Source organism: Filicampus tigris, chromosome 22, assembly GCF_054856515.1.
Source record: "Filicampus tigris isolate MCC_2025a chromosome 22, RoL_Ftig_1.0, whole genome shotgun sequence".
NCBI classification, from domain to species: domain Eukaryota; kingdom Metazoa; phylum Chordata; class Actinopteri; order Syngnathiformes; family Syngnathidae; genus Filicampus; species Filicampus tigris.
The window spans coordinates 10,140,369-10,284,547 of NC_141238.1; the positions used below are offsets into that span (position 1 = coordinate 10,140,369).

General features: G+C 42.3%; 3 protein-coding genes, 1 long non-coding RNA gene, 2 other non-coding genes and 2 pseudogenes across 14 annotated transcripts; 4 read left to right on the forward strand and 4 right to left on the reverse strand.

The window, feature by feature from the left end:
* Positions 1-11,819: 11,819 nt before the first annotated feature.
* On the reverse strand, positions 11,820-16,833 carry LOC147126964 (uncharacterized; annotated as a pseudogene).
* An 11,081-nt stretch (positions 16,834-27,914) lies between these two features.
* LOC147126965 (immunoglobulin lambda-1 light chain-like) lies at positions 27,915-30,344 on the forward strand. The gene is made up of 4 exons (XM_086022184.1): positions 27,915-27,991; positions 28,063-28,387; positions 28,885-28,919; positions 29,897-30,344. Exons 1-4 carry the CDS (start codon positions 27,952-27,954, stop codon positions 30,214-30,216), a joined length of 720 nt encoding a protein of 239 aa, XP_085878310.1. The 5' UTR covers positions 27,915-27,951; the 3' UTR covers positions 30,217-30,344.
* On the forward strand, positions 28,394-28,869 carry LOC147126966 (uncharacterized). The gene is made up of 3 exons (XR_015084707.1): positions 28,394-28,570; positions 28,649-28,754; positions 28,849-28,869. It is a non-coding gene; the product is annotated as an uncharacterized LOC147126966 (long non-coding RNA).
* A 9,742-nt stretch (positions 30,345-40,086) lies between the features above and the next one.
* LOC147126967 (E3 ubiquitin-protein ligase TRIM35-like) lies at positions 40,087-50,983 on the forward strand (annotated as a pseudogene).
* Positions 50,984-51,014: 31 nt separating this feature from the next.
* On the reverse strand, positions 51,015-64,910 carry LOC147126968 (uncharacterized). Its single transcript, XM_086022126.1, has 2 exons — positions 64,484-64,910; positions 51,015-53,813 (listed from the first exon to the last, which is right to left on the reverse strand). Exons 1-2 carry the CDS (start codon positions 64,605-64,607, stop codon positions 52,363-52,365), a joined length of 1,575 nt encoding a protein of 524 aa, XP_085878252.1. The 5' UTR covers positions 64,608-64,910; the 3' UTR covers positions 51,015-52,362.
* On the reverse strand, positions 59,827-64,436 carry LOC147126969 (uncharacterized). Of its 9 annotated transcripts, XM_086022182.1 has the most exons (10): positions 63,673-64,436; positions 62,494-62,729; positions 62,214-62,242; positions 61,995-62,071; positions 61,642-61,734; positions 61,364-61,562; positions 60,815-61,096; positions 60,532-60,567; positions 60,307-60,406; positions 59,827-60,162 (listed from the first exon to the last, which is right to left on the reverse strand). In XM_086022182.1, the coding sequence occupies exons 4-10, from the start codon at positions 61,995-61,997 to the stop codon at positions 59,928-59,930; spliced, it is 948 nt and encodes a 315-aa protein (XP_085878308.1). In that variant the 5' UTR covers positions 61,998-62,071; positions 62,214-62,242; positions 62,494-62,729; positions 63,673-64,436; the 3' UTR covers positions 59,827-59,927. The 9 variants fall into 9 exon arrangements, with proteins under 9 accessions (XP_085878308.1, XP_085878309.1, XP_085878301.1 ...); XM_086022183.1 differs by lacking the exon at positions 60,532-60,567 and having other exon boundaries at positions 63,673-64,435; XM_086022175.1 differs by having other exon boundaries at positions 60,307-60,567; positions 63,673-64,435.
* Positions 64,911-76,658: 11,748 nt separating the features above from the next.
* Positions 76,659-76,845, forward strand: LOC147126970 (U2 spliceosomal RNA). Its single transcript, XR_015084897.1, has one exon. It is a non-coding gene; the product is annotated as a U2 spliceosomal RNA (small nuclear RNA).
* A 15,304-nt stretch (positions 76,846-92,149) lies between these two features.
* Positions 92,150-92,312, reverse strand: LOC147126971 (U1 spliceosomal RNA). Its single transcript, XR_015084896.1, has one exon. It is a non-coding gene; the product is annotated as a U1 spliceosomal RNA (small nuclear RNA).
* Positions 92,313-144,179: the final 51,867 nt, after the last annotated feature.

The window sequence follows — 144,179 nt, forward strand, 5'->3', positions numbered from 1 at the left end:
TTCCCCACTACTTTAATACTGTGCAATACTCAACATTCCCCACTACTGTTAGTCTAGTTTTATTTTTATCCAATGCTGTTCCTTACATTTCACTACAGCACTGCAGCACTGTCACTTACTTAGAGTATTTTTTCCTCTGTACTATGTACAGGCCGAAATGAGTGTTCCTCATATTTTTTATGGCGAGCGCCTGGTGGCCGGGCCTGCACCCATGGGGCCCAGCCGGGCTCAGCCCAAAAAGGACACGTGGGTCCCCCTTCCCATGGGCTCACCACTGGTGGGAGGGGCCAACGGGGTCAGGTGCCGTGTGAGCTGGGCGGTGGCAGAAGACAGGGACCTTGATGGTTCGATCCCCGGCAACAAAAACTATCTCTTGGGACATGGAATGTCACCTCTCTGGCAGGGAAGGAGCACGAGCTGGTGTGTGAGCCTGAGAGGTTCCGACTAGATATAGTCGGGCTCACCACACTCAGCTTGGCTCTGGTACCAGTCCTCTTGAGAGGGGTTGACACTCTTCCACTCTGGAGTTGCCCAGGGTGAGAGGCGCCGAGCAGGTGTGGGCATACTTTTTGCCCCCCGGCTTGGCGCCTGTACATTGGGGTTTACCCCGGTGGACGAGAGGGTAGCCTCCCTCCGCCTGAGGGTGGGAGTATGGCTCATGGCTGTTGTTTGTGCCTATGCACCAAACAGCAGTGCAGAGTACCCACCCTTTTTGGAGTCCTTGGAGGGTGTGCTGGAGGGCGCTCCACCTGGGGACGCCATCGTTCTGCTGGGGGACTTCAATGCTCATGTGGGCAATGACAGTGAGACCTGGAGAGGTGTGATTGGGAGGAACGGCCCATCCGATCTGAACCCGAGCAGTGTTCGGTTACTGGACTTCTGTGCTCATCGTGGATTGCCCATAACGAACACCATGTTCAAACATAAGGGTGTCCATATGTGCACTTGGCACCAGGATACCCAAGGCCGCAGTTTGATGATTGACTTTGTAGTATTATCATCAGATTTGAGGCTGCATGTTTTGGACACTCGGGTGAAGAGAGGGGCGGAGCTGTCAACTGATCACCATCTGGTGGGTGAGTTGGCTCCGATGGTGGGGGAAGATGCCGGTCCGACCTGGCAGACCCAAACGTATTGTGAGGGTTTGCTGGGAAGGTCTGGCAGAATCCCCTGTCAGAAGAAGTTTCAACTCCCACCTCCGGCAGAACTTTTCCCACGTCCCGGGGGAGGCAGGGGACATCGAGTCCAAGGGGACCATGTTTCGTGCCTCCATTGTTGAGGCGACCGATCGGAGCTGTTGCCGCAAGGTGGTCGGTGCCTGTCGTGGCGGCAATCCCCGAACCCGCTGGTGGACACCAGCGGTAAGGGATGCTGTCCAGCTGAAGAAGGAGTCCTATCGGGCCTTTTTGGCCTGCGGGACCTCGGAGGCAGCTGACAGGTATCGGCTGGCCAAGCGGAATGCAGCTCTGGCGGTTGCTGAGGCAAAAACTCAGTTGTGGGAGGAGTTCGGGGAGGCCATGGAAAATGACTTCCGGACGGTTTCAAGGAAATTCTGGTCCACCATCCGACGTCTTAGGAGAGGAAAGCAGTGCACCATTAACACTGTTTATAGTGGAGATGGGGTGCTGCTGACCTCAACTCGGGACGTTGTGGGTCGGGGGAGTGAATACTTCGAAGATCTCCTCAATTCTACCGACACGCCTTCCACTGAGGAAGCAGAGCCTGGAGACTCTGAGGTGGGCTCTCCTATCTCTGGGGTTGAAGTAACCGAGGTAGTCAAAAAGCTCCTCGGGGGCAAAGTCTCAGGGGTGGATGAGATCTGCCCGGAGTTTATAAAGGCTCTGGACGTTGTTGAGGGGCTATCATGGTTGACACATCCCTACAACATCGCATGGACATCGGGGACAGTGCCTCTGGATTGGCAGACCGGGGTGGTGATCCCCCTTTTAAAGAAGGGTAGTTGTGCTCGAATTACAGAGGGATCACACTCCTCAGCCTCCCCGGTAAGGTCTATTCAGGGGTGCTGGAGAGGAGGGTCCGTCGGAAGGTCGAATCTTGGATTCAGGAGGAGCAATGTGGTTTTCGTCCCGGCCATGGAACAGTGGACCAGCTCTACACCCTCAGCAGGGTCCTCGAGGGTGCATGGGAGTTCGCCCAACCAGTCTACATGTATTTTGTGGACTTGGAGAAGGCGTTTGACCGTGTCCCTTGGGGAGTTCTGTGGGTGGTGCTTCGGGAGTACGGGGTACCGAGCCCCCTGATAAGGGCTGTCCGGTCCCTTTACCACCCATGTCAGAATTTGGTCCACATTGCCGGCAGTAAGTCGGATTCGTTTCCAATGAGGGTTGGACTCCGCCAAGGCTGCCCTTTGTCACCGATTCTGTTCATAACTTTTATGGACAGAATTTCTAGGCGCAGCCGAGGTGTCGAGGGGTTCCGGTTTGGTGGCCTCAGTATTGCATCCCTGCTTTTTGCAGATGATGTGGTACTGCTGGCTTTTTCAAGCCGCGATCTCCAACTCTCGCTGGAGCGGTTCGCAGCCGAGTGTGAAGCGGTCGGAATGAAAATCAGCACCTCCAAATCTGAGACCATGGTCCTCAGTCGAAAAAGGGTGGCGTGCCCTCCCCAGGTCGGGGATGGGATTCTGCCCTAAGTGGAGGAGTTCAAGTATCTTTGGGTCTTGTTCACGAGTGGGGGTAAGATGGAACGGGAGATCGACAGGCGGATCGGTGCAGCGTCTGCTGTGATGCGGACCTTGTATCAGTCTGTCGTGGTGAAGAGGGAGCTCAGTCGAAAGGCGAAGCTCTCAATTTACGTCGATCTACGTTCCTACTCTCACCTATGGTCATGAGCTGTGGTTCATGACCGAAAGAACAAGATCTCGGATACAAGTGGCCGAAATGGGTTTCCTTCGCAGGGTGTCCGAGCTCTCCCTTAGAGATGAGAAGTGCGGCCATCCGGGAGGGACTCAGAGTCAAGCCGCTGCTCCTCCGCGTTGAGAGGAACCAGTGGCTTGGGCATCTGATTAGGATGCCTCCTGGACGCCTCCCTGGTGAGGTGTTCCGGGCATGTCCCACCGGCAGGAGACCCCAAGGACGACCCAGAACACGCTGGAGAGACTACGTCTCCCGGCTTGCCTGGGAACGCCTTGGGATCCCTCCGGAAGAGCTGGAAGATGTTGCTGGGGAGAGGGAAGTCTGGGCTTCCCTGCTGAAGCTGCTGCCTCCGCGACCCGACTTCGGATAAGCGTGAGATAATGGATGGATGGATGCTTCAGAAAAACCCGCAATGCACTGAGGGCGCGAAAGTTGAAGCGCGAAGTAGCGAGGGATCACTACATACATTGACATGTATACATGATGCTTATATAAACATATAAATGCAGACATTGATCTCATGATTTAAAAAAAATCTTCTTAAAATCAGAATTGGCTAATTCTGTGTGCAAAAAGTATCGAGGTTATCCAGCTGCATATCTGGCCATGAAAATGATCATAACCTGCTCAATACTGCATTACAGGAGATGTCACACGAATGGCTCTATACATCTCTGTGCACATTTTCTACTAGTGATGTAAAATGAATACATATTTGATGGTTAGTAGGTGAGGGAAGTCCTGCCTGGAAGCGCTTCAAAATAAAAGCCTACAAAGGATTTGATGTTCATGTATTATTTAGAAGGCGTTTGCGCATTGATGGTTCGGAAAATGGATGATTGGTTGGCGTATTCTTTGAAGTTTTCATATTAACTTTTGCTTTTGCAGTGCTTAAATGTTAGTGAGGTACGTAAACCGTCATGGATGCAGTCATCATCTTAAAGGGGCTCATGTATATACGAGGCCAGTGCCGCTTTTGACGGGGTCACCACTCAAAAAGATGGAATATCAGACCGTGTCAAGTCTTTCCACAAATAACCAAGGATGGGCTTCCCACAGAAATGCTTCAGGAAGTGAAAATGACGAACAGTACTTAGTAATCTTAACCTATCTGGCTCTCCTAATAACCTTCATTATAAATATGAACTATAATGCCATGTGCGTTGTCTTGTGTCTTGCAGACATCAGTGAGTATGTTCATTCTCATACTAAAGAGGAAGAGGAGGACGAAGAGATATCCCAATTTAAAGAGGAAGAGCAGCAGCAGAGTCCTTATGTTAAACAGGAGAGCGCGCCCCTGCATAAAAGAGGAGGGAGAAGAGCCCCCCTACATCAAAGATGAGGAGGACCACGATATCTGCAAGTTGCAATTGACTCATGTATCTTTGAAGAGTAAAGATGAAGGTCAAATTGAGGTGAGCAGAGGGGCGGGGCCTCCAAGCAGCAGCTCATGTCAACACGTGACAACAGACGGTTACGGGGACCACTGGGGAGGATCACAAGGAGACGGCCTCCGACATCCACTATCAGAAAGTGATGAGTCGTCATCAACTGGTGATGATGATGAAGAATGCGAAGGTGATATGACATGTAACAATGACAACAAATGCTGGAAATGTTCTAAGTGTGGGAAAACGTATGCTTTCAAGAGACGTTTAAAACACATGAGAATGCACTCGCATTTTTCCTGCTCAGTTTGTGGCAAAATATTCTCTCGGAAGGGACACTTAATAGGTCACACCAGAACATACACTGGTGAGAAACCTTTTGCATGTTCACATTGTGGACAAATGTTCTCTTAGAAGGGACACTTAATACGTCACACAAGAACCCACACTGGTGAGAAACCTTTTGCCTGTTCAGTTTGTGGATAAATGTTCTCTCATAAGTTAAGCTTAAAAATACACAGAAGAACACACACTGGTGATAAACCTTTTGGCTGTTCAGTTTGTGGACAAACATTCTCTCAGAAAGGACACTTAATAAGTCACACCAGAACACACACCGATGAGAAACCTTTTGCCTGTTCAGTTTGTGGACAAATGTTCTCTCATAAGTTCCATCCATCCATCCATTATCGATACCGCTTATCCTCACAAGGGTTGCTGGGTGTGCTGGAGCCTATCCCAGCTGTCTTCGGGCAGTAGGCAGGAGACACCATGAATTGGTTGCCAGCCAATCCCAGGGCACACAAAGACAAACATCCGCACTCACAATCACACCTAGGGGCAATTTAGAGAGTCCTATCAACTTACCATGCATGTTTTTGGAATGTGGGAGGAAACCGGAGTACCCGGAGAAAACCCACGCAGGCACGGGGAGAACATGCAAACCCCACACAGGGAGGCCGGAGCCGGGATCGAACCCCCGACCTCTGAACTGTGAGGCAGACGTGCTAACCAGTCGCCCCTCTCATAAATTAAGCTTAAAAATACACAGAAGAACCCACACTGGTGAGAAACCTTTTGCATGTTCAGATTGTGGCCAAACATTCTCTCAGAAGGGACACTTAAGTCACATCAGAACCCACACTGGTGAGAACGCTATTTGCCTATTCAGATTGTGGCAGAGGTTCTCTCGTAAGGAAACTTTATGAAAGCACACAAGAACCCACACTGGTGAGAACGCTTTTGCCTACTCAGTTTGTGGCCAAAGATTCTCAGGGATGGAAAGTGTAAAAGAACACACAAGAACCCACACTGGTGAGAAACCCTTTGCCTGCTCAGTTTGTGGCCAACGCTTCTCACGGAAGGTTTCTGTCAAGAGACACAAGTGTGCTGGTGACAACCGCAATAATCGAGAAGTCCTAAATGAAAATGTTAATGTTTAACAGCTAAAGTATTTAACGTGATAGTTATTTTCAAAATCTGCATTGTTTTATTCAATGTAACATCTTTTATTTTATCCTCGTCTCTGTACCTACCAAAATCCTGTTTTTTTTACCACTGTTTTTACCAATTACCACTGTTGGTCTGTTTTTAAGCAATGTATGCGCTATGTACAATGTTTTTGTGATCCATAGGAAGTAACTTCTTGATTAATACAAGGACTGTGAACAAACTTCGACTTTTGATAGGAAGGTGGGAAAGTGTACATACAATTCTGCATTCAATACAAATAATCAAAGTGTGAGTCTTTTTTAAGCAATGAAATAGGCAGTTTATGCTGACTTTGGAGGTTTGTTGAAGCGATTCAGTGTAACCCGAGTTCATTTTATATTGTTTCTATTTTCATATATTTTTGTTCTTCTAAATTGTTTGCTCGTTAATTTCATTTTTTTTAATTGTATGTGTATGTTTGATAAATGTTGTTTTAGGGATGTGTGTGTTCTGTATAATCATTGTTTAGTTTACATGCATTAATTCTTTTTGTTAATCAAAGGCCTTTTATCTTCTGTTTTTTACGTGATCATTTCTCACTGGACAGTGATTGTGAAATCAGTGTTTGTCCAGTCATCCTGGAAAACTTTAGGAAATTGAATACATGTTTCTAGTTTGCATTATATTAAATGAAATAGTCAATGATTCAACCAAACAAGCTGTTAAGGGAATACTGTTGATGTCCTCAGTTGTAATCAGTGTTGGGCAAGTTACTTCCAAAATGTAATACATTACATATTACTAGTTACTTGCATGTGAAAGTAATACGTTTCTTTACAATATTACTCTATTTGTAGAGTAATGCGTTTACTTTTAAGTTACTTTTTCAAAAATCGGGGATTAATTTATTTAATAATGATTTCAAGACCTTAAAAGGAAAATGCAAAATTTGCTACCATACTCCAGCTGGCAAAATTAACTTATGAGCATATTTAACTTTATAGTGTGGTCTATAATATTAAACGTTTCGACTCTATGGTGTGGTGGGACATAACTACCTTTGATCAATATTTGTATCAATAAGATTTATTTTTTAAATATAAATATTGGAACTGATATTTTGTCCAGTAAATAAATAATCACAGACTGTAAACCACAAATGAAATGATCATTATTCTCAAATTAATTTACACAGTGGGGGCGGCATGGCTCAGTGGCATGGCTCAGAGTGGTCCATTCCCAACCGGCAGGTTGTGGGTTCAATCCCCGGCCATTGTGACCATGTTGAAGTATCCTTGAGCAAGATACTGAACCCCCAGTTGCTCCCGATGCTGCGTCATCAGGAGGTAGATGAGGTACAGTGTGAAGCGCTTTTGAGTACCAAAGGCAGAAAAGTGCGATACAAGTGACAGTCCATTTGCCATTTACACACAAATAATAGTGATGCATAACCTATAATTGATAATTGGTCTATCGCGATACAAGTGACAGTCCATTTGCCATTTACACACAAATAATAGTGATGCATAACCTATAATTGATAATTGGTCTATCAAGATAGATAGATAGATAGATAGATAGATACACACAAACAGGGCATGTGTAATAAAAGCAAAAATATGTATTGAAGTCAAAACTGACCTGACTAAATGTTTTTTCCTTTTTAATAATTATTTTTTATACTTATAATAATTGAAAGTTCATTCATTCATTCATTATCCATACCGCTTATCCTCACAAGGGTCGCGGGCGTGCTGGAGCCTAACCCAGCTGTCTTTGGGCAGTAGGCAGGGGACACCCTGAATTGGTTGCCAGCCAATCGCAGGGCACACAGAGACAAACATCCGCACTCACAATCACACCTAGGGGCAATTTAGACAGTCCAATCAACTTACCATGCATGTTTTTGGAATGTGGGAGGAAACCGGAGTACCCGGAGGAAACCCACGCAGGCACGGGGAGAACATGCAAACTCCACACAGGGAGGCCGGAGCCGGGATCGAACCCACGACCTCTGAACTGTGAGGCGGACGTGCTAACCAGCCGACCACCATGCCGCCCAATTGAAAGTTCAGTTAGTTCTAATTTTCTTTTACTACATGGGGACAAAGTTTCGAGGTGATTTGAAAAAAAAAAGGTAAATAAGAAAGAGCGCATCAGACTCTAATAATGGCGTCTATTGTAGTTTGTCTGATTGATGGTGCCGTAGCGTGACATCATTTGTCACCGGGGGATGATTTGCATTTTGATTGTGAACAGCCAATCAGAATCACTACGTTTTACATATGACAATTGATGGCACTACGTTCATTAAATCATATCTAAAAAGCACAGTGACTTATTTTTTTGCAGTTTATTCGCTTCATATACTTAGGTTTGTTCCTGCTTGTATTTTGTGTCTATTATTTGCATTTTATTTTATGAAACCGTGACAGTGATTATTGTCACAAACAATAACTTCTCAGCCCTCTTGGATGTTGTCAATAGTGTATAGACAATCAAATTGCATGGCAGAGAATTTGCTCGCGCACTCAAGTTGTCACGTGAAGCTCCAATTGTGACATAACTTTTTATTGAAGTATTGCTGGAAGTAATAACTTATGATCAAGCGATGTACTTGTTAAACGTAAAATACAGACGTCAACATGTGTACTATGGTCCTGAATTTCGTAATGCGTTACCGGACTCAGTAACTGTAATTATATTACAAAAAAAGTTGGAGTAGCAAGTTACATTACGTCGTTACTGCCTAAATGTAATGTATTACTGTACCGCGTTACCCCCAACTGACTATGGGGCTTGCGTCATCACACACTCTTCTTTTTGTTCCTTAAGAGAAAGCGAGTCTGTTGGAGCGGGTGCATTTTGTGCTCTCTGTGTTGTTCGCAATAAATACACCAAGTTTGGCTGAAGAAACTCATTACATCAGTCATCAATTCTTCCAAATGCAACGTTAAGCTGCAACAAACTAAACAAATATTAATTTCTCAGAGATGTACCTTTTTACTAGCAGTTTGTGTTGTATTTTTGTAACTGCAGATAATTTCAACTGCAATTCTGTGTTCTGTGTTTTTATTTGTAAATCTATAATTGTTATTTTGTTACAGTTTATAATATGTTACTGAACAGTTGACAAGCTGTGCCATATGCATTTTTGGTGTCCGTCGCGAGCGTCAGCTGCATCCCACATTGTCCCCCACAAGTATACTCCCTGTCCCACATCTGCTGAGTTTAGATCTACAGTTGCTTCCCACTAGCCATTTGACATGGGCGTATACATTTCACACCAGATGAATTTGTGCACTTTTGAGTACTTATTTCGATCTACAACTTCTAATTGTGTGCCTCGGAGAGCACCAGCTCGTGGTACAGTGGTTAGGCAGCAGCACTGGAGGCATGTGTTGCCTTATTCTTCACCGCAGAATGGGTTCAAGTATCACCCTCCTCTTTTTTTATTTGTTTTCATTTTTACTCCGTTTATAATTACTTGTAGCCACGAATCGGGAGTTGTAAACGAGACGTTTGGTATCATGTGTTTATTGAGGATTTGAACAGGCATGCACTTGAACAATTTCCATGTAGCTTGTGACAAATCTGCAGAGAGGAAACACAAAATGACTTTTTGACATTGCCCTAACGGCCACATCTGGAATCGGGAGCCGGTTAATCTGGAAGCCAGTTGAACCGTAACAGCGTAACAAAAAAAGCTGCGCTCAATCATTCTTTCTGATATAGTGCTGGACGAACCCCAGCCTTCACTCGTCCATCACTATTTCAAAGGACTACGACCTATCATTTATCAAGTCTTCCATTTGTGCCAAAAATATGTTATGTGTCATGAAACGTGTCTGTTATATGTTATGTGTCGATGTATGTGTCTATGTAGACGTCTATGATATGTGTCTATGTTTGTGTCGATGATAAGTGTTAGTTAGACGTCCATCTTAAGTGTTTGTTAGACGTCCATGTTTAGTGTTTGTTAGACGTCCATGTTTAATGTTTGTTAGACGTCCATGTTAAGTGTTTTTTAAACGTCCATGTTAAGTGTTTGATAGACATCCATGATGTGTCTGTTCCTGTCAGGGTGCAGACAGATTGCGCTGTCTACCGTGAAATTAAAAAAAAAATTGACATCTAACACACTTATCATCGACACATTACAAAGCCACATCATGGATGTCTCACAAACACAACACGGACGTTTAACAAACACTTAACATGGACGTTTAACAAACACTTAACATGGACGTCTAACAAACAATTAACATGGACGTTTAACAAACACTTAACATGGATGTCTAACAAACAATTAAAATGTACGTCTAACAAACACTTAACATGGACGTCAAACAAACACTTATCAACACAAACGTAGACACTATCATAGACGTCTACATAGACATATACATCGGCACATAACATAGACACCTATCATAGACGTCTACATAGACACATACATCGACACATAACATATAACATAGACATGTTTCTTGACACAACATATTTTTGGCACAAATGGAACGATGGGGTTCCATTAAATCTAAGGGTGACAAGTGATAATGTTCGAAGACAACATATCCCATTGCCTTCGGGGTTATTTTCAAACTCAATTTTGCCTTCTGGTGGACAACAATGTCTTGCAATCGTGTGCATGTTCAGATTTCGTCATATTGTTTTCACTTTTCTTTTTGCAGGCTCTGAGTAGTCTTAGTGATAGCCACTGCTGTTCCCTGCCCTTGTTGTGATCACATGTCAGGTTTTACTCCATCAAGTTCTTTTAAATTCATGATGTTCATGTTAAACATATTACACGTAAGATCGCTATGTTTATGGGTTAGGGTTAGGACTGACTTTGGGCGAAAGGCAGACAACACCTTGAACCAGACAGTCGCAAGGCACACACAGACACCGTCACTGAGCAGGAACTGATCCCATGCTGCCCTCACACAATTCAGGCGAGTGTACTACTACGCCAACTGTGACCATGATAACAATTTTTGTGATTACAAATCCAATGAGATTTGAAATGCATTTCAGATTATCATTGAATTGTCTATTTGAATAGAATGCCATGATTACAGTTTGGGACTATTTAAGATGTCTTAACTACAATATAAATCAATGAAATGTTAGTTTAATGTTGTATAGTTCTTGTTATGACAAATCCATCCATCCATTATCCAATCCACTTATCCTCACAAGGGTCGGGGGCGTGCTAGCCTATTCCTGCTGCTTTTGGACAGCAGATGGGGTACACCCAGAACTAGTTGCTAGCAAATCGCAGGGCACACAGAGACAAACAAACATCCGCACTCACAATCACACCTAGGGGCAATTTAGAGTGTCCAATTAACCTACAATGCATGTTTTTGGAATGTTGGAGGAAACCGCAGTATCCGGAGAAAATCCACGCAGGCACGAGGAGAACATGCAAATTCCACACAGGAAGGCCCATGACCTCTGCACTTTGAGGTGGAGGTGCTAGCCAGTCGCCCGCTGTTATGTCAAACATAGAATTAAAATTTCGTTTCATCGTTTTTTTTTTATTTTAACTGTTAACTGATGGTGTTTCTGAAATTGAGTAAAGTAATCAAACAAGTGAAATGAAACAAACTTTTTTTAAACAGTTGTCCATTGTTTATTTATAGTTAATTGAAAATACCAGCACTTTTTATTGATGTACATGAATTTGTATGGTGGAAACTACTCATCTACTTTGTCTGGTTCACCACGAAGACATGTTATGAGAGACTTATGTATTTGCTTGAATATTTTGAAATGTGTACCGTAATTAATTTTTTTCAGAAACACAGCTGTAAACATTTTGTTTGATCGCCACAGAGTGTAAGTGTGACGTCCTGACTTTGGTGTGAAGCGCCATCACTTGGGCCAGGCTACTTCAGTTGACCTTTCGGAGGAGGAACTCAAGAGACTGATGGAGAAATATTGCATCTGACTGTTGGTGAAAATAAAATCATGCAGTATTTTAGAAGATTTCTCGCTGTGTATGAGATTGTTGCTTGTTCCTGAAACAAAATGGCATCTTTAAATTTAGGTGCCAAGTAAATTTAGCTCAGTGGACTGGAGACTCCCCAATGTAACAAGCCACAACCTGTTTGCCTGTCTAGGACGCACAGGCGCAGTCGCGGTCATCCAGGTCATCAGTGATCTACACAGAAGCGTTGTGGGTAGTGAGGCGGGTGTCATGGCTACCCGGTGTTAGCAACAGACGCCTAAAGTTACGGCACATTTCACCCACAAAAACTTAGGACGCAAACCTCACTTTGATGGCAGCACGATGGGGATTCTCGATATTTGAGAAAGGAAGCACGTTGTGGCTGATGCTTTTTTTTCATTTCTTAGATGTTCAGTCGTGTCTGAAAGCTAGCTGTAGTTAGCATACACACACCGGTAACGGTGTGTGTTTGATGTACACGGACACAATGTCCTTTTCGCTACGCTAACATATTGTAGCGTCTAATGTGGATTAACAGTTAAATTCCCAAAGAGGAGACTTTAGTCTCCACTCTGTTTCCCCCCGCAGAATCCAACTATGTGTCACACCCATAATTACTTTCCATTGTATTAAGTACCCATCAACGAATGGGTACTTACTTACCCACTGACACAAACACAGCTGTTCCGCACTATCTGCACAAAGTCAGATTTCACACAGAAGTCACCATGGCACAAGATTTTGAGATTTGCAGAGTAAAATTTCATTGTTGGTGTGTATTATGGGAAATTTTAAATGTTTCTTGGATCAAAACACAAAAGGGGATGATTTTCAAAATAAAGACACTGAATACAAGTTTGCCCTCCGTAAAATGACTGGCCATTATAAAAATAATTTTCATGGTAAATACATAAAAAATAATATTAGTCAGCAAACTCATGTTTTCAACAACCAAAACGGTGTGCGTCCAACATGTATGCTGTGTTTAACATCGAAGGAAAAAGATCTCCTGCGAATGGAGTGATGTGTTCACGAACTGGGAAATTCCATTACTCAAAGTAACAAAACATTATATATTTGCCACAGGCCCTCATTGGCATCACATAACAATAAAACACATAATTAAGTATGTTGCAATATACTATATTATAGTACTAACAAAAAATAATAAAAAATATACTCCTCCTAACAGTTAAAGATTTTTTCCCTGTTTTTTCTCTGTTGCATTGATTGTGCAGACCAATTTACTACTACTAAATTACCCATATTAGTGAAGAAAAACAAAACGTTCGAGATAAAGGTGAAATGAAAACAAAATTAAAAAACAATATAAGTGTTTATTTTAGTTTTCTTCAGCACAGTGCTTTTTCCTAAATTACTCCCCTGATTTCACTACCTTCTATATTTAAAAAAATACTTGGTGCCAAATTTGTTTACGAGCATTTCTTTTTGTATTTCTAGATGGTTTCATAGGATTAGTGCAACTCTGCATAGTGTATAGTTTTGGTTTCATTTTAAAGTGCCGCAAACGATTGCAGCCAAAACCTTTAAGGCCACAAGTTGAGTGTCGAATGTTGTATCATCTCATTAACTTGTACATATAATAATCCTCACCGCTCGTTTCTGTAAAGTAACTAATGGATTGATTGTACATTGGTAACTGTTTCCCCACACTTCAATACAATACGTAAAATTTGGTAGTACCAAGGAGTAGTATAAAGTACGGAGTGTGTTTTCATCAAGATATGGTTGAACTCTATTTATAATTGACAGACTTTTGGAGATTTTTGTTTTTATGTGTCTGATGTGGGCTTTCCATGATAATTTACTGTCTATTATCCATCCATCCATTATCTGTACCGCTTATCCTCACAAGGGCCGCGGGGAGTGCTGGAGCCTTTCCCAGCAGTGTTCGGACAGTAGGCGGGGGACACCCTGAATTGGTTGCCAGCCAATCGCAGGGCACACAGAGACAAACAAACATCCGCACTCACTATCACACCTAGGGGCAATTTAGAGTGTGAAATTAACCTACCAAGCATGTTTTTGGAATGTGGGACGAAACCAGAGTACCCGGAAAACCCACACAGGCACGGGGAGAACATGCAAACTCCACACAGGGAGGCTGGGGCCGGGATCGAACCCACAACCTCTTAACTGTGAGGCGGACGTGCTAACCAGTCGACCACCGTCAATTATAACCCCTAAAAATTTGTTCTCATCTACATACTCAATATGAACACCTTCAATCAATCTGTAGTCTTGAACTGGTTGTAGAATTACCAAACATCATTGCCTTTGTGTAGTCCCTGATAGTGTAGTGGTACACACGCCTGGGTTGTGTGCGGGCAGCGTGGGATCGATTCCCGCTCAGTGACAGTGTCTATGTGTGCCCTGCGACTGGCTGGCGACCAGTTTGGGGTGTAGTCTGCATTCGCCCATTGACGGCTGGGATAGGCTCCAGCAACTCCCCGCGACCCTATATAGGATAAGCGGTTTGGAAGATGACATGACATGACATTGCCTTTGTCTTACTCAGATTTAATGTTAATTTATTATTATCAAACCACTCCTTCAATTTATTTAATTCCTCATTTACCATGTTTACAAGTTCATTATAATCATTACTGCTAAAAAATATATTGGTATCATCTGCAAAGAGTATACATTTTGGTGATTGAGCATTGAAAAGTTTTGGACCCAAAACGGACCCCTGTGGGACACCTTCAAGAAATGCTGAGATTTTTTGATGAGTAAGGTCCCATTTTAACATATTGTACCCTACCTGTTAAATAGCTTCTTAACCACTCTCCAGCAACCCCCTAATACAATATATAAATTAAGTTTCTTGAGAATTGTGTGATTGATTGTATCAAAAGCTTTTTTCAAGTCGATAAAAATTCCAATAGTATGCTTTTTTTGGTCCAGTGCATTAGTGATCACTTCTATTGTTTCAATTATTGCCATTGAGGTGGTTGTTTTTGTTCTAAATCCATATTGACCATGATTAATTATCTGATGTTTGCAAAGAAACTTTTCCAGTCGGGAATTAAAAAGTTTTTCCAAGATTTTGGAATATTGTGGTAGTAGAGATATATAGGTCTATAGTTTGTGTAGCTGTGTTTGCTCTCATTTTTGTACAATGGAATTACTTTAGCAACTTTCATTTTACTTGGAAAATGGCCAGATTGGAATGATAAATTACAGATATAGGTCAGAGGTGTTGCAATGTTATATATGACTTTTTTGACAATTATCATATCGATATCATGGCAGTCAGTGGATATCTTATTTTTGCATTTGAGAACAATGTTTGTCACCTCCTGCTCATTTACGTCTGAAAGAAAAATAGAGTAAGGGTTCCTACTAATTGTTTGATTACATTGGTTAATGTCCTGGTCTGGAATCTCACCAGCCAACTCTGGGCCAACATTTACAAAAAATGTATTAAAACAGTTTACCATGTTATCCATATTGTGATTTACACAATTCTTATCAATGAAATAATCAGGATATGTTACTTTTGCAGATCCCCGTTTAATTAAGTTGTTCAGTATATCCCAAGTTTTTTTTGTATTATTTTTATTCTCAGATAATGTTTTTTTATAATACAGCTTTTTGCTAGTTTTATTTTCATAAATCTTATATCTTTGTTCTGCTTCTTTAGTTTTGAACTTAATGAACAATTTATAGAGATTGTTCTTCTTTTTACAAGTATTTATGATTCCTTTGGTAAGCCACGGACTTTTATATATTTTCTTCTTTGTACTGCGTTCTTCAGCAGGGCAGTGTGTATTATTAGACAGGGGAATGAAAATGTCTAAGAATTGACCATACGCACTATCCACATCTGATTCCCTATAGACTGTGCTCCAATCCTGGAACATTAGACTATTGTTAAAGGCATTTATATTTTCTTCAGTTCGTATTCGTTTGTGAGTCATTTTTATGGCATCTTTAATTTTCTTTACATCACATCCATCCATCCATCCATTATCTGTACCGCTTCTCCTCACAAGGGTTGCGGGGCGTGCTGGAGCCTATCCCAGCTGTCTTTGGGCAGTAGGCGGGGGACACCCTGAACTGGTTGCCAGCCAATCGCAGGGCACACAGAGACAAACATCCGCACTCACAATCACACCTAGGGCCAATTTAGAGTATCCAATCAACTTACCATGCATGTTTTTGGAATGTGGGAGGAAACTGGAGTGCCCGGAGAAAACCCACGCAGGCACGGGGAGAACATGCAAACTCCACACAGGGAGGCCGGAGCCGGGATCGAACCCACGACCTCTGAACTGTGAGGCGGACGTGCTAACCAGTCGACCACCGTGCCGCCCTTTACATCACAGTCAAACAAAATAAATACAGGTAAGTGGTCAGTGATGTCACATAAACAGGCCGCTCGTGGTTAGATTTCCCATGATGTTAGTATAGATGTTATCAATAATTGTGGCACTGTGTGATGTTATTCTGCTTGGCTTTGCTATTTTTGGATAAAGGGACATACTGTACATCGTATCCAAAAAGTCATCTATGATTTTCAGTTTGGTTGGATTTAATAGGTCATTATTGAAATCACCACATATAATTCATGTTTTTTGATTTACAGTGGAAAATACTTTCTTCATCCATTCACTGAAGCTTTCTATTTGAACCAGGTGATATATACACAATTTATAATGATATTTTTCTTCTTTTCATTATGAATTTCCACAGTCAAGCATTCCATTGGTCCATCTATTGCATATGTAATATCTGTTAAAACCATACATTTTATTGATTTGTGAGTGTATAAAGCAACCCCATCCCCCATTTTTTTCCCTCTATTCATATAGTATAATTCATAATCGAGACAAAAATCAATACCTTTATCAACATTGAACCAAGTTTCTGTAGCTGCAATGATACTAAATGGCTGAGTGAATTGCTTTAAATATTCTTTGATAGAAATGACATTTTTATACATGCTTCTACTATTAAAATGTACTATTGAAAGTTTACCCACTGATTCCATACTATTTTCATACTGTTCTTGTGTAAAATAATCACAGTTGGTAATGGTGGAAGAGAGAAAGTTGTTATCAGGATCTATTTCTGTATTAAGATCCGTTGTGTTGTGCTCCAAGTATTCAAGAGTTTCTAGCTCCATCTGTTTATGGTAGAGAGTTCTCTGTTGCATGTTCATATTTCTGTTGTTCCTTGATGTAGTCTGTGTGTTAGTGGTGTTGAACATGTTGGATATATAGAGTCACGTTACCTTGATTCTGTTCGTATCAGTACTTATCCAACTCGTCGATGTTCTTCACCACCAGCACTTTTGCTTCTTCTTGAGTCCCGTTCAGTTTGATGAATATCTTACAGCTCGTTACCCAGGTGTGTTGAATCTTACGTTGCTTTTTGAGTTGTCTTGCCTTTTTTGCGATGTCAGCATTTTTCCTGGTTAAGTGATCATTCATGAAAACGCCCATTCCTTTCAGTTTGCGTCCTTGTTTCAAAAGTGCCATCTTATTTTTCCGGTTGACAAATCTCATTTTCACAGTTGGTGTTCTCTCGTTCCTCATGGCCAGTGAGTGACACGCCTCGATGTGCTCCAGGTCCATCTCTATCCCCTTGCTTTGGAGGTGGGATGCTACTTGTTGCTCCACTGAGCGTGTCTCCTGTTCGCTAGGCTTCACGCTGTCCGCGGTTACCGCAGGCGCATACGTGCGCGGCTTGATTTTGGTGCCCCTAATGACCACATCATTCATGCGGGAGTATTGCTCCAGTTCGTCCACTCGCCGCTCCAGTACCTCAATTTGCCGGTCCTTTTCCGCATTGTGGAGGCGCAGTTGTTCGATCTCCTCCAGTAGCCCCAGAAGCTGCTTCTGCTGCACTCTGACAGCAGTCACGTCCTCAGTTAAGGAGTTGAAAGAAGTTTTTATTTCCTCGAACTCCTCCAGTGTCGGCTTTTTCTCTATGGCATTTTGGTGTTCACCCACTTCATCTTAAGCTTTATATTTGAATGTACAGTGTTCCCTCGCTACTTCGCGCTTCAACTTTCGCGCCCTCAGTGCATTGCGGATTTTTCAGAAGCATTCATAAATTAAAAATGAAACAATACAGCCATATCGAGAGCTATATTGCAGAAAGACGCATTGTTTCAAAGATATAAGTTGACTCTGAGGCTTTGTACATACCCGCAGGAACTCATAAAAGGCGGTGACTGGTTTCCAGCGCGAGATCGACCAACAAGAGTACAAGTGGATTTACTTTTTTCACACACTGTACATTATGTGAGCTGACTCATCGCAGCCTCTTGCTTAGTCTCGTCCACTATTCAAATATGCCATTGATTTAGTCAGAGTCAAGCCGGATACTTTCTCCTCCATATTTGTAATGATGTGTTTGCTCTAATAAAGCTTTGTAAAAATCGGATAGTACAGTAGAACAACTGTGTTTATAATTCGTGAGCGCAGCGCAGCACGCTCCCGGCCGGCCAGTGGCACGGACGACTTAAGGCATCGCCAAATAATTTGTGAAAGTGTTTGTTACTTTTGTCTTAGTTTCTCTTAAAACAGCTTACCTTAACTACAATCCCGTGTTGCATTTTATCCAAAGTATTTAATTGATGTTGTTGTGCAAAGATAAAGTTAATGCATGACCCAACCCCAAAATTAAAACTTTATCGCAGGTTTTAGCGAACGTTCCGTCGTGCTCGTCAGCTGCCGCGGTTGGTCGAAGCTAAATTCTGATCACAGTCTGCAAGCTTGGTATTTATAGTCTTCATTTTGCATTTTTATAGTTAAATTGATTTTTTAACAAGTATTTAGAAGTGTGGGAACCATGTTGGGGTTCGCAACAGCGTAACAGAGGCGCAAATCGCCCAAAACAAAACTGTACAATAAATAATAATCATAATCCGTCAAAAGTCCGACTCTACTTTGCTGGTTTCACTTATCGCGGCGAGTTCTGTCCCCCTATCAACCGCGATGAATGAGGGATCACTGTATTTTCATTTTTTTTATATCAAGTATTATGATGGAAATGTCTATTTTCACAGTCAAATCCGACATAACATGGAAATTCGTGTTACGTCGCCAGTGTAGGAACGGAACTCGTTCGTAAATTGAGGACTTCCTGTTTTGGCTTTGCTTTACAACCTATAAAATGTCTTCAAACACTGTTGTGCATCATCATTTCCATCGGTGTATTTAAACAAAAATGACATTTTATCCTTGGGAGGTTTGTTTAAAAACATTCAAATTATTCTTGTTGACTCAGTAAATTATGCTGAGTGCCATTCGCATAGACCGGGGCTGGCTAACTGAGTGAGTGCGGTTGTTTGTTTGTCTCTGTGTGCCCTGCGATTGGCTGGCAACCAATTTGGGGTGTCCCCTGCCTACTGCCCGAAGACAGCTGGGATAGGCTCCAGCACTCTCTGCAACCCTTGTGAGGAGAAGCGGCATCGCTAATGGATGGAGGGCCATAAATATTTATTCATCAAAATATTTATCTCAAAATGTTTCGATCTGGCGGCACGGTGGTCGACTGGTTAGCATGTCCGCCTCACAGTTCAGAGGTCGTGGGTTTGATCCCGGCTCCGGCCTCCCTGTGTGGAGTTTGCATGTTCTCCCCGTGCCAGCGTGGGTTTTCCCCGGGTACTCCGGTTTCCTCCCACATTCCAAAAAATATGCATGGAAAGTTGATTGGTCTTTCTAAATTGCCCCTAGGTGTAATTGTGGGCGCGGATGTTTGTCTCTGTGTGCCCTGCGATTGGCTGGCAACCAATTCAGGGTGTCCCCCGCCTACTGCCCGTTGACAGCTGGGATAGGCTCCAGCATGCCCGCGACCCTTGTGAGGATAAGCGGTATCGATAATAGATGGATGGATGTTTCAATCTATTTAGGTTGGGCTCTTTTGGTCTCTGCTTCGACGCTGCTACAGATGACACTATACAGAGACACGGAGAACTGCAGTCATTCTACTCTATCGACGAGGCGGACGTTGGTTTCCTTGGTGAGTATTTCCCTTGCATCCCCTTGTGCGGATTGGGGACCCCCATGGATGATCAAACCCGCGCCCCTCTCCCATGCACACACACGCATGTACGCACACAATATTTTACAGGGTTCTCCATTAACAGCGGCCTGGGACCACAACGTGACTGTCAGGCTACCTGAAGGTCGCTGACACCGGCCATACTAGACCAGTACAAATTTCACAAGTAAATACAATGAGATCATTTTGTTGTTTTTTTAAAATATTATTCATGTTTTGAGTTCCATCCCCTTAAATTGATCAATCGTCAGAGATCTTCATGCCGCACTGCATTTTTCGGGAGGCAGGTTTTTAAAGCCTTACATGAGGAATAGCTTGAACAAGACATAAAGTCCATCAAATGGTTAATATTCAGTTAACCAAGAAAAATCAAGCAAACAAGAAAAAGGAATCGCAAACACCATCAAGAACACAAACACAAACTTGCGACTTTCTGTGGAGCAGGGAAAAGATCCTCAAGTTATTCTTGATGCATTGGCGGAATATTTCAAGCCAGTCATATTCGAGTGATATGTATTTGGCACCTGCAGGCAAGATGAAGGGGAGCCCTTTGATGCATTTGTGACAAAACTGAGGTTGGTGCTGGGTGTGAGTGATGAGAGTGTGCGCCGTCGTCTACTCAGAGAGAAGGATCTCACACTGACATCAGCCATAGACATATGCCGAGCTGCAGAGATGACAGACATGAGGATGAAAGTGATCACACAGGACAGATCACTGGAGACATTGCATGCAACAGATGGACGCCGTCCCAGAGTTCCACCCATGCAGGAACACCTGCACAAAAGTCAGTCTCAGACCCCGGGGCCAAGTGAAAACACACCATGCAGATTCTGCAGTAACAAGCACAAGCGCAGGCGCGGGTGCGACCTTTGCCCCGCATTTGGAAAAACCTGCCACCACCGTGGGACAGCAAATCATTTTGCCAAGGTGTGTATGAAAAGGGCCCATGACAGCTACATGCAACAGACATCGAGGGACCTGAGGAATTGGGTAGGTCTGAATTTGAAACAGAGGTGCATATATACACTTTCGAGAGCATTGGGGCAGTTCAGGGATGGGGAAAAAAGTGGTTTGCCAATATTAAAATGAACGGAGGGTCCCAGAGGTGCCAGCTAGATTCAGGGGCAACATGTAATGTCATGAGCATAAAAGATATGAGAAGACTCACTCCTGAGGCCAAGTTACAGCCAAGCCAGACCAGACTGGTGTTGTATTCAGGCCAATCAATGCACTCAATAGGCATATTTCAGACTGAGTGTGAGGTGAGGGGGAGAACGCACAAGCTACAATTTGAGATAGTAAGGAGCGGTCAGAGACCTCTGTTGTCAGGCGAGACCAATGAGCGCTTAGAGTTAATGTGCTTCACTATCCCAGAGGAACTTCTTATGGTAGGGCATGAAAGCTCAGAGCCACTAACCAGACAACACTTTGTGCAGACCTACCATGACGTCTTCAATGATCCAGTTGAGTCACTCCCAGGGGATGTTCATTTTGAGTTAAACTTAGATGTAGCCCCAGTGCAGGCTTCCCCACGCAACGTCCCTGTGGCCCTCAGGGAGGCAGTCAAGGCTCAGCTAGAAAAATATGAGAAAGACGGTCATTTAACCTCAGTGTCGGAGCCTATTGAGTGGATTAGCAACATGGTGATCATCAGGCAGCCTGAGAAACTGAGAATCTGCATAGACCCCAAGTCACTGAATCAGGCTTTAAAGAGGTCTCACTACATCATGCCAACACTTGAAGATGTGCTATACAAGCTGCCCAGGACTGGCATTTTCACCCTTGTAGATGCACGAGATTTCTTACAGTGCAAGCTAGACAAGGAGAGTAGATACACATTCTAGACGCCATGGGGCAGGAAGCGCTGATTAAAATTGCCATTTGGGGTGTCTGTGGCCCCAGAAATATATCAGCGGAAGCAGCACGAGCTACTGGCAGGCCTAAAGGGGGTAGAACCTATAGCAGATGATATCCTCATAGTGGGATGTGGGGAAACAGATGCACAGGCCATAGAGGATCACGACGCAAAACTGCTTGCGCTAATGCAGAGGTGCAGAGAGGTCAAACTGAGGTTGAGTTTAAAGAAGCTACAATTCAGGGTCAGAGAGGTCAAGTTTCACGGCCACATTCTCTCGGCAGAGGGCCTCAGAGCGGACCCTGAGAAGATTAGGGTGGACCAGGACATGCCACGCCCTGAAGACGCCCTGTGACGTACCTCGCAAGATTCATGCCACACCTCTCTGAGAAATGCGAGCCACTAAGGAGGCTGTTGGACAAAGATGTCCCATGGAACTGGCTACCTAAACACGATGCTGCAGGTGAGGAGATCAAGCAACTGGTCACAGCTGCCCCCATCCTGCGGTACTACGATGTGACCAAGCCTGTTGTCATACAGAGTGATGCCAGTCAGAAAGGACTTGGCTGCTGCCTGCTGCAGGAGGGTCAGCCGGTGAGTTACGCATCGCGGGCGCTGACCCCAACTGAACAGAACTGTGCAAAAACAAAAAGGAATGCTTGAGAATCGTGTTTACATGCCAACAGTTCCATTATTATTTGTATGGGCGTGTGGAGATAACGGCAGAAACTGACCACAAACCGCTCATTTCCATATTCACAAAGCCCCTCCTTGCAGCACCCAAGCGACTCCAGATCATGTTGCTCAGTCTTCAGGCATACAATCTCAAGGTGATGTACAGGCCGGGTCCCGATATGAATATTAGTGACACTCTGAGCAGGGCCACGGCTCCAGCACGGGGGACTGACGAAATATACGAAGCAGACAATTTGCAGCCTGCAGAGGGAAATGAGGCCACTGAGCATATTAACCAAGCTGACTACCTCAATGTCACAAGCCAGCGACTGAACCAGATAAGATTACACACTAAGGGTGATGAGAGCCTTCAGCTTTTGAAAAGAGGTGGTTCTCCAGGGATGGCCAGATTGCCGCAAGGACACTCCTTTGGCAATCAGGGAGTACTGGACTATCAGGGACGAGAGATCAGCGCGCAGGATAGAGTGCTATTCAAGAGCCAAAGAGTGATAGTGCCAAAATCGCTGAAATGTTGAGACGTATCCATGTCAGTCATGTTGGAGGCGAGGCCTGCTATAGGCAAGTCAGGGACTCGCTGTACTGGCCCAACATGCATGGTGAAATCAAGGACTATGTGAGCCAGTGAGCCAATGAATACTCGCATGAGCAGTAGCGGGAGACAATGATGTCGCATGTACTTCCAACATGACCGTGGCAGATCCTCAGTATGGATCTGTTCAAGCAGGCAGGCAAGGACTTTCTGATCATTGTTGACCATTATTCAGACTTCTGGTAAATAGAACTGCTCCCAGATCTTTCAGTGGAGACTAGAGTGTTGCGGTGCAAGGCCCAGTTTGCACGTCACGGACAACCAGACCGGGTCATAAGTGACTGTGGTGGTCAGTTTGACTGCGAGGCGTTCAGGAGGTTTGCAAAGGAGTGGGACTTTGTCCATGTCAAGTCTTCCCCCAGGCACCTGAAATCAAATGGAAAAGCTGAAATGGCCATGAAGATAGTGAAGAACATCTGCAAGAAGGCAGCCAGTTCAGGCAACGACCTTTGGCTGGCCATTCTACAATGGAGGAACACCCCACAGAGGGCATGCTTAGCAGCCCTGCACAGAGCTCTCGCAGATTAAGAACTTGTCTCCCAGTCGCTGACACACTCTTGGAGCCGAGTGTGGTGACTCGTGTTTCAGATAAGCTGCGGGGGAAACACCAGGCAGCCAAACTCTGGTATGATAAATCGGCCAGAGATCTGCCTGACCTGCGCGTCGGACAGGACATCAAGATGAAGCCCCTGCCGGGGGACAGGACGGGCAGGTGGCAAAAAGGAGTGTGCCTACAGCAGGTGGGCCCCAGATCGTGCGTGGGGGATGTGGCATTCTACCACCGCAACCGTGTGGACCTGTGTCCAGCAGAGAAGGGCGCTACCGAGTGCCCCCCAGAACAACACAAGGTGCAGCTCAGTAGCCTCCCAGAGCACAACAGTCCACCGGATGGGCGATCCAATGGTCCACCGGGCAACATGAGGGCCATTGATAATGACGAATGCACAGACGCCTAGACACCAGGCCACACCGGGCAAGTGACCTGAACCAGTACAGGGCTGGCCCACCTCCGCCACTGGTGGCGGCACGCTGGACTTCCAGTGGCAGGTTGGTTAGAGCCCCACATAGACTGGATCTGTAGGTGGGTCCGACCTCTGCTATTGTGTTTACTATGGTTACTGTATGGGAAGTGCCTTGGACTGATTTGTTATTGTAGTTGGCACTTAAATATAAAAAAAAAATAAAACAAGAAATACATATATATATATATATATATATATATATATATATATATATATATATATATATATATATATATATATACATATATATATATATATACACATATAGCCAGAACGTGGCTAATGTGTGGTCCTGGAAAAATCAGGGTGGGCCTGAATATTTCTCTCACTGAGCACAATCCTCCGGCCCCGACACATCGTATATTCAAATAAAATGACAAACTGAATCATATGAAGTTCAGATCTTCCTATAGACAACCACAATTATGCCATTCTTAATATGTGTGGACACGTACACTGCCATCTTGTGGTCTCATAAGAGTATTACATACTACAGTCAAACTACAGTATACAAAATACAGTACAATACAATACAAAAAAAACTAAAAGATGATGCTTAGTTTTTATTCTCATTGGGTTCCAATGAGCCCAATTAACAAAAAGAAATAGAAAAATGCATGTAAAAAAACAGCGTGGGCCTTAGGAGGTTAATAATAATTTACTAAAAATGTAAAAGTATATATTTCACTGGGTGGGCAGTGTGTCAATCAGGTTGGGCCTGTGCACAACCAGGCCCACCCATGGCTCCGCCCCTGGGATGATGGTGTAGAGGTCCACTCGCCTGAGTTGCGTGCGGTCAGCGTGGGATCGGTTCCCACTCAGTGGCTGTGTCTGTGTAAAATGAAGATTGAACAAAAAAGTGAAATACTCAAATAAAGTGTGACATCATTTGATAAGTATCGAAATAAATAAGTACATGTTGAAACAAATACTGGAAACATAAAAAAAAAAAAGCAAAATAATTTTAAAAATTGCATTGAAAAAAAATTAAACCCTGAACAACTAAATACAAAACTAAATTAATACCTAAATAGTTGAATAAATGTTTAAATGAACTGTGAAATTATTTTATACATAAGATAAGATAAGATAAGATAAGAATGCCTTTATTGATCCCACAGTGGGGAAATTTTCATTGTTACAGTAGCAAAGATATAGGTCACACAGGGCGGCGGCATAATGTGGCCATTAATGTATAACATTGACGGCAAACATACATATTGAAAAGAATAATGAAACGTTTGAACCTTGAAGTAAACATTGAAAGAAGTTGAAAATTTGACAAAAAAATGTTGAAAATGTTTGAATGAATATTAAAATAGATAAATATTAAAATGTAAATGACTCTCACAATAAATTTTGAAATCAATTATTCATTCAAAGCTGAAATATTTAGATATTGAAATGATTAGAGAAATAATAAATATTGAAATAAATAAACACTGAAATAACTGAAGACATATAAAAAGAAATAGTCAAATAAATATTCAAATAGGGGATTTTTTTAAATAATCAATTGAATACTGAGATATTTAAATTCATATGTTTAGTGTTGAAACATTTAAATAAATGTTTAGATCATAAATGAAACCTTGAAATGAACAGTGAAATATCCCCCTCAAAACCTTTTCAAAACTGTATTCAAATTATTGGATATTTTTTAATAAATGATGACATTTGAATAAATACGAAAATGATTGAATAAATATTGTAATGAAAAAACAAACCAGACATTTAAAATAGTGACGTATTTAAATGAACATTGATAATTATTTAAATACTGAAATAAATGAACAGTGAGATATTTAAAAACATGCTGAAACAATATTGAAATAAATACGGGCATAATTTAATGAATATTTAAATGAGCCAATTGAAATAATTACATACATGTTAAAAGGAATACATTTTTGAAGGAGGTAAATACATATTGAAGTAAAAATATTTTAAAAAAACGGTAAAAAAAAAATACTTCCAGGCAGAATTCAGGATTTATTTATTCACATTTGACAAACCACAACATAACATTTTCACTCAGATTGAGTTCTTTGGTACACATTCTTTAGAGCTGGAAGATGTGGCTGGGGAGAAGGAAGTCTAGGCTTCCTTGCTGAAGCTGCTGCCTCCGCGACCCGACCTCGGATAATAATGAATAATGGATGGGTGGACATTCTTAAAGTGGAAAACAGCCTAAACAGATTTTTTATTTAAGGGGTTTCACATCCACTTGTGGGGCAGTTGAGCTTAGTGACGTTGGGGCAGAGCGTAAGAAAAACAAGTTAACGTTGAATTTGTCAAACCTTTGAAATTCTTTTCTTTGGAATTTAATTGTAAATATTTTTTTCTTTGTTTTGGCTTGCTTTATTTTTGTTGTTTTGTCACTTTGGTCATCACTGTAAATATCTTTTTCACGTGTTGGGGTAATTAAAAACCACTCAATTTCATTTTTTCGACTGTGCCATCATTTCCATTACGTTTTACAAACGAACCCGTGACAAACAAAGAAGGAACTGCAAAATCAATGTGATTTTTTTTTAAACTGTTACGAAGGCTACATGGACTAGCTTCAACATTGAGCTAAGCTATACATGTGACATACATAAAACTTGCCTGGATATTTAGAAAATAAAATTGATCATGAAATGTGCGTATGTGTGTGGTGGGTGTGGGTGGGTTGTCTAACTTCTGCCCCCCAACCTCCGACCACCCCTTTTGCACCCCAGATAAAATGTTCTAGAACCGCCACAATATGCATTAAATAAGTGTGTCAAGTTTGCCTTATACAGTGGTCACATTATGTGATCATTATTATGGTCATTATGTTACATTATGAGCATTATGTTGAGATGTGGAAAAAAAGACAAGGTTTCACTGATTTTCAGTAACACGCAACAGGTGAGATGAGGCGGAGAGACGCAAGTGAAACAGAGTCTTCGCGCTCGGCTAATGAAGCGTGGACTCGCTGCCGTCCTCGGATGCACCTGCAGGCCTTTTTCTCCTGCTCGCTGGCTCCATGCAAATGAAGAGGTCAAGTTTCACTTCTCTTAAATCACACTAAGCTCAATCTGCCTGCCAATCAGTCTGGAAGCCCCGGGCCATTTTTTGCAGTGGCAGTAAATTCTTGCAACTTAATAATAATAATAATACACAAGTAACTCACAGGAGAACATTTGGGTGTGCATAAAGACATTTAACAGAAATATGTATAATAAATAAATATATAGTACACATAAAACCTTAAAAAATGGGACTGTTCCCAGGATTCTTGCTTAAAAATGGGCAAAGGAAGCTACGTGACACATTTTTGCATTAGACGTCCCTGAAATTCAGTGAGAATCTTGCTTTGACAATTTGACATTGGAATGCTAAAAATTTGTGTGGCAAATAATAAGATTTGTCAAAACAAACTGTTGACCTGACAAGGAACATGTTCCTCAGTTTAAGGGGCTCGGTTCTGCAGAGTCTAAAGAATCAGTCGGATCCTTGCTTTGAGCTGGGCAATTTGCGACGGACATCATTAAAAACCAGTGAGATGCTTTGAGGTGGAAAATTTAGCAAGGATGCACTTGACAGTCAATGGGATTCTTGCTTTGACATGGACAATTTCCAAAAGATATAACTAAAAATCAGTCCGATTTTTGCTTTGAGATGGCACATTTTTACTCTATCTTGAAATCAATGAGGTTCTTTTAAGATTTTGCAATGAATATCACAGAAATCCAATGAGATTCTTGCTTGAGCTGGAAGCGCATTGAAAAGAGTGAGATGAGGTGGCTCGGATATCTGGTAAGGATGCCTCCTGGACGCCTCTCTTTTGAGGAGGAAGACCCATGGACGACCAAGTACAGGCCACCTCAGGATCCTGCCGGGAGATGGACGAAATGGCTGGGGAGAGAGACGCTTGAGCTTCCATGCTTATGCCAATAAGTGAAAGACAATGGGTGGATGTGATGAAACGACGACGCGTGCTAAAGGATCAGTGGCATGTGACGCTCCCCCGCCCTTTCCTAGCCCCCCTTGTACTTCCTCTCTGGCTCATTTAAAAGCTGCATGCCCCTTCCAGCGCCGCTCCACCGACGTTCCCTCACCGAAACCATGCTGGGGATCCTCTTCCTTCTCATCGCCGCGCTGGCTTGTGAGACCCTCTCTGGCATTTCTCCTCTACATGTTGAAGTCGACTAACAGTTGTTTTTTGTCCGTTGACAGATTCCAATGCCGCCAAGGTTCTGACCCAGACGCCGGCGGTCCTGACAGTTCCTATAGGACAAGAGGTTGTTCTCAACTGCGACATTCAGAGGGATGATAGCTATCGCGTTGGTTTTTACAAACAGATCCCCGGAGCCTCTCCTCAGTTTATTCTATATTATTACCGTTCGCACAGCTCACCAAGCTTTGGAGCAGGATTCTCCTCAACTCGTTTCGGCGCTAAAGCATCCTCCCCTGTAGATTATCAGTTAATCATTAAACAGGCAGAGGCAGGAGACTCTGCTGAGTATTATTGTTCCACATGGGACAGCTCTGCTAGTGAAGCGGTATCACAGTGATTTGTGCAGTGACACAAACTTCTTACTTCTGCTTTGTGTCAAATCGATGTGCTCTGCATCTGCTCCACATGTTGAATTAATACCTTTGCAGAGGAAAGGAACGTTCATTATGGGCTGGTTGGTCCTGAGCTAGTAACAAGCAAGTGTTTCTTCAGTTGTCCAGATCTAATGTAGGGGGTGATTTAAATTGAAATTCTTATGCTTCAATGTGTTGTTGTTTCTAATTAGCCATAATGTTGCTTTTCCAGGGTTGGTCTTCACGATGCTCGTCCGAGGGAAGTTTTCATCACAGTGACCATTTGACTGGCCTGGACTTTCACCACCACCACCAATGAAGAGATAAGAGACACAGAGGTGAAATTTAACATCAGTCAATTTTGGGGATTAAAAGAAAATGTCATGAAGTGGCCCAGCATGAACGTTGAGGAGTGTTCTTCGGTTTCGCCAGTTTTTGTACGACCGTGAGCGCAAACGAAAACACTGTGGTATTCGGAGGAGGCAGCAAGCTGCTTGTGACAAGTAAGTACTTTGAATTCAACACAAGTGGGCTACATTCCCTAATCTACTGAGCTACAAATGTTAAATTGAATACATTTTAACAGGTGTTTTTCTTTTTTTCTCCTTTAATGTCAGTCTTTCATTCACTCGAGAGTCAATAAATTTTGTTAAAAAGCAAAAAAAGAGCTATATATATATATATATATATATATAAATATATATATATACATATATATATATATATATATATATATATATATATATATATATATATATATATGTATATGTATATATACATATATAAATCATATTCATTGTTTATATGCCATATGTAGTTATTTCATTTTTTAAATACTGGATTTAGTTATGTTTTCTTTTTTATCACTACATTTATGTTAATAATGTGGTTGAATTTTCTATGCACAATAACATTTATTTTTTATGTTCCATATGTCGTAATTGTTTTGTGGTTTCATTTTATTTTTCATTTATTTGATTTTTTTTTATCTTTATTATATTCATGATAATACTTTGGTTACTTTTGCCATGCACAATAACAATGTATTAATTGTGTTTCATATTTAGCTATTTTCATTGTTTGCGATTTTACTAGATTTTTTTATGATGACCATATTTGTTTTAACTGTGCTATCCATAATAGCCATATATTAATTATACGCCATTTTACAGAAAAAATAATAATAATCACGACAATAAATATTAGAATTGCTCTTCAGTATGGTGCAGGCTGCAAACTTCAGATTAAGTTATTATCAATAACAGCAATAACTGATACCAGCCTTTTTAGTTCATTTGAGCTTGGGTTCCCAAACTGTGGGTCAGGGGGCCTGAAAGAGGTGGTGAGTCCAGTTTTGTTGGGTGGCATGTTTGTTCTAGTAATTGAATGTATGTTGTAGTCTTCATCATTATGTCAAAGTTGTGGTAATGTTATACTTAATGGGTCACTAACACAAACCAAATGGATGTTCTCCCTCCAGACTCTGACCTCGCTCCCCCTGTGGTGACCGTCTTCCCCCCGGCCAGTGCCGAGCTTCTGTCCAAAGAGGCCACCCTGGTCTGCGTGGCCTCTCAGCCATTGCCGTTTGCAGACGTCACCTGGCTGGCCCGTGGCCTTCCAGTGAGAGGCGGCGTTGCCACCGGTCCCGCCGTGGAACAAGTGGACGGAACCTACAAAATCAGCAGCTATCTGACCGTGGAGACGTCAGACTGGAACGCGAACGCCCCTTACACATGTAAAGTGTCCTTGGGCTCCAGGTCTGCTGAAAACACCATCAACAAGTCCGAGTGTGTGACTTAGATTGGCGGCATTGAGGTTGTGTGCGGAACAGGCCATAGAAATGATGTGATGGCATAATTTACTTTTCTTTCTACTTTGTTCTTACGAGAATGAATCAGAACGCTTCAATAAAAATTGTCAGCAAAGGGTTTTAGTCTGATAACGACATTTTTTTTCTTCACTGGTGCAATGTGTTCTGACAAGAATTCAGAAATGTGCTAAATGAAGCCCTGCTAGGTTGTTCAAACTAATATTATGTGTAGGTTCAGTGCCTTAAAATGATGAGCTTTCTGCAACCCTACGCAACTCAACACAATGGACATACTAACAATTATATAATTATTTCAGTATTTTTTTGGAGAGGGGGTGGATTATTCATGAATAAAAACAATGCTTTCAAGGCAAACATTTTTATAAATTATCAAAATGTTCCATAAAACGTGTTAGCATTTTATTCATAATGTTTCGTTTTTTTTTTAAATATTCAAGTTGATATTCCTTTCTTTTAGAAATGAGTAGATGGTTTTACTCATAGCATTCCTTAGAAAATCAAAACCTCCATTGATAACGCCTCAAAGTAATGAATTAAGACTTCAGGAGACTTACAGTATTGTGCATATTTTTTCACATTTCAAAACAATTCCCAGGTGTATTCATTACATGTCTGTGTGATGCATTTTCAAAATTCAAGTTGTCCAGTATTTGTCCAGGATATGAACAAAAAAGAAAAATGATTAAACATATGGTGGGTGTGGTCTGGAATGTAACCCCCACCATGCGGGATTACAGTTCAGTAGGAAATGGTTTCAGCTAGTGCTGTCAAGCGATTAAAATTTTTAATCATAGTTAATCGCATTTTTCCATAGTTAACTCATAGTTAATCATATATTTTATTTATTGTAAAAAAATCCCTTGATTTTTCTGTTCCAATATTTTCTTGAATTTTAATACCCTTAACATGAATAAAAGGATTGATTTTCTTATGCAAATACTTTATTCAAGTCAACCCAAACACTATTTTTTTCTATCTAATCTAAGCAGTCTATGTAACCATAGGATGTATCTGCGTGTACAGTATTTATGTATATGCTGCAGCTACATATGATCTAAGCTAAATATTAGCTGGATATGTGCATTTGTGTGTTGAACTTGTTGGTTCAATGTTGCAATTAGACGTACTTAGCCAATTCTGACTTTGGATCAGGAGCCACATCGCGTCATTCTATGGCTAGGTGTCGGACGAATGAGCCAGGATGACCGACCCCGTGAAGGGCGACTGCTGCCACCACGGTGTCCGCGCAGCTGTGAAGATCTGTGGGAATTGGCCCGCCCAGAGACGCCGCCGCTGCCCACGCCTGCCGGCCGGGACGAAGCAAGCCGATCGAGGAGCTGAGTGCAAGTGGGGGCGAGCTAACTTGCTATTGCTACGCATCTTCAGCGTTAGGAGCCTGAGGCTGGGCGCCATGCGCGCACACATTTTTTTTTTTTTTAATCAGTCGTACTTTCTTCGTAGCTCTTCCGCGCGGCTAACTAAGAATTGAGACTTAGCACCGACATTCAAAAATCTGAACGGTTCCGGGTGAACCGGAATGATGGAACTGATTCCACTCAAATCCGCAATTTCGGTGCCCAACCCAAAGGGGGACACAGCCGTGCATGTGTCTGCCGAGCAATTAATCCTCATCGTCAATATTTTGAAGCAGATGTAACGCCTCCTCTACGCTAAAGCTTTTTTTTTCAAGATACATGTATAGATCATGGTGACCAGCAGCCTTTATCAATGCAGCCGCTGGTTGCGATGGAAACCTTAATCACGCGATCAAAAAAATTGACGCCGTCAAAAGAGGGTTGGATTAACTTCGAAAATAACGCGCTAAATTGACAGCCCTAGTTTCAGCACATTAATTTTTCATGATTTTCTAGATTATTTCATATACTTGGTGATAATCATTCAATTATGGCTTAGTGTCGACTACATTCTTATCTGACATTTTTCAAAATTCACAAGATATTTATTTTGACTTTACACGTCAATGACACACAAATGTTTATAATGCTTAGGAATAAAATAATTTTATTAAGGTTCACTTAATTTAGTGTTTGATTTGTAGAATGTAAGTTTTGTATTTTTTTAAAGTGTTTTTGTCACCTTAATTCAAACTATTTTGTGTGATTGCTGTACAGTATTGTAATTTGTTTATAATTTAATACAGTGGTCCCCAACTATGGGTCCATGCCCATAACCGGTCTGCTCATGGCAGCGGGGCGTGGCCTGCCTGACTTCCGCCGCAAGTCTACCACTCCTGTGCACGGTTTTACATTTCATAACAAAACACGCTCCGCGAAAACATTCTTTCCAGTTTAGTGCTAAACCCACTGCAGCCTCAACACAGGACGTCTATCACTACTTTAAAGACCTATATTTGTGTCCGGATGAACTCGTCTTAGTGCGCGTTGATGCTTCTCCGCCTTATCTTATTTTAGCCGATCTTATCTTAGCTCGCTAACAAAAGAGAAGCACACGACTCGTCGTCAAACAGCGATCAAGAAGTGCGCCATTTGTTGCGATTGTCGTGTGGAGATGTGTGCAATGACGAAAACAAAGTACGACGAGGAACTTTGTGGAATAAAAGAAGAGAACGAGCAACATTTTCAGCTGCTGGGCGAATTTTGCAAGCAAGCCTCGTGTTGTGCTTGGCGGAGGAGGTTTGTATTTCAATGTCTTTACTAGTGTGTGGTAATGATGGTCCGGTGAAGTTGTTTGGGAAATTGCGTTCAAGTTTTTTGCCTCTTTGTTTTTATTCATTCCCTTTTACATGCAGGTCTGCTTAACATTTGTCAATGCCAAATGAAATCAGTCCCGAAAATGTGTGCCAAAGAATAACCGTTAGTGGGGGGAATGGTAAATGGGCTGACACTTGTATCTTGCTTCTCTACTCAAAGCACATCACACTGTCTCCTCATTGACATACTGATGACGCGCAGAAGCAACTGGGACTTCATGATGGAATTCGAAACCAATGCTCCAGCACGCCCACGACCCTTGTGAGGACAAGCGGTATAGATGATGGATGGATGTATGGTATGTAAATGTAATGCTGCCGCAGTTGACCCTTGCAACGGCATTGTGTTGGGGGGATATGCCCCCCCCCCTCCAATTTGAACTTATCCATGTGCATATCCATCTATTGAATGTGATTGGCTCAGACGGCAACCGTTATTTTTCTGAAAAAAAAGCAAGGTAGAGGACATTTGCAATTGCAAAGATGCTTCAAAGACAGAAAACACCAGAAAAGGAGATGTGTGGTGCAGATAAACGGAGGGCAAAGAAGAAAATGAAGTTAATTGAGGATGCAACCAAATGCACAAAACTGACAGATCTCTTGCAGCCAGGCCAGGGACGAGCAGCACTGATCCGAGCAGCACCGTGGCCATAGCAGGTCAACAAGCACTGTCTGCCTCATCAAATCCACTTTTAGTCAGAGGATTGCCGAAAGTCTTGTTGATGAATATTGTGCTTTCAGGGACTTTTTCCAAGGCATGTTCCCCGATGGAGCAGGGCCTTCCACTGCCGAGATTCTGCCCTTTCTCATTGCAAATGACCTGCTCCGGGCCTATCCGAACCTTGAAAAATGATATAGGATCTATCTGACTGTCCCAATAAGCAATGCACAGGCAGAGCACACTTTCAGTCGCCTGAAACTCATTCAATCAAACCTGAGAGTCTCGTCTTTCAACCCTGGCATTACCGTATTTTCCGGACTATAAGTCGTGCCGGAGTACAAGTCGCACCAGCCATAAAATGCACAATTAAGTAAAAAACAAACGTATAAAAGTCGCATTTTTGGAGGAAATTTATTTGATAAAATCCAACACCAAGAACAGACATGTAATTTAAAATTTAAATGACGGACAATTTGAAATAAAAATAGAATAGAGGCTGAATGCTTACGTTACATTACACATATTTTTATATTTTATGAGTTAAGAAACCATTAAACGTAATAGTTATGGAAGGTATCGATATTCCATTAACGTATCGATATTTGGTATCGGCACAAAAAGTATCACAATATATTGCAAAGCGATATTTTTTCCCAGCCCAAATTCTTTGTTGACTGTGTCTATTGATATTTGTGTTCTTTTGTAAAGACAAGTTGTACTATATTTACAGGGCTGTTGTTTCTTGTCGTATGTGAAGTTGTTGCTACTTTTGGTCTTGAATTATTGTGACGACTGCTGACTAGAGTTGGGGACTCATAACCGGGAATCGAGTGGAGCCAGGACCATCATTCCGGTTCTCCAGGGATCATTCAGATTTTAGAATTAGAATCGGTGTTAAGTTTCATTCCTAGTTAGCCGCGCGGAAGAAGCACGAACGAAGGAAGACAGACAAAAAAAATGTGTGCGCACACCGGGCAGGCCGTCCTGCCGCATGAAGCTGCGGCGAAAGCGTACGGCTGCTCGCCCACACTCTCTGCTCCTCTCGGTCGGCCCATCCGCTCACTTCGTGCCGACGGGTGCGGTGGTGGCGACTCTGGACATGCGCCGGGCCCTTCCCGCGGATCTCCACAGCTGTGGCGGCCGCCGGGATCCCGCTGTGGCAGCAGTTGCCCTTGGCGGGGTCGGTGATCCCTACCCTAACCCTTAACCCTCAGCCGGCGGGTCACTTAGATGAGATCCATTTTCCTTGTTTTCCCTTAAAATGCAGTGTTTGGCATATATTTATATTTTTTCTTGAAAAAGAAAAAACCATTAGATTAGCCCATCAATTGGTGTTCAGTTGCATGCTCTCAGTAACAGCTGCATTATTGTATAGTCTTGAGTTAGGGTTAGGTATTCTTTGGGTATATTAGTGTTACAATAATTGTACATAAGTTACTCTTAATAGTGTTGCAAAGCATTTATTCATCAGGATAAACTTGTTTGTTAAGGTTGTCTGTGAGGAAAGCAGGGCAGGCCTCGAGAATCAGCTGCAGATAGGAAATTGTGCCTTTATCTTAAGAAGACATTCCTGTCTCGAAATGACTTTATTGCAGCGGTTTAAATGACTTTATTGTAGTAGTCTGTTTTAACATTTTTGTGTTTGTTATTTTCAAAGCATTCCAATATCTGCTTCCCAATTCCCAATTGTTGGCGCAAACGTCAATGTAACAAGAAAAAAAACACCTTTTGTAAATAAAAGAGGCAACGGACAGAGTGTGCAGAGCGGTCGGAGATTTGCCACTGTGCATATCTGTTCATTCTCCTCATGAGAAAAAAAATCAACTCTCTTGTCGTCTTTCCTCGTGTCGTGTTTTATGAAATGTTTTAAGTCATCTAGAACCTGACAATTAGGTATATTCTTCCTTGGTTCCAGCTCAAAACATGACATTGCAACCTTGTTGGAACATGGTGGCCATCCACCGAGCGTACACGATTGCATCCATCGCGGCCATCTGGGCTTGCACGGTCTCATCAGTGAACAATCTCATGCCACAAGGACTACCTCAGCATCTTTTAGTGCTATGGGCAGAAAGCGGAGAAAGTCATGGTGTGGCCCCCGTCCTCCCCTGTCCTCAAGCCTGTTCACAACCGTTGGAGCATTCTCAAACAGAGATCAATGAGGTTGAGAAGGCTGTCCACACCCAAACAGCAGCTTCAGGATATCCTGCAGATAAAGTCAAGCAGGGAATGCTGGAATGCTGCAAAAACTGCCAAGTTCAATGGATGCAAGACTTGCCAAGCTGCTACCAAAGAACATGTCATATGTTCAAATGTAACATGACCTGATCAGATGTTTTGGATTGAAACAGCTTTTGATTTCCGCAAATACAAACCTCCTAATGCTGCAAAGTCAACAAATGACTATTGGCTGTCCTTTACAACCTATAAAATCTCTTGAAATGTTGCAGTGCATTATCATTTATAGCAGTGTATTTGAACAAAAAAAGCATTTTCATTTTGGAAAAAAATACTTGTTTAATACTTGTTTAAAAACGTTCAAATTATTCACTAACTGTTGTTGACTTGGTAAATTATGAGTGCCATTCGTATAGACCAGGGCTCGCCAACTACGGTCCTCGAGGGCCCCTATCCAGCATGTTTTAGATGTTTCACACCTCCTGAGTTAAATGATGAGCTCATCAGCAAGCTCAGCAGAATTCTGATCATGATCCTGATCATTTGAATCAGGTGTGTTGAAGGAGGGAAACATCTAAAACATGCAGAATACTGGCCCTTGAGGACCGGAGTTGGTAGAGTATTTGTAAAAATCTGAGGGGAAAAAAAGGTCATTTGCATCATCATTTGGAAGGCAGTGTGTTTTACAAGAGAGCAACAAAAATGTTCATTTCATATCACGTCGCAGGGCGTCCATAGATCAAATTGCTCCAATGTACGGTTTTGCGTTGCCTGACGAAGCTGAAAGTCAAAGTAGATTCACGATCTCATTTAGTTCAAAGAAGACTAATACAATTTTGACGTTGATTGATTATCTAGCGTGACACTAATCATGATGAACTTATCGAACACAAATGCATTTTTAATGCAACTACAACGTAGTAATACTGTGGTCATGACTGAAGCAAGCAATACAATATTTTGCTTACCTTGGGCAGGTGTTCTAGAGGGAGTGGTAGGTATCTGCTATGACTGAGGCGCTACTGGAGGCCAATGAGTTCTGCTTTGAGCTTCTTCGATTAAACTTCTCTCAACAAGGTTTGGGAGCTTTTTGCCATTTTGCTCAGCAACTTGCATGTAAACACAGAAAAATCGAGATTGGTTCTTCATCTTCTTCTTTTTCAATTTTTTTTCTTCTTTCTCTTCTTCCTCTTCCTCTTTATTCTTTTTTTTTTTTTCCCAGATGGTCCCAAGTTGGGATCGGACGGGCACAAGTCAAGGTGGTACCACCGATAATACAGAACATCAAAGTCACTGCCTGAGATTTGACGTGACCAAACCAAATGTGTGTCTTTCTTTTTGTCCTGCAGACATCTGTGAAAAATATCTACATCCTGAGCAAAAGGAGCCAGACTTCACTCACATCAAAAAGGAGGAGGAGGAGGATGAGGCGGATATCAACATGTCACCACTGGCCTTTGTCCCTTTAAAGAGTGAAGATGAAGACAAGGGTGAGAGTGAGGACGACAGAGGGGCGCAGCCTCCAAGCAGCAGCTCAAGTCAACACGTTACAAGGGAAAGTGACTACTGGGGACTATCACAAGCACAAACTGATGACACATCATCACACTCTCCTGACACTGATGATGATGATGATGATGAACAAGCTAAAGGTGATAGGGCATGTCACACTGACAACAAATCCTGTGAATGTTCTCAGTGTGGGAAAACATTAAGTTCAAAGTGGTCTTTAACAGCACACACAAGAACACACAGTGGAGAAAAACCTTTTTCCTGCTTAGTTTGTGGCAAAAACATCTCTAATAAATCTGATTTAATAAAGCACACACGAACACACAGTGGAGAAAAACCTTTTTCCTGCTTAGATTGTGGTAGAGGTTTCTCTGATAAATCAGCTTCAATAAAGAACACAAGAACACACACTGGGAAGAAACCGTTCAGTTGCAGTGTGTGTGCTAAAACGATTCTGTGTGTTGAGAAACACAAGTGTGTTGGTGAGAATAGCAGTGTTGGAAGGTTTTGTATGTCTGGAGTCCATACAATTAGCAATTTACAAAACAACTACTTATTCAATGCATGTTCGTTTTATCTTTCAAGAAAGTATCCAATGTAAATAAAGACTCACATAACTCAATTGAATTTACTCGTCAGTTTTCTTTTCCATCTCTGAAGTTCAGGAATCATACAATGATCAGATCTGAGCAGCTTTCCCATCCTCTTGAATGCTCTCACCCGAGACGGGCGAGGGCAGAAAAGGGCTGCGGTCTAACATGCAGCCCTCACATTTATACTGTCTTCAAAATCTAAACATAATGTGGGCTGGTCTCCCCCTGGCTGGCCCGGCCTAAGGGGCTGGCCAGCTGGCCCCGTGCTCAGATCAGGGCACGCTGACTCTGAGACTTTTAACTGATTATGAGATGCGTAATTCCCATTTTGGTTATTGGTTAACCTGTTGGCTAATATAAAGCCATTCATATAGATTTAGATCTGACCTCGTTGAAGTCCTTCGGCCTTGGGACCTCCGGGAGAGGCATGACGATATGCCCCTCCCACTGGGTGGTCTGGTAGGGCAGGTGCCCTTCCCCACGACTGCCCACCGCACGATTGGTACTCCTGACGACCAAAGCCCTAATGCAAGGGACACACCAGCCTCCACAAAATACAAACATGCCTCGCACTACTCCTATGGACATATGTAAGATAAGGTGATTATTTATGGTAATGATGCAGATTAACAAGTAGTCCTTTCTTATTATTAAACCTCACCATTGTAATGAGCAGACTAATAAACTTAATTCTGAACCGTCCAAATAATCTACAAAGTTAGAAATAATTCATTACCTGGAACTAAACAGGAAATGTTTACTGAAAGGGAGTTAATGAGACATCTTAAATTTCAAGGTTCGCTATACACGCACAACAAAAGAGCTTTATCTTTAGTTTCATGGAGGTAGCCCTTTGCAATTCCACCTGGCAGTTTTACCTGAACGAAAGGTGCACCAAAGTAACAAAGTAAATTTGATGCTGTACTTGAACCATTTGGAGTATCGTCATAGTTTTGGTCTCTTTTTGAAGATAACACTTTGAATTTTTCTCATCAACTGTCAGAATCTTTTGAAGTGCTCCTGGCACTGAATTATGGAAGTTTGAATACATAGAAGGCCGTGGGTTGGCCTTTTTTTTATGTATTCAAACTTCCATAATTGTTTTTTTATTCAACAAGCCACTACTGTTGTCTATTAATGTCTATTTTTCTATTAGGCTGCTGTTGTCAATTTGATCGCTGTGTACATTCTTGTTGATTAGAATACGGCTGTCATTGAGGACTAAAATACAATATGAGCGATATAAGAAGACCAGAGAGCAACTTGACATTTGATTACCAATTTACATATCTCCGTTTTTATTATATTAACGCAGTGCATTTTTTGTGTGTGTTCCGTTGGGAATAAAGCCCACATGAAAATGATTTTGTGCTTGGTCCAGTCCTTCCACACCACCCACATTCGTTGAATCATTGCAGTATCTATTTCAATATTGATGAAATTATTAAGGATTTCTAGAAGTTGTTCAACTTTCATTGATTATTTTTTTCCCATCCTGTCCATTTAATTCTCAATGTCTTTATTTGGACATGCATGTCGTGATTTCAAGCTTGACTTTTATCCCAATTTCTTGGTGTGGATCTTCTGGAAGAGTTTCACTCCTGCTGTGTTGTCATCCGGGATTGCTGGAAGTTGGGGGAAATCGTTTGCAGGCTCTCTACGCAAAATATTGAGTGGAGAAGGTCTGCAAACTTGGACCGCCACTTGACATCGGCCACAAAGAAATGTTGAACTATTTGAACGAATATGGAAATGATTTAATATTTAAATTCAAATCAGTATCAAAATAAACAGAATCAAGAGAAGGGAAAATAAATATTGAAATATTCTAATAAATATTGAAAAGATTAGATAATATATAGTGAAGTAAATAGCACGTTTAAATTAGCACGTTGCCGAAGCTTGGATGTCTTTTTGACTCTTGGTTTTACTACTTGTTGGATTGACATGTTCTTTTGAAGTGAACAAGTGGTAACAAAGCGGCGCTTTTGTGTGATCCCAGATAACTGTGTGCTTTTTGCTGCGGGCAAGTCTGGAAACAAAAGCAGGAAGTACATTTGGGGATTGACAATTCCTTCACTCGTGACTGAGGCAGACGCACTGCGGCTCTCCTGAGAGGGAACATTAAAATCTTGTAAAGTGTGACGGTTACTTCGCAAACACCATGGCAAGCCGCGTTGAGGATGATCTCCATTGTCCGACCTGTTTGGACATCTTTAAAGATTCTGTCGTGCTGCCATGTCCATCCATCCATTATCTCCCGCTTATCTGAAGTCGGGTCGCGGAGGCAGCAGCTTCAGCAGGGAAGCCCAGACTTCCCTCTCCCCAGCAACATCCTCCAGCTCTTCCGGAAGGATCCCAAGGCGTTCCCAGGCAAGCCGGGAGACATAGTCTCTCCAGCGTGTTCTGGGTCGTCCTCAGGGTCTCCTGCCGGTGGGACATGCCCGGAACACCTCACCAGGGAGGCGTCCAGGAGGCATCCTAATCAGATGCCCGAGCCACCTCAACTGGCTCCTCTCGACGCGGAGGAGCAGCGGCTCGACTCTGAGTCCCTCCCGGATGGCCGAACTTCTCACCCTATCTCTAAGGGAGAGCCCGGACACCCTGCGAAGGAAACCCATTTCGGCCGCTTGTATCCGAGATCTTGTTCTTTCGGTCATGACCTACAGCTCATGACCATAGGTGAGAGTAGGAACGTAGATCGACCGGTAAATTGAGAGCTTCGCCTTTCGGCTAAGTTCCTTCTTCACCACGACAGACCGATACACGGTCCGCATCACAGCAGACGCTACACCGATCCGCCTGTCGATCTCCCGTTCCATCTTACCCTCACTCGTGAACAAGACCCCAAGATACTTGAACTCCTCCACTTGGGGCAGAATCCCATCCCCGACCCGGAGAGGGCACGCCACCCTTTTCCGACTGAGGACCATGGTCTCAGATTTGGAGGTGCTGATCTTCATTCCGACCGTTTCACACTCGGCTGCGAACCGCTCCAGCGAGAGTTGGAGATCGCGGCTTGAAGAAGCCAACAGTACCACATCATCTGCAAAAAGCAGAGATGCAATACTGAGGCCACCAAACCGGACCCCCTCGACACCTCGGCTGCGCCTAGAAATTCTGTCCATAAAAGTTATGAACAGAATCGGTGACAAAGGGCAGCCTTGGCGGAGTCCAACCCCCACAGGAAACGAATCCGACTTACTGCCGGCAATTCGGACCAAACTCTGGCATCGGTGGTACAGGGACCGAACAGCCCTTATCAGGGGGCTCGGTACCCCGTACTCCCGAAGCACCCCCCACAGAACTCCCTGAGGGACACGGTCGAACGCCTTCTCCAAGTCCACAAAACACATGTAGACCGGTTGGGCAAACTCCCATGCACCCTCGAGGACCCTGCTGAGGGTGTGGAGCTGGTCCACTGTTCCACGGCCAGGACGAAAACCACATTGCTCCTCCTGAATCCGGGATTCGACCTTCCGACGGACCCTCCTCTCCAGCACCCCTGAATAGACCTTGCCGGGGAGGCTGAGGAGTGTGATCCCTCTGTAATTGGAGCAGACCCTCCGGTCCCCCTTCTTAAAAAGGGGGACCACCACCCCGGTCTGCCAATCCAGAGGCACTGTCCACGCGATGTTGAAGAGACGTGTCAACCATGACAGCCCCTCAACATCCAGAGCCTTTATGAACTCCGGGTGGATCTCATCCACCCCCGGGGCTTTGCCACCGAGGAGCTTTTTGACTACCTCGGTTACTTCAACCCCAGAGATAGGAGAGCCCAACTCAGAGTGTCCAGGCTCTGCTTCCTCAGTGGAAGGCGTGTCGGTGGAATTGAGGAGGTCTTCGAAGTACTCTCCCCACCGACTCACAACGTCCCGAGTTGAGGTCAGCAGCACCCCATCTCCACTATAAACAGTGTTAATGGTGCACTGCTTCCCCCTCCTGAGACGCCGGATGGTGGACCAGAATTTACTCGAAGCCGTCCGGAAGTCATTTTCCATGGCCTCCCCGAACTCCTCCCACACCCGGGTTTTTGCCTCAGCAACCGCCAGAGCTGCATTCCGCTTGGCCAGCCGGTACCCGTCAGCTGCCTCCGGGGTCCCGCAGGCCAAAAAGGCCCGATAGGACTCCTTCTCCAGCTGGACAGCATCCCTTACCGCTGGTGTCCACCAGCGGGTTCGGGGATTGCCGCCACGACAGGCACCGACCACCTTGCGGCCACAGTTCCGATCGGCCGCCTCAACAATGGAGGCACGAAACATGGTCCACTCGGACTCGATGTCCCCCGCCTCCCCCGGGACGTGGGAAAAGTTCTGCCGGAGGTGGGAGTTGAAACTCCTTCTGACAGGGGATTCTGCCAGACGTTCCCAGCAAACCCTCACAATACGTTTGGGTCTGCCAGGTCGGACCGGCATCTTCCCCCACCATCGGAGCCAACTCACCACCAGATGGTGATCAGTTGACAGCTCCGCCCCTCTCTTCACCCGAGTGTCCAAAGCATGCGGCCGCAAGTCCGATGATACGACTACAAAGTCGATCATCGAACTGCGGCCTCGGGTATCCTGGTGCCAAGTGCACATATGGACACCCTTATGCTTGAACATGGTGTTCGTTATGGACAATCCGTGATGAGCACAGAAGTCCAGTAACCGAACACCGCTCGGGTTCAGATCGGGGGGGCCGTTCCTCCCAATCACACCTCTCCAGGTCTCACTGTCATTGCCCACGTGAGCATTGAAGTCCCCCAGCAGAACGATGGAGTCCCCAGGTGGAGCGCCCTCCAGCACACCCTCCAAGGACTCCAAAAAGGGTGGGTACTCTGCACTGCCGTTTGGTGCATAAGCACAAACAACAGTCAGGACCCGTCCCCCCACCCTCAGGCGGAGGGAGGCTACCCTCTCGTCCATCGGGGTAAACCCCAATGTACAGGCGCCAAGCCGGGGGGCAATAAGTATGCCCACACCTGCTCGGCGCCTCTCACCCTGGGCAACTCCAGAGTGGAAGAGTGTCCAACCCCTCTCGAGAGGACTGGGACCAGAACCCAAGCTGTGCGTGGAGGTGAGCCCGACTATATCTAATCGGAACCTCTCAGCCTCACACACCAGCTCAGACATTCCATGTCCCAAGAGCTAGTTTTTGCTGCCGGGGATCGGACCGCCAAGGTCCCTGTCTTCCGCCGCCGCCCAGCTCACACGGCACCCGACCCCTTTGGCCCCTCCCACCAGTGGTGAGCCCATGGGAAGGGGGACCCACGTGTCCTTTTCGGGCGGGTGCTGCCATATAGTCACAACTTCTGTCGTGCGTGTGTGCAGCAGTGGTGGGAGCAGAAAGGAGATCAAACGTGTCCGGTCTGTAGGACTGCGTTTAGCTTGATGGATCTACCTTCAAACTTGGCCCTGAGAAATGTGTGTGAGGCCTTCTCATAAGCCTCAGTGGAGGCAAAGGACGTCTGCAGCTTGCACAAGGAGAAACTGAAACTCTTCTGTGTGGACCACCAGGGGCTTGTGTGCCTCATCTGCAGAGATGCAAAAATCCACGCTGGCCACAAGTTCCGTCCCCTCGATGAAGTTATGCAAGGTCACAAAGAGAAAATCCAAGTAGGCCTGCGGGCGCAAAGGAAAGACTGAAAGATATTAATGGCATAAGAGACAACTGCAATGAAAAAGCGACGTACATCAAGGTCCAGAGCAGGCAAGTTGAAAGAAAGATTAAGAAGCATTTCGAGGAGCTTCATTGCTTCCTGCAGGTTGAGGAGGAGGCCAGGTTGTCTGCTGTGAGGGAGGAAGAGCAGAAGAAGAGTCGGAGGATGAAGGAGAAGATTGAGACTCTGAGCAGAGACATGGCGGCTCTCTCAGACGCCATCAGAAGCACTGAGGAGCAGCTGACCACTGACCCCATTTTCTTCATGAAAAACTTCAAGACCGCAATGACCAGACTGCAGAAGCTGCCCGGCAGGCCTGAGCGGCTCCGAGGAGCTCTGCTGGACGTAGCCAAACATGTGAGCAACCTTGCGTTCAACGTGTGGGAACGAATGAAGGAGATGGTCTCCTACAGTCCCGTCATTCTGGACCCAAACACGGCCGGTCCACGACTCAGTCTGTCTGAAGTACTAACCAGCGTGACTTATAAAGAAGAAGGACAGCAGCGTCCAAAGAATCCAGACAGGTCCGAGTGGACCTATGTGCTCGGTTCTGCTTTGGCCTTGGGAACACACACGTGGGATGTGGAGGTGGGAGACAACACACGCTGGGAATTGGGGGTGATGTGGGGGGACCTTTGTCTGCCACGTGACATGAGCGTATGCCGCTTTGCATTTGTTAATGGTACATACAGAAGGTTTGATGACCAATTTGGATGCTGGAATCTGCCAGTGAAGCCGCAGAGGATCCGAGTTCAAGTGGACACGAACGAAAGATCAATTTCCTACTCTGACTCTCTTTCAACCTCTTTCATTTGTGCAAAACAAATCCTTCCGCTTTGCCACGTTTGTCTGACAACATGAATTCGTTTCATTTCTTTTGCACGATTGAGAACATTCCTCTGCAAATAATTCCACTTCCCCTTCGTGTTACAACTTAAATCAGTGATGATGTTGGAGATGTTTTGCTCCCACATGTGAAAATTGTATTGCATGAGACATTTTTTTTCTCCGAAAGGGATATTTGACATGGATTGATTTGTTCAATAATCTAAAAACAAAAATTTTAAAGAAAGAGGAATGCTTAAGAATGTGTAAGAACGAACTCAGTCAGTCAGAAAATGTCATGTTGTGGTTTGCCAAATGGGAATAAATAAATCAAGAAATGTGTCACTAAGTATCTGCTTTGCTCTTTATTCAACTATTTCAATAATTATTTATTCCAGCAATTAAGTATTTTTATATCAATATTTATTTACCTCTTTCAATATTTATGTATTTAGTAGTGTTGTTCAGATGCCATTTTTTGGCCTCGATACTGATTCCAATACCCAGCTGTGCAGTATTGGCGGATGCTGATACTGTACCGATACTAGACTTTTGACAAAAAAAAAGAAGATATATATGAGCATTTTTTTCTTGTAATTCTTAAGAACTGCATACTCACTTGGATGTAAAACCATTGCTATCATGGCTTGGTCAGACTTAAAAACCTTTGTGAAACAGGAAAAAATAAGAAATAATATACACGAGGTATTGTTGAGAGGGATTGTGTCGGATTAATTACAAAAGCTAGAGGACATTATTCTAAAAGTTTGTTTTGAGTACTAGTGACCCATCGCAACAACTTCAGGCTCCCAAATCCACTTTCAAAACCAAAAACAAGCAGTAGAAAAATCCAACAAGTTCAACTCCAAAATCCAAAATTGAGTAGGGTTTGTTGTTGCGGTCCATTCCCCTTTTTCAATCAATCAATCAATCAATCACATTTTATTTATATAGCACTTTTCATACATAAAAATGCAACTCAAAGTGCTTTAAAACATTCAAAGCAAAACATAGAACTATCTTCAATCAAAAGAAAAGATAAATTATTTAAAAGTTGTTGAAAGCCAAACTAAAAAGGTGTGTCTTGAACTTCCTCTTAAAAATATCAACAGTCTCTGCAGACCTGACATCCTCTGGCGGGCTATTCCAAAGGTGAGGACCAAAACGGCTGAATGCAGCCTCGCCATGCATTTTGGTCCTCACCCTTGGAATAAATAAAAGGCCGGCGCCAGAGGACCTCAGGATCCGCGAGGGCTGGTATGATAAAAGCAAATCAGATAAATAAGATGGCCCAAGACCATTAACACATTTATAAACTAATAAAAGTACTTTAAAATCGATCCTGAAACACACAGGGAGCCAATGCAGCAATTTCAAAACTGGCGTAATGTGCTCCCGCCCTCTGGTTCTCGTCAGCACCCGAGCGGCTGAATTCTGCAGTAGTTGCAGTGGTGAAATGCTCTTTTTCGGGAGGCCAGAGAGCAGGGCATTACAGTAATCTAAACGACAGGAAATAAAGGCATGCATCAGCACTTCCGTGTTAGCCTGAGAGAGAAACGGGCGGACTCTGGCGATATTCTTAAGGTGATAAAAACCAATCTTGGTTACATTTTTAATATGAGGAATAAAACTGAGCTCAGAGTCAAAAATGACGCCAAGGTTCTTCACACAGTGTGAGGGATTAAAAATGTGCCGCCGCTGCCGCAAGCTTGTTCACATGTTTCGTCCTCAAATGTTGCATCAGGTTTAACGTATTGAACCTGGCCACTTTGGTTCTGCCCCTTGCAACATTCGCTCTTGCTGGAGTTTCTATGTTGAATATCTTAATATATTTCCTGTACCCCACTGCACCCCCACGCACCCCCTCACACACACATACACACATTAAAAAGCAGCAGGGAGCAAGATACAAAGCACTGCATTCAACGTTCTTTACTAGTACAGCATCGAGAAATGGCACCAGCATGTTATTTGTAAGTACTCGCAGATACCGATACCAGTGTTTTAATGTGGTATCAGGATACTTTCCGATACCAGTATTGGTATCGGAACAACACTAGTATTTAGCATTTATGTCATTATTTCAATATCCTTAATTAAATATTCAAACATGTCAATATTTATTTCAATATTGTTCCATTATGTTTTTTTTAAATGTCTCACTGTTTATTTCATTCATTCATTCATTCATTATCCATACCGCTTATCCTCACAAGGGTCGCGGGCGTGCTGGAGCCTATCCCAGCTGTCTTTGGGCAGTAGGCGGGGGACACCCTGAATTGGTTGCCAGCCAATCCCAGGGCACACAAAGACAAACATCCGCACTCACAATCACACCTAGGGGCAATTTAGAGTGTCCAATCAACTTACCATGCATGTTTTTGGAATGTGGGAGGAAACCGGAGTACCCGGAGGAAACCCACGCAGGCACGGGGAGAACATGCAAACTCCACACAGGGAGGCCGGAGCCGGGATCGAACCCACGACCTCTGAACTGTGAGGCGGACGTGCTAACCAGTCGCCCACCGTGGTCGACTGGTTAGCACGTCCGCCTCACAGTTCAGAGGTCGTGGGTTCGATCCCGGCTCCGGCCTCCCTGTGTGGAGTTTGCATGTTCTCCCCGTGCCTTTGTGGGTTTTCTCCGGGTACTCCGGTTTCCTCCCACATTCTAAAAACATGCATGGTAAGTTGATTGGACTTTCTAAATTGCCCCTAGGTGTGATTGTGAGTGTGAATGTTTGTCTCTGTGTGCCCTGCGACTGGCTGGCAACCAATTCAGGGTGTCCCCCACCCACTACCCGAAGACAGCTGGGATAGGCTCCAGCACGCCCCGCGACCCTTGTGAGGATAAGCGGTATCGATAATGGATGGATTTCAATATTTAAGTATTTGTTGGGTATTTAACTGTTTATTTTAATATTTATTCTATCATTTAAATATTTGTTTACATTTTTTCAATATTCATCATAAAGATCTCAATATGTGTCTGCTTATTTAAAAAAATCATTTATTTAAATATTTATTTATATCATATAATTCATATAATAATTGTCATTTATATTTAATATAATTTTTACAGTTCAGTATTTGTTTTTACACGTGTTCAGAGTTATTTGAGTGTTCATTATTTCAAAATGTATTGTTTGTCTAATCATTTCAATTTCTAAATATTTCAGTATTGATTGAAATATTTCCCCCCAAATATTTATGTCAGTATTTTTTGAAAGCTTCATTTATATTTAATTATTTAACTGTTTTAATATTTATTCGAATTCTTGAACAGCACAGCTATTTATTCATCTAGTTAGGGTTTTTTATATTTATTTGGGCGGCACAGCGGGCGACTGGCTAGCTCGCCCGCCTCCCATCTCAGAGGTCGTGGGTTCGAATCCGGCCCCGGCCTTCCTGTGTGGAGTTTGCATGTTCTTCCCGTGCCTGTGTGGCTTTTATCCGGGTACTCCGGTTTCCTCCCACATTCCAAAGACATGCATGGTAGATTAATTGGACACTCCAAATTACCCCTAGGTGTGATTGTGAGTGCGGATGTTTGTCTCTGTGTGCCCTGCGATTGGCTGGCAAACAATGCAGGATGTCCCCCGCCTACTGCCCAAAGACTGCTGGGATAGGCTCCAGCACCTCCCCGCGACCCCGTACAGGATAAGCGGTGCACGTATTCGTTCGCATATTTCAACATTTATTTGTGACCGATGTCAAGTTTGCAGACCTTCTCCACTCAATAGCTTGCATAGAGAGTGTGCAAACGACTTCCCCCAACCTGCAGTAATCTCTCTGCTTTGCAAGCCACACACAAGACGGACAATAACACAGCAGGCGTGAAAGTCTTCCAGAAGCTTCAGACCAAGAAATGAGGAGAAAAAGTCAAGCTTGAAATCATTAGTGCATAATTTGATCTACACGTTCAAAATGAGGTATGCATCTGGAACGGGGAAAAAAATTAAAGATTTTAAATTAAAAAGAAATTAAAGAAAATTAAAAATTGAAGTAATTACATACATATTAAAATGAATACATTTTTGAAGGAAGTAAATACATGAAGTGAAGTAAAAATACTTTAAGGGGAAGTCCACCCAAACATATTTTTTTCAAGAATATGTTCCCAGCAGGCCCACTAGTTGAAACATGGCATTCTGATTAATATTGTGTTTGTGGAATCAGAGTTAAGCAGCAAAATCCAGCCATTTTTAGACATCTCGGGGGCGGCCATTTTGTCACTTCTGTCGACTGAAAATGACTTCACAGATAATCAGGTCTCAGATAACGACCAATCATGGCTCAACTTCAGAAAACAGGTCACCCGTAATTGGTCGTTACCTGAGCCCTGAGCAGTTGTGATGTCATTTACAGTCAACAGAAGTGACAAAATGGCCGCCCCCAGAGACGGCTAAAAATGGGTGGATTAGCTCTTATTCTACAAATGTAATATGCATCACAATGCCTTCTTTCAACCAGTGGGCCATATTCTTGAAAAAATATGTTTGGGTTGACTTCTGTAAGAAGTTTAAAGTCGGATATTGGAGATTGTCCTCAACTTTGCTAGGCATGGTCCTTGCAAAGCTTCCAACGTTCCCTCTCAGGAGAGCCGCAGAGCGTCTGCCTCAGTCACGAGTGGACAGATCGGTTTCTATCCAAAAAGTCCAAAGTGCACTTCCTGGAGCTGTGCTTTTGTTGCCAGACTTCAATCGATGACACTTGGACATGTTATGACCAAACCTTTATGTCTTTATTATTGTAGAATTGCGCTTTACTGGGTGCCAAAGTGCAACATTCAAGACGGCCGGTGGAGTGAGTGTCAGGTCGACAAGACGTTCAAGTGTGAGTTCACACTTTCTGTGCGAGTATGTACTGTATTCATCTCAGAAGGTTCAAGCTGACAAACGTCTTGTTTTGTTTGCTCCAAATCGTTTGATGCATTCCTCTGTCTAAGATGTTTAACCTGTCTTTCGGAATTAACTTTCATGTCCCTCAAGTGCACTTCTGCTTGCTCGGCCAGTGCTTATCTGACTTCAGATGATGACCTTTGAATAAACCTTGATGGAATTGTTGTCGTCCAATAGTATAACTGCGATTAGCCAGGTGCCAAAGTGCAACATTCAAGGAGATAACGACTGTTGGAGGGCGTGAACGCCACGTTGATTTTGTTGCAGGTGGAGCCCATCAAAATCACTGATTTCATCCAAAGCAAACCAGAAATATTTCAACAAATTCTTATCGTGATATAGTTGCAATACTAGAATACAAAAAAAACAACATCATTTTACTAAGGAAAAAGTCCTAATATTACAATTCTAAAGTTCATAACATATTAACCCTTGTGTTGTCTTGTGGGTCAAAATTGAGCCATTACCATGTTTAGCTGTGGAAAAAAAAACCTTAAACAATCTTTTTCCAACTTTAAATTTTATGACTTTTCCTAAATGGATCTCATAATTAGAAAAAGTGATACATTGTTTTTGTTAAAGTTTCCATGTGGGCTGTACACTACTCGGTACAAAGATTGTCTTATGGGTCGTTTTTGACCCGTGAATTATAAAAGCATATAAACACCAGAAAACAGTTCAAAGGGCACACAAACTCTCTCTAATACACAGATACACACATTTACAAATCCACGCACATGCAGACACACGCACACGCACATTTGTGTAACAAAAATACATGATAAAAATGAATTAATTTGTGTTGAATTGTTAAATAACAGGTTGTTCCATCATGCAAAATAGATTTTGGATTTAAAATTCAATTAGGTTGCTTTATTTTGGGGCTTTGGTAGGACGGGTCTTTTTTGACCCATAGGACGAGGGGGGTAAACAGAAGGTTAAGATCGCACAATCGAGCTGTTTTACAATCCACTGCGTGTTGCAGACAAACTTAACAGAGAAGTGGTTCAATTTGCAGTCATACGTAGGCTGTGGGGGTCACTGATAGTGTAGTGGTACACACGCCTGAGTTGTGTGCGGGCAGCGTGGGATCGATTCCCGCTCAGTGACAGTGTCTATGTGTGCCCTGCGACTGGTTGGCGACCAGTTCGGGGTGTAGTCTGCCTTCGCCCATTGATGGCTGGGATAGGCTCCAGCAACTACCCGCGACCCTGTATAGGATAAGCGGTTTGGAAGATGACATGACATGACGTGGCTGTGGGAGTTCTACTGTAGTTAAACAGCGCCCTCGTGTGGTTGACGGCTGCATTCATCAGCAGGCGCTGCTCAACAAGGGGCAGTAACACCGTGTACAACCTACTTATTATCTGTGTAGGCACGCAGCAGGGATAGCTCGATGTGCTGTCCTCTCACCTCTTCTTCACCAATACACGCAACCATTCACATAAAAATAATCCCCCAAACTACCTCAAAACGTTGACAATTGATAGAAATTCTCTGAAGTAAAACGGCTTCAAAACAATGGCGCTGGGTATGACCGTAAAGGGCGATGCCTTCGGAGATTTTACCAGAAATACGTCACACCACTCCGTGTATATAGTCCATTGCCCTCTCCCTCTGGTAATGGTTTGCCCCAGCAGCAGGAGAGTGGGGCGGTGGACGTCAAGTCTCGGAAAAGTGGAGCTCTCAAATCGTGAGCCGTCAAAAATCAGTGAATGATGTGATGTAGGATGGAGTCATCGTTGAAAATGTATTTGAAAGTCCATGCTCATATTGCCTTTGAAGTGGAATAATCAATGGACGATATTTGCTTGTTTGGTTGAATCATTTAAAATTTAATATAATGCAAACTAGAATCATATGTTCAATTTCCTTAATTTTTCCAGCATGACTGGACAAACCCTGATTTCCCAATCACTGTCCAGTGAGAAATGATCATGTAAAAACTGAAGATAAAAGGCCTTTTCCTAACAAAAATAACTAATGCATTGTAAACTAAAAAAATGATCATATAGAACACACATCCCTAAAACAACATTGATCAAGAAAACAATTTAGAAGAACAAAACTATATGAAAATAGAAACAATATAAAATGAACTCGGGTTACAATGATTAGCTTCAACAAAAATCCAAAGTCAACATAAACAGCCTATTTCATTGATAAAAAAAAGACTCACAGTTTGATTATTTGTATTGATGCAGAATTGTATGTACACTTTCCCACCTTCCTATCAAAAGTCAAAGTTTCTTCATAGTCCAAGTAATCAAGATGTTACTGCATATGGAAATCACAAAAACATTGTACATAGCGCATACATTGCTTAAAAACGGACCAACAGTGGTAATTGGTAAAAACAGTGGTAAAAAAAACAGGATTTTGATAGGTACAGAGGCGAGGATAAAATAAAAGATGTTACATTGAATAAAACAATGCAGATTTTGTAAATAATGATCACGTTAAATACTTTAGCTCAGGGGTGCTCACACTTTTTCAGCATGCAAGCTACGAATAAAATGACCAAGTCAAAATTATCTACCTTCCGGGTAGAGTAAGTTTTGCATATTTGAAAATGCAAAAATGCAAAACACATTTATTTTCAAATATGTTGAGGATTCTTTATTTACAATGTATGTTGATGTACCTTGCATAACCGCATGAGCCAATGTTGCACAACACACCATAATTAACTAGGAACATGTTTTTTTTTTTATATGTTACAGTACGCCGCCCATTGATTGGATACGAGATTCCAGTTCCTTTTAGAGACAATGCAAAATAGTACTGACCACTTTGGCCTGCTTTCAACCAACAACAGCATTCTCCCAGAGATCATTACTGTCAAAAATGTGACGCTTCAACAAACTTGTTATATCAATTTAGTATATTCACTCGGCTTTGGCAAAACAACAAGGAAAAAGTAAGCAACACGCATAGTGAATGCCGCTAAGTCTGTACGTAAAGCTGACGGAGATTCTGAAAGACGCAACTTTCGGTATGACATTTTTCAAAATAAAGGCCTCGTATTTCAAAATACAGACTGCTGCCATTACAAATGTCATGCGATTTACCAATACTACCTTTGTGATTGACGGGTAGATCGCGATCGGCGTATTGCGCACCCCTGCTTTAGCTGTTCAACATTAACATTTTCATGTAAGACTTTTTGATTATTGCAGTTGTCACCAGCACACTTGTGTCTCTTGACAGAAACTTTGCATGAGAACCGTTGGCCACAAACTGAACAGGCAAAAGGTTTCTCACCAGTGTGTGTTCTTGTGTGTTGTTTTAAGGTTGACTTATGAGAGAACATTTGTCCACAATGTGAACATGCAAAAGGTTTCTCACCAGTGTGGGTTCTGGTGTGACCTATTAAGTGTCCCTTCTGAGAGAATGTTTGGCCACAATCTGAACAGGCAAAGGGTTTCTCACCAGTGTGTTTTATTGTGTGTATTTTTAAGCTTAATTTATGAGAGAACATTTGTCCACAATCTGAACAGGCAAAAGGTTTCTCACCAGTGTGGGTTCTGGTGTGACTTATTAAGCTTCCCTTCTGAGAGAATGTTTGGCCACAAACTGAGCATGCAAAAGGTTTCTCACCAGTGTGTGTTCTTGTGTGTTGTTTTAAGCTTGATTTATGAGAGAACATTTGTCCACAAACTGAGCAGGCAAAAGGTTTCTCACCAGTGTGTGTTCTGGTGTGACTTACTAAGCTTCCCTTCTGAGAGAATCTTTGGCCACAGATTGAACAGGCAAAAGGTTTCTCACCTGTGTGTTTTCTTATGTGTAGTTTTAAGAATGACTTACGAGAGAATCTTTGTCCACAATGTGAACATGCAAAAGGTTTCTCACCAGTGTGGGTTCTGGTGTGACCTATTAAGTGTCCCTTCTGAGAGAATGTTTGGCCACAATCTGAACAGGCAAAGGGTTTCTCACCAGTGTGTTTTATTGTGTGTATTTTTAAGCTTAATTTATGAGAGAATCGTTGGCCACAAACTGAGCAGGAAAAAGGTTTCTCTTCAGAGTGCATTCTCATGTGTTCTAAACGTCTCTTGAAAGCACAAGATTTCCCACACTCAGAACATTTCCAGCATTTGTTGTCAGTCTTACATGTCATATCACCTTCACATTCTTCACCATCATCACCATTTGATGACGTCTCATCACTATCACATAGTGGAGGTCGGAGGTCGTCTCCTTGTGATTCTCCCCAGTGGTGCCTATCACCTTCTGTTGTCACGTGTTGACATGAGCTGCTGCTTGGAGGCTCCGCCCCTCTGCTCACCTCACTTTGACCTTCATCTTTACTCTTCAAAGATACAGGAGTCGATGGCAACTTGCAGATATCCTGGTCCTCCTCGTCTTTGATGTAGGGGGGTCCTTCTCCCTCCTCCTTTATGCAGGGGCGCTCTCGCTCATCCTCCTGTTTAACATAAGGGGACTGCTGCTCCTCTTCTTCTTTAAAGTGGGGGATCTCTTCATCCTCCTCTTCCTCTTTAATGTGAGTATGAACATATTCACTGATGTCTGCAAGACACCAAAAGACAACCGCACATGGCATTATAGTTCATATTTATAATGAAGGTTATTATGAGTGTAGGAGCCATATTGATTGAGTTTTATATTTTGGATAGCCACTTTAATTGCTAACACTTTGTTGTATTTCAGACATTTATGTTGGTTAAATGTTTTGTTCATATGCACAACTGGGTCTACGCCCCTTCCCAGCATTCCCGTTTCCCGATACTATATCCGTCCCAGTAATCATGCGGCAGGTGTGTCTTTGCCAGGTACTAGCGCAACAAGCAGTTTTCGACCGCACCCAAATATTTGAGTTTGCCATATGCTGCCGTTCTTCTTTATTATTTATTTATCACTCAAACGCATGCCATTGGGGCTGCAAGCAAGTTTTGTTTAAACAATACTGTGCACGTGAAGATCGCCGCACGCAACAACATCGATCAATTTAAGTTGGAGGAGCGAGTTGGACTGCTTAAAGGGCCTGGGAGCACCAAGGCGAGGTTGGTCAATTTATTTAAATTTAACCATCTGCCTTCATATTGAGAGACAGAGAAGTCAAGATTACTACGTACTGTTTGGCATTTGCAAATTCACTTACAGATGCATTTCTGTGGAAAGCCCATCCTTGGTTATTTGTGGAAAGACTTTCACACGGTCTGACATTGCACCTTTTTGAGCGGTGTCAACCATCAAAAGCGGCACTGGCCTTGTATATACTTGAGCCCCTTGAAGAAATGATTAGCACGACTCCATCTATGACGGTGTATGTACCTCACTAATATCTAAGCACTGCAAAAGCAAAATTTACTGTAGAGTACTGTATTTATTTCTACCTGCTACCTAATTCCGCTTGAATGCCCCGACACGCTGGACCACATTTACTTCAGCAAACACAACGTCGGGTGTGACGTCGTCTCTTCTTCTGCGCAGGTGGGCCACTTTGACGACGCATGTGTTCATACAGCAGACAAGACAGAGGTCGCATTTTTAATGTAATATGAACGCTTACACAAAAAAATAGGATTTTTGTTTAGGGGGGGGGGGGGGTGAAGCAATTCTCTCTCTTGGTGATCAGCATGTTTACAGAGGCCGAGGCAGAGGCGTGTGGAACAAGATGCATGATACTTAATGGCGTGTTTAACTGACTAGTAAAATACAAAACGTTTAATTAAATCGTAGACGGTTAAACGACTAGTCGCGCACATCCCTAGTAGTTTTAGACTATCTTGCCAGACCCTAAACTGGAGTACAATTAAATGGCAATGCTTGCAATGGTATGAAACACATTGATTGTTCAATGCCCACCCACCTTGTGTGCACATCATTCTGCATCCATGTAATCAGTGCTCTTAATTGTGCCACCCAATAATGAAATTTAAAATTAGGTAAATTGAGTCCTCCTTCCTCCTTCGCTCTCTGAAGTGTTTCCCCTGCCATATGAATTTAGACATAATTCTATCAATTTCTGCAAACTTTGAACTCGGAATTCCGATTTGTAACAATTGAAATAAATACAAAAACCTAGGCAGGACATTCATACGGATAGCTTCAACACTTCCAAGGAGGGAAAGAGGCAATGCGGCCCAACTATCGAGATCGCTTTTAACAATGTTAATTAGTCTGGCGTGATTCGCTTCATACAAATTGTCCACCGAAAGTGGAATATAAATCCCCAGGTATTTTATGCCGTCTTTTGGCCAGCGAAAGCCACTTTGCCGTTTTAGCTTCGGTGGGATATCCCCCAGTACATCCATTGCCTCCGTCTTATCAACATTAATCTTATAACCAGAATAATACCCATACAGTGATATCCGATTTATAAGATGTGAAATTGTAATGGATGGCTCTGTCAAATACAAGAGGACATCATCCGCACACAAGGACATCTTATGTACTTCCTCACCTATTGTTATACCTCTTATATCCTCATCATCTCTGATAAGTTGAGCGAGTGGTTCGACACTAATAGCGAAGAGCAGGGGTGACAATGGAGAGCCCTGCCGTCTCAAGCAGACGCCTTACTGTGTTCTTACAGGAAAGGTCCCTGACCTATGACATATGAAGATTTTTGGCTCTGAATGCTATGTGTACAAGCAAGATGAAAGAAAGCTGGGTTCGAGATGCGAAAAGGGCATTTTCATTGGTTATGATAAATATAGCCCAGGATATAACATGTATTACCCTGAGACAGGAAAAGTCCTAAAACATAGACTGATAAAGTCTATCACCAAAAACAACAGAAATAGTCAGACTCAGACAGATAACAGACAGTGTGAAATTGACAGATATGAAGACACAACACAGAGGATAGTCAAGCTGAGTCAGACACCACCTAAGGAAAATAAAGAGGAAAGTATAGAATCAGGTGTGACCCAAACAGATACAGGTCGCTGGGTCTACGCGGTAAAGGAAAGCCCAGATGGATCTGAGACTTGTAAAGTATGTTGCAAAGGGCTACGGTCAGAAGGAAGGCATTGACTATAAAGAGACCTTTTCACCGACAGCTAACATGACCTCTGTACGAGCAGTGGTACAGGTAGCGGTCCAGGAGGATCTCACCATACACCAGATGGTTGTAAAGTCTGCTTACCTCCATTCACCAATGGACTGCAAGGTTTATATGGAACAACCTGAGGGTTTTGAAATCGAGTCGGACACAGGAGAACGATTGGTGTGCAAACTCAACAAGTCATGATATGGCTTAAAACAGTCCAAACACAATTGGAATATGTTACTGCATGAGCAAAGACAATGGTTTTGTGCAAAATGATGCTGATCAGTGTGTCTACAGTAACGAATCCAAAAATGAGAAAGTGATTCTACTAGTGTGGGTAGATGACTTGATCATAGCAGCCAGTAACAACAACTTACTTAGTGATGTCAAGAAAATGTTGAAGAAAAGATTTAAGATGAAAGATATGGGCCCACTTATATACTTCCTTGGGATTGATTTCAGACAGAGTGAAGGGGAAATTAAAATGACACAAGAGAGGCACATCAGAAAGATGCTGACCAAATTTGTTATGTCTGAATGCAAATCAAGATCCACCCCATGTGAACAAAAATTACACTTTGACACTGAGGGTGAAGTCATTGACTCAACAGGATATAGAGAGATGATTGGTAGTTTAATATACATTACAACATCTACTAGACCTGACCTGAGCTGGGTTGTGAGCAAGTTATCACAACACCTAGCAGAACCAAAACAACAGCATTGGACTGCAGTCAAACACCTATTGAGGTACTTAAAAGGTACTATCAGTCAGGAGCTACATTTCCGAAAATATGAAAAAGGCCTACGGCGTGAAGCATACAGTGATGCTGAATGGGCAACAGACAAAGATGATAGAAGAAGCATAACTGGATAGTGTTTCAGTTTAAATGAGAATGGTCCAGTAATATCATGGAAGAGTAGAAAACAGCCAACAGTGGCACTATCAACCTGCGAAGCTGAATATATGGCACTAGCAGCCACTGTTCAGGAAAGTACGTACTTTGTACAACTGCTGAAAGGGATGAATAACAGTGATCAGCATGAACAAGTCAAGATCTAGGAGGATAATCAGGGAGCAATAGCTCTGTCAAAAAAAACAGTATGCCGACAAAGGAGCAAACGTGAATGTAAAATACCATTTTGTACGGTCTGCACACATAGATGGGAAAATATCCATAGAGTACTGCCCTACTGTAAATATGGTAGCTGATGTCCTTACTAAACCCGTGACAAAAGCACAATTGGAAAAGTTCAAAGGATATTTGTTTGGAGAATAAAAATAAACAAAAAGGAATGCCAAAATGAGTTTATTTAATTTTGGAGTTAAATATGTATATTTTTGTTTTTGTTACCCACTACAGAAAGCTATAAACATGTCTTTGAGTGGGAGTGTTGAGTATATTCATTAATATTACCTGCCAAGCCATGTTAGTGTTTACATTTGACAATAGCAGATATGCGTGCCTGCGTGCACAAAACAAGTTGTTCTGAGCATGCGCAAAATAAAGCAGTGTTGTTGAGCTCACTGACCATGGTGGATGTTTTGTCACTTTTCTCCCGTGAATAATAACAAGTAGCTGACCACTTTGTGACTGTGACAATGCGAGACTGCTGCGGGAATGTCTAGCACTACAACAACTATCGTAGCTTCTGACCAAGATGGCGCCATTGTTTTTGTTTCCAGTGAATAATGGTAAGCGTTCAAAAGTAGGGGAGTTATTTCTTCTTGAAAACACTTGTAGAATTCATTTATAAATCCATCTGGTCCTGGGCATTTATTTTTATAGGTTGAATTCGTCCGTTTGATTTCCCACTCCTGGATTGGTACATCCAGAGCCATGGCAGCAGTTTCAGATAAATCACATACATTTATGTCCTGTAAAAAATGCGCTATTTTAGAGTCATCGGAACAGGTATCAGTGTTTTGATAGAGCGATTGATAAAAATTTGCAAATACTTCAGTTATTTCCGTTGGCTTAACCACCACTTTTGTCCCCACTTTTAATTTGTGTACAATGTTGGCAGATTGTTATTTCTGTAACCTAAAGGCTAAAGGTCTGCTCGCGCTATTCCCATGTTCATAGTACTGCTGCCTAGTAAATCGGAGCCTTCCGTTTACCTTTTCAGATAATAGCTCCTGGAGTTCCTTACGAGCTATACCAAGATCTTTTAAAAGATTAGGTGACAATCCTTGTTTGTGTATATGTTCCAGCATCTAAATTCTGTCCTCTAATTCTGTTTGTTTTGAATTTTTTGGACACTTTTTTGCAGTAGCATAAGAAATTATTCTTCCCCTTAAATATGCCTTTGCACAGTCCCACAACACGATTGGAGAAGTATCTGGAGTATTATTGGTTTCCATATAATTCTTGAATTCAGTTTTAATAAATGTAACAAAAGCCGGGTCGTTAAGGAGTGAGGCATTTAATCTCCATTGCTTTAGAGTTGGTGTCAGGCCTACATCCCACCGGAGCATGACTGGGGCATGATCTGAAATGGTGATGGGCATAATACTTATATCTTCCACTCGATACAATTCAGCTTTAGAAGTAAAAAAATAGTCAATCCTTGTATATGAGGCATGTCTATTGGAGTAAAATGTAAAGTTTCTCTCTTTGGGAAATTTAGATCTCCACACATCCACTAAACCCGCCTCTGAGATAAGATGTTTAAGCATTTTACCCATTTTAGGTATGGCAGTTTGATATGGAGGTTTCCTATCTTGTTGTGACATTACTCAGTTGCAATCTCCACCCAAGAGACCAGAACTGTGCTCTGCAATCTGGTTAAATATCGATTTTACAAATCCCGGAAAATTCTCCTTTGGGGCATACACATTAACAAAGGAGACTGATGTACCATCTAGTATCCCATTCACCATTAAATAATTGCCCTCTTCGTCTTTATATATTGATGTTTCTATAAAATTAACTTGGCGATGTATCAATACTGCTACGCCTCTTCTTTTTCCAGAGCTATGAGATGAATAATACACTTTATCGGCCCAGGATTTTTTTTATTTCTGGTGTTCATCATCGGATAAATGTGTTTCTTGTAATAAGGCCACTTGACTGCCTTGTGCTTTTTGATAGGTGCCTCTGTGGGAGGTGTGCCACTATGCCAACAGAAGCAGAGAATATTTGCTGTCGGAAAATTTCCATGGTATCATTCCACTATGATTCTGAATACTAATTTGCTACTTTTATCACACCTCAATATACTTACCATTCAAAAATACCATAAGGTCATGAGAAGACTTCATGAAGTTGAAGGAGAGTTGCAGTGCATGGTTGATCATCCAGGATTGGACACTGTCTGCCTGAATGTGTACTCATTGCAAAACGCTATGCAGATTTACAGAGCAGATTACGGGCCACTGCACTACAAAGCAATCCACCGGTAAAATATGTTTTGAGAAGGATTTAATTTACAGTCTTTATGAATAAACAACAAAATGGTGAGAAAAAAAAATCTGACGTTAGTAACAGAAATTAGTGAAATTGAAATTAATCATGCGATAACCACACTGAAAAAAGGAATTTATTGTAGTTGTTTCAGGTATCTGGCATATCATTCTTTTGTGAGCTGGTGCTGGGGACTCCTTGGGCGCACAATCATGGTGGTTATTCCAGCGTGTGTGGTCCTTCGCATCGGCTCTGAATTTCCAGAGGACGACAGCCTGTACACTGGGTTAAAACGGGCCCTCGTCTGAACCTGGACACATAGCTGGCAACAACCTTCTCCTTGTCGGGCCTCTCATACTGGGCTGACGGGTCCTCAGGCACAGGGATGGCCAACATTGCATCAGTGTATGGCACAGGATTGGAAAATTGAGGTCCATCAAGTCTGCAATGTAACCTGTAACATACAACAAGGACAAATGTCTTTGGTTAAATTGTGTTTATTTTTGTGTTATTGTGTCTTTCAACATATTTCATGTTATATATATAGATAAATACATTTAAACCACAAAACAATTGTTTGAATTTAATGAACCCTTACCATACGGTGACTTTGTCTTCAGAGGTTTGGCTCTGCACTCCGCCTGAAGTGCTTTCGGAAAGGAAAGTTTGAAGTGAGGCACACCTTCCCTTGTCTCTGCCTGTGGTCGCTCAGCATTTTCATCGTAATGCATTGCAGCCAGAAACATTACGAAAAATGTGTGAATAATAGTAATATTGAACACAATTTGAATCACAAGTGTCAAATATACACTTTTTTTTTTACCTGCGTAGCATTCCAATGAGGGGAAAGATAACTTTTCTAGGGGCAAAACGAAGGATCACGGAATGAAAAGATTCCAAAGATGAAGTTTGTAGGTGAGGGCTTAGTTTTACAACATCCTTCAGCGTTCGTTTATTTTTTAAAGCAACCTTGCCAACTTGTCAAAAGCTGGTGATTTTGTGAACGACATGGAAACATCCTTTTAGAAAATAATATATTTTATAGTACAATTTGATCTCAGGTGGAATTCACTGTAGCTGTGTAGTTGTCTGCATTGGTAATATACCTGCTTGGAGCCATTTGTTTTTGTCCGTTGTCTTGCGGATTTCATGCACACAAATTGGGTAAAGAGGATCCTCGTGTGTGTGGATGTTTTGCACGTGGTTCAGAATCGCATTCCACTTTGCAATTCTCTCCGGACCAGATGTACAGGAAGCTGCAGTCCAGTAGATGTGGTTGTTGATGCTCTTCATCCACTTTTTGAGTTTTTCACAGCCCTTCGTATAACAAGCCATTTTTGCACTACCATATAGGATGTAGTTTGGGTAATGATATCGGTGGCATAGTTCTGGACCATTTGGAAAAAAAGGAGATTTGAGTTACAACTATCCACATGGCAGATGACATGTCTGTTCACAAGGAATTACGTGGTGTTTGATGTGAGGTTAGGTGTTGAAACGGTTCATGTTGCACATGTGGAAGTGGGCTGAGTGGGTGGTGTTATTGATGTCTTATTGGAATTATCAAGTGCTGTCAAGGATGATACCCAGACCCTTAACCTGTGAGGAGGGGAAACCTGAGGCGTTATCAACAGACAGAAAATCAAAATAAATACCCTTTGCCATGGGCCAGACATCATAGTAGTGTGTCGTCTTTCGCTCCCTGAGAAACCTTTGCACTTGTGGATGACAATCTGTGACAATGCAGTCAATGATGAAACCACGCGACTCAATCAGTGCCAGGCTCCTCTTAAGGACCTTTTTCTCCATATGGTAGCTACCACCAACCTCATTGCTCTGGCAACATAGAAAAAACTGATTATGAGAAAATACAAAATGAACTTTTGATTTTCAAAGGTCCACTTGACAAGGTTAATACTTTTCAAAATCTCACCTGGACCAGTTGCAAGTCCGGTTCAATAAAAGATCTGGCATGCGGGGGAAATGTTTCATACTTAATATCCTGGAGGTTCATTGCTTTGAAGACCTGTTGATGTGGAAGAGAAATAAATAAAATACATTTAAATTGATGTAAAAATAATCCACTCACATTTTTATAATGTCCACCAAAGAGGTTATGCTGCTGGTTGTGTTTGTTTGTGTACAATAAAACTAGAAAATCTGTTAAGGATACGATAGGGGGAAATTGTTTTGCTAAGCAGAGGTCTGCGCTCTATGACTGCTTTAAAAGTATATGTTTATTTTGCAAAAAAAAAAGAAACTTTTCAAGTTGAATGAATGAAGCACCATTCAGGTACACAGCTGAAGACAAGTGTATGTTCCCAGCCGGCTTGCTCCCCAGGACAGGTTGGCTATTCCACTGTCTGCAAAATGTGCAATGTGGGCAGGACTGCTTCAGCGATAGATACGTTCCAAGCCGCTAGGTCCTCACATCACATTTCTTAGTGCAGACCGGACATTTATTGAAAAGCTGCATGATGCAATCCTCATGAACTATATACTTACAGACCTGGTGTCTGGGGTTGAGAATACCTCTGTATATCAAAACACAGAAGACAAAAAAATAATAATTTTCAGTAGAGAAGATGAAACATTTCCTCTACATATTAATTTTACCACTGCCCTTTAAGGCAGTTAAGCTAACATTTTTTTGGTACTACAAAAGCAATGCTAACAACCACACAAGTAATGTTATAATAACCTCAGTGTCACCGGAGCCGATCCATAATGTTTGTATGCCAACACAATCCTACCATCACTCATTCTCAAATAATATTAGACTTACGACTGAAGTGTATAGTCAAACGAAGATGTCACCGATTGGGCTGGATCATAAGTGGAATCATGCATCTTTGAAGGGTCCGCTAAAGAACTGCTCTCCAATGGGCCCACCGCAAGCTCTTCCTCAAATTCCAGACGTGGCCTTTTTGCAAGTCTTTTCACTGGTGTTGAGGACAACCACAAAAAGTCTGTGTTGTCTGTTCCGACACCAAAATCCTTGCACTGTACAGTTGCCTGGACCTGTGCAACGACAAGTGATGAACACAGGCACATAAGGATAGCAAAAAATAAAATTGTTTTTTTTTTAAAACTGGAAACTGGGGATGTGCGCGACTAGTCGTTTAACCGTCTACGATTTATTAAACGTTTAGTATTTTACTAGTCGGTTAAACGCTGCATTAAGAATCACCCATCTTGTTCCTCACGCCTTGGCCTCTGTGAAAATGCTGAGCACCAAGAGAGAGAATTAGAGTTACCAAAACATTTAATAAAACAAATAAAACAGATTAACTACAAATATAAAAAGCATAAAAACTGTGTTGATCACTCAACTGCCTTGTTTGACTTACTACAATATATACATTGCTGGGAGGAAAAGTCAGGAATTAAACATTTTACATGCCAATTTAGTTTTGGATTACAGACAAAAACAATGTCAACAGCAGTACGAGGTTCGGAAATACTTTACCAAATAAGCATCTCACTTCAAGGATTGGAAAGAGACATTGATAAAGCTAAATTACAAATAGCATTCGTTTATAACTGTAAAGAGTTTCACAACATGTGATATATACTCACACGCTTCGATATCGATGTTATAGTCACTGGGCTGTTAGCCGCGAAGCTAACGTAGCCGCAAAGCTAACGTATGTGATTATTACAGTACTTTTAGCTTTCACAAAGAAAAGCTGCGATGAATGACGACACGCCAGTGTCGAACAGCAGCACGAGATTCGGAAATACATTAGCAAATAAGCATCTCACTTCAAGGATTGGAAAGAGACATTGATGAAGCTAAATTACAAATAGCATTCGTTTATAACTGCAAAGAGTTTCACAACACGCGATATACTCACACGCTTTGAGATAGCATCGATGTTGGGCTGTTAGCCGCGAAGCTAACGACTCAAACAAGTCCACAATATATCACATCTGAAGGAGATTGCTCCAAAAATAGACTTACTTGGACAGGGTTACTTCCAGTTCCAGAGAGAGTTGGTATTGATCCTGGGCAAAGCCAAAGATGTCCAGCGAATCCACGTTTGTATTGTCCCAAATTGCTGAAACAGTCATCAGTAAAATGTTTGCCACAAACTAACACACGTTTTGGGAGGTCTTTGGGCACAATTCGATTTATAAATAAACCTCAACCACAAGCATTTCTGTGGCTCGGATGGAGGGAGAAGAAAAAGGTGTTTGTTGTCCGTTGTGCACTCTGGTACAGAGCAGCTCCAACGGGCTTTTCTAGCTTCCATGTTGTCCTGTAAGTGACTCAATTGCCGGCTGAGGGCGGAGTTCGCGCTGAGTGAGGGACGTATTACCAAAAAGGGGCTGGTTAGTGTGTGGTTAGTGACGTATATAATTGCAGGCTGCTGAAACGGCCCACAAACGGCCATAGGAAAGGGAAACATGGATAGTTGCTCTCACAACTTTGGGCACTTAGTCAGGTTGGGGCCCTTTGAATATTCAGTTAGATTTTATACTGTGGGGGGTTCGATACTGAACCCCGGTTGCTTCTGATGATGCGTCATCAGTAGGTAAATGAGACAACAATGTGAAACGCTTAAAGTAGAGAAGAGCTATACAAGTGATAGCCAACGGCAATGAATAAACATAGAGGCAAAAACCTTGAACGCATTTTCCCCTAACAACGTCATCTGACCATCATTACCATACACTAGTAAAGAAGATTACATTGAAATACTGACACATGTGACGTGCATGTTTTTAACGATTGTAAGACGTTCTTTACAAAGCAAATTAAGTGTACAAACCTGCTCCGTGTAGCACAACACGAGGATGCGTGCAAACCTCGCCCAACAGTTGAAGGTGTTGCTCGTTCTCTTCTTTTATTCCACAAAGTTCCTCCTCGTACTTTGTTGTCGTCATTGCACACATCTCCACACTACAATCGCAACAAATGCGCACTTCTTGATCGCTGTTTGACGGTGAGTCGTGTGCTTCTCTTTGTTAGCGGCTAGCTAGCTCAGCTAAGCTAAGGTAAAATAAGCTAACAAGGCCGAGAAGCATCAACGCGTGCCAATACGAGTTAATCGGGACACAAAGACTTAATAAATAATGTCGTAGTCACGGGCGTACTGTGTGGAGGCTGTGATCCGTTCAGCACAAATGGGAAGGAATGATTTAGCGGAGAATGTTTTGTTACAGGAGTAGACCCGAGGCGGAGGTCATGCAGGACACGCCCAGCAGCAATATGATTGGCTGCTGGAAATTGGCTGGAGGCGGTGAATCGTGTGTGGAGCCCTTTCATCAAGTCACCGACAGATGTCGCCATTTATGCTGCAAATTGAACCACGCCATGGTGCATTTTATTAGGAACACAATTCGATTGCACTGTTACAGCAAGTATCATTTTTTTTTTAATGTAAACATATCTTGTTTCGCTGCTGTAATAGAATTGTTGAAACATTTGCTTTCTGATTTCATGACTCTCCGTGGGTTTGGGTTGCGGCAACCGTAGCTGCTGCTTGAATGTCGTGCTGGACGTGCTGGGCAGCTGTGAGGTTCTGGCACCCCAAAGCAGTCCATATGCTGTTACGTGGGGCCGCTCACGTCAGTAGCTCATTTGCTCGTTACGCTGTCACCTCGGCTTTCTTTAGTGTCCCGGATTCGACTTCGTTCTCACTCAATGGCAAACATTTGAAACAAAAGTGTTTAGAATGAATTATTGTCGCATTCTGGGGCGACGGGGTGTTTCCTAATGTTTTTAGTGTTTAGAATTCGAGAGATTTTTATCATTGTTATTTCGGCATCGTCAAGGATGTCAACATAAAACAAGTAGTAACAAGGACGTTGGCTAAGCCTGAATTGTGTTGCATGACTTGTATAATATTGTTGTATACCTATCTACAGAGGAGGTACACTTCAAGCGTCTTCATTTTTGTCAATCAGAATATGGTAACCGTCATTAAGGGCCAGTACCGTTGCTGGTTTGTGGTACATGTACATTTACTATGTGCAGCGTGTCATGTCATCTTCCAAACCGCTTGTCCTTTACAGGGTCGCGGGGAGGTGCTGGAGCCTATCCCAGCCGTCAACGGGCGAAGGCAGACTACACCCCGAACTGGTCGCCAGCCAGTCGCAGGGCACAACTATGTGCAGCATTGTTTTTTTAAATGTGCTATATAAATAAAATGGATTGGATTGGATTGTCTCTCTCTGCTTCTTTCAATATACCAAGGATTATTCCTCCTTGGACGTGTTTCCAAATCTGCAAGCTGTGCTTGAATGTCCTCTTGCAGTTCAAGTTTATGCGCCAACACTTCCTTTGCCAATTCGATGGAAAATTCCTCCATCTCTGACACTTGCCGCCTGGTTTCCTCAACCTTGTTGTTCATTCCTTTCAAGTCAATGTTAACAACACGGAGCGTCTGCGTTATCTCCGATCTGAAGTCTTAAAGATGTTTCTGAATTTGTCCCGTAGCTTCGTTGACCTTCCTCACGTCGGCATGCACCTCCTGTATTTCGGTGATGTTGCTAACTCTCATAGCCTCCAAGCTAGTGGGGTAGATGAACTTTCGAGCACCCTCGTGCAGTCTTCGTGCTTGCATGACGACAAAACGTCCTCTTCACGGTTTGCTGTGTGCATTTCCTTTCTTCCTCCCCATTAACCCCCCCCCCACCCCTTTCTTATAAGTTTCTTACAGGATTCTATTGACTTTACAAGTTAAACATTAGGGGGGGGTGACTTGGACCCACTGGTGAATTATCCTGCCACTCACATATCCGCCATACCGGAAGTTCTGGGCAGGCCCTGTTTATACTCATTTGCATATTTTAATGGGGGCGTGGAGAGTCTGGTACGCAAACATTTCCGCATTGGTTGACATGTACAGAAGGAAAGTGCATATAGATTCATGCAATTTTTGCCCGACAGTTTCTGGATTTGTCCATATGCCGTGTTTCATTGAAAAAGCAGTGTAAGTCCTCATAGCTCAGTGGTTAGACCACTGGTCTTGTAAACCAGGGGTCGTGCGTTCAGATCTCACTAAGGCCTACCATGTAGTTACACCTGCTCATCTTACATTATGTCGCAGTGTTGGCATTTTGGATAATATGCTCAAGCCTCAGTTGGCAAGAGAACTTCTTTAAATCAGGGGTCATTAATGACATTTTCACTGAAGCCTAACAACAAACTACAGTTAACAAATGACATTTTTTGCTCTCTGTTGTTCTAACCAAGACAAATCCGAGTCGAAGTCAGGAATCCTGCTTCACAAGACCAGAACTTCAACCAGCGTGAAGCTCTTCCCACGTCAACTTGTGCTGTGACTGGTAAGCTACACTGAAAATAATGGTGTGTGAAATTGACTCAATTGTTTTCGTCAAGTGGTTGCACAAAATAAATCATCCTTTTTCAGTGTGCATATGTGGCCTTGCTTGGTAGCAGAGTATTAGCATGGGAATTAAAGATCGTAAGGACATTTACTCAGGAGAAAAATGTTCATTGATGACACATCCTCGACAATGCTCATTGTACTTGGACTGAAACTAATGCTTAATAATACAGTTTGCTCAACCCTCAGGCCTAATAGCTCGGTGGCTAGAGCACTGGTCTAGTAAACCAGGGGTCGTGTGTTCAATTCTCACTCAGGCCTGCCATATTGCTAAATGTTTGACATACAAATGTAATTAATGGCTCAGGCTGAATCTATGAAATCGTCCTCATAGTCATGAGAAAGTGTCACAAATCAATAATATTTTACTGTTATGAATGTACTTCCCATCTTTGAATGCCATGCTAACAGCGTGCTGCGATGCAAGGCCTTGTAGCTCAGCGGTCACAGTACTGGTCAAGTAACCAGAAGTCGTGAGTTGAATTCTCACTGAGAGCCTAAAGCTAATCAAGATGAGTGCAAATTCTTGATGATTCTTTGCACGCAGTCATTTCAGTTTGCCATAAGTCAACAGACAAGCTTTCGTCTGCTCAAAGATGAGCAATGTCCATCCTGATGAACATGCTTTGTGAACTCAGTGCCAAGATCAACACGAGCAGGAAGGAGAAGACGGGTAACGTTCTGGCCAACATAGATTTGCTCTCAGCAGGACTAAATTATGGTTGTCATCTGAGGCAGTGGTGCGCAAACTTTTTCAACATTTGGATGTTTTTCAAGTGTTGGGCAACTTTGAGAATGGAGAGGGACACTGGAATGAATGAACACCCAACTTCATAATTGTAGTTTATCACACAATGGGTTGCATCACAGCGCGTTTGGAGCATGCAGAGCTATACATTTTTTAAGTGAAGTCATAAAAAGTCAGAAATGTTTCAAATTTAGTTTTAAACGTGTTTCGTTATCCTGTTCTAATGTCAACTGTTGGCTGTACAAGCTTGCAGGGCAATTCAGCGTTACAATTACTGACATATATTTATGATGCATTAGAACATGTCAGTTATAGGTTTTCTATTTCTGCTTTCTTATTTATGAAAAATGTTCAACATAGAAATAATTATGACAACATCATTCTGACAGGCCTACCTGTTGTATCAACTTTTTCTTTGGTTTTCTTCTTCGGCCCGGAACAAACCTTGCAGTACCTAGCCACAGCGCGATATTCTTGTGCTTGGTTGGCAGCCTTGGCGCAGCCATTCCTTCAGGGGAATTTCAAATGCCAACGATTCCAAAAGAATCGGAATGTTAGACCAATCGATTCTGGAGACTCGATGCGCAAGTATATCTGACCGACATGATCGCCTCACGCATCACCGGCCAAACCGGCAAAAATGAATTTTCACCTGCATCCAGCGGGTGTTAATTAAGAACCAAGAATAAAATTAAAATATAGTAGACTTTAGGATATTTCTGTTGAAAATTATACTTTCGAAAAACGTCAACTATATTTATAACAACACAAAATTTGACAGAATTATCAGAGTATATTATTGACTTTATATGTGTTTTATTAAAAAACTGAATTGGAAAGCAATTTTAATTTGAAATGATTCAACATATTTCTGGCCTGACGGTGGTGGTTTGAGCTCTGCACAGATGTGGGGAGGAAGGGCGGCCTGCAGCCAGACTCGCTTGAAAAGTGACTGACAAATTCAAAGAAAAAAGGGCATGGACCCAAAGGACCTCGATGCTGTTATTAAAAGAGATAACTCAAAAATTTAGAGTCATTTATTTGGAGTCACTTTGATTTGTCAAAAGGTTTATTTCTTACCTGGACTTTATTGTCAGTGTAGAACCAGTCGTCGAGCTTTTCGGGTGGCCTTCAACTTCTTCCTTCAAATTCTTCAATCCAGAGTCACGGGACCAAGTTCGTGTTTTTTTCCCAGTTCTTTTGTTGACAGGCTCGTGTAAGGTGGTCGAAAATGAAATCAACTTTAAATGAAAAGATTAGAAATTCAAACACAAGAGATGACACTGTTTTATTACAGTGCATATTCAACAAGCGTCTCGGCAGATGTTTTGCTCCTTGTCCGGAATCTGTGATTCATTGGAGTATCAGCTAAGATGTTTGAATGATTAAGAACCTGCACACATTTTCTTCATTTCCCACATTCGTCAGCATTTAAGCTTCCTTCTTTTGTTGAAATGGAGGACACCTAACCTCATCTTGTTTTTAATTTCACATTCATAAAAGCAAAATGGAGATGGTGCTGTCACACCATCACGGACTTCAGCCTGTTCTGCCCACACGCTTCTTGAGAACTGCTCCGCTGAGACAATCTTTATGAAAAAAGAAAACTTGATTGGCCGGCAAGCAAAACACAGTGACCAACAACTGTGACAAGTGGGAGAGTCCCACTCAATATCTGCAGGGACGCCAACAGCTTGTTGTATAACTTCCTGAATCATCGGCATTGTCATCATCTTGGACGCTCGTTCTTTGATCCTGAAGTTAGTAGAACCATTTGAAAGGTTCTACAGTGTTTTATTCACTTTTACTTGCATTTATCTTTTATTTATCCAGGTAGACGTTCAATTTTGCTTCAACTGCAAAATTAATTTCCACAGCTCATGTTGTAGAATTTCAATTTTCACACGTTTGCCTCCAATATGACATTTTGGTCTTTCAACGATGTTGTTATGTTTGGGCTTTTTTAGTTTTGTTTTCTCAGTATTTCTGTGTCTGTCTCGTCAATGATAGTGTCCACCTGTGTGCATTCCACACCCTAGTGTTGGCCAATCAGCTCCCTCCTACCTTGTGTGTCTCGTCCAAGTATTTCTCGTTGTCTTGTCAGTATGCTTGTATTTAAGTTCCTAGTTTTCGTTCAGTCCTCGTCGGGTCATTGTCTCTGTCATGTTTCCCCAGGAGTTGTGGTTTGGTTTTCTAGTGTTTTTTTTTTTTGCTACTTTGAATTTTGGACTTGGCGGCACGGTGGTCGACTGGTTAGCACGTCCGCCTCACTGTTCAGAGGTCGTGGGTTCGATCCTGGCTCCGGCCTCCCTGTGTGGAGTTTGCATGTTCTCCCCGTGCCTGCGTGGGTTTCCTCCGGGTACTCCGGTTTCCTCCCACATTCCAAAAACATGCATGGTAAGTTGATTGGACTGTCTAAATTGCCCCTAGGTGTGATTGTGAGTGCGGATGTTTGTCTCTGTGTGCCCTGCGATTGGCTGGCAACCAATTCAGGGTGTCCCCTGCCTACTGCCCAAAGACAGCTGGGATAGGCTCCAGCACGCCCGCGACCCTTGTGAGGATAAGCGGTATGGATAATGAATGAATGAATGAATTTTGGACTTCTCAAGATTCGTTTGTGCTCGTTTTTGTTAATAAATATTTTCATCAGTAACCCCTGCTTCTCTTGCCTCCCTGCATTTGGGTCCTCTACCAGCCCAGAAACGTGACAGATGTCATCACACCATCGTGACAAAAACATCCATATATCGACAGACGTTGACAAAGTTGTTGGCATTGTTTTGTAAAGAAAATCCTGCTGTGGCGGCAGAAATCATTTGAAAGTGATGAAAAATATACAGAAAATGAACTCATGAAAAAGTTCATTTTTTCGACCATGGAAACTGATGGAAACATTTCAAGTTACTCACAGTACTTCCCTCTTGGCATTCAATGAACAGCCAGACATAAACAAAACAGCTGAGTGTTCTTTTCGCACACATAATATTTGGCCAGAAGCAACGTGATTGCCAGTAGTTTGGAAAGAACATATTTGCCATTGCATGGGCACAGATGGCAGAGGCCACAGGGGGGCACACGACCCACCGCCTAGTCCCCAAGATTCAAGATGACTGCACTAAATGATGAAAAAAAGCAATGCTGAAATAAAACATATTGAAATGTATTTGAAAATAAAAAAGGGGACCATGAATATTTAATCGACAACAAATTTAAATGAATGAAATATGAATTCAAAGGAATTTAAAATAACAAAAAAGGAAGACTCAACAAATAGTGACATGCTAAAATAAATAGTGAAAAATTGGAAGAAATATTGAAATAAATAAGAACATGTTGAAACAAACACTGAAATGTTGAAATTAAAAATATTGAAAAAAAAAAACAGTTATTGTCAGAATGTTCAATGAGACAGTTAACGCAGATGACATTTGTTTTTGGCTGGGCAGATATTGCACGGTAAAAGGTCAGGCTGTGAAGGTGAAGGATGCGGATGGCATTTGGCGAGTACCCATCCAGCAATGGCAGGACCCCCAGGGCTTCCAGGGCCTGAAACATCTCCCATCCATGATAGTCTTGGGCGAAAACCGAGGCTACATACACTACCAAGGTCAACCCAAGCTGTGCCGCAAATGTGGTGAGCATGGGCACCTGGCAGAAGCATGTGAGCAAATCCATCCATCCATCCATTATCTGTACCGCTTATCCTCACAAGGGTCGCAGGGCGTGCTGGAGCCTATCAGTAGGCGGGGGGACACCCTGAACTGGTTGCCAGCCAATCGCAGGGCACACAGAGACAAACATCCGCACTCACAATCACACCTAGGGGCAATTTAGAGAGTCCAATCAACTTACCATGCATGTTTTTGGAATGTGGGAGGAAACCAGAGTACCCGGAGGAAACCCACGCAGGCACGGGGAGAACATGCAAAGAGGCCGGAGCCGGGATCGAACCCACGACCTCTGAACTATGAGGCGGACGTGCTAACCAGTCGACCACCGTGCCGCCCTGTGAGCAAATCATTTGTGGGAAATGTAGAGTAATTGGGCATACCTTTGAAGAATGTACCAATGGCAGAAAGTGAAATCTATGTGGGGAATCAAACCACCTCTACAGAAATTGTCCAAAATCATTTGAGAACAAATTGAAGGCCGGAAAAGAAATGGGACAGATTAACGGCAACGAAGGTAACAAACAAATTGAAAGTCTACAGGAAAATTCAAATCTCCCTCCAAAACCTGTCATTGGAGGAGAGGAAATGTTGACCACTCGGCATCCATTGCAGCCTGATCATCCTGGAAGGGGGATTCCCCCATCTGTGGTCCCTTCTCAAGGTTTCTCACTTTTCCCCAGATGTTTTTTTTGGAGTTTTTCCTTGCCCTCCTGGGGGTTAAGATCAGGGGATGGTGTGTATATGATCTGGTGCATATGTGAAGCCTTTTGAGACTTTCCTGTAATTAAGGGCTATATAAATAAATTTGACTTGACTTGACTTGAAACAGGTGAGGAGGGGGAGGGGCATATATTGGACCCACCAACAGGGAGCTCAGAAGAAAGTGGCATGTTGCAAGAACTGACCACAAGTGAATCAAGTGAAGCCATCTTACAGCAGACTGACAGTGAGGACACCCAGATCCCTTGTGCACAAAAATCCAAAAGGCTTGCATCTGAAAGGTCTTCTGAGTCCCCTTTGACTTTAGAGAAGAGGGGAAAGCTTTGGAGCTCAGACAGTGAGGTGGATGGGCCCAGAGTTTTCCCTTGCAGCTCACCAAATGAGCTCACCTTTTTAAATATTAGATTGCAATCAACACCGGCCACAACAAGTCGCAATACCATGAATTTAAGGTTGCCTGAGAAACCATCACCAAAAGTTTCTCGGAGAAATGATCTACCCAACTCTCCTTATGCCGTACAGATGAAGGAGGAATGGCAATCTCGAGAAATAACCTAATGGTTTTAATACTCCCTTTTGTGTTTTAACCTTAAGTCATACCTGTGACTCTCACCTTCTCAACTATAAATGTTAGAAGTGTGAAATCAAGGATTAGAGCCCAGAACGTCTTGTCTTTTTTAAAAACTATTAAGTCTGAAGTGTTTTTAATCCAAGAATGTGGTCTACAGTGGGAGGAAATGTGGCCACACTCATCATTATGGAGTGGCTCAAATTAAAATCGGAATGACGGGGTTGCCATTTTAGTAAACTATTCCCAAATTGTGGTTAAAAGGAGTACGGTGGTGGAAAATGGACGAGCACTGTTAGCACATCTAACATTTATAGGACAGGATTTTAACCTTTTAAATATTTATGGGTCTAATGATAAACATGATAGGTATGAGCTTTTAGAAAACCTGCAGCCCCACATACTAGGTTGTATACCGTTAATTATGGGAGGGGATTTTAATTGTATTTTAAATGTAAGGGATAGAAAGGGAGCTGGGGAGGATTTAAAGTGGACAAAACATATGTTTTACTGAAAGACATGTGTCGGGTTTTTAAATTAGACGATTGTTTTAAAATCACGCATCCAAGAGAGGAGGGCTTCACGTGGTTCAGTAGTGATAGCACCAGAGCCTCTCGCATAGACTACATATTTACACGGGATTGGCCACGACGGATGCTAGATTAACGCCTGTTTTTTTTTTCTCAGACCACCTGCCATGCACTCTTTCACTGCCTTCTGGCGTCACTATGGGAGGAGGACGGTGGAAGCTGAACTACTCCCTGCTGGACAAGGACGAGGCCTTGGTTGCTAAATACAGGGAGCAATACAAGGACTGGCAGACACTTCAAGATCTGTACGAATCGAAGGCACAGTGGTGGGAAATGATAAAGCTAAGAACTCAGACCTTCTTTAAAAAAGCAGGTAAGGAAAGAAGGAGGAAGAAAATGAGACACATGCTGGGCCTGCAAAAGACACTACAAAGGTATTTTAATTTATTACAAAAGGGCATTAATTTCAATGAGGAAATTAATTAAACAGGCCAAAAATGAACTGAGTCTTCTAGCAGATATCAAAAGTAGAGGTGTAATATTAAGGAGCAAAGAAAAAGAAATAGAGGAAGGAGAAAAATGTACCAGGTATTTCTTCAAAAAATTATGAGTAAGGGTGGGGGTATCTTCAAGCTGCAAAAAGGAAATGGAGCTATAACGAAAATAAGCAGTGAAATAAACGAGGAAGTCAAAACTTACTACCAGAGACTGTATGACAAGAGAGATACTCAGTCAGAGACAATGTCAGAGGTATTAAATTTCATTGAGAAAACCGTGACCAACAAAGTGTTATTAACACAAGATTTTACCCGAGAGGAAATAAATAAATGTGTAAGACAATTCAAAAAAAGCAAAGTCTCCAGGAGAGGACGGCCTCTGCCTTGAATTCTACTTGACCTTTTGGGACTTGTTGGCACAAGATTTAATCACTGTTTTTAATGAATTGCACAAAACAAGTTGACTACCAGACAGCTTCAGAGTAGGGATAGTTACACTATTGCATAAAAAGGGAGACAAGACTGACCATGGTAACTGGTGACCCATTTTGCTTTTAAATGTTGATTGCAAACTTTTTAGTAAACGTTTAGCTATGCGTTTGTCTGTTTTACTGGACGAATTGATCGACCCTGATCAAACTTTGCCATAGCGGGGAGGAAGATCACAGACAGCCTCATGCTGATCCGTGACACCATCTGCTACGCGAGAGACAGAAATATGCGGCTAGTAATCCTAAATTTGGACTTTGAGAAGGCCTTCGATCGAGTTTCACACCAATACCTCTTTAGGTTACTGCAAAAATTGAGTCTTCCTAAAAGGTTTATAGGGTGGGTGGAACTGCTGTATCAGGACATTAGCAGCAAATTCATTGTCAATGGGAATTTGACAAAAGCAGTTCAGATTAACTCAGGTGTGCGTCAAAGCTGTCCTTTATCTGCTCTCCTCTATGTTTTATGCATAGAACCATTGGCACAGATTTTGAGATGGGACAAAATGATCAAGGGGGTGAGTATATCCTGGGCGCGGGGGACTTACAACATAGTGCATCTTGTACATGGACGATTTTAACATCCTGTGTTCAGATCTTTTATCTGTGACAAGGACCTTGGACTTGACTGACTGGTACGGAAGGGCCTCTGGGTCAAAACTCGATAGAGCTAAGACCCAAGCACAATTTTATGGACTGTGGATCGCGACAGAAAAGACAGGACTACCCCTGATACTGATACAAACGGACTAGAGAATATGTCACGTCATGTCATCTTCCAAACCGCTTATCCTATATAGGGTCGCGGGGAGTTGCTGGAGCCTATCCCAGCCGTCAATGGGCGAAGGCAGACTACACCCCGAACTGGTCGCCAGCCAGTCGCAGGGCACACATAGACACTGTCACTGAGCGGGAATCGATCCCACGCTGCCCGCACACAACTCAGGCGTGTGTACCACTACACTATCAGCGGACTGACCAGAGAATACTTGGGATCAAATTTGGCAAAGATGGTGGCAGGGAAACAAACCGGGGCGACGTAATAGGGAAAGTGAGAAAAAGACTTGGTTTTGGGGGGCTGAGAGACCTGACTATAGCGGGGAAAGTTTTAATCATAAAAGCTGTTATTCTACCCTTGCTTTTATTGATCATTTCTGTTTTGGAATGCCGGACCCTCAGCTCTTCTTGGGGAGCTGATATGTAACCCTGCACCTGCGAAATGCGCTTGGCCCATCAAGTGCCCAGAAAAGTCAAGCAATGACACGATTCTGGATGGGTTCATACCTCCGTAAACTAAAATTAATACCGACTGATCATAGAATCCATGTGTCTTTTAATCTGCCACCATTTTATCCTTTTATTAGGATTTTTTTAAGAACGTTTGAAGTGGAAAAAGAAGAGTGTCATGTTTTCAAAAAATCACAGATCTCTTATCTCTGTTGTGCAGAAGCGGGAAGCAGTGAGTCCAGTTCGCAGCCTCGAATGGAATGTGGTGAGCCCACAATGGTTTGGCGCAATGTCAATTATCCTGGCCTCTCAAACAGACTTCGGGACCTGTCATGGATGGTGGCCCATGAAATTCTCCCAGTTAGGTCAGTTATGCACTCCCGAGGGATGTCAGCGTCCTCAAATTGCCCCCGACCTGGTTGTGGCGCCCACGAGTCGGTGAGGCACCTCTTCTGGGGGTGCAGTACTGCTGTAGACCTGTGGGCGACAGACGGCCACCTGCAATTCCCGGACTTGCCAGCAAGGGAGGCATTAAACGCACAGTTTGTGTTCTATGGGCTGAGCCAGTTGGAAAAAAAGAAAGAACACTTTGCAAAGCAGTCGCTCACCCTCACCGCCATCAAAGACACCATCTGGACCTCCAGAAACTTGCTGGTAAGGAGGCACAGACACCCCCCTCCTGTGGCTGTGCTCCGAATGGCCGCAGCTACCCTGACAGCTGCTGGCGGCAGGCCAAGGACGCAGCCACCAAGAAGAGTCGTCTGTGCCCGCCTGGAGGAGGGAACCGGAGCTACACAGAAAAGGTCTTGGCAGCGACGGCCTGGCTCACCGGGAGAGGCTGGGGAAAAGGAGCAAGAGGGGTGAGGAACTCCTTTGGGCGCCCTGAGAGGATTCAACCGGAGGAATGCTGTTTGAGAGGGTGGGATGAGGTCCCATTTAGTAAGGAGACACTACGCTTCTGTACAACAGGCATGATATGTTTTATCTAATCTGTCTTTTAAACTTTAGTATTTTATGCATAGTTTATCTTGTATTATTAAGTTTAACATGTTAATTTTTCATCTTACAAGGATATTATCTTAACATGTTGTTTTGTAAATAAAACTGTGCTCCATATTGGAGAGATGTAAATAACATTTGTCCATTGAAACAATAAAACTTGTTCAAAAGAAAAAAATTAGTTCTTATCAGTTTAATATCTGATACGTCCCCTATTCGGGGACCATATATTACATTGATTTTTTAAACTGGGAGATGGAATAGGGGCTTGCTCCGTCCACTCCACGCATCAACCTGGTATTGCAGTATCTCCAGGAATGGTGCACCCCCTCAGTTGGTTAACAATAAAACTGAGAATACAATGCACTAATGTACTATGAGGTTCCAAATATAAATGTCCGTGAATCTTACAATGCTGGGATGCTGCAAATAAGTTGATTACGGACGTTGTTAAGTGCAGTATGGTAAAAGGAAAATAATTAGCTTTGCAACATGTAAAGTTTGCGTTGTCACTATCGAAGGATATACGTAGTCATACTTTAGTCAAGACCTTCCCCCCCAAAATAAACGGTCAACTTGCTCCGTCCACGCTACTACAAGAAGAGCTAAGTAAACAAGGATGTTTTTATTTCAATGTCATATTTACAATGTACGATGGACATAAAAATAATAGTTTCAAATGTAGATTTTCTTTGCAGTTAAAAAAATGGTGGTCGACTAATGAAACGTATTTAAGTGAAGTGTTGTGAAAGATTGTATGCTGTTACAGCACTAGATGTGAGCAGCACTAAATTATGTTCCTGACCACACAAAGAAACAGGAAGTGAGTGCTGGAAAAGCGTGGGGGCAGGGACAATTCTGGCTTTGAATTCTGGGTAGAACTGAAGCAAGGCATGATGGAATTGTTTTTGCAGATTCTTTTTACCTCATTCCTAATGGTTTGAGTAATGTACTGACTAAGCGGCAGCGTCAACTGAAAATGACATCACAGTTGCAACACAGTAACAACCAATCACGGCTCACCTGTTTTTTTAAGATGAGCTGTGATTGGTTGTTACCTGAGCCCTGAGCAATTGTGATATCATTTTCAGTCGACAGCAAGTGACAAAATGGCCACCCCCTGAGATGGATACAAATGGGTTCATAAAGGGAGTTCGGCAAGATGGGAGATCAGACAAGCCACAGTTTCTAAGCTCTCGCGTGAAAGCCCCAAAATTTGCAAGGAAAGTCGAAAATTCTATATCAGACTTGAACGGACGTTTAAGTGAGTGTCTATGTGAACGTTTGCTCTGGCTTCAAGTACAGTTTGAGAATGCGAAAGTAATTTTGTGCCAACATGCCATCCGGAAAGCCACAAACCAAGCTAACAGCTAGCGCAGCTTCGGGCAAAGCTAACCGGAGTGGCCACGATTACTCGGAGATGGAGGTTACAGCCACAAGTGCATGGAAGAGAAAGGAGCTTCCTGGTACTCCTACAAAAAGTGGTGAGCCTCTAGTGAAGGTAAAATCTTTCCAAGAGCAGTATCAAACGAGGCCCTCGTCAAGGCTATAGAAAAGCTAACAAATAAGATGGATACATTCGGTGTTCAGCTATGAGAAAACTCCATAATGGTGGCCAATATCACCAAAGCTGTGGAAATAAATGCAGCTGAGATTAAAGGCTGCAAAGAAATGATCCATGCAGTTCAAAAAGACATGCCTGGTCTCATTAAAGAAAATGAGGAACTTAAAGAAAGAGTGTTGGAGTTGGAAAGGTACAAGAGACGCTGGAATCTCAAAATACATGGCCTGAATGAAAAAGATGACGAACACATCCGAGACACCATCATAGAGATCCTGTCCAAGATTGCACCGCAGAAGGCGTCATCAGTGGAGACCATGATTGACACCGTACATCGCCTTGGAAGAAGAGAGGAGGGAAAGCATCGCCAAGTCATCATGCAGTTCACAATGAGACATGACAGGGATGTCTTCTGGAAGCTGTCCAAGAACTGTAAAGTCTACAAAGACTTGGGAATCCACTTCAAGCAAGATTTCTGCAAAGCTGACCGGGAGGCTCGTGCTGTGGCGTGGCCAATGATGGAGCAAGCCACGGCTGCAGGGAAGAACGTGTACTTCTGAGGTCACGTGGGGTACATTAACGGCAACGGGGTTGCCTTAAACTAGATTGTCTATATACAACATGTCATGTGCCTTTCTCTCTCAGGTATTTGAACCTTCCTTTGGAGTCTGAAAAATGCGGTTACATTCTCATCTTTTCAATGCTCAGTTTTGTGTTTACATTTTTATCTTAGATTTTTCAACTTTGATACAAAGGTTTTATAGCATATATTGCAGTTTAGTGAGAGTTTGGTAAGTTTTCTACAGTTTAAATTTGAAGGTTATGCGTTAGATTGGGTTCCTAATTGTGTACTTGATTTGTTAAAGTTTACTAACGTATATGTTTACATGTTGAATTAATATTGAACAACAACTGTATTACAAATGCTTTTGTAATTAATAGTATTATGTAGGGGCAATATACTACAGTGCTTAGTTTCAAACTAACGTTTACATCTCTAGTTATAGTTCTATCTCTTTTTAAAAAAAATATTAGTTATTAGAAATAAATACTTTGACTTGCATGATGTTCTGTGAATACATTACTGTTCGATTTGGGATGGTTTACTGTAGGTGCAGTGTTGTTCAAGTTGCGGGGTTGAAGCTCATGTGAGTTCATATTTGTTCAGTTATTTTCATTTTCTACAGTAATGTTCACTTTGAGGAAACGTTTACAGCCTAATTTTATACACACTGTCATTCATCCTAATTCTGTAATGTTATTGGTTAATGTCAAATTTAGCCAATGTTACTTACTTTGAGATCGAGGGGCGGGACTTGTTCCAACTGACGCTACCTACTCGCAAGAGTTGTGAATGTTTGAGCACACGCTGTAGTGCAGCTGTGTCATCAGATATTTGGAGCCTTTTTGTACATAACATCGGGATAAACTACCCGTTTTCGCTGGATGTTTGTACTCACTGGGTGCCTAAGAGGTAATTAAACTGGTCTGTTTATGTTAAAAATAAACTATTACTGTCCGTTTGGTTCATATTAGCATTTTAGCAAATCGCGATTAGCGATTAGCCTAGCTACAACTGTGTCGTTAGTTGGATTTCACTTCCAATGATAAGGAGTTGAGATACAACTTCCCGCTAGTTTCCACACGAACTAGTATATGGATTTGTAGCTCAGTACTGTCCTGTTAATTCAGGAGCAGTCGTGGTCGTTTGTGAGCAGTCAGGGACACACTCTGCTGGACGTCAGGAGAGCCTGTTCCCTACTACTGGCTTGGATTAAGGACTGGTTCTTCGCGCCGTGGCTAAGATTCTCCGTTCATGCTGAGTGGAGCGCCACCCCCTCATCTCTGCCTCATTTAGATAACACCTTTATCCAATACTCTCTTATTGGATACTCTATTCGATAATCTTTTCTTTGCTACTCTTCAGAATTCTGTTTTACCTTCTTTCCCCTCTGTGGAGTTCTACACCCCTCTCGCACCGGAACTGTGAGTACGCAATCCATATTATTTGTGCACGAAGAGCATCAGGCCTGCAACGTGCGTCGGACAGTGGTACTAGTACCTTGAGTGTGTGTGAGTGAGTGTGGACCCACATTTTCTTTGTTACTTGATATATTTGTGCTTGTTACCATACTTAGGGTTGATTAATTGTTGGATTGGACATTTCCTAATTCAGTGGATTAGGTGATTTGAGCATATAGTAATTTCTGTAAATTTCACAAGAAATTCTAGACTTGGAGCCGATAGACTACATTGCTTTCTTCCTTTTCCCATGTTCTGATATTTTACGTGTTATTTTTACCTTTGAATTTTCATTAAATGCCTATGTCATGGCTATGGAAGCCCATTTTAACTAATCCACAGGATTGCGACCAAATACAAAAAAAAGAAATACATAAGAGAGTATAAAAGGAAGATATTCCAACTACTTCCACAGTTAATGGAAGCACCGCCAACAGTAATTAAACGCAACATTTAAAAGTTTATCAAGTCAGGCAACAGCGCCACTTAGTTAAAGCAGAACCCAGGCCCCTCCCGAAGTGGGAGGGTGCTACACTAAATTTTCATTTTTTTCTCTTAATGCAAGGGGTCTCAAAAATTCTATTAAAAGAAAATTAACATTTCTGTTTTGCTAGAATGAAAAAGCACAATGTGTTCTCCTACAAGAAACACATTTGAATGACATGGATGAAAAATTCTGGTTGAATCACTGGGGAGACAAAATTGTGTTTAGTCACAGTTCAAATAAGTCGGCAGGTGTGGCTTTACTTTTGAACAACTTCCCTGGTAGAATTCTATCCACAAACAGGGACCCATTAGGTCACTGGTTAATTTGTGTCTTAGAAGCAAACGAAGATTTTCTAATTCTTGGAAACATTTATGGGTACAATAGCCTTAACCAAAACAAAAAAAAATTCTGAAATTACTCAGTCCGTTAATGATATTTACCAGAGATATCCTACTAAAAATCTTATTTTTGGTGGCGATTATGATATGGTTATGGATGAATGGCTTGATAGATTTCCTTCTAAATACCAAAGTCATTTTTATAATCCGGTTTTGTTTGATTTTTGCAATGTGTTTGATATGAAACATCTCTGGCGCTTTGCTAATCCGGATTCCCAAATTTATACGTGGTTCAAACCTAATAGCTCAGTTAAATCCAGGATTGATTTTTGGCTAATATCTGATATTGGCCCTGGATTTGAATCAGCAGTTTCAATTTCAGCTGCTCCTCTAACAGATCATAATATGATTACGCTTAGTTTTATATCTTCAAACACACATTTTTAAAAAGGTTGTTGGAAATTTAATTCAAATTTAGTGAAAGATGAACCTTTCTGTCAAGAAGCAATTAAAGCCATAAATGATGTGATTACAGACAATAATATTGAGACTTATATCGGAAAATGGGAGAAGCTCATCATACTTTTGTAGGCTAGAAAAGAGAAGACAAGAACGGAATGCTATAAGGACCTTACTGATAGATGATCAAGAATGCACTGACCCAGACTTAATTTCTAAAGAAATCTTTCAATTCTATAGTAAACTGTATTCATCCTCTTATTCATCCCGAGATGCAGATACTGTCTTTGGACATGTTAAGGGATGGATCCCCAGAATTGATGAGTGTTTCAAAAATGTTTGTGAGTCGGACATTAACATGGCAGAAGTGGAAAAAGCTAAGAAATGCTTAGCACTGGATAAATCGCCAGGATCAGATGGTCTAACAAGTAATTTTTATCTGCATTTTTGGGAACATCTTAAAAACCTCTGTTTACATATGTTAAGAGAAATATCTGAATCCCTCACTCTCCCAACTACTATGAAGCAAGGAATAATCACACTCATCCCTAAACTTGAAAAAGACCGGAAAGTAATAGATAATTTTAGGCCTATAACATTACTCAATAATGATTATAAACTTTTAACTCATATATACGCAAACAGATTGAACTCTGGCATTACTCAAATTATCTCAGACACACAAAATCGGGATTTATAAAAGGACGATTGATTCATAATAATTTACGATTGGTGTTTGACTTAATTGAATACAATTATTTAATTAAAGAAGAGGGTTTTATTTTATTTTTAGATTTCTTTAAAGCATTTGACATGACTGAACATCAATTCATATTCAGTACTTGAGAACTATTTGGTGTTGGAGAAAACTTCATCAACATAATTAAATTAATTTATAAGGATACGAATAGTCCTATCATTCTACCAAAAGGTGCATGTCCAAGATTCTCGATAAATAAAGGCATTAAACAAGGTTGCTCCATTTCTCCCCTACTCTTAATCGCAGCAGCAGAAATGCTATCAATTCTTATTAAAAATACAGAATTTGGAAAATTGACAGTACTCAGCAGACAGCTGGTGATTAGCTGGTGATTAGCCAGCTTGCTGATGATACAGCCATCTTCATGAAAAATAGTGACCAGGTCTCTAAAATTATCAAGACGATTGATTTTTTTTTTTTTTTTTTCTAAAGCATCTGGTTTAAAACTGAACCTTAAAAAATGCACTCTATTTCTAATTCATGAGGCTCCTCTTAAAACAATAAATTATATTCCTGTAAAATCAACGGTTAAATACTTAGGTATGCACATTACTAAGGGTAGTGACACTCTAAATAATCTCAATGTTTGGAACAATTTAGACAAATGTAAATCGCTTTTAAATCTGTTGTCTCAAAAGGACATCTCTATCATTGGTTGAATTTTATTACAAAAATGGAATGCCTATCCAGGTTCATTTACCCGGCATATTCTCTGTCACTATCAAAAAAAGCAATTAAATCAATAAATCAGGCTAACTTTAATTACAGTTGGAAGAGAAAAACACATTACATTAGAAAAGGTACGTTGGAGTACGAAGAAAGAGTTCTTAAAGCCATTGATATAGATTGTATTAACGGTACTATTAAACTTAATTGGTTAAGATCTTTTTTGAAGAATGAAAACAGCTTGTGGTTTCATGTCCCAAATTATATTTTTGACAAATTAGGAGGTATTAACTTCCTCCTGAGATGTGACTTTGACATAAATAAACCCCCTATCAAATTGTCCACCTTCCATCAACTACTTTACTGGAGAATGATTTATAAACACAATTTTAGTCCCCACAACACCCCATTATGGAATTGTAGATACATTTTGTTTCGAAAGAAATCATTGTTCTATCAGAACTGATTAGGGAGAGGAATTTGATCAGTGATGCACCTCTTGGATAATACTGGAAACATTATACCCTTTGAGTTTTTCTGGAATAAGTATAACCTGAATGACAAATGGCAGTATCATAATATTATCAAAGCAATTCCTCAATCTGTTGTTGTGATGTCTTATTTGTTTCAAAGTAAGGTGAACCCCTCACTACCTTTGCTTTTGGTGGATGGACACAATATCACAGATCCTAATATACCTAATGTCATAATCCGACAATTCTTTGTTAAAGAACTGTATTCATTCTCATCAAACCGAATTTCAATTTTACAATTTTTTTCCAAAAAAAGTTATAAATTTGACATCTAAATTCTTTAAATTCCCCATTCCCCCAAAGCAAAGGAAATTCATTATAAAATTCTCAATAGGGTATACCCATCGTCTGAATTTTTAAGGAATTGCTTTAATTTGGACCACAACCACTTTTTATTCTGTGATGAAGACATTGAAACAAGTGATCTATTTTATGACTGTAAATTTGTTAATGCCTTTTGGGAAGATTTGTATGACTGGTTGTTCCCTAAATTGCCCAATCTGTCTACTCTGTCAAAAGAAAATGTTTTGTATGGTATTTCTGTCAAAGAGTCAACCCATGACCTAATAATTACACTTATCATTCTCGGAAAACATCCATCCATGCATTATCGATACCGCTTATCCTCACAAGCGTCGCGGGGAGTGCTGGAGCCTATCCCAGCAGTCTTCGGGCAGTAGGCAGGGGACACCCTGTATTGGTTGCCAGCCAATTGCAAGGCACACAGAGACAAACAAACATCCGCACTCACAATCACACCTAGGGGCAATTTAGAGTGTCCAATTAATCTACCATGCATGTCTTCGGAATGTGGGAGGAAACCGGAGTACCCGGATAAAAGCCACGCAGGCACGGGAAGAACATGCAGACTCCACACAGGAAGGCCGGGGCCGGATTCGAACCCACGACCTCTGAGATGGGAGGCGGACGAGCTAACCAGTCGCCCGCTGTGCCGCCAAAATAAATATAAAAAACCCTAACTAGTTGAATAAATAGCTGTGCTGTTCAAGAATTCGAATAAATATTAAAACAGTTAAATAATTAAATATAAATGAAGCTCTCAAAAAATACTGACATAAATATTTGGGGGGAAATATCTCAATCAATACTGAAATATTTAGATATTGAAATGATTAGACAAACATTTCGATGTTTCAAACTGTATGTCATCGCAACATGTGACATAATGGACCGATCAGCGCAGCAACAATTCCTGATGTGTGCGTGGCATGTGTTGCCGACCTGTCGCCAACAGCACAATGCATCGGTCATGTGAATCAATGTGGCACTTGTCACTCTCGCCGTCACGGGAGTAGAAAGGAGCCCAAAAAGAAGCCTTTCACCGAGTTGGCTGAGATTAAATTTGGCTGCCTCGCGACCACATCAAACGCATGAGGGCCGCCGATTAGTGGGCCGGACTAAAATCCACTTCCGGCCATACTTAGTCCAGCCATTTTTTAAAAATTTGTCACCCCCCAACCCCCGCCCCCAAAATGGGCATCCGGCTGGACCGGAGGATCCGGGGCGGACTGCCCAGCTCTGCTTGTTTTTAATGTCGTGTTTTTCATTTATTTGAATGTACTTGTGCGAGCCCGTAGTTCAGCGCTGCCGCCATTTGAGATAACATTACTTAGTCACGTTCTGCTACGTGTGGTACGTTTAGGGACCGTCTGTAAATGAGAGTGAATGTGTTCCTTTTTTCTCTTTTACTGTACATAATTGTAAAATTGTATTTCTAGGAAGGTTGTTGTTTGTAACACAGTGTTCCGGTTAAAACACTATACGATCACACTGTTATAATAAGGACCTTATTTTGTTTTATAAGATCAGATATAATTTGTTAATAGCGTCAGTCAGAGCTATGAGGAGTGCACAGTGATGACTATCACAGACTGAATGTGACTTCACCATTGCTCCCACCATACTGTGTTGCAATAAAGAAACATCTAAAATCCACCTGAGTGTCCGGGGTATGTTGAAGCGACAGTGACGTGGTGCTGCAAATTGCCACACTCAGAAGTGGCCAGTCACATATATATAAAATGTGGATAAGTAGGTAGCAAAACCTTGTACATTAGGATTTTGTCTAAAATATGATATGTAAAATGATGTGGATTTTGCATGAAATTTTATTTTTCCATCAAAAAGACTATATTTAAATTGTGATGTTTTTATATTGGTCTTCATCTGTAGCATGTTTTCTTACATGCTACATCTTTCGTTTCACATTTGCTTATTAATTACAACATTGTCACAAATTAGAAATGTGCAATATTTTGTCCACGTGTATTTATTTAGTTTATATAGTGTTTTACTTTAGTTGTATTACATATTGCGTATCATAAGCACAAAATATTATAGTATTTGTCATGGGCCAGCCAACATGACCAGCTGGGCCCCAAGTGGGGTAAATGCGGGCTTCGTGGGTACCAAGTGGGAAAGGGCTAGAAGTGGGAAATGGTACTGGGTTCCATGTAGGCGCCATGTGGGATTTGTGGGCATGGGCTTGAACTGGGCAAATATGGTGGGTGCAATAAGGGTTGTCATGTCATGTCATCTTCCAAACCGCTTATCCTGTACAGGGTCACGGGGAGTTACTGGAGCCTATCCCAGCTGACTATGGGCGAAAGGCAGACTACACCCCGAACTGGTCGCCAGCCAGTCGCAGGGCACACACACACACACAGACACCGTCATTGAGCGGGAACCGATCCCACGGCACACACACACACACAGACACCGTCACTGAGCGGGAACCGATCCCACGCTTTCCGCACACAACTCAGGCGTGTGTACCACTACACCATCAGTGACTCCAATAAGGGTTGTGTATGGGCTAAATGGGCATGGGTTGGAACTGGTCACCCATGTCCGGGTCTCATATGGGCTAAGTGGGTATGGGTTAACACTAGTCACCATTTATCGGTCCTATCTGGGCTATGTGTGGGCATAGGTCAGAATTGGTCAACCATGTCTGGGTCCTGTATGGGTTATATGTGGGCTAAATGGGCATGGGTTACAGCTGGTCACCCACATTTGGGTACCATAAGGTTTATATAAGGGCTAAGTGGTTATGGGTTAGAGCCGGTCAACCACGCCTACGTCCTGTATGGGTTATATGTGCGCTAAGTGTGCATGGGTCCGAATTGGTCAACCATGTCTGGGTCCTGTATGGGTTATATGTGCGCTAAATGGGCATAGTTTAAGATGATTATCCATGTCTGGGTCTCATATGGGCTATATGTGGGCTAAGTGGGCATGGGTTAAAACTGGTCACTCACATCTGGGTACCATAAGGTTTACAAAAGGGCTAAATGGGCATGGGTTAGAGCTGGTCAACCATGTCTGGGTCCTGTATGGGTTGTATGTGGGCTAAGTGGTGATGGTTTAATTCTTGTGTGTTTTTTGTATTTTTGTTACTCAGCCAGTGTTGAGGGGTCTGGTGGACCCACTAGAGGTCTGGGTTTTAAAAACAACACAATCAAATAATTTTCTGTTAAAATACTCAACAGATGTTTACTACATAGTCGCTGATGGTGTCGTGGTACACACGTCTGAGTTGTGTGCGGGCAGCTTGGGATCGGTTCCCGTTCAGTGACTGGTGTCTGTGTGTGCGCTGCGACTGGCGGGCGACCAGTTCAGGGTGTAGTCTGCCTTTCGCCCATAGAAAGATGAGATAGGCTCCAGCACCTCCCCGCAACCCTGTACAGCAGGGGTCACCAACTCTGGTCCTCGAGGGCACCTGTCCTGCAGGTTTTCAATCTCTCCCTGCTGTAACACACCTGATTCCAATGATCAGCTTATCAGCAAGCTCTTGAGAAGCCTGATAACGATCCTGATCATTTTAACAGGTGTGTTACAGCAGGGAGAGATTGAAAACCTACAGGACAGGTGCCCTCGAGGACCGGAGTTGGTGACCCCTGCTGTACAGGATAAGCGGTGTGGAAGATGACATGACATGACATGACATGACATGTTTACTACTTCCTAATTGCAAGTCATCTGAACCACAAACATTGGTAATATTTGCCATTTACCTTTGTTAGATGACATTTATGAATTCATGTGTGACTCTTTTTTTAAAATAAAATGTAATTTTAAAAAAGAAAAAAGAAACTTCCATAGCAGTGTGTTATCACCATGAGGAGAAGGTTTCAGATATGCCTTAATTGTGTCCTTTTTCTTTTGATAAAAACTGAACGCGGGTCCCACAGACCTGAAGACAATACAAAGCTGATTACCTATATCTTGGTGTCATATAATGTAGGCTACATATGGGCTAATCGGGCATGGGATTGAAAAGTTGTTCTGCTTTGCCTGGTTTTTAACTTTAATATTCGCTGTGCAACCAGCGAAGACTGTATTCTCAGTTGAACTATTTAATGGATGCCAGAAAGATCGAGACACGGCCGTGGAGCCTTTCTTTGAGATTGCGGAAGAACGTCTAACCCCCTCCTCCTACTCTTATACTACTACTCTTATATATATCTTGGCCATCTTGGGGGCGACTAGCCCATGTGACTATGTGTGGCTCTAGTCTACAGCCTTAACTGAAGGGTGTCATAAATAAGATGCCGAGCCAGGAGGAAAGGTCACAGCGACACAGCGGCCTAGCTCAAGTCACCTGTCAAATTATTAAAGACCTTAAACGTGACCTTAAAGGTCACTCAACTAAACTTGAGCTTTTGACTAACATTTCTGTCGAACCGGCCTAAAAAATCAGTTCATCCTAGCCTGTTTGTGTATGCAAAACTCCTATATGTGCGCGCGATCCCCTACAAGGAATGTTTAGGGTCCGCCCCCCTTAGGCTTGAACAGGTACTGATATATGTTGGAGTACATACATACTGTATAAGGGAAACATTAGAAAATAGAAAGTGTCAGAAATTATTGTAGACCTTTGAATTACAGTTTCGTTGAGTTGAGACACTGCATGTGAAAGGGGGAATGACGTATAACATGGGATTTTTGAGCGCCACAAGTCAGCTTTTATTAGATCCAACAATAATTGAATTTATGGAACTATGGGAATTATGGACAGGTTGTTGTTGGACTTTCATAAATGAACGTTGGAACGTTGGAAATACAATTCTCTTCAAAGAACAACAACCTTTTGGTCCATTATTTATTTACTTTGGCTTTTTGTAATCATTCTTTTTCTTTTTTCTTTTCTTTCTTCTCCTGACTAAGGGAGGGGTATTTTTATTTTCTGGGACTGTTTAGAACAAGGCAGTGATCGACTGGTTAGCACGTCCGCCTCACAGTTCAGAGGTCGTGGGTTCGATCCCGGCTCTGGCCTCCCTGTGTGGAGTTTGCATGTTCTCACCGTGCCTGCGTGGGTTTTCTCCGGGTACTCCGGTTTCCTCCCACATTCCGAAAACATGCATGGTAGGTTGATTGGACACTCTAAATTGCCCCTAGGTGTGATTGTGAGTGCGGATGTTTGTCTCTGTGTGCCCTGCGATTGGCTGGCAACCAATTCAGGGTGTCCCCCGCCTACTGCCCGAAGGCAGCTGGGAGAGGCTCCAGCACGCCCCGCGACCCTTGTGAGGATAAGCGGTATCGATAACGGATGGATGGATATTTAGAACAAATATTAAGAGCTGCATTTCAGTTTTGGGAGTTAATTTGTCTAGGATGATAGGTTTAAATCCGTTAAGATTCCAGTGTCCCTATTTCCTCGAGGATAAAACACAATTTAGTGGGCACAAAAAATTATTCAACATTTTAAGGTGCATACTGTGAATGGCTTCAAGGTTTAAAACCCGTTAAGATTCCAGCATCCGTATTTCCTCGAGGATAAAACACAATTTAGTGGCCCCAAAAAATTATTCAACATTTTAAGGTGCATACTGTAAATGGCTTCAAGTTGTTACCTAAACTCACTACATTTCAGAGATGTTAAATGGTTCATACTAGGTTTTTGAAACATTTAATTTTACTTTCAAAATTATATTTAATGTCTAAATTATATATTTATGTATATTAACATGATTTAGGGTATTAGTTGATCCCAATTACAAGAACACCATAATAATCAAGTTTAGAGTTACATTTGATAAATGAACCAAGCACTTTAAAATTAAATACTTGTTGTTATTCATCTTTCAAAGTCACAGAGCCACAACAGATGAATGAAAGAGCCGCAGGTTCCATACTCCTGTTCTAAGACAAACAAAACAGTCCAGTTACCTACATTTTAACCAAAAATCAAAACGAGAATAATGTTTGTGTATTAGGGAGGTCTAATGAGTAAAATGCATGCTCTCAATTTGAGGGGAAAACAATTAGGTTTAAACCTGTTACACAGCCGTTTTAACACAATTGTTAGAACGACAGTGCAATATTCACCGCACTCTATCTAGCAGTCTCAATACAGTGACTTATTTTATAAACAAAGTCAACATTATTTAGTCTGTATGTTGTGAAAGATCTTCATTCAAACTGTATTTTAAGTTATTTATACCCTATTATTATTATTTTTTTAATCGATTCAAATTGGAGATATCAAAATTACGAAGTCATTTGAACGCAGCATATTCAAACTGGTAGAAAAGGAGCGATTGCAAGCTGCGCGGTCTTCGAGGTTCAGCAGGAGAAGAGAGCGAGTGAGTCCCGAACGGTGAGTCCCGAACGGTGAGTCCCGAACGACAATTGAATTAATTAACCTACAATTCACATTGTGTTTTTTAATTGTTAGAGTTTTGCCTGTGTTGGAAAACCTCTAGCTACGTTAGCAAAACATATCATGCTAAAATGATCAGTAATGACCACAGAGCGGGTATATTAGCTTCTCAAAAAAAGATGGTCCTATATCCATTATAATTTCCCTTTCAAGAGTACTGATAAGCATTGTGTTTTATATGATTTTCACGAGCTGTACCTTTACAACGAGGTACATTTTCGTAGCATTGTGCAACTCGATCTCCCTCCAAAAATTGTGAAGCATTTAGCTTTCACTCGAGCATATGAGCTACTTCACTACTTTAAGACTATTTTTCTTTGTGCCGTGTTTGATTTGGGTGAGTAAAACTTGTGTAAAAAATGGAAAACGTAACCACTTGAATGATGAGCGTTGCCTACTGTGTCAATGTTGAAATGATAGAAATTAATGTAGGATAGAAATTAAATTTAATACCCACCGCTAATATCACACCCCGGATTTATGGAACCCCAAAAATACATAAAAAACACACACCACTCCGCCCAATAGTAGATAGCATAGGATCACCAACATACAATTTGTCAAAAGCCATGATAGAAATCATTGGCCCTCTCCTTGGAAAAACAGAACATCATTGCAAGAACTCACAACAACTGGCAAAAGAACTCCAAAACATAAGTCAAAAAGGACGAAATATTCATATCACACGACGTAATATCACTGTTCACAAAAACCCCAGTAGATGTCACACTACACATAGTTACAGAAAGACTAAAACAGGACAAAACTCTCAAACCACGCACCAACCTGACATTTCGTCACTATTATATTTTGTTGCCAAATCCACCTATTTTCAATACCTGTCAACAATCTACAAACAAAAAGAAGGCTTCGCAATGGGAGACCCACTATCCGCAATTATGAGTAGTTTTTTCATGGAGGACCTGGAAACGAAAGCCATTCAAACCACACCGCTGCAATACAAACCCACACTCTGGAAACGATACGTGGACGACATACTGGAAATAACGAAGACGGGACACACACAAGAACTCACAGACCATCTCAACACCATGGATAACACCGGGAACATACAATTCACACATGAAGAAGCACACCAGACCATATCGTTTTTGGACCTAAACATTCATCACAAGGAAGACGGCAGTATAAAAATCACAATACACAGGAAACCCACGCACACAGATCAATACCTCCTCTGGACATCAGAAGATCCCACAGCACATAAACTCTCCGTAGTAAGAACCCTATACAACCAAACTAGTATCATAACAGACAATAATGACAGATTACGGGAATAAATCCACATACAGCACGCACTCACACTCTGCCAAATACCGCAGATGGGCCATCAACAAAGGAAAACAACAAGCCAGACAGAACCAACAGGGAAAAAAAGCAAGAAAGACAAAAACAAAATCAGTAATCGACAGTGAAAATACAGACATCATAACACTTCCATACATCAGAGGAATCACAGAACCCATCCAAGGTATCATGAAAAAAACAAATACACACTGCAATAAAACCACATCAGAAATTACGACAATTTGTGCACCCAAAAGATACCATAACACCCAACAAAAAATGCAACATCATTTACGAAATCCCATGTAAAACATGCAATAAAACATACATCGGAGAAACTGGTCGAACTTTCAGTACACGAAAAAAAGAACATAAAACAGAACGCGAAAAAGAAACAGCAGGACATTACACCAAAACCCAAAAACAAAAAGCCGAACAAGAGAACAAGAAATCAGCCATAACAGCCAGATTAGCCGTATCTAATCTGTAAATCAGGGGTGTCAAACTCCAGTCCTCAGGGGCCGCCCTCCTGCATGTTTTAGAGGTTTCCTCGTCCAACAGACCTGATTCAAACAATCAGAATCAGGCTCTGCAGAATTTGCTGATGAGCTGATCATTTGAAACAGGTGTGCTGCAGCAGGAAGAGATTGAAAGCAGGCAGGACAGCAGCCCTCGAGGACCGGAGTTCGACACCCCTGCTGCAAGGTGTGGCCCCTCCCTAGACTAAAACTAAATTTGAAACGCTGGAAAATATGATCTCATGTGCACCATGAAAACAAATGCAACATTTTAAATATGTTAATATTGACATCTCATCAGGGGAGAGCACGAACACAGTCCCCCACAACCAGGAATTGTGCAGTTGAGATTCCCACATTCGGGGATCTGCAGGGGTCAGCACAGCCAGAGTGCAATGGCTGATCCTCACCCTGGGTGAACCACTTTCTTGATCTTGGCATCTCCCCTACCAGGTAAGTACAAGTTGTACTACTCACCAGGCCAAAGTCTTTAGCACACGCATCATTTTCAGTCACGGGCTCATCTGCGACACGTGTCAACACATACACACTGTTATAGGTGGTATTGCAGTACCACCGTGTGGAGATTGAGTGTCATTGCACTTTGTCATATGGATTTTCCCCCAGTTGTGAGCCGAGCCACTGAGACGACGCGCTCACACCAATTGCTGCATTAAACCGTCAACACGGAAGTCATTCTCGTGTCCCTGTGTTGTTAATCGCACCATACCTCCAACATGGTGTCAGAACATGGTGTATAGCAGCATGCAATTGACAAGTGAGGTTTTTCTTTTGTGCACACGTTTTGACTGTTATTAAATAGAAGTTTCGGTGAGCTAGCACCAGGAAGTAGCCAGGGCCGCGACCATACCACCGCCTTCTCCGATGAAGCTAAGTTGGCAATCTAAATGCGAATTGGGACATTTTCCGTATGAGGATTATGCCTTGGCCACAGAAATGGTGAGCAAGGCTAAAGAGGTCCAAGCCGCTACACTCCGGAGTGTTATGGGAGCAGAGTGCAGACATGTATATAAGGACAACCTGATGCTAAGTGCTGCGGAGCAGGCAGATGTGACCGTAATTTTGAACTCACTGGAACAATACTTCAAGCAGGCAAAGAATGTGATCTACAAGCGTTACCTGTTTGGCTGCTGCAAACAGGACGGTGAGGCAATAGACTGTTTTGTGACTTGACTCAGAGAGAAAGCTGCTACATGTGAATACGGTGCCCTTAGACATGAGTTAATCAAAATTGAGACAAAATTGTTATCGGCATTACCAACGAGAATATGCGTGGTCGTCTGCTAAGAGAAAAGGATTTGACACTGTCCAGTGCTATTGAGGCCTGACGAGCAGCTGAGCTGAGTGACAGGCAGTTGAGATCTATGGTGCAGGAAAGAGCTCAATTGGACAATATTAATGCCATAGGGAAACCTGCATTCAAGAGACGAACTGGCTTTACAGAGAAAATGAGCGTCCCTCCCAGGCTACAAGTTGACAGTCCCTCTGCATGCAAGTACTGCAGCACGACCCATGCGTGTGACATGGGTCATGAGGCGGCCAAATTTCATCTCAGCCTACTCAGTGATATGCAGAGCTGGGCACTTAACCATTTTTTGCCGGTCCGGCCGCGACCCTCCACCCTTGACTTGGGTACCCTTCCGGCCGCGACCCTCCGGCCATATTCATAAACATTGTCGGCCCCCGTCCCATTCCGCCCCCCGACCCAAAAAAACCCCCCAAAAAAGCGTCCGTGATTGACGTCGCTGCGGTACAGACGCTAATGGCAGAGGCTTTTTAAGGATCATTAGCTGGCTAATTTACTATTCGCACCCGTTGTGGACATGCTTTAAATGCGCCAGTAGTATTTACTCAACTGCGTGCTTCCTTGCATTGCGAGCCCCGGGGTTGGATTTGTCGTATTGTATAATTATTTGGGTCCAATAATTATAGAGAAGAGTCGTAGAAGTCGCAGAAGTCGTAGTCAAGTTACTTATTTATTTTGCACACTTCCCCTCCTTCCCGGCCTTCAAAATAATAGCATATCAGCAAACCACTATACACTGCAGGTTTGCTATGGCGTATTTCCGGAAGTAGTGAACGCCAGAAAAGGTGCATGAACTCCACCTTGATGTGCTAGCATCTGAATATACTCGTGGACACAAATTGTTTTGAAACAAGTCGGGGGGCGTCGCTTCAAAAAGACAGCGACAACAATGCATATCATGCCTGCTACAACCATAAAGGGATGACTAGACGATGCATTTAATTTTATTGCGAAAACGATCTTGAAGGTGGCGGCTAAGCGGGAACGTGGGTGAGTAGCTTGTTTACTTTGAGTGATGGGACTTTGCAGCAGCAGCAACGAGCTGCGTGGCTCATCCGTCTCCGTGTGGGAAACTGTATGTCATCGCAACATGTGAGACAGCATCGTGAGCTCAAGCGTGTTTGTATTTCCTCATTGTCACATCACATAACCCGCGCCTCCCACCTGCTACTGGGGCATACCATTACAAGAGGGGGCGGAGGGGTAATACCATAATCCCTATAACAGCAGTTGTCACTCGCGCAGACGTGGGAGTAGAAAGAAACCTAAAAAGAAGCCTTTCACCGAGTAGGCTGAGATTAAATTTGGCCGCGTCACGACCACGTCAAACACATGAGGGCCGCCGATTAGTGGGGCCGGACTGAAATCCACTTCTGGCCATGCTTAGTCCAGCCATTTTAAAAAATGTTCCTGTGGATTACAGTAAACACATAAAGTTAATATGGAAAATTATTTGCAGAACGCACAGTTCTTGTGAAGTATCACATCCTACAAGCGGTAGACTAATGCTTTTTTATTTATTTATTTATTTATTTTTTTACAATTGCAGCATTCCTGTCCTGTCTAACACACACGCTCAGTTACAAGGCAAATCGTTTTCAAAAGATTACAATGTGTGAAGTACTCATCAAAACAGTGATAAATGAAGAAATCCAAATGTCAAAAGTGTCGTTGACTTGACCACGATGCTGCGTGTGTAGACATGAATAGTATGTGGGTGGCCGTCATGACAGCCAGTCATACTTAATTCAAGTGTACATCTGGCACCCGTGTATTGGCCTGTAAGGTTGATTTTTGACCCAACATAAAACATTACTGGCATCTAACCCAATATATAGTTAATTTGAACCAACAATTGGGTTAATTTCTAAGAAATAACCCAGAATTTTGACTCAACACAAGCAATCCATAAATTGGGTTAATGAAATAACCCAACTGTTTTTAGAGTGTACCGAAAGCAAAAGTTTTCACTGTGGATGCGAGAGATGCTTTTCTTCAGTGTAAGTTGGATGATGTAAGTAGTTTCATGACCACCTTCTGGACACCCTGGGGCCGGAAGAGGTGGCTCAAACTTCCATTTGGCGTCTGTGGCTCCAGAGGTCTACCAGAGAAAGCAACATGAATTGTTGGCAGGACTCGAAGGTGTGGAACCTATAGCAGACGACATCCTTGTTGCTGGCTGTGGTGACAATGAGGAGGAAGCGAGCAGAGGCCATGATGCAAAGCTGATAGCACTGCTTGACCGCTGTCGACAAGTCAAGCTGCGGCTAAGTGCCAAGAAGCTTCAGTTCAAGGTATCCGAAGTGCACTTTCATGGCCACATACTCTCAGCTGTGGGTCTCAAGGCCGACCCAGAAAAAGTCAGGGCTGTTTTGGATATGCCAGCTCCAGTGGATGTCAGGGGTGTGCAAAGTTTTGTCGGATTCATCACTTACCTGGCCAAGTTTCTTCCGCAGCTATCAGAAGTACGTGAACCTCTAAGGAGACTCGCTGACAAAGACACTATGTGGCACTGGCTGCCGAAGCACGAAGCAGCTGTCAAGGAGATTAAGCGGCTTGTTAAAATGACGCCTATGTTGCGATACTATGATGTCACAAAACCAGTTGCGGTCGCGCATCTGACAGCGGCGGGGTTCAGATACAAGAGGACTTGTCCGAGGCTGAAGTCACACGCTCACCTTCGCCCCAGCCTAGTTCGGGCTTGTCACGGATCCCGCTCACAGCAACGGTCCCAGCATCATCATCAACAACACCCCGGTCCCCTGCCGTCTCACGTTACGGCCTCTCAGCAGACTGAATCTGTGAGCTTGCGTTGCTAGATAGGGAATGTTTGGGGGTTCAAGTTAGGACTGGAAAGTGGGGGTTGACAGGGCATGGAGTAGGGCGTAATCACGTCTTCTGTTTTCATTGGCTGTAATGACATGTTTAACCGTCTGTTTGGTTCTGTTTTAAAAAAAAAAAGGTGTTTGGGATTTGGAACTGTGTTTCAAGAAAAGGGAGATGTTATAGGGGGTATTGCAGTACCTCCGTGTGGAGATTGAGTGTCATTGCACTTTTTCATATGGATGTTCCCCCAGTTGTGAGCTGCGCCAGTCAGACGACGTGCTCACACGAGTTGCTGCATTTAACCGACAACATGGAAGTTATTGATCACACCATACTTCCAACAAACACTTCTATACTTTCACAGGTTGAAGTGGACAAGAGTAGTAATGTGCATTTGCATTTTGGTGGCGATCGGTCACCGTTTTAGACAACAGAACTGATCAAGCGAGCAGTATTACCGCGCTTGGCTCCCTCCCGTGACGTTGACAGCTGAGACCGAAAACATACCATAAGCCAGGGGAAATTTGGGGGCGGCGAAATTTGTCGTAAACCTAATCACAAAAAAAGCCCTGAAATCACTGCAGAGTCTTTTGAGGTGGGCATATTAGAATTGATGTCATTTTTACATGCAAACCTATTATATAAGTGCCAATGTTAAGATCATCCCAGTGTCCCTTTAAACTCATATCCCAGTGTCGCTTTAATGTCGTTTTGCGCGTGACAAAAAGTTTGTTCTAGTGGAGTTGCCGTAGATTTTTCGTCGCAGGCTTTATCAATCCAATGCGCAGCGCTGCATTTTCCTGAATTTGTATAATCAAATGTACCAAAGTCTCAACGCAGGACGTCCATCACTATTTTTTTAGACTAAAACATCTTTTGTTAAATCTTCCCACCCAGTTAACGTGGTCTCGATGCACGTTGGAGCTTCTCGGCCTAGCTTATCTTAGCTTATCTTATTTTAGCTTGCTAGCCACTGACAAACGCACTGCAGTTTCTCAACACACCACTTAGCAGAGGTCAATGTAAAGTGTTCAGATTGCTGTGGTAGTCAGCTCATGGCGTAGTGGGGAGAGCGTTCCCTCCGAAGGTGCTACAACTTTTTTTCCCTCCGTGTCATGGGATCAAATACCGCTCTCTACTTTTATATTTTTTATGTTTATAATTTCCTGCAGCCAGTCGGGAGTTGTAAACGAGACATTTTGTTTCAGGTGTTTATTGAAGAATTGAAGAGGTATGTAGTTGAGCAATTTTGATTTAGTTCATGACGAATCAGCAGACAGGAAACACAAAATTACTGGACTGACATTGCCCTCACGGCACATCTGCAAACGGGAGCTAGTTATCTGGAAGCCAGTTGAACTGTAACACCGTGACAAAACACGCTCCGCTCAATCATTCTTTCCGATATAGTGCTGAACGGACGGGCCACAGCCTCCACACAGGATGTCCATCAATACGTTAAAGGACTAAGGACTACGACATCATTTATTAAGTCTTATTTGGCTTATCTTATCTTAGCTAACAAAAAGAAAGCAGCACACGACTCATTGTCAAACAGCGACCAAGAAGTGCGAATTTGTTGTGATTGTCGTGTGAAGATGTGTGCAATGACGACAACAAAGTACGAGGAGGAACTTTGTGGAATAAAAGAAGAGAACGAGCAACATCTTCAACTGCTGGACGAAGTTTGTAAGCAACATCAGCAGGTTTGTACACGTTTTCTTTGTAAAAAAAAAAAAATACTTTTTATCGTTGAAAATATGTATGTGCTTGTATTTCAATGTCTTTACTAGTGTATGGTAATGATGGTCAGGTGAAGTTGTTTGGGGAAAATGCGTGCAAGGTGTTTGCCTCTTTATTTTTAACCGGTTTCTGGGAAGCACCATGACATGGTCGGGATCCTGTTGTATTCACCTTAATTAAAGTTCCTACCTGGCTCTCCCACTAACTCATATGTGCTAAAATCATTGATGACAAGTACAGGCAGTGGGGTGGCAAGGGTCCCCAGGGGCGCCAAGTAAGAAAGAATTGGGGGGCTCCGGTGGTCGTGGGGACAGACAACCATTCGTTGTACACATCCATCCATCCATCCATTATCTATACCGCTTATCCTCACAAGGGTCGCGGGCATGCTGGAGCCTATCCCAGCTATCAACGGGCAGTAGGCGGGGGACACCCTGAATTGGTTCCCAGCCAATCGCAGGGCACACAGAGACAAACAAACATCCGCACTCACAATCACACCTAGGGGCAATTTAGAGTGTCCATTTAACGAACCAAGCATGTTTTTGGATTGTGGGAGGAAACCGAAGTACCCAGAGAAAACCCACGCAGGCACGGGGAGAACATGCAAACTCCACACAGGGAGGCCGGAGGAATTTTAAAATTGCACATCTGCATCTTAAATAATTACAATTAATTGTTCTTCATTCAAGTGAAACAAAACTAATCAGTGATGAATTCTAAAGTGAACTTGTATATTGTTAAATCTACACAAACCAGAGTAATAAAATAATAAATTGCACATCTATATTTCTTTTCAGAATTTAATATATCCGTTATTAAAGCTAAAGAAACCAAAGTAATGAAATAGATTTATGAAATGCAATGATACAACTATCAAAATTATTCACAAAAGTCAATACTGTGAACCAAAAATAAAAGTTATGTGCATAACACTAAATAGCATTCAGATAAACGCTTAAACCAGGGAGAATTCTAATTCTTTTGAGGAAAACCAATGTGAACAGGTCCTGAACACTTTTTACCGTTGGTGATGAAATCAGGCCAGTGCAGGATCATCAGATATGACTGCTGTTGTGGTAGTTGCCGGAGCGGATGGATCGAATGCTGACTAAGCTCAAATTAAACAAATTAACAAACAGGGAAATTTATTACAGTTTCCCAATGAGCAGCTCCATCTTAACAATTTCAGTTCGTTTTTTTGGAAACTTCGGTTCAATATATTTTCGGTACAAAAAACAGATTTTAAAAAAAAAATGTTTATTTTGGAAAGATGACAAGTAAACTACATTTTTTAGAAAAAATAAATAAAAGCGAACCATTCGGTAATATTCTAAGAAATTACACCAGAATAAAAAATACACTAACAATAAAGATCTCTTAATTTTGTAAATTATTAAGACACTGAAATCTTTAAACACTCAGCAGCAATAGCCTAAGTATTCAAGTTAAAGCGAAAGTTACGTCTGTAACTACGGTTCTATGAATCCAGAATGACCGCCAGGGGGTGGTGCTTAAATCACTGAATATTCCCTTCACGCATGCGCAGTTCGAGTATGCATACCAAATTAGTCACTTGTGACACCTGGATGACACTGGGTGTGTATAAGTTGCGGTGTCACCAGAGGTTCGTTTCCCACGGAATCTTGGAGTGACAGGATGCCCTGGCGGTCATTCAGGATTCATAGAACAGTTGGCTTTTGGGGCGATGCTGGCACAAGACACCGACCCGTGTTCTATTGAGAATAAAAGAGCCTATCATTCATCCAATTTTTTCAAAAAGCCAAATTTATCTTATCACTAATTAGGCGTTGTGTAATTTAAGAACTGATTACTCTTGAATTCACCCTAAATTGGATTATGTATTTACTGCTTTTATTACATTTTTACAATTTATCTAATTTTCTATTTAAATTTCTGACATGTTTGATAAGTTGTATTTTTGTTGAATTATTCAAATGGTTGAAGATACTATCATGAGATTTAAGGATGATTTTCTCTTTTTACACAATAAGAGAAGAATCATGTTAAACCTGTTACCATTTATGAATATTCAATTTTCTTATCCTTATATTAAACATGTTGTTTTATATTAATGCCCAGTTATTAAATTTCAAGCTTTTGGATTGTCAATAGACAATTGTCATCATGAACAACGTTAATTTATGATTTTTGAACAACTTATTACTTCTTTAATAAATTATAAATTAAGTACTTTGTCACTTTATTATCGTTTTTATTTATACATGAATCATTCTACCTCTAATGTGAAAGAAGAACAGTAACCATAACGTCGGATACGTCCACAATTGAATTCATTTAGTTACGGCGTTATATCAAATACAATTAACTGATTAATCCGAGTGATACTAACTAGGATTGACAGAAGAACCATTGTGTTTTAGTGATGGTGTGTTTATATCTAACATGTAAATGAAATCGGATGTCAGTTGTTCTTGCCTGTAACATTTGTGAACATTAAGCTGTTTGGTTGTGTTTTTTATCGTACGCAACGGAAAACGAGTGAGAAGAAACTCTAATGAAGTACTGTAAATCGGTGCCATCGGAGTTTGAATTCGACGGAAGGCCCACTTCTGCTCATTTGCATATTTATATGGGGGCATGGAGAGTGAGGAGTCTGGTACGCTAACATTTCCGCATTGATTGACATGTACAAAAGGAATGTGCTCGGATTCATAAATACACAGATTAATCCAACTGGTTTTTCCCGACAGTTTCTGGATTTGTCCATATGCCGTTTTTCAATTAGAAAGCAGCGCAAGGCCTCATAGCTCAGTGGTTAGAGCACTGGTCTAGTGAACCAGGGGTCATGTGTTCTCTTCTCACTGAGGCCTGGTGTGTTATGTGCTAGTGTTGGCATTTTTGGATAATGTGCTAAAGCCTTGTAGTTAGCAAGAGAACTACTTTCGTAAATGAGCAGTCATAGATTACATTTTCACTGAAGCCAAACAACTAATTACAATTTACAAATTTCTTTCTGAGTCCGCTGATAGTGTAGTGGTACACACGCCTGAGTTGTGTGCGGGCAGCGTGGGATCGATTCCCGCTCAGTGACATTGTCTATGTGTGCCCTGCTACTGGCTGGCGACCAGTTCGGGGTGTAGTCTGCCTTCGCCCATTGACGGCTGGGATAGGCTCCAGCAACTCCCCGCGACCCTATATAGGATAAGCGGTTTGGAAGATGACATGACATGACAAATTTCTTTCTCTTTTGCAAACCAAGAAAAGTGAGAGAATCCAAATCAGGACTCCTGCTTCACAAGACCAGAACTTCAACCATCTATGAGCTCTTAGCACGTTAAACGATGCTTTAACTGCTAAAATATGTGGCCTTGCTTAGTAGCAGAGTATTAGCATGGGGATTAAAGGTCGTAATGACAACATTTTCTCAGCACAAAAATGTCTGTTAAATTTTGACACATCCTAATGACCACGCTACACATTGTACTTGAATTGAAACAATTGTTTATTCATAAAATCAGCTTAACCCTAAGGCCTCATAGCTAAGTGGTTAGAGCACTGGACTAGTAAACCAGGGGTCATGTGTTCAATTCTCACTGAGGCCTGCTAGATTAGTAAATGTTTGACATGCACACATTATAATTATTGGCTCAGGCTGAATCTATGCAGTTGTCCCCACGGTCATTTGGAAGTGTTACAAATCAATAATATTTCCCATCTTTAAATGCCATGCTAACAGTCTGCTGCTATGCAAGGCTTTAATCTCTTTTTGCCTGAGGAATAGAAGCGGCCTAATAATTATGTAATAATAATTCATTTATCAGGGGTGCACATAACTGGTACGCAGCTACGCATGTGCAACAGAAATCACTGATGCGTACCGTCATTTGCGTCACGACGTGCATTTGCATACCTGGACACACTAGTGGTGCCATAACACAGCCGGCTGATGACACTGTCTTATTTCTTGAAGATTGAGAACAAGTGCAGGGTGCATTAGTAGTAACTAAAGAATTTTCTGAAGCATCTAGTCTGAAGCTTAATGTTAAAAAAAAAAGTGAGATTTTATGTTTGTATGAAACTGAAGGGCAATCCATTTTCAACCTTCCTGTTAAGCAAAGTGTTATATATATAATATCTTGGTATCCATATTTGGAAAGACATGGCTATCAGACAGCAGCACAATCTTATTCCCCAAATCAAAACAACCAGATCCATTCTGAATATGTGGCTTCAAAGGGATCTCTCCACTTATGGAAGAGTATTATGATCTAAGGCAGAAGGTATATCACGTCTGGTGTAACCAGCTCTGTCCCTTTTTGTTAGCCCCTCACATTGTTAAGAGATTAACAAATTGTGTTGCAGATTTGTGTGGAGAAACAAGCATCATTACGGTACTTTAAAAAAAAAAGAAATCATTTGCTTGCAGAGGTCTGAAGGTAGTTTAGAAACATTTGATTTTAATCAACTTCATAATACCTTTAAGGTCAAATGTCTCAAGAGCTGTCTTGAATATCCAAATTCATTATGGTCCTTTATGCCTACTAATATTTTCCAAAAAGTAGCGGGTTTGTATTTTTTCTTGTAATTATTTCTTGTAATTATTCAGTAGCGAAATTGCCTATCAAACTCTCCAAATTCTATGAGCAAGCTTTACTCTCATGGCAACTATGTTACACATACAATTTTTCACAAAGATATCATTTGGAATAATTGTGACATTGTGAGTGGTAAAAACAAGTTTATATAAGGCAAGCTGGAATGAAAGGGGCATCACTTTAATTGCTGATCTTTTTGATCATAATGGTAATCTCTATAGTTATGAAAACCAAAATGTTTCCAATCCTGTTTAAAGACTTTTCTTCTGTTACAAAAGCACTGCCCACAGGCATAATAGTAGTAATGAAATCTTGCTCAAGCTATCAGAAAGTTGTCACTTTAATGCCTGACCTTAAAGTTGGCGGAATTGCCTTAACAGACAAGAAATGTACCAACAAACATGTAAGGGGTGTGCTTCGGAGTAAAAGTAGGGGAACATTTTTTGGGCATTCACAATTAGAAGATATCAACTGAAGTAGAGCGTGGTTATGCCACTTTAAATTCTGTATCTCAAATAAGAATAAGAAATTAATTTCAAAATTTTACACAATATTTATCCTAGTAATGCCATTCTTTCCGATTTTGTTGATATAGACGTGATATGTTCCTTTTGCAAATTGGATCCTGAAACCACAATTGATTTATTTTGTTGCTGTCCAGTTACATCTAAATTTTGGAGTGATGTAAGAGACTTTATGTTCAGTAAAATTGGCAAATATATAGAGATTAAACCCAAAGATATCATATCTGGTTTTAAATATGAAAATGTATCAATTAGTTATGTGCTGAATATTATTTTACTTTTAGGGGAAATTCCACATTCATCAGGCAAAATTGAATAATTTTTCTCCACTTATTACTGTTTTTCTGCTTGAGCTGAAATCATATGTTCAAGTACTGTCCCTCGTGATGAACAAGAAAAGTCTACATACGTTGTCACACTAATCTGAAACCTTTGCTGTTACCCCTGACCAAATTGAGAACGTGTTTAAGAGTTGACTCTTTTGTCAAGTTAAAGAAAAAAAAAAAACGCGTTTATGGAACTTGTCCATCATAGTTTGCTTTGAATTGTATTGACATTGTTCTAATTGAAACTTGTCTTTAAGTATGTCTGTATGTTATGTACATTATTTATATTATGTAATTGTATAATATACAATTAAAAAAAACATCCATCCATCCATTATCTGTACTGCTTATCCTCACAAGGGTCGCGGGGCGTGCTGGAGCCTATCCCAGCTGTCTTTGGGCAGTAGGCGGGGGACACCCTGAACTGGTTGCCAGCCAATCGCAGGGCACACACATAGACAAACATCCGCACTCACAATCACACCTAGGGGCAATTTAGAGTATCCAATCAACTTACCATGCATGTTTTTGGAATGTGGGAGGAAACCGGAGTACCCGGAGAAAATCCACGCAGGCACGGGGAGAACATGCAAACTCCACACAGGGAGGCCGGAGCCGGGATCGAACCCACGACCTCTGAACTGTGAGGCGGACGTGCTAACCAGTCGACCACCGTGCCGCCCCTTAAAAAAAACAAACAAAAAAAAAAAAACATAAATAAATTAATAAAAAAAGCTAAGCTCAGTTCGCATTTCACAAGTTATGAAAATTGAAAATATGTTTCTTGTTGGCATTAATAACATCCATCCATTATTGATACCGCTTATCCTCACAAGCGTCGCGGGGCATGCTGGAGCCTATCCCAGCTGTCTTCAGGCACTAGGCGGGGGACACCTTAAATTAGTTGCCAGCCAATCGCAGGGCACACAGAGACAAACAAACATCCGCATTCGCAATCACACCTAGGGGCAATTTAGAGAGTCCAATCAACTTACCATTCATATTTTTGGAATGTGGGAGGAAACCGGAGTACCCGGAGAAAACCCACACAGGCACAGGGAGAACATGCAAACTCCACACAGGGAGGCCGGAGCCGGGATCGAACCCACGACCTCTGAGCTGTGAGGCGGACATGCTAACCAGTCGACCACCGTGCCGCCCATTAATAACATATTAACTAAAATAATTATTCAATGATTAAACCAAGCAAGCAAATATCGTCCATTGTTTTATTCCACTTCAAAGGACACGTGAGCATGAACTTTCCAATGCATTTTTAACCATGACTCCATCCTACATCACATCATTCACCGATTTTTGAGGACTAACAATTTGATAGATCCATTTTTACTGGGCTGGCAGTAAATAAGTCAGGAGTGTCACTGGGTTTCATGGATGGATTGGAAAACATACATAACTGTGTAAAAGTAAGTAACCATTCAATTCAAAGTTATTTTCAGTCTGCTATACAACACCAAACACGGGAAGTGTGATTACAAAATTCACCACAAAAAAAAAAAAACATGTACACCTTGTATACCGGGGTGTCAAAGTTAAATGGACGGAGGGCCAAATAAAAAGACTTGCTACAAGCCGAGGGCCGGACTGATAGAATGTTTGAAATTGAAATTTTTATTGAATATTTCTGGAATCTATTTCTTTGCCTCTGTTTGTCACCCCTCTGGCTGATGTGTTTTTATGTTCAGAGTTACTAAATAAAAAATAAAATAAAGTACTGCTACTTTCGCGAGGCAGCTCATACGTCACTTTCGCTTATGACCCGAGAAGAAGCCGCTGCCTCTCTTGTGAAACAAGATCAGTGTAACGTTTGCGTTCCTCCTGCCAAACTGGAAACTATTTTCTGGTTGACTCGGGCTGCAAGATTGTATGAACTGTGCATAATGTGAAGTAAAACGGAGAGGATCATATGATTGGTATGATGTCTCCAGCTGACTCTATTTTAGAGTGGTATGGATGTGGGTGCTCCTGTCAGAGAACACAGGACCATATTCCACTTGACACGTCTATTTATTGTGGTCTGCAACAACACAGACAAAGTATAACCTAGCAACATCATCCAATGTGCATCCATTAGTTAACAATATGCCTAAACATTACAATTCACTGCATTAAAAAATTAAAAAGCCAAACAATGCATACAATACACATTCACACGTTTCATCACTAGAATAGTTAGTTAAAACTAAACAAGAGTAAGAGGCGCTCGTCTTGCAGAGGATGCTGGGAAGAGCGCTGCAAAGTAGGGGTGGGCGGATCGATCCAAATATTGATATTATCGATACTCGATATCGGTACTTGGGTCGGATCGATACTATTGTCCCGGGATCGATACTTCGCTCCTCCACCAATTTCCTCAAAGCGCCACTTCTCTGCGCAAACAGCGCACCCCCCCTCCCCTTTCACGCCCAGCGCCTCCTGCTACTCTCTCTCAGGCACACTTTTCGCCCCTCCCTGGCAGAGAGGGCGACGGGAAAGTTAGAGAGCGGCCGGAACCTAAAGCAATATAGAGCCAAACAAGAAGCAGAGCGCGGTGTGGACAGTGCCAAGTGTGATTTGTGTAATAAAGTACTCCACTACTGTGGTAACACCACAAACTTACACAAACATATTGTAAGCGTTAAGGGGGATGTGTCGCGAAGTGATGACGTGAGAGGAGAGCAAGGAGGAAAAAATAAACGGGCCGACAGTTGTCGCTCCCAAGTACAAGTTCTGAAGTGTTTTTCTATCTGATGAAGAGTGTTCTTTCAATGCCGGACATTGGTGGCAGCGGTGGTCCGGGTGTGTTTCCTGGGTTTTGGAACAGTTTTCTTTGTGAATTTTCTGAACTTTCTACTCGGTCCTCCTGGCCGGCTAGCTGTAGTACTTTGGAGCGGCATGTTCGGTGGATTGAAGCGCGGCAGTATGGACTGTGACGTCGATGAGGATTATTACGGGAGCGCTGCCTCGTGGACTGGTGGCGTGAGTGGCGTGAGAGTCGAGCTCCCGGCACCGTTTTGCGGGGCCGGCGAGAAGCCTTTTGCTACCTGGGTGAAGCAGTTCGAGGCTGCCGTCCGGGGTTATGTCGCTGCTCTTGTGAGTCTCCTCCCGACAAGTTTGGACGGCGCGGCCTTTTTGCTGCGGAACAGTTTGCCGCCCGGGGTCCAGTGCGATTATCAACGTGTTAAGGGGAAGTATGACAGGGCTGCCAAAAATGGCGAAACTTTCAGGCACCTCCTTGCTGGTCTTCAGGCTAAGTGCCACGAACAAGGGGCCACCGATTTGGATGAGGCCTTGATCATCGCGGGCCGTTGAGAACGGGCCAGGCAGGCCTTGAGGGTAGGCATGCCTGCAAAACCCTCCCCTGTCACACAGCCTACTGTTGTGGCATCCCTTGATTCATCAGTACGGAGTGTCATGGACTGCAATTCTAGTTTGACGGAGAAGCTCATCCATGCCTTGGAGCGTCTCACTTCGAGGATGGATGACTCGCAGATCGAGGTGAGGGATTTGAGATCTCATGCCCGAGAACATGTGTATGGGGGCAGACGTTCCTCTATTCTTGGGACTCGTCAGTTGAGCCCAGGGGAGCGCGGTGAATGACGACCGTTTTCACTTCCGGGTTGTCGTTCGCCAGGCTCTCACTTCGGAAAAACAATTACTTTGTTGAATATTCTATATAGATTTTTTTTTTTCATGCTTTATTTTTTGTGTCATGTTTAATTGAATCGAGGTAGATTCAAACAGCCCGGTCCGGCTCCGGAGTGATTAGTCCGTGCAGACTTCCCTCCAGCAGACTCTGCCTCTCAAATTCACCGGAGAGACGAACGACGAATGAGCGTGTCTTTTTCCCCCCCGCATCTTACGACTTTCTTCTTTTTTGAGACTACTCCGAAGTTTTCTTTGGTAGCAGCGGATCGCCGATTCCATCAGTCTCGGTCACACAACAACTCTGACACCGGCGAGCTTCCTTTGCTGCCCTCCAGCTGCTCAACTGCCTTCATCCACCGGGCGACAACACGCAACAATGTCTTCGTGCGCCACTTGCGCTCGTCTCATTGAAAGGCTTTCCCTGCTAGAGGGACGTGTCCGCCAGCTAGAGCAGAATAATGTGGTAACCGTAGATGTGGCGGACACAACTGTTAGTATGGGTTGTAGTCAACCTGCTAGCATTAGCCCTAAGCCTGCTAATCAAGTGTTTCCAATTCAGATATCCTTTTGTCAATCTCCCGCAGTCGAGAATTTCTCATTTTCCTTTGTGAGGCCTCATATGAAATAACCTGTCCTCTCAAAACCACTTTAAAAGTTTCCCATAGAATAGAATCTGTTGTATCCTTTGTGTCATTCATGAGTACAAAAGTCCTCGATTTTTTGCGACAGGTATTTACAAAAATTTGAATCACTCAGTAAATATGGTTGCGCCTCTTTCGGTATATTGAAATCAAAAACTGTACCAATAGGTGTATGATCTGAAATCAAAATGTTATGATATTTACTATCAATAACATTTGGTAAAAGTTTAGAGTCCAATAAAAAATAATCTATTCGAGAGTAAGAATTATGCAATTTGGGTAAAAAGAATAATCTCTATCTATAGGATGTTGTAAACGCCAGATATCAACTAAATTATTTGAGGAAATAAGACTATTCAAGGCTACAGAGGCGCTTGAAGGTACAGTTTTTTTCTGGAATATCTATCCAAGTGCCAATCCAAGGCTACATTATAATCCCCTGCAAATATTAGATTAGTGTCTGCAAAATCTGGAATTTTATCAAAAACTTTACGGAAAAAACCTGCATCATCTACATTCGGGCCATAAATGTTCACTAGGGTGACATGCATAGAGTACAGTTTACCAGTTACAATCAAGAACCTACCATTAACATCATGAATTGTTTTTATATGTTCAAATGGGATTATAATAGCTACCCCTCGTGCTTTACTTGAAAAAGTCGAGTGAAATGTTTGCCCTGCCCGGCTGCAGGTCAAACGTGCCTGATCCTGAGGTCTTATGTGAGTTTCTTGTAAGAATGAAACATCTGACTGCAGAGATTTTAAAAGCGCAAAAACTTTAGCCCTCTTGATATAGTTACCTAAACCCCTCACATTCCAGCTAACCATATTGACCCCCCTACCCTTCCTATTAACCTTGATCATCAGAAACTGTGGTTCCTATATTTAAATAAGTGGACCAATTCAGTACTTCGAACAGATAAAAAAAACATCAAACACACAAAAATACAAAACCAACACAAAACACCTCTAGTAGGGAGAAAAAAAAAACCTAACATCTATCTAAAGGGTACTTCTAACAGTACTTAGTAATAAAACCCACTAAGATGTTAAGGCGCAATCAACCACTTCCTGAATTGTACTCCTCCCAGAAGAAAGAAATAATATCTGCTAAATCAAACACCGTTTTTATATTGCTTCAGACATCATAAGGCACTAAAATGGCTTTGAAATCAGCAACCACAGCAAAGATAAAGAAAAAAAATCATAAATACTAATCCTTATAAAGTATTACCTGAAATTACCATTCAGATTACCAAGAGGAAGCTAAATGTCACTAAACCATATGTGCTAAATTGGCCATCTGAGTCCAACCCCAAAGTTATCTTCAATCTTCCTTATCAGTCACCAGCTTGTCTACAAAAATCCTCACCTCCTCCGGTGTATCAAAGGTGGTTGTCACATCACCATGGGTAGTTACCCGCAGACGGGCTGGATATACCAAACCCACCCGATGCCCCGCAGCTCTCAATTTCTTCCTTGTGTCCCCAAAAAGTTGACGACGTCTCACAATCTCAGCTGAAAAGTCTGGATAAATATGAATACGATGCCCCTTATACATTAAAGGAGAATGCTCGATTGACAGTCGAATAATGAGCTCCTTGACGCGATAGCTGGTGATCCTTGCTATCAAAATCCGAGGTTTTTTACTGAATTTAGCTGGCTGGCTACCCAGCCTGTGAGCCCGATCCACTTCAACAGGCTTTGGGAAATTGTCCTGACCAAAAAGAGAAGGCATCAACTTTGACACAAATTCCACTGGATTTCCAGCCTCAATACTTTCTGGTAGGTTCACAAGTTTAATGTTCTTTTGTCTGGAACGAGCCTCCAAGTCGATGACTTTGTCCTGCAAGGCTTTGTTGGCTTCTTCCAGGCGCACAGGCTGTTGCTCCAATTTAACCAGCCTATGATCACGATCGCTGATTGCATCTTCTACCGCAGACAGCTGCGCTCCATGCTCTTTCAAGGTAGCCTGATTTTCATTTTAAGCCGACTGCAGAGCATTAAATTGCTCCTCCATTTTCCGACTCATACCCCGATAGCTGCGAGCACGGCCGCTGTGTCAGCTGAGGGGCTAGCCACTAGCCCACTTAGCATATCGCTCCCGTGCACCTCCTCGGGTTCTCCGATGGGTTTTTTAGTTATACCCGGTTTCTTCGGAGGCATTTCAAATAATGGTCAAGGGCCAAGCACTTAAACAACGTTTGGTCTTAAGTGCCTTTCTATTTAAGGTGTTTTAACCATATAAAACTCGATTTAACGGAGGAGCCCACGACAAACCCGTCTACTCACTCATGCGCCGCCCCCTTCATTAAATGATTACTCATTAATGCAGTGACTGTTAAAGATTCCCATCCATTGCCACGGGTTGACGATTCATTGGATGCTCTGGCCGGAGCCCTCTGGTTCAGTACCCTGGACTTTTCCGACGGCTACTGGCAGATTGAGGTGGCGCAGGAGGACCGTGAAAAGACTGCCTTCACCACAGGTCAAGGTCTTTACCAATTCAAGTTCTTTGCCCATGGGTCACACAAACGCACCTGCTACCATTCAACGGGTTATGGAGTTGGGGTTGAAGGGGTTGCCATGGCATATCTGGATGGTTTATCTTGACGACATATTGATATTCAGTCTGTCTTTCGAGGACCACCTATCTGCACTGGAGGAGATCTTCTCTCAGGTAGGGGCAGCTGGACTGCGTCTGAATGCGGAGAAGTGTCACCATGCACGTGACCACTTTGTCTTCCTTGGTCACGTTGTGTCTGCTGAGGGACTTCGTCCTGACCCTAAAAACACGGACAAGGTGAAGTCTTGGCCTGTGCCACGGTCTGCTACGGAGGTCCGTGCCTTCCTGGGACTTTGTTCTTACTATAGGAGATTTGTGAGGAACTTTGCCCAGCGCGCTGCCCCCCTCAGTCAGCTCACAGGGAAAGATGCACCATTTCTATGGACCTCGGAGTGCCAAGAAGCGTTTGAGTTCCTTCTGGACTCTCTTTGTGCTGAACCTATAATGAGACACCCAGACTTCTCCCACCGTTTCATTCTTCATACCGATGCTTCACAGTTGGTTTTTGGGGCGATGCTGGCACAAGACACTGACGGACAAGAGCGAGTGGTGGCGTATGCTAGCCGTGCTCTCACTCGGGTCGAACGCCGGTGGTCTACATACGACAGGGAATTGTGGGCGATAGTCTGGGCTGTCCCTCATTTTAGACACTACCTGGGTCTTCGTTCCTTCACCATTGTTACAGATCATCGGCCACTGGTGGGCCTTCGACGGCTCCCCATTGATAATGACCGAACGGGGCGTCGGAGTTGTTGGGCCCTCGAACTGGATCCGTATGATTGGGTAATCGTACACAAAACTGGTCCTATCTCTGATGCGGAATTGGGGGATAGGGATGCCCTTGCTACAACTGGTGATCGCGTGCATGCGAGTACCCAAACGGGGGTTGCCGATACCACTAGTTCGGTGTGCACTGTTGAGTCATCCACCACGGCTTTCTTTTCCAAATCCCCCAGGCTCATGCAGATCAGGCCACAATTTATACACTATCCCACAATGGCTCAAAAATCAAGGAGCTCCAACGACGGGACGCTGACATTGGTCAAGTTTTGGTCTAGTTGGAGGAGGGCCGTAGACCCCCTAGATGGAGGTTGAAAGAGGCAAGTCGGGGTTTGAGGAGACTGTGGTGCGAATTTCACCGTCTTGCCTCCATTGATGGGCTTCTGCGCAGGGTTGTGTGGCTGACTGAAATGGGTCAGCCGACACAGGTAGTAGTTCCAACTGTGCTGGTCCCCGAAGTTCTGTCACAACTGCATGGCACACCGCTGACTGCTCACCTTGCTTATGACCGAGTTGTGGCTCGTGCCGCGGGTGTGTGTTACTGGCCCACTACAGACGCGGACATCAGGAACTGGTGTGACCAGTGCTATGCTTGCCAGAGGAGGACGTCCCCTGTTCCTCAACACCATGCTCCCATGAGGACTTCGCAGATGGAACGGCCTTTTCAACTGGTTGCAACTGACATTCTGGAGTTACCGCTCACATCAATGGGTAACCGTTATGTTTTGGTCGTTGAGGATTATTTTACCAAATTTCTTAATCTGGATGCCATCCGTGATCAAAAGGCTACCACATTTTGCTCATGGTCTCTTCCAGAACAATATTTTGGAACATGGGGTGATGGAGACACTGCATACAGATATGGGGAGGCAATTTGAATCAGATGTGGTGGACATTTGTGCCAAATGTTGGGCGTGAAGAAAACTCATACCACTCCATACAATCCAAAATCGGATGGTATGGGGGAGGGATTCAATAGGACACTGATCGATCAGTTGGCCAAGACGCTATTGTCATGTGAGGGGGAGTGGGACTCTTTCCTGTTGCAAGTTGCCTTTGCTTACAATACGAGTGTACACTCCAGCACTGGGTTCACACCTTATTTTCTCACTGATGGAAGGGAGGCCCGGATGCCAGTGGAAGTGGTGCTGGGGCCAATGTTGCAGGGCAGCTCTGAGAGCGGGCCTGCGGTGGACTTTGTAAATTATCTTCTCCGACGTCTGGGAACTGCATTTGGCCAAGCTAAGGACAACAACATTGTAGCGAGCAAGAAGCAGAAAGCTGGTTATGATGCTAAATTGAGACATGATCCTTATGTGGTCGGGGACCTTGTGTGGCTGAAGGCCGTCGTAAATTGGCCCCGCATTGGAAAGAACCTTATGTAGTGAAGCGGCGTATGGATCGGGAAGATGAGATATGGGTTACTTATCAGATTTGTAGCCCCTTTGTGGGGACTCACCGCTTCAGACCGTCCACTATGACAGATTGCGACATTACAATCTGCCGGTGTTTCTTTCTTTGGAGGGTTCAGGTGAAGGATCTCTCTCTCCTGCCCTGCCTACTGCTCTGAAGGACGAGGCTGTTATGTTTGATCGTCCTGCAGGTGTGGGCTTACCTGGTCTGGATGTGGATGGTGGTTCTGCACAGGGTTCGGGGGAGTCTCCTGCACCAATAGTTGATGACTTAAAGATGTCTCGTTTTGGCAGGGTCTCACGACCTCCTACCCGGTTTGGGGATTATGTGTGGGGTTGATTATTTCATCGAGTATGTTGTTGAGTGTGGGACTCTTCTGTATTGGATGATTGAACTGTTTATAGAAAAAAAAATGCAACTAAAAAAAAAAATTTTTTTTTAAAGTAAGGAAAGAAACATTGAACTGTATTGTTGGCTTTATGCCTCTTTGTTATGCATGTGTTGTGATTGTCTCTGGGATGTTCTGTTACTTGGTTGCATTTGTCATTTTTTTGGGGTTGTTTTTTTTTGTTACCCCTCTCACTTTCACTGTTGCCTGTGTAAATGGGGACACTCCTTCTTGTTTGGGGGATGACTGTAAGCGTTAAGGGGATGTGTCGCGAAGTGATGACGTGAGAGGAGAGTGAGGAAGAAAAAATAAACGGGCCGACAGTTGTCGCTCCCAAGTACAAGTTCTGAAGTATTTTTCTATCTGACGAAGAGTGTTCTTTCAACGCCGAACACACGACACGCTACAATATGAAAAAAGCTCACCCTACAGAGAGCAACGAGCTGCAAGCGAAGTTGAGGGAGGAGGAGGAGGGGGGAGATCCCCAAGCCAGAACGCCCCCGCGGACACAGAGACAACGTACTCTGGCAAAGGCTTTAAAGCACCCAAAAAATAAACAACAGTTGATGTAGTAGAAGTATTTTATTTTTTATAGTGTTAAAGGTTTTCACATTGTATTGTTTACTCTATTTGCACTTTCTGACTTTATTTTCAAAATATTGTGCAATGGAAGGTATTAGTTGTCAACTTGACATTGTTATATTTGTATTTTCGTTACATTGCTGCTTTTTTTGGTTTGACCCTCTTGACTTTTGTTCTGAAACAGTTGTAGTAGAAGTATTTTATTTTCTACTGTTAAAGTTTTTTTCATTATATTGTTTACACAATTTGACCTACTGACTTCATTTTCAAAACATTTTGCAATGAGATGTATTTTAGTTGGCGGCACGGTGGTCGACTGGTTAGCACGTCCGCCTCACAGTTCAGAGGTCGTGGGTTCGATCCCAGCTCCGGCCTCCCTGTGTGGAGTTTGCATGTTCTCCCCGTGCCTGTGTGGGTTTCCTACGGGTACTCCGGTTTCCTCCCACATTCCAAAAACATGCATGGTAAGTTGATTGGACTGTCTAAATTGCCCCTAGGTGTGATTGTGAGTGCGAATGTCTGTCTCTGTGTGCCCTGCGATTGGCTGGCAACCAATTCAGGGTGTCCCCCGCCTACTGCCCAAAGACAGCTGGGATAGGCTCCAGCACGCCCTGCGACCCTTGTGAGGATAAGCGGTATGGATAATGAATGAATGTATTTTAGTTGCCATGTTGACATTGTTATTTGTATTTTCGTTACATTGCAGCTTTTTTTGGTTTGACACTCTTGACTTTTGTTCTGAAACAGTTGTAGTAGAAGTATTTTAATTTTTTATACTGTTAAAGTTTGCATTGTAGTTATTTAATAAAAAATAAAACATTATATATATATATCATCACAACGTACACAAAACAATATATGAACTCAAAGGGGTTCATAACATTTCCATCGACATTTCCATTGTCTACACACAATCTGCGGTGTGCGTTCGAAAAAAGATGAAAAAGTATACAGTGCAAAACGTGTAATATATTTTGAGTATCTTTTAAAAAAATGAAGTTCTATTAAAAGAGTTTGCTAAAGAAATTATAGTTGGAATTAGAAATACCCAAATCTACCCTAAAGGTAGAGAAACACAATTTTTAGGTGATCTATCCATGTAATGATTTTCTGGGACAAACTTCAGAGCAAACTTAATGTGTGTGTGTGTGTGTGGGGGGGGGGGGCGCGTGCGCGCGTGCGTTTGTGTGTGGTTTTTTTTTTTGGAATATAATAAAATAGGGTCTCCGACGTATGGGCAGCAGGTCATCCATGTTTGCTGGCTAACCTACAGCAACAAAACTAGGACAAAAACTAAATGAGTTAATAAATCAATATTTATTTAATTCATTCACTGCCAATGAGATATTTGTTTGTCACAAAACACTGTGGAATGAAGCATGAGAAATACAAAACAGAATAAACAACTAACATGTTAGTGTATGTACAACCATAACATACATGTCAAGGTCTCTGTTTCATCATTACTACAATCACAGTAATTTGCATAGAAATGAGACATTATAATGGTTGGATTCTCTTGCTCTCTTGTTAGAATGCAGAGTTTGGTGTATGTTGCTTGTATGCTCAGTGTGTAATTCTGTTTTATGGAAAAATTGATTGGTTGCTGGTAATGGGGAATAAAAATTATTCCAAGGATAGACATGTATCTTTTACATATCTAGCACTGTAATGAGACAGAACTTAGAGCAAATTAACTGTGTTTTTGTAATGATTTAGAAACCTTAGATCATTTTTTTTAATTGTACATATTATATACACTAAAATGTTGGTTGTTTACTCGGTTTTGGGTTTGTGATGCTTCACTGATAAGTGATGTTGAAATATGCTCCATATTGATTAATTAAGATAGCAGCAAACAACATGAACAAATATATAACAGATAGATAAATAGATAGCCAGCCTACTGTGGTTAGTTGCACGGATAATAAAATTTTAAAACACTTTTCTGATGGAGCAAAGCTATATGAAAGTATCACGTGTCTTTCCTATACTATATAATTTTTTAACGGATGCGTACCGCAGATTGTGCAGAGGCAGCACCTGTTTGTTTTTTTCCTAATGTGATGGCCGCAGGTTAGCAAACAAACATGGCCGACCTGCTGCGCAAGCGCGCTTATATTTTGCCAGGTTCTCAGATTAGATTTTATGTTATTAGTTTTTATTCATTTACAAGAGATACTGTTAGTTTGCTCAAAATTTTGTCTCAGACTATCATTACAAGGATATATTTCATTTAGCATGTTAAAATGTTTTTCTCTACCTTTTCTAGAGTTGGTATTTCGTCCTAATTCCAACTCTAATTTCTTTTGTGTACTCTTAATAGAATTTAGTTTTTAAGCATAATGAAAATATATTAGACGTGGGGGTAGATTTTATGTGTGTTTCTTTTATAATGAATCGTTTTACAAACGTGCACCGCAGATTGTGTTGGCATGCTGTATTTATTTTGACGTAGTGTCGTTGCTGTAGTTGGCTGACCTTGTCCATAGGGTTGGGCATCGTTTGAATTTGGACGATTCCGGTTCCGATTCCGGTTCTTTGATTCGATTCCGGTTCCAAACGATTCTCAATTCCGATTCTTAACAAAAAAAGGAGAGTTATTTTTGGACAAATTACATGAACTTCTCTGTTTTTCAATTTCATGAACTTTTAACTATTTGTGAACGTTACCATGGATTACTCAAAGGGCTGTTTTTAACCAGTATATTTATGTTTAATGTTTTCGTATTATTTTTCACAAGAGCTTTTATTTTTGAGAAGTTCAAGACAATACAATAATGCAGCTGTTACCTAAGCATTCTACTGAACACCAATTGATTGGCTAACCTTGTCTTGCTTTAGAAAAAAATATGACAAACACAACCCTGCATTTTAAGGGCAGGCAAGGAAAGTATCATATCTAAGCAATGTATGTAATCATATGGTACCATATGATGTATCTGTATGCACAGTATGCTGCAGCTGCGTATGATATAAGTAAAATATTAACTAGATATGTGCATTTGTCTGTTGGAACCTTTTGGCTTAATGTTGCAATTAGATGTACTTAGCTGACTATGGGTCATGATTCGCAACGCGTCATTCTATGGCTCGGCGTTGGCCGAATGAGCCAACCAGGCCGAGCCGGCCCAGGCAGGATCACGACCCCGCGAAGGGCAACTGCTGCCACTGTGGTATCCCAGCGGCCACCGCAGCTGTAGAGATCTGTGGGAAGGGCCCGCCCAGTGTCACGGCCGCTGCCGCGGCCGCTGCCCAAGCTTGCCGGCCGGGACGAAGCGAGCCGAGAAGCTGAGCGCGAGTGGGGAGCGAGCTAATGTGCTATTGCTACGCAGCTTCGGCGGCAGGTGCCCGAGGCTGCGCGGCGTGGGCGCACACTTTTTTTTTTTTTTTAATCGTCCGTACTTCGTTCGTAGCTCTTCCGCGCTGCTAACTAGGAATCGAAACTTAGCACCGACATTCTAAAATCTGAACGGTTCCGGGAGAACCGGATTGATGGAACCGGTTCCATTTGATCCCGGGTTTTCGGTGCCCAACCCTACTTGTGCGTGTGAGTGACTCACATTGGGCAACATTCGCGTTGTACTTTTAATGGTGAGCAGTGTATGTATATGATATTATTAACATTGAAATCATGTGTGACTTGATCCCATTTCTGTACATATTTTGGACCATGGGCAGTAATAAATCATTTTGTAATAGTCAAAGTGATTGGAAGGCATTACATTCCACATTGTTCTGCTATTTTTTCGTTTATCAGTCTATCATTGCGGGATCCACAAACAAATCACACACTTGTATGATAGACTGTGACAATTTTCAACCAATTCCAACGTCGAGAAAGTTCCCGTTATAGAGCTCTGGACGTCACCTTGCTGATCCCCGCATGTGTTTGTTTACGCAGTCATGCTAGCAGGATGAGCGAAGGATTTACAAAGGAGAGCAGTGATAAAATTAGTATTTATCAGTCAACGTTCTGTCCAAGTGAATTCACATTTCGCTTTGATGTTCATTTCAATACTTTATTACTTTTGAAATACTATTTTGCAGCGCTGGGCATATCGCCTATGTGACGGCCGGACCATTCCGCCTATCTGGATTTTTAGTAATATGTGGACCTGAGTGTGCAAAAGCAATATAAGGTATGATACAACTTGAAAGAAGCAGTGCCTGGGAACTCAAAAAAGTTGTCGGTTTTGGAGGGTAATGTCAGAAAGTGTTTGTGGCTTCCAGTGCTTTATTGAAAATCGTGTCGAAATGGCTCTTTAACTGTTTAAGGTTACCGACACCTGACCTAGACAAAGCACATTATGTTGAAGAAGGAGTTTCTTTAGTCTTCATATTGACCAGTTTATTTGACTTTTTCATAGTTCTGTTGACTTCTTGAAGTCTTAATATGAAGTATTAGATGTTAAAATAAAATTACCTTAATTCAATATTTTTCCCCCCGGGGTTCAACAGTTAAAAATAAAAGGACAAAAAAGAACCAACAGCAATTCAATATATATCAATGTCGACCAATATGAAATATATGAAATATCGTGATTGGTGTTGCCGACGTATGTGAAATGCCTTTAAGTGGCACGCCTGCTGCATGTGAAGATGTCCTCAAGGCATTAAAGCGCTAGCTCCTGCGCTCCTCGCCGAAAAGTATGACGCGCGAAGTGGAACTTTTTTGCTTACTGGCCGACAGCCATGGGAAACAGACCAACGTGACAAAAAAGACCATCTATAAGGCTTGTTTTAACAACCGTTGCTCGAGGTGGGATCTCGTCCAATCTGGCCGAGCATCTCGCTGACCGGCATCCAGAGAGTTATAGCACAGCGACAGGTTGCGATGCCTTTCTAACACCTCAAAAATAAGTAGAGTGAGAATTATTTTGTTCACAATTTTACGGGGCATTTGACTCGCTGGGAGCGGATTAAAGAAGAGTAAACGCACACGCATGCACACACAAGCAACATTATGTAGAGTCATTATCAATTAAATGAACATATTTGCTTGACCGTAACGGTGCAAATTTATTGTCAATATCAACAATGGATGACATGAAATGCAGTCAAATAGGTCAAAGAATATGGCATGTAATGTAAAAACATATCGTGAATAAGTACGTACATACATTGAATGTATACAAACACAAATGCAGCCATTGATCTCATCATTTCAAAAACATTGTTCTTAAAATCAGAATTGGCTAATTCTGTGTCCAAAGAGCATAAAGGTTATCCAGCTGCATATCTGGCCATGAAAATGATCATAACCTGCTCAATACGGCATTACAGGAGATGTTACACGAATGGCTCTATACACCTCTGTGCACATTTTCTACTAGTGAAGTTTAAATAAACTAGAGCTGCAAGCAGCTATAACGGGCCCTCGCAACCCTGGCCACGTTGGGGTATTTAAACGTTGGGGTACCTCCACGTTGAGGTACTTGCACATGGACAACAAGCATAAAAAATGTAGGTGTTTATGCCAGGCCTGATGTTTGTACAAAGGTGCATGAGTTTTCGCCTCGGTTTAGACCGTCGAAAACAGCATAATATTTCTTTGCAAATGGCTCAACACCACGGCATGCAACGAAATAAAAAACTTTCAATCACTTTTCATCTTCATCATGTTTAGGTGAAACACTCAAAGTTTGTAGTCGATCAGGTAAGATCTTTAGGAAGAGTTTGTGAAAATATGACCTCTACGAAAGGCCAATAATGTTGGCCTAGTCCAAAATAAAGTCAAAATGGCAGACTTCCTGTAAAATTTGGCCTATGGCTATAAGATTTTTTGTGTCGGTTTAGGGCTGTTAGAGATGTCTCCAATTTGTCACAGATCTAGGTAAAATGTAGAACCATGAATCTATCTTAAAGGGTCGGTAGGGCGGGGATGGCCATTTTTTCACTAACAAGTTCATTTTATATATTTTTTGATCGGAAAAATGGAAAGAGTTGCCATTTTCTATTTTATCCATTCATTTTGGAGAAATTAGGAAATAAGTGACTCCATGAATAATGCCTCTTGTTAATGAGGCAAATGGCCACGGCCCCTACATTCTATCCTTGTTCGGCCGGAGTCACGGGAGTAACCGATTCCAAACTTTCCATTGGAAATTATTGTAATTTCATTGCTTATAACGTCCAAAAACTGCGATCAATTGGCACCAAAATGTATATGGACATCTCTACTAATGCCCACTTCAACATATCAAAAGGATCCGTGGCTGATTTATGAGAATGAGGAAATGTGGAAGTCAGCAGAGCTACATAGATTTAGGCTGGGACGAGCACACACTGCTTCTTTGCTTAAAACAAAAAACACACTGCTTCTTTGCCCAAAAAAACCCCCAAAAAAACACTGCTTCTTTGCTTAAAATAAATTTAAAAAACCACTCCTTCTTTGCTGATCATGGTTAGGACAGGCGAGGCATTAAACACCAGTCAGGAGATTTACAGAGACTGAAGTGGGAATGAGTAGACGTGGCCATTTATTTGGATGAGGAATGGCCCCAGCTTTTCCACCTACAACACGCGGTCCAATTTAGAACGTAGACAGACGAAATGGTACGTTCTAATGCGGCCACACTCGGCTGTGCAGTCAGCCTCGCTGGAACTTTTAGGTACGCTGAACATTGACGTTTGTTCGGCTTGAGGGCTTACCTCACTCTCACGCCGCTTCACTCAGGCAGTGTCGGACACCGCACGTGACTGCTTGGGAGGCAACTCCGTGACATGAAGATACAGGTTCATCTACACCTCCACACGCTTGGCGGACAGTAAGGAGCTAATGTTGTTGTGCTAATGTCTTTTGTTTTAACGGCCTGAAGCTAGTTGTTGTTATTAGCTGTACCAACCCTACCTTTAGCCGGGGAGGGAAGAGGGGCGCACAAAGCTCCAATCTGCCTGCTGCTGCAAGCCACCGTCTCACCCCTGAGAATTGACACTAGTTTAGCGTAGCTAAATGTCCGAAATATAACCAGTCGGTGTTCGTGTGCGCATTCATGCTCTTATTGTCCGCTTCAGCTTGTGAAAGTGGAGGAGCAATCGCCACGGTAATTTTGATTTTGTGGAGGTGATCATGATGAGATCACGTTTTATGTAAATAAATCCAAACTATTAGGCAGAACTCTTTTATACTTTCACAGGTTGAAGTGGACAAGAGTAGTCATGTGCATTTGCATTTTGGTGGCGATCGGTCGCCGTTTTAGACAACAGAACTGTCAAAGTGAGTAATATTTCCACACTTGCCTTCCTCCCCTGACGTAGACCGCTGAGACCGAAAACATAAGCCAAGCCCCAAAAGGGGTTGGGGAAATTTGTCATAAATCTAATCACAAAAAATACCTTAAATCACTACAGAGTCTTTTGGGGGGGCACTTTGGTACTGATGTCATTTTTACATGCAAACCTGTTATGTAAGTGCCAATCTTAAGCGCATCCCCAGTGTCCCTTTAAATACGTGTACGCGTCTAATGTTTGCTGATGAAGCACAGAACTTAAAACCTTTTTTATCATCCATATGAGACGCTCCCAGGTGCCACCATGATGTGATCCAGACGGTGGGTTAAAATTTCACTTAATTTCTCTTTGTGTTAAAACCTTCCCAATTTGGGTATGATTTAACACAGACAAAGCTTCTCTAAGTTCTCTTTCTGCTCATACAAAATTCGTCCCGTTATCTGATCTCATTTGTGAAACTTTTCCTCTTCGAGAGATGAATCTTCGCAGAGCATTGATACATGAATCAGTGTCTAAGGAGTAAGCCACTTCCAGGTGTACAGCTCAACTTGTCATGCAAGTGAATCCATACCTTTTTACAACACTGCGCCTTCTTTTCATATCAATTGGACCAAAATAGTCTACTCCAACATCAGTGAATGGCGGTAGATCCGGAACGAATCTCTCTCCTCAGGTATTCTCTGCCATTTTTTGTTCGCTCATTTTTCCCCCGTAGAGTTTACAGACTGTCATTTTGCGATGACCTTCCTTGATGCAGAAACGCCATTGGTGATCCAAAATGTTCTCCTTTGCCCTAGAAAGGATGTGACTTATGCCTCCATGACCAAGCTCTAGGTGGAAATGATGGAGAATAAGGTGGGAGACGTGCTGGTCCTTTGATAGGATGAGGGGATGCTTTATGTCCTCAGGGATTGATGCTTTGCTCAGTCGTCGCCCAACACGAAGAAGTCCATCTTTTAGAATAGGATCCAGTCTGTCGCTGCTACTTGGTATTTTTGGATTGTTGGACCTTAGCGCAGCAATTTCATCAGGCAATCTTTCCTTTTGACAGAAAGCAATTATGGCTGCTTCCGCATCTATTAGATCTTCCAACACCAGCGTTTGATTCCCAAGTAACTCTTTGAAAGTTTGCAGGTGCCCCATTCACATTTGGATTAGCCAACTCCAACTCCTTTCTTTTCTTACTCAGTTTTATTAATGCTTGTTTTACCTTGATGATCCAGGCAACTGCAACTTTTAACCTTTGCCAGTCTGAGAAAAAAATTATTAATTGAGTAGTGGCATTTGTGTTGACAACTGTTGCATTGATCCTGAGGTTCCCTTTTACCTCTGGGTCATCTGCTTTAACATCAAAGTTCATGGGTGATTTGGGCCACTTTTCTTCAGATTCCCATAGAAACTCAGGGCTTCCAACCCATTTCTGTTTTAAAAGACCTGCCTTCATTCCACGAGAAGCAGCATCTGCGGGATTTAAAGATGTAGAAATGTATCTCCATTGTGTAATATCGGAATTGCTCTTGATGGTAGCTATCCTGTTTGCAACAAAGGTTTGAAAGGTTTGCCTGGTCCCGGTGCCAAAGATCCCCCACCCGAAGGAGCTCAACAGCTTCAGATAAGTGGCGCTGACGTCTCACCTGATGAAGACCCTGGAGAGACTGGTCTACCTCACAAACCGGCCACAGTATGTGAGGACACAGGACTGTGTGTCTGACGTGCTCCTCTGTAGCACGGGGGCCCCGCAGGGACCTGTCTTGGCTCCTTTCCTGTTCACCCTCTACTCCTCGGACTTCAACTACAGCACCCCTACCTGTCACCTGCACAAGTTCTCTGACAACTCTGCGATTGTCGGCCTCATCACAGGCGGAGATGATCGGAGGACAGAGAACTCACTCACGGTTTTGTGGACTGGTGCCAGCAGAACCGCCTCCTGATCAATGCGGGGAAATCCAAAGGAACCCTAACAGCACTCCACAGCTCCTTCAGTGACAGACTGTTACACCCTCGCTGTTCAAAGGAGAGATTCCACCGCTCCTTCTTGCCTGCTGCTGTCAGACTCTTTAACAAGAACATTGTGTAGTCTCTACAAACTGGGGGGCATTAGTGCAATTGTGCAGTCCTGCACCTGAGCTTATATCGTGCAATACTCAACATTCCCCACTACTGTTAGTCTAGTTTTATTTTTATCCAATGCTGTTCCTTACATTTCACTGCAGCACTGTCACTTATTTAGAGTATTTTCCTCTGTACTATGTACAGGCTAAAATGAGTGTTCCTCATAGTTTTTATGTAGATGTATGTTGGTGTGTATATACTTGTGTATATACACATAGTTACTGCGTATATTTACATAGGTTTGATCCTGAATGTTTGCCGTTAATGTTATACATTAATGGCTACATTATGCCGCCGTCCTTGTGTGACCTATATCTTTGCTGCTGTAACATTGAAAATTTCCCCACTGTGGGATCAATAAAGGCCTTCTTATTCTTATTCTTAAACCTACGGTTCTCATTTCCTATATATTTTAAAACCGATGTGCTGTCAGTCCAGAAACAGGACTTCTTCAATGGAAGCTCAATCTCTGATTGAAGCATATTATTCACTCTGACAGCAACAACTGCAGCTGTAAGCTCCCACTCTGGCTTTGCCATACAGGAAAGCAACATGAACCCTATTCTTCATGTTCTGCATCCTGAGGTAAGTAGATGTGCCATAGCTGCTTTCACTTGCATCAGAGAAATTATGCAATTAAGCAGAAACTATTCTTCCAAAGCCTTCAGGTTTCACACAGCCATGGACCTGAAAATCTGCTAACCTTTCCAAATTTGTCAGGCACAAAACTGAAGGTATTGGATCGTCCCAATCATATTTCATTCTGCATAGGTCCTGTAATAGTAGCTTGGCAGGGAGGATGACAGGTGCTATGAATCCTAGTGGGTCACAGATAGAGCTGATCATTGACAATATACCTCGTTTGGTGAAAGGCTTATCCTTGATTTTCAACTTGAATTTGAAGCTGTGTTTCAATACACCACTGCAAACCTAAAGCTCTATCTACAGGCAGTTTGTCTCTGTCAAAGTCCACCTCACAGAGAGTTACAGACCTCAGCTCCTCAGGAATGCATTGGAGCACTTTCTGGCTGTTGCTGATCCATTGGGTTAAAAGGAACCCACCTTTGCTACATATGGTTATGACATCTTTAGCCATTGTGACAGAATCCTCTTCACAGTGTACGCTTTTCAGAAGATCGTCCATATACAAATTCCTGTTGACTGTTTCTATCACATTAGGTGAAAAGATGTCCTGGTTGTCTACAGCAGTCTACAGTAGCAGGCTGCACTCGGAGAGGAAACTGCTCCGAATAGATGGACAGTCATACGATACTCTAAAAGATCTTTCTTCAGATTGCCTTGAGGCCAACACACATAACGCAGGAAGTCCACATGTTCCTTTGCCACTTTTACTTGGTCAAACATGACCTTTATGTCTGCCATTAGTGCCACACACTCTTGCCGAAACCTCATCAGTACCCCCACCAAAGAGCTGCTCAAGTTTGGGCCTTGCAAAAGTTGACTATTGAGTGACACGCCTTTATATTCTGCCTCACAATCAAACACGACCCTTAACTTTTTCTTTCTTGGATGGTATACCCCGTGGTGCCGTATATACCAAATGTTGCCTTTAGTCCCCCTGGAACTTGTTAATCGTGACCATTGTAAATGACCACTGTAATAAAGTTTGTGTATTCTTCACGGAATCTCATTTCACTGAAGTTTCCTCCTCAGACCACAGATACGCTGCAGAGCCATTGTGTGGTTGTTTGCCATAGATGTGTCTTTCCTTCTGAAAGGTAGTTGGAAATGTAGTGTCCATCCTCCAAACGGACAGAGTCATTCATGATTTGTAAGAATCTTTTATCTTCACTGGACATTTCATTTTGCTCAGTAAGGACTTTTCTATGAAGTCATAGTTGTACTGGCTGGTCAACAGTTCTTCAATCCTGTCACCACTGTCCTGTTGGCATGAATGGAACTTGGACACATTGGAGCCAATTAACAGGTGAAATTAGCATTTGAGAGGAATTTTAAACCCTTTTAGATAAGGCCATTTAGATAACTCATTTTCACTAATTATATTGTCTTTGGAGACTGGCATCTCCTTCTGAGTAAACACCCTAGGAAGTTGATAGAAATGTTGGCCAGACATGTCTGAAATCTCCAGGTGTTTAATGAAGGAACTTGACACAGTCTTATTGGTGCCCATGGTGCGAAGATGAATCTTGGCTTTCCGTCCCTGAATGTTCAACCTATGAAGAAGGTTTTCAGAACAGAATGTGTCTGTACTCCCTGGGTCCAGGAAGGCATATGTTTGAATAATTTTATTCCCCTTTGAACTTTTTACTTGCACAGGCAGAATGGGAAGAATACCATTGTGGTGGCCAGCCCCTGTATGACCACACGATGAAGTTGTGCAGCTTTCAGATGACTTCTTAAGCTGCTCTGTATCCTTCTGAACAACTCCTTCCTTCTGTCTAATGTGCAAAATAGTAGGATGCATTTGTTTGCAGTGTTTGCAAGTGATGCACTCGTCACAACCACTGCTTAAACGTCCTGTTTTTAAGCAGCCAAAACATGGGCCTTTCTCCTTTAGAAAGTCCAATTTTTCTCTGTGCATCCTTTTACTTAATTGTTGACATTGTTCTAGTACATGACCATTGTGTCCACAGTACAAGCAAGAGAAAGGGTTTGTCTTTTTAATGTCCCTTTTGAGATCATTTGTTTTTCCTTTATCATCAACAAACACATGAGTTGCGAAGCTATTTCTTTTCAATTATGATTTGGTTTGAGACATAATTTGCCTTGTTATCCTTTTAGCAGGTGTCGTATCCTGTATGTCACCAAAAACAGGATCGGAGATGATTCTGATCTGTAGCTCAATGAAGTTTACAATGTCTTAGAAACTTGCTATTTGACCAGTTCTTTCACAAATTTCCTTTGCCTTTGTCCTCCACTTTTCTCTGTTTATAAGGTAGTTTTTTACTTAAAATTTTCATGTTAGCTGGCATGCTCTAATCTCCTCCAAATATCGTAATTCCACCCTAGCATTGCAGCATTCACGAAGGAAGAGTCCGTAAGCTTTCAGTGCCATTTTGTCCTTAGATTTAATGCTTAGCCATCCAGTGACCTTTTCCATGTAGGCATCTGTTATAATAAATTCATTTCCAAAATGTTCCTTTAGTAGCTGCTTGGTGGCAGCATATCCTCTTTCAGCAGTCATGTGAAGGCAGCTGCGTACAATGTCCCGTGGTTGTCCCCTTGTGTACTGCTCAAGGTAGCACATACAATCTCCTTTACAGTTGGTCTTTGCTTCCACAGTGTTCAAATGCTTTTGTAATTGTAGAGGGTCCCCATCTTAAGTTGGAATTTCACGGTGGGGCAGTAACTGGGAAGTTTGCATTTTAACAAGAAGAGCTGTTATGTCGTTTTGTTGTTGCAACGCGCTGTAAAGGTCTCCTACTGATTGGGTCTGAATAGATTGATTTCTTTGGGTTATAGCTGGAATTTTAGGCAACCTAAAATGAGGAGGTACAGGGCTTCAGATGACCGGTGCACTTTTTTGTGACATAATAGGCCTCGAGTTTGTATCAACAGGACAAGCTCTTGCATCCAACTGCTTTGAGTCCTGTGACAAAAATTGTGAAGTATATGGATCGAGAGAAACCGGATTGGGTTTAGCCCCTTTGTTGAAGTATTGGTCCATGCCATCAGAGTGCTTAGATGCTGCTTCTACTGCTGTTGCTGGCCTGTATCACTGCCAGTCTAGCATTAGCAACAGCGATCTCGGTGTCCAAAGCAAGCTACTCCTTTTTTCTCTCCAAAAGATGTTGTTGATCCTCCAGAGCATGCTTCTCCTGTAAAGCAGCAGCGCATGCCAAAAGTGCAGCCTTTTGGGCCTCTGCTTTTATTCTCTCCAAAGATGTGGAGGGTTTGCTGGTCAAGGAGGAACTGGTTGAGAAACTTTTGCGATGCAATCGCTTCCGGCAAGATGATGAAGGAACGTTTGAAATACTATCGTGAGGTCCAATCTGGATTTCCTTTTCCTGATAACCAGTAGCGGCAGGTTTATTTTCAGACTCCTCGCCACGTATATGTCCGTTATCCCTTTTATCATGGGCTTCAGCTTTAAATTTTGTTTCTTTGTTGCTCATTTCAAATGCCTCACCATTTTTATCAAACCCACCTTGAACATATTTCTCATTTTGTTCAGTGTCACGAACCACAGTGGCTGGGCAACCACCTTGGGTTTCATCCAACCCCCGTAATGTGGCTTCAATAAATTGATTCACATTCAACATTTTAGCTTGAAACCATGTCATATTTTTTTGCGTCATGATCAGGCAAAAGACTCAATAAGCCATTATTCACCTTTTGAGTTTCTTCAAACAAACCCACAAACATGTTAAATTCCTCTTTAACATCATTTACACTTTCTTTATCTTCCATCAACATGACAATGCTTTTGTTTAAATTTATACAGTTTATTTTAGCCTTTCTTTCTTTTTCGAAATAGCTTATTTTTTTCCAATAAATCTTTGGCTGTTAATTTCACCTCGCACTTTTCCTGTTCTGCCATGTTGGGCAAAAGTCAACGTTTTATTGGTCCACAAAGTAGTAGTTTCGTTTAAATGCGGAACAGCACACCTTGTGACACCATGCACACTTTGTTCAAGGCAAATACGAATCAGCTACCAATGCAGCTACCAATGCATTGGATTTACGCATACCCGTGTGCACATTATTTGTAATAGCCATTGACGTAAATCAGCGCTGAATCACATACCGATGATGCGTTGGCCGGCATTTGAAGATCCGACGTCCAACGTGTTCAATGCGACGTCCCCGATCGCCCGTTCGATGCAGCTCCAAAATGCGATTCGGCCCCCAGATGACGAGCGGTGTCCCGCCGGCTCCACGCCAGCTCAGATGCGACGCCAAGCCCGCCTCGCAGTGTTACGGTGGCTCCAATAGCCCGCTGCAACGCAGCCCCTTCTTCCACGACGCACTGTGTCCCGGCGGCTCCAGTAGCCTGGCTGAGATGCAGCTTCAAACGTGACGCGCAGTTCAGGCGGCTTCAGTGGCCGGTGAAGACCACGTCCTTTGCTCGCTGGTCATTTGCAATGGATCGGGTTGATTTTGCTCCGAACTAAACAATTTTTTCGACCTAAAATTTAGGGACTTGCCCACTACCACTTTGTCCACAACACTTTTGATCACTGATTTTAGTTCAAATTTGACTTCTTGTTCTCGGTGAAATATAAAACAACAGAATGCGCATCAGAATAATTAAAGTAACAATTGATATTTAATCTCATAAATCATACTTGTTCAACAAATAAACCGCCAAGGTACAAGATATGCTCGTCGAAAAATTGTTTTCTTCCTCCTAATCAGTGACAAAGCAAAAACATGGGACTCCTACAATCTTTAGATGAAGCATGCGCAGTGTGAAGACGATGGGATAAATGCTCTAGGAGGAGTTCGTTAAAGTATGACCACAATGAAAAAAGCAGTGACAATTCCAAAATAAATGCAAAATGGTTGACTTCCTGTTAGGTTTAGCACATGGCTACAGAAGACGTTTTTGTAGGGCTTTGGCTGTTACACATACCACCAAATTTTCATAGACTTAGGTGAAACGTACAACACAGTATCCTTTGTTAAGAAGGAAATATGAAAGGGAAAGTTTTATGCTCAGCCCCCGTCATATGTTTAAAAAATGTAATATATTTTTACCTATTGTTGTCCCACGTGTTGAAATGGTACAACCCAAATTTGAAGTCAATCGGGTGAACAGTCTACGACTAGGGGCCAAATGTATGACGCCTGCAAATTTGCAAAAATGGACCAAAATGTTACATTAAAATACTCATAACTCACTTCCTGTACATGTCATGGGGACCAAAGAATGTTTGTACATCTCAGGGTGCTATATGTGCCTCCCAGTTTTCGTAGCCGTAAGTCAAACTTAGCGGGACTGGGCTTTGATGAAAAATTCGAGGGGGTCTTGGGGCCCTGCAGACCCCATATTTGAGTACTCGAGTTTGGCGACTTCAAAATATCAAATTTTTCGCCAGGCCCAATGTGTGTGCAAAGTTTGGTGCGTTTTTGTTTGGTCCCTCAAAAATGGCAGTCTTTACGGAGAAGAATAATAATAATAATTTCTATGAAAACAATAGACCATAATAAATACATATTTGATGGTTAGCCCTGGGGCATATGAGTAGGTGAGGGCAGCGCTGCCTGCAAGGTCTTCAAAATAAAAGCCTACAAAGGCTTTGATGTTCATGTATTATTGAGAAGGCTTTTATGCCTTGACGGTGCGGAAAATGGATTGGGTGACGTATCCTTTGAAGCGTCCGTATTAACTTTTGCTTTTGCAGTGCTTAAATGTTAGTGAGGTACGTACACAGTCATTGATGCAGTCGTGCTAAACATTTCTTCAAGGGGCTCATGTATATACGAGGCCAGTGACACTTTTGTCACCGCTCTAAAAAGTGCAATGTCAGACCGTGTGCAAGTCTTTCCACAATCTAAATTTATCGGACTCTCATAATAACCTTCATTATAAATATGAAGTGTAATGCCATGTGCGTTTGTCTTTTTGTGTCATGCAGACATCAGTGAATATGTTAATTCTCACATTAAAGAGGAAGAGAAGGACAAAAAGATCCCCCAATTTAAAGACGAAGAGCAGCAGCAGCAGTCCCCTAATGTTAAAAATGAGGAGCGAGAGCACCCGTGCATGAAGGAGGAGGAGGACCAGGATATCTGCAAGTTGCCATCGACTCATGTATCTTTGAAGAGTAAAGATGAAGGTCAAAGTGAGGTGAGCAGAGAGGCGGAGCTTCCAAGCAGCAGCTCATGTCAACACGTGACAACAGACGGTGATGGGGACCACTGGGGAGGATCACAAGGAGACGGCCTCCGACCTCCACTATCTGATAGTGATGAGACGTCATCAAATGGTGATGGCGATGATGAAGAAGAATGTGAAGGTGATATGACATGTAACAATGACAACAATGCTGGAAATTTTCTAAGTGTGGGAAAACTTGTGCTTTCAAGGGACGTTTAAAACACATGAGAATACACTCTGAAGAGAAACCTTTTTCCTGCTCAGTTTGTTGCAAAACATTCTCTCACAAGCAAGGCTTAGTAAGTCACATCAGAAGCCACACTGGTGAGAAACCTTTTGCCTGCTCAGTTTGTGGCAAAATGTTCTCTCAGAAGGGCGGCTTAGCACGTCACACCAGAACCCAAACTGGTGAGAAAGTTGTTGTATGTTCAGTTTGTGGCAAAACATTCTCTCAGAAGGGAAGCTTAATAAGCCACACCAGAACACACACTGGTGAGAAACCTTTTTCCTGCCCAGTTTGTCGCAAAATATTCTCTCAGAAGCACGGCTCAGTAAGTCACATCAGAACCCACACTGGTGAGAAACCTTTTGCATGTTCAGTTTGTGGCCAAAGATTCTCTCGGAAGGAAATCTTAAGAAATCACACCAGAACACACACTGGTGAGAAACCTTTTTCCTGCTCAGTTTGTGGCAAAATATTTTCTCAGAAGCACAGCTTAGTAAGTCACATCAGAACCCACTCTGGTGAGAAACCTTTTTCCTGCTCAGTTTGTGGCAAAATATTCTCTCAGAAACACAGCTTAGTAAGTCACACCAGAACACACACTGGTGAGAAACATTTTGCATGTTCACATTGTGGCCAAAGATTCTCTCTTAAGTCATACTTAAAACTACACATGAGAACACACAATGGTGTGAAACCTTTTGCATGATCATTTTGTGGCCAAACATTCTCTCAGAAGGTAGCCTTAGTACGTCACACCAGAACCCACACTGATACCTTTTGCCTGTTCAGATTGTGGCCAACACTTCTCTTGGAAGGTTTCTGTCAAGAGACACAAGTGTGCTGGTGAAAACCGCAATAATCAAGAAGTCTTAAAGTGGAAGTCAACCCAAACATGTTTTTCATGAATATGTTCCCAGCAGGCCAGCTAGTTGAAACACGGCATTCTGATTACTTTAGCGTTTGTCGAATATAAATTAAGCTCATTTTTAGCCATCTCTGGGGGTGGGCATTTTTTTCATTTCTCAGAAAGTGATGAGTCGTCATCAAATGATGATGAAGAATGTGAAGGTAATATGACATGAAACAATGACAACAAATGCTGGAAATGTTTTAAGTGTGGGAAAACCTGTGCTTTCAAGAGACGTTTAGAACACATGAGAATACACTCCAAACCTTTTTCCTGCTCAGTTTGTGGCAAAACATTGTCTCAGAAGGGAGGCTTACTACGTCACACCAGAACACACACTGGTGAGAAACCTTTTGCCTGCTCAGTTTGTGGCCAAAGATTCTCTCGGAAGGGACACTTAATAGGTCACACCAAAACACACACTGGTGAGAAAACTTTTGCATGCTCGGTTTGTGGCCAAAGATTCTCAGAGAAGGGAAGCTTAATAAGTCACATCAGAACCCACACTGGTGAGAAACCTTTTGCCTGCACAGTTTGTGGCCAAAGATTCTTTCTGAAGGGAAGCTTAGTAAGTCACATCAGAACCCACACTGGTGAGAAACCTTTTGCCTGCACAGTTTGTGGCCAAAGATTCTTTCTGAAGGGAAGCTTAATAAGTCACACCAGAACCCACACTGGTGAGAAACCTTTTACCTGTTCCGTTTGTGGCCAATGCTTCTCATGGAAGGTTTCTATCAAGAGACACAAGTGTGCTGGTGACAACCGCAATAATCAAGAAGTCTTAAATGAAAATGTTAATGCTTAACAGCTAAAGTATTTACCGTGATCATTGTTTACAAAATCTGCATTGTTTTATTCAATGTAGGGCTGTTCGATTTTGCCAAGAAAATTCCAATTATTTTCTCTCAAACCCGATTTTCCTATTACGATTACAATTTCTTTGTCAAATAAAAATAATGAAAAATGAGGTACGTTGAATGTCTCTTATTTAAACTTAATTTTTCTTTCTTTGAACTCAAAATGCCAGTCAATTTAACTTAATACACACAGAACAATCCATTGGGATTAACAACATTTTACTGACAGAATAGATTTCAGATCTCTTCTTAATTAAACCAATAATGAAAGAAGAAAGTGCATATACCATCTGAAACGAAATCATCAACATGAGAGAAGGTAGTCAGTCAAGTCTGTAAACCAAACAGTCTGTCAGCAAGTCAACCAGCTAAATGACTAGCCTTTCACCTTAGGAGAAAAAAAGGGACGCCTTTCAGACGTTGAGTTACTTGCTCCCGGGTCGTGTTGTACATGCGGGGCACACACTACACTGCAGATCTATTTTTGCCCGATTTATTAACTAAACGCTCACTTGCCTGAGCAAATAGCAGAATCGCCAGTAGCCATGGATATTGTTGTAGTTATTGGACTGCGCGCTCGTGGGAGGAAGCGGAAATGCAGAGAAAACTACGGTGGCTTAGATTCACCAAAAATAAAAAAATCGAACATGCCGATTTGAACGTTATTAAAATCGTTTTATCCAGAAAATTCGGTTACGGTTCAAAATCGCTTAATCGAGCAGCTCTAATTCAATGTAACACCTTTTATTTTATCTCCGTATCATTATCTACTAAAATCCTGTTTTTTTCCACTGTTTTTACCAATAACCACTGTTGGTCCGTTTTTAAGCAATGTATGTGCCATGTACAACGTTTTTGTGATTTCCATATGAAGTAACTTCTTGACTGATTACGTGCACTGTGAAGAAACTTTGACTTTTGATAGGAAGGTGGGAAAGTGTACATACAATTCTGCATTCAATACAAATAATCAAACTGTGAGTCTTTCTTTTATCAATGAAATAGGCTGTTTATGTTGACTTTTGAGGTTTGTTGAAGCTATTCAGTGTAACCCGAGTTCCTTTAATATTGTTTCTATTTTCATATATTTTTGTTCTTCTAAATTGTTTGCTTGATAAATGTTGTTTTAGGGATGCGTGTGTTCTATATGATCATTTTTTGGTTTACATAAATTAATTATTTTTGTTAGTCAAAGGCTTTTTATCTTACCACCGTAGTCTTGATGTGTTCGACGGTCAAGTGAATCACTAATGGCTGGGCGGCGAATGTCGGGGGAGATTATTGTTACGGAAGCGCATACGCAGCGTCATTGGTCTCTCTCAGTTTATGTCGTTTACAAAAAACAAGTGTTCTGTTCACCAAGAGTATTATCCTTGATTTGCACATTGAAGCGGACAAGTTTTTACAGTAACCACCCTACATTCTCTCAGAAGTGGACTGTTTGCGTTATAAGAGAGAGGCTATTTAATTATTAATTATTACTAACCCGAAGCGTTATGTTCATGTACGTCTAGTGTGATTCTTTTATTTTGAAGTGACAAAAACTGACTGAATAAAAGTGAACAATTGAAAGAGAAATACATTTCTGATACATTTGCCAATGCAATGCATGGCATTTATTATGAAAATGTAATGAGTAATGGTACTGACTCCCAGTCCAGCAGGGTCTCATTCGCCATATGTTAGGTGCATTATCATGTACACAGGCGACGGCTTTATTTCCTAGTGCCCATGTACCTATCACACTCGTAGTATATACTCTTTCATTTGGTTGTGGCTACTCGAGTTGGGGCATTATTGTTTTGCGACTTGGAACCACGTAGCCTACTCAGGCTCGATAAACAGCATTAATTTTTCGAACCGTTTGCCCTCAACAAAAGAAAGCGGCAGTGTTGTAGCCTTGGTAATACTTAAGGCCAACAATATCCACATTCATTTTTTGATGGACAATGTCAACGCGCACCACAGACAAAGAAATTTGGCTTACTTTTTTGATGACTTCAGTCCCCCACGCCACCTTCTTTCCAAGGTCCTCTTGTTGTTTAAGTGTGTGTCCATGTATATGATGTGTAATTGTGAATTGTGTTGATTGTGTATGTTGTGTGTGCACTGACTTGTTTGCTCTATCTAAATAGGCTGCTGTGAACCACTGTTATTCACTCCACTTCCAGATCGCCCTTGGCAGAAAGTTGGAATGGATCTGGATTTGAGTGGTCAAAGAAGCAGTATATTTTGATTGTTGACTTTTTCTCAGGGCGGCACGGTGGTCGACTGGTTAGCACGTCCACCTCACAGTTCAGAGGTCGTGGGTTCGATCCCGGCCCCGGCCTCTCTGTGTGGAGTTTGCATGTTCTCCCCGTGCCTGTGTGAGTTTTCTCCGGGTACTCCGGTTTCCTCCCACATTCCAAAAACATGCTTGGTAGGTTAATTGGACACTCTAAATTGCCCCTAGGTGTGATAGTGAGTGCGGATGTTTGTTTGTCTCTGTATCCCCTGCGATTGGCTGGCAACCAATTCTGGGTGTCCCCTGCCTACTGCCCGAAGACAGCTGGGATAGGCTGCAGCACTCCCCGCGACCCTTGTGAGGATAAGTGGTATAGAAAATGGATGGAGGGATGGACTTTTTCTCAAGGTACATAGAAGTAGCTCAACTCAAACATATGACTGCAGAGGTCACTATCAAAGCTGCCAAGGGGACTTTTGCTCGACATGGAACTCCAGAGACTGTGATATCGGATAACGGCCGGCAGTTTTCACCTGAACAGTTTAAACAGTTTGCAAAAGAGTACCATTTCACCCATGTAACAAGCAGTCCCAATTACCCTCAGGCCAGTGGAGAGGCCGAACGGGCTGTTCTCACCATCAAGGAACGGAGGAAAAAAGACGCTGATCTTCACAGGGCGCTGCTGGCATACAGGGTCACCCCATTAGAACATGGGTTCTCGCCAGCTCAGCTGTTAATGGGAAGAAACCTGCGTACGACCTTACCTCAGTTTTTAACCAAGCTGGATCCAAAGTGGCCGGACTGGAAAAAAAAGTGTGGTGCTTGCGTAAATATTAAGAACAGAAAGAAAAATGTTTATGCTGTTATGCAAGTTATTCCTGTTTATTTGAAGGAGTAGAAGTTCAACTAAAAGGAGGAGGTGTAGTAATAGGTTTATGGGACTACATGTCCCACAAGGCTTTGTACTTCAGGGGACTTCCGGGGTTATGACTAAACTGAGTGTTAACAAGAACTCACCGTGTCTCGTGTGATTATTATACAGTCTTAACTCAAAACCAAAAAACTAGTCTGCAGGTGCAGTTGACATAGTTTCACGTCAAACCTTCCTCCTAACGAGCGCACCTGTGGTTCAACTAGGCGTGTTCACAAGCCTGTGTGCACACTATAATGATTACGGGCTTGCACATAATTTGGCACAATTGCTCACCCTCATTGAGTCAAAGGCATAATTATTCCAAACAAATACTGGCTCCAACAAGCAGCATATCGTGTAATTTTACAAATTAGTTGGGTAATCTTTGCTGTGCGGTGAGCATCGCAGCGCCTGGCTGGAACAAACGTTCTCATGCTCATCTGCCTCGACCTTGTTGTCATCTGCTGCATCAAAATACTCCCAAACGGTGCGGTTGTTTCTCGTGGTAGCTTCGACATCTTCGGAATTTATTTTTCTTCCTCAAACTTAGTGTCCCCGCCCCCTACTATGTGCGTGCGGGCAGGGTGGGGGTGGGCGGGGCGAAGCAATTCTCTCTCTTGCGTGATGCGTGATTCTTAATGCAGCGTTTAACCGACTAGTAAAATACTAAACGTTTAATAAATCGTAGACGGTTAAACGACTAGGCGCGCACACCCCTAATAGGAACACAGGCTTAGCCGGACATTGTTTTAATCTATAAAAAAAAAGAAAGAAAGAAAGAAATGAAATAATACAGGCTACATATGTGTGCAAAGTCCAACACAAAAAGAAAAACACACGTTAAACATTTAATGCAACTGGTATTAGGTTGTATGCTTTTATACAGAGCTGGGCACTTGACCCTTTTTTGCCGGTACGGCCGCGACCCGCCACCCTTGACCTGGGTAGTACCCTTCCGGCCGCGACCCTCCGGCCATATTCATAAACATTGTCGGCCCACACCCCATTCCGCCCCCGACCCAAAAAACCCCCCAAAAAAGTGTGATTGATGTTGCTGCGGGAGAGACGCTTACGGCAGAGGCTTTTTAAGGATCATCAGCTGGCTAATTTACTATTCGCACCCACGACAAGCTCCAACTGCTTGTCCTTACTTGCATTGTGAGCCCCGGGGTTGGATTTGTCGCATTGTATATATACTGTAATTATTTGGGTCCAACAGATGGCCACAAGTCACAGTAAAGTTACTTATTTATTTTCCACACTTCCCCTCCTTCCCAGCCTTGAAAATAAAAGCATACCAGCAAACCACTATACACTGCAGGTTTGCTATGGCGTGTTTCCGGAAGTAGGGAATGCCAGAAAAAGTGCATGAACTCCACCTTGATGTGCTAGAGTCTGAATGTACTCATGACCTGACTAAAAGTTTTTTCCTTTTTCATTATCATTTTTTCTATTTATAATAATTAAAAGTTCAGTTAGTTCTAATGTTCTTTTACTACATGGAGACAAAGTTTTGAGGTGATTTGAAAAAAAAAGGTGAATAAGAAACGAGCGCATCAGACTCTAATAATGGCATCTATTGTAGTTTGTCCGATTAGTGGTTCCGTAGCGTGACGTCATTTGTCACCGGCAGATTGCGAACAGCCAATCAGAATCACTTTACATATGGCAGTTAATGGCACCAAGTTCTATAAATCATATCTAAAAATCACAGTGACTTATTTTTTTCCAGTTTATTCGCTTAGTTTTACTTGTTTGTTCCTGCTTGTATTTTGTGTCTATGATTTGCATTTTATTTTATAAAACCGTGACAGTGATTATTGTCACAAACAATAACTTCTCAGCCTTTTTAATTGTTGTTAATGGTGTAAAGACATTTGAAATGCTTGGCAGAGAGTTGACTCGTGCACTTACGTTGTTGCCTGAAGTTCCAAGTGCGACAAGAACTTTTTATTTGAGTATTGCTGGTAGTAATATCTTACAATCAAGTGATGTTATGAACTGCCCTACTTGCTAAATAATGTCAACATGTGTATTAAAGTCCTGATATTTGTAACGCGTTACCAGTCTCAGTAACTGTGATGACATTACAAAAAAAAATCGGAGTAGCAAGTTACATTACGTCGTTGCTGCCTAAATGTAATAAATTACTGTACTGCGTTACTTTTGTAACGCGTTACCCCCAACACTGTCAGTAGGTAAATGAGAGTGTGAGTAGAGAAGCACTATACAATTGATAGCCCATTTACCATTCCCCGAGAATGGTTCATCTTTGGCACACATTTTCTGGGCTGATTTCATTTGGCTTGAACAAATGGATAAACAGACTTAGAAGGCAATGAATAAAACTAATGAATAAAACTAAAGAAGCAAAAACCTTGAACGCATTTTCCCCAAACAACTCCACCTGACCATCATTACCATACACTAGTAAAGACATTGAAATACAAACACATGTGACGTGCGTATTTTTAACGATAGAAAGTCGTTATTTACCGAGCAAATGAGAGTAAGAAGTGTACAAACCTGCTCCTTCTAGCACAACACGAGGCTGCTTGCAAACTTCAGCCGGCAGTTGAAGACGTAGCTCGGTCTCTTCTTTTATTCCACAAAGTTCCTCCTCGTACTTTGTTGTCGTCATTGCACACATCTCCACACGACAATCGCAACAAACGCGCACTTCTTGATCGCTGTTTGACGATGAGTCGTGTGCTTCTCTTTGTTAGCGAGCTAAACTAAGCTAAACTAAGATAAAATAAGATAACAAGGCGGAGAAGCATCAACGCGCGCAAGACGAGTTCATCCAGACACAAAGACTTGATAAATGATAGGTCGAAGTCCTTTAAATTAGTGATGGACGTCCTGTGTGGAGGCTGCAGTGGGTAACTTCAGCACTAAATCGGAAGGAATAATTTAGCGGAGCGTGTTTTTCTACGGATCGAAAAACCGTGTACACTGTACTACACGGTCTACAGGACACGCCCTGCTGCGATATGATTGGCTGCTGGAAATTAGGTCCAGGCGGCGAAGCGTGTGTGGAGCACTTTCATCAAGTCACCGATAGATGTCACCATTTACCTGCAAATTGAACCACGCCATGATACCATTTTATTAGTAAACAAATTTGATGCACTGTTAGTATCATTTTTTTAATATATAAAATATCTTGTTTTGCTGTTTGTAATAGAATTGTTGACACATTTCAAAATGACTCCCCGTCGGCAACCGTGACTGCTGCTTGAATGACGGACTTCAATTACGGCTCCAGTGCCCCTAAGGTTTGGGGCATATTTCATATTTTGAGGGGGATAGTTCACAGTTTATTTCAAGACTTATTCTATTATCTAAAAAATAATGTATATGTTTCAACACTTAACATATTAATTTAAATATTTCAATATTTAATTCATGTTTTTTAATCCTTTATTTGAATATTTATTTTTATAAGTATTCCGTTATTTCAGTGTTTATTTATTTCACTATTTATCATTTGTCTAGTCATTTCAATATCTAAATATTACAGTATTGAATGTATAATTTTCCACTTGTTGATTTCAATATTCATTGTGATAGTCATTTACATTTTAATATTTAACTATTTCAATATTTATTCAAGCATTTCAAAAAAATTCTGACCCATTTTCAACTTCTTTCAGTGTTTACTTCAAGGTTCAAATGTTTCATTATTATTTTCAATATGTATAAAATAATTTCACAATTCATTTCAACATTTGTTCAACTATTGAGGTATTAATTTAGTTTTGTATTTATTTATTTAGGGTTTAATTTTTTTCAATACAATTTTTTAAAATATTTTGCAATTTTCGTTCTTTTCAAGTTTCCAGTATTTGTAATGTGTACTCATTTAGTTCGATACTTATTAAATGATGTCACCCTTTATTTGAGTATTTCACTTTTTTTTCAATCGGCATTTTATTTCAAAATTTATTTACCTCTTTCAATAATGATTTATTTTTTGATTCATTCAATGATTTCAATTTTCAATTCGGACATCTCATCCCTCACAAACCCTACATACAGCAGCACCTAACAAAAGACAAAACAAACCTAGGCCATTAGAATATACTAATTTAGAGTGCTAAAAAATGATGTCTTTAATGTTTTTTCCCATTCCAAATGCATACCACACTTTGAATGTGTAGATCAAATTATGCCCTTGCCCCATACATGATTGCGTATTGCGTTTGTGGACGGCTGCAGCACCACACTAGCGCACAGAGACAAGCGTGGTAGCGATTTTTAAAATAGTGAATCGAATCAAAAATCGGTGCTGTTAGGAATAAAATCTCGGTGATTCGGCTGATTGGCTTTCTGGTCTTCTCTTTTACGGAACGAGCACGCATAATTGTTAGGTAAGGTGAAGCTATGGTTAATGTCGGTTCAAATAATAAATATATGGTAAATAATTTGGAGTCAGATAATTAGGGTAAGTATCGTGATTTAAGAAGATAAGATAAGAATGCCTTTATTGATCCCACAGTGGGGAAATTTTCATTGTTACAGTAGCAAAGATATAGGTCACACAGGGGCGGCGGCATAATGTGGCCATTAATGTATAACATTGACGGCAAACATTTAGAATCAAACCTATGTAGATATACGCAGTAACATGTGTATATACACATGTGTATACACACCAACCTACATCTACATAAAAAATATGAGGAACACTCATTTCGGCCTGTACATAGTACAGAGGAAAAAATACTCTAAGTGACAGTGCTGCAGTGCTGTAGTGAAATGTAAGGAACAGCATTGGATAAAAATAAAACTAGACTAACAGTAGTGGGGAATGTTGAGTATTGCACGGTATTACAGTAGTGGGGAATATTGGGTATTGCACGATATGAGCTCAGGTGAAGGACTGCACAATTGCACTAATGACCGCCAGTTTGTAGAGACTACACAATGTTCTTGTTAAAGAGTCTGACAGCAGCAGGCAAGAAGGAACGGCGGAATCTCTCCTTTGCACAGCGAGGGTGTAACAGTCTGTCACTGAAGGTGCTGTGGAGTGCTGTTAGGGTGCCCTGGAGGGGGTGGTCCGGGTTGCCCAGCATTGATGACAGCTTGGCCAACATCCTCCTGTCCCCCACAGAGTCCACAGAGTCCAGGGAGCAGCCCAGGACAGAGCCGGCCCTCTTGACCAGTTTGTCCAGCCGCTTCTTGTCCCGGGCCGAGACGCCGCCTGCCCAGGTGACCACTCCCTGGAAGATGACCGATGCAACCACCGAGTCATAAAAGTTCCTGAGGAGTGTCCCCTGAACCCCAAAAGACCTCAGTCTCCTGAGTAGGAAGAGTCTGCTCTGACTCTTCCTATAGAGGGCGTCTGTGTTGTCGCACCAGTCCAGTTTATTGTTCAGATGAACACCCAGGTACTTGTAAGTTGAGACTCTCTCAACATCTGTTCCCCGGATATTCACTGGTGCAGGTGAAGAGTGCTGGCGCCTACCGAAATCCACCACCATTTCTTTGGATTTCCCCGCATTGATCAGGAGGCGGTTCTGCTGGCACCAGTCCACAAAACCCTGAGTAAGTTCTCTGTACTCCCGATCATCTCCGCCTGTGATGAGGCCGACAATCGCAGAGTCGTCAGAGAACTTCTGCAGGTGACAGGTAGCGGTGTTGTAGTTGAAGTCCGAGGTGTAGAGGGTGAACAGGAAGGGAGCCAAGACAGTTCCCTGTGGGGCCCCGTGCTGCAGAGGAGCACGTCAGACACACAGTCCTGTGTCCTCACATACTGTGGCCGGTTTGTGAGGTAGTCCTGGATCCATGTGGTGAGGTGGTGCGCCACCCCCGCCCGCTCCAGCTTGTCTCCCAGTAGGGTGGGCTGGATGGTGTTGAAAGCACTGGAGAAATCAAAGAACATGATCCTCACAGTGCTCCCCGCCTTCTCCAGGTGGGAGAGTGAAGTGTGGAGGAGGTAGATGATGGCATCATCCACACTGATGCCAGGCTGGTATGCGAACTGGAGTGGGTCCATTGAGGAGCTCACCAGGGGGCGCAGGTGGACAAGGACCAGTCTCTCCAGGGTCTTCATCAGGTGAGACCTCAGCGCCACTGGTCTGAAGCTGTTGAGCTCCTTCGGGTGGGGGGTCTTTGGCACCGGGACCAGGCAGGATGTTTTCCATAGCTGGGGGACCCTGCCCAGCTTCAGGCTCAGGTTGAACATGTGCTGGACAATTCCACACAGCTGGTCTGCGCAGGATTTGAGGAGCTGGGGGCTGATGCCATCTGGACCCGCTGCCTTCCTCGTCTTCATCTTCTTCAGCTGGTTCCTCACCTGAGATGTTGTGAAGGCCAAGGCTGGACAGGAAGGAGTGGTGGCTATCTGGTGTAGCTGGGAGCTGGAGACTGTGGAGAAAAGAGGGGAGGGGGTGACACGCCCAGCAGGAGGAGTAGGTGGAGACTGCAGCAGGAGAGACTGAGTGGAGGCAGGCATCTGATCGAACCTATTGAAAAAGAGATTCAGCTCATTTGCCCACTGCAGGTCCCCCCCAGTCCGGGTCTTGGGTTGTCCGTGGCCTGAGATGGTCTTCAGGCCCCTCCAGACTCCCCTGGCGTTATTCTGCAGCAGCTGCTCCTCCATCCTCTTCCTGTAGGACCTTTTCCCCTCTCTGATCCTCCTCCTCAGCTGGCACTGCACAGTCCTCCGCTCCTCTATGTTGCCTGACGCAAAAGCCCTCCTCTTCTCCTTCAGGAGAGCTTTTATGTCTGGTGTGATCCAGGGTTTGTTGTTGGAGAAACACCTTACTGTCCTGGTGGGTATGGTGTTCTCCATGCAGAAATTTATATAGTCTGTAACAGTGTCCGTTAGACTACTAATGTCTTCCCCGTGAGCATCGCTGAATACTTCCCACACAGTTGTGCTGAAGCAGTCCTTTAAGGCCTCCTCGGCCTCTCCAGACCATCTCTGAACCGTGCGGGTCACAGCTGGCTGCCTGCGGACCAGAGGTTTGTACACAGACTGGAGAGCCACCAGGTTGTGATCAGCTTTGCCCAGCGGGGGGAGGGGCAGTGATGTGTATGCCTCCTTGGTGTTGGCATAGAAAAGGTCCAGTGTTTTATTGTCTCTGGTGTGGCAGGTGACATACTGTGTGAATGAAGGCAGAGAGGAGGAAGGGGAGGCATGATTGAAGTCACTGGAGATGAGTACCAGGGCATTTGGGTGCTGTGTTTGTAGCCTGCTCACTGCTGCAGTCAAGACATCACAGGCTGTGTCGCTGCTGGCAGCTGGTGGGACGTAGACGGTCACCGCGATCACGTGACTAAACTCTCGCGGGATGTAGAATGGCCTCATGCCAACAGCTAGCAGCTCAATATCCCTGCTGCAAAGCTGCTCCTTAATCGTGATGTGCCCAGGATTACACCATCTATCGTTCACAAACACAGCCAGCCCTCCTCCTTTCCTCTTTCCACTCTCCAGCGTCCTGTCCGCGCGTATGATTTGGAAGCCGTCCAATTTAGACCTTAAACCTAACAAAGTATTTAAAAGTGTTGGAACCATGTTGGGGTTCGCAACAGCGTAACAGAGGCGCAAATCCCCCTCTTTGAATACTTCTACAAAACCCAACTGTGCTCGTGGGGCAGTAACTCAATTGTATATAGTGTTTTATGTTAATTTATTGGCTTTATTTATTTATATTTTTATTTATTTATTTATTTGTTAATATTTATTGATATACTTATTAATAGATGTATCACAGCCTCTTATTGTTTTTTTAATTTATTGTATTGTTTTTAAAGTGCTTTGTTACAGATCGAGCTGTTATGAAATGCGCTATATAAATAAGATTGTTTAAGACTAACTTTATAATCATAAGACTTTATGTCTATGTCTAAGTTATTTTTGATAACTTTATAATCATAAGACTTTATGATTATAAAGTTATCAAAAATAACTTTGGTTATTGTTACCTGCGTATATTTCATCCTGTTTCCGTGAGAATGCTGTGTTGTCGGCAAAGGACATATGTAAAACATTTTTGCTTAGTTATTGTAATGTCATTCTATATGTAATAATCACTACAATCATTTGTTATCAGGACCTCAAAAAGGAGGTCCTTTTATTCGAAGTGTAAGTTCCTCGGACGTCGGATTATTTCCACATTGGAGTCAGACTTCATGTTTGTAATTCATGTCGTTTTACCAAACGGTAAAATGCAAGGGCCACGTTATATATTTTTAGATCCACTATATTTTAACATTCACTCTTTGCAGATGCAACACTCCATCATTCAGGGGAATGTGAAGTTTGCAATGCAGCGCTGCACTCAATGCTGCAAATATACTGCCCGCTTTGCAATTTAAACCTACTCGTCTCTGTAAAGTTCCAGCACTCAAAAAAATTCAATTACGTTTTAAGGTAATGCTAGCAGGGGTGAGCGACTGGTTAGCACGTCCGCCTCACAGTTCAGAGGTCGTGGGTTCGATCCTGGCTCCGGCCTCCCTGTGTGGAGTTTGCATGTTCTCCCCGTGCCTGCGTGGGTTTTCTCCGGGTACTCCGGTTTCCTCCCACATTCCAAAAAAATGCATGGTAAGTTGATTGGACACTATAAATTGCCCCTAGGTGTAATTGTGAGTGCGGATGTTTGTCTCTGTGTGCCCTGCAATTGGTTGGCAACCAATTCAGGGTGTCCCCCGCCTACTGCCCAAAGACAGCTGGGATAGGCTCCAGCACGCCCCACGACCCTTGTGAGGAGAAGCGGTATCGATAATGGATGGATGGTAATGCCAGTTTGTGTATTTCTTGCTAAAATGCATATGTGGACACTTCAATTACATTCTGCCAAACAGCAGCTGTTATGTATTATTGAATAGTATATTGAAGTCATCCCAAAAGGTACCTGGGTAAGATAGTGCTACATTGTCATCTCATGTCATCTTCCAAACCGCTTATCCTATACAGGGTCGCGGGGAGTTGCTGGAGCCTATCCCAGCCGTCAACGGGCGAAGGCAGACTACACCCCGAACTGTTCGCCAGCCAGTCGCAGGGCAAGTGCTACATTGTATTTTTGTTTAAAAATATTTTTTTTGTGTGTATGTGTGTTTTAATCAACTTGACTATGTCTTGAAAAAGACAGGAAAAGAACTGATAGTGAAAATGCAGACAGCTGCCCTGATGCGTGCCAATCTTTGGATGGACAATGAAATGGAATAATCGGTATGTCACCCACAGATGGATGTTTTTGGATTATGTTCAAATTGACATATAAAGAGAAGGCAAACAATTTCACCCATTTTTTCATTTGCTGATAGGAAATGCTTGCTTTGACCTCATTCATCAGATTGCCCAAGCACAGGTGAAAAAAATAATAGAAAATGTGTTCTATAAATATGCTTTGTCTTATACTTTATGTAATTGAGTGCCTGACATCTTGTCTACAATGTGTTACACAGGGAAGGACCATAAATGTTGCAGACCTTTATGTTGTTCCAACATGGAGTCCAACATCATGTGACCCCTTCCTAAGTTTACCAAGTCCTGGATGCTGCCTATGACTCCACCTTTGTAAATTAACCATCTTTTTTTTGTTTTTTTAATTATTTTTTTAAGTAAGCTCTAGAAGACTTCGTAGACATTGACTATACTTTTTGATGACTCTCTTTATCACTTGCACGGCAGTAAATATTCGGTACTGCAGCACCTGTCATCCCAAGTGTTCTTTTAGTTATAGTTGCTTGTAA

Bases quoted from the DNA above. Each gene is read 5' to 3' on its own strand.
- LOC147126965 (XM_086022184.1), top strand. From the start codon at position 27,952: ATGCTGGGGATCCTCTTCCTTCTCATCGCCGCGCTGGCTT. The intron at 27,992-28,062 runs GTGAGACCCTCT...GTCCGTTGACAG, and splicing joins TCTCATCGCCGCGCTGGCTT to ATTCCAATGCCGCCAAGGTT. The intron at 28,388-28,884 runs GGTATCACAGTG...CGAAAACACTGT, and splicing joins GACAGCTCTGCTAGTGAAGC to GGTATTCGGAGGAGGCAGCA.
- LOC147126969 (XM_086022175.1), bottom strand. The intron at 61,563-61,641 runs GTGAGATTTTGA...TCTCATAATCAG, and splicing joins CGGACTTGCAACTGGTCCAG to TTTTTTCTATGTTGCCAGAG. The intron at 61,097-61,363 runs GTATTTATTTTG...CAAATGGTCCAG, and splicing joins TGTCTGGCCCATGGCAAAGG to AACTATGCCACCGATATCAT.
- LOC147126968 (XM_086022126.1), bottom strand. From the start codon at position 64,607: ATGTGTGCAATGACGACAACAAAGTACGAGGAGGAACTTTGTGGAATA. The intron at 53,814-64,483 runs GTTTGTACACTT...GGTGTCTTGCAG, and splicing joins TGTTGTGCTACACGGAGCAG to ACATCAGTGAATATGTTCAT.